The sequence below is a fragment of the Mesoplodon densirostris genome, chromosome 6 (assembly GCF_025265405.1).
Source record: "Mesoplodon densirostris isolate mMesDen1 chromosome 6, mMesDen1 primary haplotype, whole genome shotgun sequence".
Lineage (NCBI taxonomy): Eukaryota > Metazoa > Chordata > Mammalia > Artiodactyla > Ziphiidae > Mesoplodon > Mesoplodon densirostris.
This window is the reverse complement of record NC_082666.1, coordinates 53,192,200-53,336,378: the sequence shown is the minus strand read 5'-3', so window position 1 is coordinate 53,336,378 and position 144,179 is coordinate 53,192,200. Positions and strand designations below refer to the sequence as shown.

The 144,179-nt window shown below is 35.8% G+C and overlaps 1 pseudogene; it reads right to left on the bottom strand.

Moving 5' to 3' along the window:
• Window positions 1–111,202: 111,202 nt before the first annotated feature.
• LOC132491999 (voltage-dependent anion-selective channel protein 3-like) lies at window positions 111,203–112,058 on the bottom strand (annotated as a pseudogene).
• Window positions 112,059–144,179: the final 32,121 nt, after the last annotated feature.

Genomic DNA, 144,179 nt, shown 5'->3' with positions numbered 1-144,179 from the left:
TATTCAACTGTTCAGGAAAAAATAGAGAACACTGTAAGTGCTATATATGTCACCTTAATTTAAAAGACTCATTAGACATATATATTTCTCATTTAGTCTCTTTACTTCTTTAATTGACACAAGATTGTACAAAGCAATATTATAACACTGTTATTTGGATTCTAATGACAATGATAGCATAAAGGACGTGGGAGGAAATTGAGCTAAAGTTGAGCAAATTTGCTATAATTTACCAGAAATAAATAATTATTAATCTGCTGTAGTTTGTGGTAAGATGTGCCTATAATGTCATATCTAAAAAAAAAAGTGTAGTAAAAATAAAATCAGCAAATTAAATTGATATGGAAAAAATGACTTTAAGATAGAATTTTATTAGAAACAAAAAGGGGCATTTTATAATGATAAAGGGGCCAATACCTCAAGAACATAAAACAGTTATAAATGCATATTCACCTAAAATCAGAGCCCCAAAACACAGGAAGAAAACCTGACAAAAAAAGAATGAGGAAAAGGCAATTTAGCAACTATAATTGGAAGTTTCAGTGTCCTGCCCTCAATAATTTATAGAAAAACTAGACAGAGAATTAGTAGATATATAGAATACTTGAAAAATATTTTATCTAACTTCACATAAATGATATGTAGAATACTTCACTGAACAGCACAATAAACATTTTTTTCAAATGTGCATGAAATACATACTAGGCCATATGACAAGATAAATTAAGATTGAAGTTATACAAAGTAAGTTCTCAACCTACAATGGAATTAAATTAGAAATTAACGAGAGAATTAAATCTTTAAAATCCCCCAAATATTTGGAAATTAAACAGCATATTCTAAGTAATCTATGATTCAAATAAGATATAATAAGAGAAATTAGAAAATATTCTGATTAAAAAAATAGCATATCAAAATTTATAGGAAGCAGCTAAAGCAGTGATTAGAAGAAAATGTGTAATTTTAAATGTATTTACCAGAAATGAAGAAAATTTTCAGATAAATAACCTTGCCTTGTATGTTAATAAATTAAAATAATAAGAATAAATTAAATTCAAAGCAAGCAGGGGAGAGAAAAGAAAAATTATAGGAGACATCAGAGAAATATAAAACAGAAAGTTAGAGAAAATCAATGAAAACAAAAGTTTATTCCTTTAAATATCAATAAAGCTGACAAATACTTATCTAGGTTAACCAAGAATGAAACAGATAAGACACAAATTATCAAAATCAAAAATGAAAGAGAATACATTACAACAGACCCTACAATTTAAGGGATTATTATGAATAATTTTTGGCATCATATTGGACAACTTAAATGAAATAGGCAAATTCCTAGAGTGACACCAGTATCAAAACTTATTCTAGAAGAAAAAAATTAAAATATACCTAAAATAAGTGAAGACATTGAATTACTTATTAAAAATATTCCCACATAAGGAGTACAGTACAGATGACTTACTGGTGAATTCTATCAAATATATAAAAAGGAAATAATACCAAGTCTTTAGCAAACTCTTTCAGATTATAGAGACCAGCATTGTACTGATATGAAAGCCAGACAAAGACATTACAAGAAAACTATAGACCAATAGTCCATATGAACATAAATACAAAAGCGCTAAAATATTAGAACTGAAATCTGGCAAAATTTAAAATGGGTTGTATGCCACAACCAAGTAAAACTTATGCCAGAAATATGAGTTGGGATTAACATTAGAAAATTAACATAGTACACACTATTAATAGAAGACAAAAAATACTAATTTCAATTGGTACAAAGCAATTAATGACTTTTAGTTAATGTCAAATTGCAAATGCATTTGACAAAACTCAACACTCATTCACAATAAAAACTCTCAACAAAAGTAAGAAAGAAATTTCATATATCTCATAAAGGGAAGCTAAGAAAAACCCACATCTAACATCATAATTAAGAATGAAAGAATGAAAGACTGAATTTCTTCTTCCTAAGATCCAGAATAGGGCAAGGATGTCTACTTGCACTACTTCCATTGAACATTGTACTAAAAATTCTAGCTACTTCAACAAAGAAAAAATTTAAAAGGTACTAAAGCTCTCCATGATGGAAAGGGAGAAAAAAAATATCTTTATTTGCAGATGACATAGCTTTTATATAGCAAATTCTAAGAAATACACACATAACAAAACTACTATAACTAATACACAACTTTAGCAAGTCCATAGGACACAAGATCAAGATACAAAAATCAATTAAATTTCTGTATGCTAACAATAAAGCACCTAAAAAAGAAATGAAGGAAACAATTCCATTTACAATAACATCAAAATATCAAGTACTTAAGAGCAAATTTAACCAAAAATAGATCAAGATTTGTACACTGAAAAATACACTAAGAGAAATTAAAGATCTAAATTAACAGAGAGACTTTTCATGTTCAAAAGGTGGAAGAAACAATATTGTCAGGAAGGCAATTTATTCCAAATTTATTTACAAATTCAATGCAATTGTTATCAAAATCCCCAGAGAATTATTATAGAATTCAAAAAGCTGATTCTAAAATGTATTGGAAATTCAACACACCAAGAATAGCCAAAACAATTTTGCAAAAACAGTAAAGTTAGAGGATTTATACTACATGATTTCAAAACTCACTGTAAAGCCACAGTAATAAGTACAGTGTGGTATTCATTCAAATATATGCATATATGTCAATGGAACAGAATTGAGAGTACTTATCAATTATCTCACTTTCAATATGTGCAGCTTATTGTATGTCCATTACTTCAATGAAGTGTTAAAATACAAAGCCCAGCTAGAGTGTCATACTGTACACCAAAGTATACTTTGAAAGGTGAGATATGATGTGGATTTTATTCATAACATTTTTAGTTGCTGCATGTGTATTCTTAAGGGATTTGTTTTCACTCAGGAACACACATGCTAATTAGGGATCAATTTTATTTTTCAGATAAAGTTGAGAAAAGTCTTACTTCAGAGCCTAATCCAATCTTCCTAGAAAATGTAAAAAGTTTTTGGCCAGCAGTGACTGGAAGCATGATAGAAAGGAAAACTGGCTTTACTTTCTTGCCAATTTTTCACCTTTATTTGGTAAAGTAGAAGGAAGACATGATATTAAATGTGTAGTTTGAGGGATGAGACAATATGGGAATATGTTTATTTGAAGTGAGAAATTTTAAGAAGGTCATCTTCATGTACTATGAAATTTGGTATGAAAAGAAAGAAAGATAAAATGTGTTTAGTAGAACATTGCTCCAAGTAATTAGAAATCTGTGTTCCTTGGCGGTCTAATAACTTATCTACTTTTGAGTAAAAACACTTCACTAGATTGTTTACTCATACATAAAATGAGGAATTTTATCAGATAATGGCTAGAAATATTGTCTATCTGTAAAATACTGTTTGTAGAAAGAATGCTGCATTTCTGTCCCTCTTGTTAATGAAATTTTTTTAGATGAGCAAGGTTTTACATTTCCATTTTTATTGAATTATTTCTGTGGACTTTGTTTAAGCAATTTATTTCATATTTTAAAGGTGTTTTTTGGATCACTAAAGAATCAGGGTGTAAAAGTTGTCAACAAACAACTTTGTTTAAACAAACATAGAAAAACCGTTTAAAAACATGAGATACCAGTCAAAAGGAACTTTGACATGTTAATTGTAAAGAAAAAAAAAGGACACAATATCACCACCTGGCAAAATTACTTTGTTTTTATTTATGTATTTATTTATTTTTAAAATTTTTTATTTTTTGCATTTCCCTGTTAACTAATGACACTGAACAGTTTTTCATGTACTTATGACTCATTCGTATATCTTCTTCTAGAAAGTATCTATTCAAGTATTTGTCCATTTTTATATTTATGGGGATCTTTTAAATTTTAATTTAATTTAATTTATTTTTTATACAGAAGGTTCTTGTAGTCAACCATTTTATACACATCAGTATATACATATTAATCCCAGTCTCTCAATTCATCACATCACCACCACCACCCCACGCCGCTTTCTTCCCTTGGTGTCCAAACGTTTTTTCTCTACTTCTGTGTCACAATTTCTGCCCTGCAAACCAGTTCATCTGAACCATTTTCTAGGTTCCACATATATGCGTTAATATATGATATTTGTTTTTCTCTCTCTGACTTACTTCACACTATATGACAGTCTCTAGAGGCATCCACGTCTCTACATATGACCCAATTTCGTTCCTTTTTATGGCTGAGTAATATTCCATTGTATATTGTAGCACACCTTCTTTATCCATTCGTCTGTTGATGGCCATTTAGATTGCTTCCATGGCCTGGTTATTGTAAATAGAGCTGCAATGAACACTGTGGTACATGACTCTTTTTGAATTACGGTTTTCTCTGGGTATAGGCCCAGTAGTGGGATTGCTGGGTCATATGGTAATTCTATTTTTAGTTTTTAAGGAACCTCCATACTGTTCTGCGTAGTGGCTGTATTAATTTACATTCCCACCAACAGTGCAAGAGGGTTCCCTTTTCTCCACACCTTCTCCAGCATTTGTTGTTTGTAGATTTTTTGATGATGCCCATTCTAACTAGTGTGAGGTGATACCTAATTGTAGTTTTGATTTGCATTTCTCCAATAATTAGTGATTTGAGTAGCTTTTCATGTGCTTCTTGGCCATCTGTATGTCTTCTTTGGAGAAATGTCTATTTAGCTCTTCTGCCCATTTTTGGATTGGATTTTTTTTTTTAATATTGAGCTGCATGAGCTGTTTATATATTTTGGAGATTAATCCTTTGTCTGATGATTCATTTGCAAATATTTTCTCCCATTCTGAGGGTTGTCTTTTCATCTTGTGTATGGTTTCCTTTGCTGTGCAAAACCTTTTAAGTTTCACTAGGCCCCATTTGTTTATTTCTGTTTTTCTTTCCATTACTGTAGGAGGTAATTTAAAAAATATCTTGCTGTGCTTTATGTCAAAGAGTGTTCTTCCTATGTTTTCCTCTAAGAGTTTTATAGTGTCCGGTCTTACATTTAGGTCTCGAATCCATTTTGACTTTATTTTTGTTTTTGGTGTTAGGGAGTGTTCTAATTTCATTCTTTTACATGTAGCTGTCCAGTTTTCCCAGCACCACTTATTGAAGAGACTGTCTTTTCTCCATTATATGTCCTTGCCTCCTTTGTCATAAATTAGTTGACAACAAGTACATGGGTTTATCTCTGGGCTTTCTATCCTGTTCCATTTATGTATATTTCTGTTTTTGTGCCAGTACCATATTGTCTTAATTACTGTAGCTTTGTAGTATAGTCTGAAGTCAGGGAGTCTGATTCCACCAGCTCCGTTTTTTTCCCTCAAGACTGCTTTGGCTATTCGGGGTCTTTTGTGTCTCCATACAAATTTTAAGACTTTTTGTTCCAGATCCATAAAAAATTCCATTGGGTTTTCCCTGGTGGCGCAGTGGTTGAGAGTCCGCCTGCTGATGCAGGGGATATGGGTTTGTGCGCCAGTACGGGAAGATCCCACATGCCGTGGAGCGGGTGGGCCCGTGAGCCATGGCCGCTGAGCCTGCAATTCTGGAGCCTGTGCTCCACAACGGGAGAGACCACAACAGTGAGAGGCCCGCATACCACACACACACACACACACACAAAAAGCCATTGGTAATTTGATACGGATTGCATTGAATCTGTAGATTGCTTTGGGTAGTATAGTCATTTTCACAATATTGATTCTTCCAGTCGAAGAACATGGTATATCTCTCCATCTGTTGGTATCATCTTTAATTTCTTTCATCAGTATCTTATAGTTTTCTGCATATAGGTCTTTTGTCTCCCTAGGTAGGTTTATTCCTAGGTATTGTATTCTTTTTGTTACAGTGGTAAATGGGAGTGTTTCCTTAATTTCTCTTTCAGATTTTTCATCATTAGTGTATAGGAATGCAAGAGATTTCTGTGCATTAATTTTGTATCCTGCAACTTTACCAAATTCATTGATTACCTTTAGTAGTTTTCTGGTGGCATCATTAGCATTCTCTATGTGTAGTATCATGTCATCTGCAGACAGTGACAGTTTTACTTCTTCTTTTCCAATTTGTATTTCTTTTCCTTCTCTGATTGCCATTCCTAGACTTCCAAAACTATGTTGAATAATAGTGTTGAGAGCGGACATCCTTGCCTTGTTTCTGATCTTAGAGGAAATGCTTTCAGTTTTTCACCATCGAGAATGATGTTTGCTGTGGGTTTGTCATATATAGCCTTTATTATGTTGAAGTAGGTTCCCTCTATGCCCACTTTCTGGAGAGTTTTTTTATCATAAATGGGTGTTGAATTTTGTCAAAAGCTTTTAATGCATCTGTTGAGGTGATCGTAAGGTTTTTATTCTTCATTCTGTTAATATGGTGTATCACATTGATTGATTTGTGTATATTGAAGAATCCTTGCATCTCTGGGATAAATCCCACGTGATCATGGTGTATGATCCTTTTAATGTGTTGTTAGATTCTGTTTGCTAGTATTTTGTTGAGGATTTTCGCATTATATTCATCAGATATTGGTCTGTAATTTTCTTTCTTTGTAGTATCTTTGTCTCTTTTGGTATCAGGGTGAAGGTGGCCTAATGGAGTGAGTTTGGGAGTTTTCCTTCCTCTGCAATTTTTTGGAAGAGTTTGAGAAGGATGGGTGTTAGCTCTTCTCTAAATGTTTGATAGAATTCACCTGTGAAGCCATCTGGTCCTGGACTTTTGTTTGTTGGAAGATTTTTAATGCCAGTTTCAATTTCATTACTTGTGATTGGTCTGTTCATATTTCCTATTTCTTTCTGGTTCAGTCTTGGAAGGTTATACCTTTCTAAGAATTTGTTCATTTCTTCCAGATTGTCCATTTATTGGCATAGACTTGCTTGTAGTAGTCTCTTAGGATGCTTTGTATTTCTGCCATGTCTGTTGTAACTTCTCCTTTTTTATTTCTAATTTTATTGATTTGAGTCCTCTTCCTCTTTTTCTTGATGAGTCTGGCTAATGGTTTATCAATTTTGTTTAACTTCTCAAAGAACCAGCCTTTAGTTTTATTGATCTTTGCCGTTGTTTTCTTTGTTTCTATTTCATTTATTTCTGCTCTGATCTTTATGATTTCTTTCCTTCTGCTAACTTTGGGTTTTGTTTGTTCTTCTTTCTCTAGTTCCTTTAGGTGTAAGTTTAGATTATTTATTTGAGATTTTTCTTGTTTCTTGAGGTAGGCTTGTATAGCTATAAACTTCCCTCTTAGAACTGCTTTTGCTGCATCCCATAGGTTTTAGATCATCGTTTTTTCATTGTCATTTGTCTCTAGGTATTTTTTGATTTCCTCTTTGATGTCTTCAGTGATCTCTTTGTTATTTAGTAACATATTGTTTAGCCTCCATGTGTTTGTGTTTTTTACATTTTTTTACCCTGTAATTGTTTTCTGATCTCATAGCACTGTAGTCAGAAAAGATGCTTGATATGATTTCAGTTTTCTTAAATATACTGAGGCTTGGTTTGTGACCCAAGATGTGATCTATCCTGGAGAATGTTCCATGTGCACTTGAGAAGAAAGTGTAATTTGCTGTTTTTGCATGGAATGTCCTATAAATATCCATTAAATCTATCTGGTCTATTGTGTCATTTAAAGCTTGTGTTTCCTTATTAATTTTCGGTTTGGATGATCTGTCCATTGGTGTAAGTGTTAAATTTCCCCACTATTATTGTGTTACTGTCAATTTCCTGTTTTATAGCTGTTAGCAGTTGCCTTATGTATTGAGGTGCTCCTATGTTGGGTGCATATATATTTATAATTGTTATATCTTCTTCTTGGATTGATCCCTTGATCATTATGTAGTGTCCTTCCTTGTCTCTTGTAACATTCTTTATTTTAAAGTCTATTTTATCTGATATGTGTATTGCTACTCCAGCTTTCTTTTGATTTCAATTTACATGGAATATCTTTTTCCATCCCCTCACTTTCAGTCTGTATGTGTCCCTAGCTCTGAAGTGGGTCTCTTGTAGACAGCATATATATGGGTCTTGTTTTTGTATCCATTCAGCGAGCCTGTGGCTTTTGGTTGGAGCATTTAATCCATTCATGTTTAAGGTAATTATCAATATGTATGTTCCTATTACCATTTTCTTAATTGTTTTGGGTTTGTTTTGTAGGTCCTTTAATTCTCTTGTGTTTCCTACTTAGAGAAGTTCCTTTAGCATTTGTTGTAGAGCTGGTTTGGTGGTGCTGAATTCTCTTAGCTTTTCTTGTATGTAAAGCTTTTGATTTCTCCGTTGAATCTGAATGAGATCCTTGCTGGGTAGAATAATCTTGGTTGTAGATTCTTCCCTTTCATCACTTTAAGTATATCATGCCACTCCCTTCTGGCTTGTAGAGTTTCTGCTGAGAACTCAGCTGTTAACCTTATGGGAGTTCCCTTGTGTTTTATTTATCATTTTTCCCTTGCTGCTCTCAATAATTTTTCATTGTCTTTAATTTTTGCCAATTTGATTACTATGTGTCTTGGTGTGTTTCTCCTTGGGTTTATCCTGTATGGGACTCTCTGTGCTTCCTGGACTTGGGTGGCTATTTCCTTTCCCATGTTAGGGAAGTTTTCAACTATAATCTCTTCAGAAATTTCTCTGGTCCTTTCTCTCTTCTCCTTCTGGGACCCCTATAATGTGAATGTTGTTGTGTTTAATATTGACCCAGAGGTCTCTTAGGCTGTCTTCATGTCTTTTCATTCTTTTTTCTTTATTCTGTTCCACAGCAGTGAATTCCCCATTCTGTCTTCCAGGTCACTTATCCGTTCTTCTGCCTCAGTTATTCTGCCATTGATTCCTTCTAGTGTATTTTTCATTTCACTTATTGTACTGTTCATCTCTGTTTGCTTGTTCTTTAATTCTTCTAGGTCTTTGTTAAACATTTCTTGCATCTTCTTGACCTTTGCCTACAGTCTTTTTCTGAGGTCCTGGATCATCTTCACTATCATTATTCTGAATTCTTTTTCTGGAAGATTGCCTATCTCCACTTCATTTAGTTGTTTTTCTGTGGTTTTATCTTGTTCCTTTCTCTGGTACATAGCCCTCTGCCTTTCGTCTTGTCTATCTTTCTGTGAATGTAGTTTTTGTTCCACAGGCTGCAGTATTGTAGTTCTTCTTGCTTCTCAATTTGTATTTAAAACAAATAACTCTCAAAGTGAATAGTTTTCTTAATTATCTTTAATATAAAATGATATAGACTATAGTGACCTGATTTTGATTATAAATATTTTCATGAATATTTTTGGGGAAAGGTTTTAATGGAGTTTATATTATTTATATTTTTTTGTAATCCAATTTTTCTAATGATACCTATAATATATTGAATAAATATTCTTGTGTTGACAGTTGAATCACCTTGCTTTCTTATATCATGGCACAGTTATTCTAAGCAGAAAGTCTTTCCATGGAATTCTATCCTCAACTTAATCTCAACTAGAATCAGGTAAATTTCACTAGATGTACAGGGTAAAAAATCCTTTCTCTCTCTCTCATCTGAAGTACTGTGATAGTACACTAGACTAGTTTGACAGGGTGGTTGAAGCCCATATAATCTTCTCAAGAACATATAGTCTGTTTCCAGTAGGGTTTGAGCTATCTGGAATGTCACAAAATAGCATTGCAATCTTTTATTTTGTTGTGGTGTTAAATACATTTTCTCTATTCTGTTGCTTAATGTCCAGTGTATCTCAATAAGGGAAGCAATGTTTTCTCAAGATTTTATTTTCAAGCACTTCCATTTTGGGGGACTATTTTTAAACACTATCACGCAATATGTTTCTGAGATATTACCATTTTGAACTTTCACAGTATGCTGTTATTCTTACACAGTGTAAAATTTTTTCAGCACAACAGTAAACATGTTTAATTGATGCAAAATATCAAGTAGAATTCTGTCACATTTTTCCTAAAATTATTTTCGCAGTAGATATTTTATACAGGATATTTCAAAAGTAAAGAAGGTAGAGAAGCACATACATCTCACTTCTTTCCAGCAACCCAAGTAAATTAAGATCATGATATTTGAAGAGAGCTATGACATTTGAGGGTCTCATTTTATTTTATATTTAACTGAGCATGGAGAAATTTTTAAATGTGTTTAAACAAACATTTTATCACACTTTTGATATTTTTTATTATTCAGCTGCCTTACATAAAAGAGAGTTTATTCCTTTATGATATCTGGGGCATTGTGTAGCCAAACTGGTAGTCTTGCCAATGTGATATGTTGTCCTTGTAAATATTCCAACTGCTTGTGTTAGTATATTTCAATTTCGTTTGTCATTATCAATTTCCTTTATATTTGGGAATATTAATATATTTAAGAATTTGAAGTTAATACCTCATAAATAATGATTCAATGCTGTTGTCTCTTACCCAATGGAGATAGACAACTTTTTCATATTTGTCCACTCCAAGAAATCCTTTATATTTCATAATTGTCAATCATCTTCAAGTTTCTCTACCAAGTCTGCTCTACCTGTCCCAACATCACTGACCACAGAAGTTTGTATAAGGAAAGGACAGCTGAGCCAATCAGACACTCCCTGAAAGAAATTTGAAATTGGATTTGAAATGATAGATATAGGATCATGTAAACTTTAGAGTGGAGAACCAGTTGTGAGAATAGAGGAAATAACCTGTGTACAAAGAATGAATCAGACATGAAAGAGACATGTAGCACCTGACAGAGGACTTAGTTCCCAGCATTTTTTTCTTTTTGCCTCAACCCTTCTGTGTCTTGACACTACTCTTTCTACTTGATTTCATAACCTAAACCTGTATCTTTATAAGGTAAAGTAATATAAGGTCTTAAGCTCATTTTAATGAAAAATAAAAGTAAGAAGACGTACTGCTTACTATTTACCAGACACTGTTCTATAAACATATTCATATTAACTCATTTAAGCTTTGCAACCCCTAGAGGTAGGTATTATTACTGTCCTCACTTACCGATACTGAGGCATAGAGAGGTTATATAATCTCCCCATAACTTATGCCTCTTTTATATGACAATTGAACAGAAAATTACGGAAAGTATAATAAATAGTTTGTTTTAACACATTAAAAACCTTTGTCCATGCTCAATTAAACATAGACTTCCTAGACTTGCAGCTAGAAAGTCTAAAATAGGTTTCTTGATACTAAATAAATAAAACCAAGCAAAATAAAACAAGCCAAACAAGTAAACAAAACAGGAACAATGTTAACCAAGGAACCTGGTGAAGACAGTTTTATGAAGCTAATAGCACTCTGGTCCATACAAAGGCCAGAAACAAAGACACTTCCTTTGCAAATTATTACTTTAAGCCATGAATTCTCAAAGGAGGTGGGTGATATTGCCCCCATTGAGGAGAAAATTCGTTCCTGGGGTGAAAAAAGCTTTTTATGTTTAAGTCACAAGTATACATACAGTACATAAACATATATATATTGTATTTATGGTATCAAAATTACATGTGAGAAGCAATTAGAAAAACAGTCTGAAAAAGCTATTTAAGGGGGCGATAATGAAAAGACTAAGAAACACTGCTTTTAATTATCCAAAGTTTTTCCTATGTATATTGACCTCAGCTTCAACCATGACACAAACTATAAATTTTTTTCTTAGAATTTCCTAAGAATTTGTAGTTCTAGGATTTGGGATAAGCTTTTATCTACTCTTTTAAGTTCAAAAGCATTATGCAAGCTGTTTTCTGAATTAAAGAGCTGCAAAAAATATTTATGTTTTCTGTTATTAAAAAGCATTTCAAAAATAGCACTTTTTTTTGCGCTCTCATTTGTTCAAAAATAGCTTTCTTTTTAAATGATGAAACTTGTCACTGGCTCATTTTTCCATGGGAACAGCTGCTTGTTGCATGTTTGAACATATTTGCTTAAGAAATACAAAATTATTAACATTCTAATCCTCTAACCTTTTAAGGAGAGCCAGCTGTGATTATTCACAGCTAGACCATAGCCTTTGGTTTCAGCTTTGTGGAAACTTCTTCCCTTCATTTCTCAGAGAATATTACCTGAACAATTTGATTTTCTGAGTAGGAGCTATACCATACATAAAGCAACCTCAACTATTAGCCCCAAGAACTAGGGAAAATATTAAAAAATATATTAATCTGGTTTTGCTAATAGTAAGAATTGTTCATTGCATTTTCATCTTATTTTAAAAAAACTTACAGCACTTATTATGTGCTATAGTGCTAGGTACTGTTTTAAACACTTTAAAATATGTATTTTTTAACTCAATTTTTTTAATGTATATATTTTAATTTTGGCTGCATTGGGTCTTTGTTGCTGCACACGGGCTTTCTCTAGTTGCAGCAAGTGGGGACTACTCGTTGCAGTGCATGGGCTTCTCATTGCAGTGGCTTCTCTTGTTGCGGAGCACGGGCTCTAGGTGTGTGGGCTTCAGTAGTTGTGGCACGTGGGCTCAGTAGTTGTGGCTTGCAGGCTCTAGAGCGCAGGCTCAGTAGTTGTGGTGCATGGGCTTAGTTGCTCCGCGGCATGTGGGATCTTCCCGGACCAGGGCTCAAACCCGTGTCCCCTGCATTGGCAGGCGGATTCTTAACCACTGCGCTACCAGTGAAGTCCCCACTTTAAAATAGTAATTAGCTTAATCTTGATGAAGTACGTACAATCATTACCCTTGCTATTTTTATAATTTAAGAAATTGAGCCAAAGAGTGGTTAAGCAAATTGCCAAGGGCCACACATCTGGCAAGCTCCAATGCCAAGATTCAAACAGAGGCCATCTGGCTCCAAATCCTGTTCTCATTATCATTAAACTGCAATATTTGAAGCACCTAATTAATTACCTTACTTATATTTTCTTATTTATCCTCACAGCAACCCAAAGAGATAGCATGGTTATTACTTCCACCTTGATGGATGGAGACCATAAAGAAGACAGAGTTTGAGCACCTGGCCCCAAATCCCAATACTGTTAAGAGGAGAGCAGATTTGAACCCAGATCCTTTCTGACTCCAGAGCCCCTATGCTGCACTGCCACAGGACTTCACACAATTTCTTCCCAACATGTCAAGGTAATATGTATCATTTATGGAGAATCACCACACTGGCTTGTTTATATCACTCTGTAGTTCGGCATAAATCAATCCAGTAGTCAACAACTAAAGGTTTCTTTCTCACCTGTAATAGCATTTTTTGCCCAAGAGAATAATTGCTCAATCAAACTGGTTGAGGTTCTAGCCACGGAGTTCCTTTTTTATTTACAGGAATAGAAGATATCTGGGAGACAGTCTATCTATAGTTTTGAACTATTACTGAAGTAGCCTTTTAATGTGACCTTGTAGATTCCAACCCAAATGATGATCACTCACATCTTTCCCATGTTCTAGGTATAATGGGACCTAACCTAGCATGTTTACCATGTCTTGAGTTCAGATATGAAGAAGGCTGCCATCTACAAATATATGTACTATCTTGTTATCAAAGAAAGTGATTTATCTCAGTCCCCAAGTGATATTCATATAGTAGTAATCATAAGTTATGCCATACCATGCTTTATATTGTATTGAGTAGTTCACTTAAAACCTCACATCACAATCCAGTTATGTTGTCAGGGTAGATATTTCATTACTCATTTTATAGATGATAAAAATGATGTCCACATGCTCCTGTGATGTCTAATCAAGGTAAACTTAGAGGTGGGACCTGTTAGCCATTGTGTGGATTCTATTAAATATATATTTGGTGGAAAAGCCAAGGCAAGGATGCTGCTTCCCATTGAGAAGGTAAGTAAGTTATTGTTTTTCTGTTACCCAGTGTAGACCCAGATAACATTGATATCTACAGTACAACAACTGTGTAAAACATTTAAAAACTGAAAAGTGAATTGGTATGTTGTTTTGTGGACAGATTAGTAGGTTCGAAATAGTTCATATACTCTACATGTATCCCTTACACCCCCTCTCTGACCCACCCTTGCCATTACTCATTCCCCAGATTTGTGGTCACTGGAGTACGTATATGCCTCCACATACACATATGAGGACTTCTGGAAGTTTTACCCCTTCTCATGTGCTATCATTTGACTCACCTAGCCTCAAAGTTATAGAGAAACACTGTGCTATGAAGATATCACTAGTCACTTTCTAACACTAAGAAAAGAATTGCCATAGAGAAATAAAACTATGAGGTATTCCACAGAAGCAGGAGTATTTGACTTTAGTTATATCAATGAATTAATTATAAAGTCTTACCTCTAATTTATTCCTATTCTTTTTATCCTCATAGAACGTTAAAATAAAGAGTCTATACATTCAATATAGTAAATACCTTCTTTTCTGGAAGGTCACTGAGATCCAACTGGGGCCCAAGACAGTAACAAGGAAATAGTTTCTTGTGTCTGGATCCAATCTCAGCTTTAAGACGGGATTAGAAAATGATTTTAATTTTATATCATCACCTAAAATCGTCTAGAACTGACTTTTAAAGTTCTCTGTCACCATAGCCTAGCTTGTTAAGAAATAATGGTATTAGCAAATACTAAACTATTTCATAGTTTTGTATGAGAAAATATATAACCCTCATTCCAAAAAATACAAGCTATACTTTAAGGGAACAAATTTCAAGTGGATCCTTGAGAATTCCACATGTGTCTGTTTAGCTCACTTGGGTAATACAGATACCAACAGTGGGCCACATATATTGAATGTGCATTTAAGTGGCACATCCATTTTTTCTAGAAATAATTATCTAATTAAATGTACCTAATGATTACCTAGGGTAAATTCCTTAGTATGCCCTTAGAGTTTATGACTCGGTACCAGGAAACCATTGTTATCCAATGATAAAACATCAAGAAAGAAAAGCTTTAATGTTTTTCTAGGGAATCTAACAATGATAGTGAGCAGTTGAATTAACTACAAAATTTGGTTCATAAAAATCATGCCAAATACATTTCATTAAGAAATTATCCTGGAAAGGATAATTACTTCAGAGTAAAAATAAAAAATAGAGAATTAAATTCAAATATTTATATACATATTTATTTAACTAAAATGTATTATATTTTAATTTTATAGCTTTGATTAACAATTAAATGAAGACTCATTAATCCCATATGCAGTCCAAGAATGAGAATATCATTTATAACTTGGGTTATGATTCTATTCTCCTGTGCTATCTGCTTGTTTCCCCTTTAGAGGGAACAAGTATATTGTATTGTGTATTTTTACTTTCCTTTTTTGTTGTTCTTGTTTTTGTTTTAATTTTAGCATGCATATAAGTTAGCATAAGCAATATAATTTGGGATGTTTTCTGTTTGAGAACTTTGCAAAAATGATTTCAAATTATGTAGTTTTCTGGCACTTCAGTTTTCTCTCAATATTATGTTTCAACATTTTCTTTGTCTTGTGATATATAGCTGGAGTTCAGTCATTTCATTCTTGGGCAGTAGTCTATTGTGACACATCACAATTTCTTTAACCATTTTCTTTTGGTAAGTTATTAGAATGTTCTTAGTTTTATTTTGTTTTTTAATGTACAGTGCTGCTATTCATATTTTTATCTTAATTTTTGTGTGTGTATGTAGAAATGTTGTATCAATGGATATGTATTTAATATTATAAGGTAATACTGAGATTTTCCCGAGAAATTGTACAATTCACCCCCAAGCAGTACATTCTCACTGATGTACATTCCTTCAATATCTGGTATTTTCAAACTTCGTAATTAGGGAATCTAGCAAATTTCTACATTTTTGAAGGGTAGTTTTATTAGGTACACAATTCTAAGTTGACATTTACTTTTCACAACACCTTGGTAATGTTTTCCACTTTCTTTTGGTATCATTTGTTGATACCAAAAAAACTGCTGTCTTTCTAATTGTTGTTTATTTATGAATGACCTGGATTTTCTCTATGTCCATTTTTAAGGCTCTTTTCCTTTATGTTCTGAAGTTTCAATATAATGAATATGGGCCTGATTTATTTTTTATTTGTGCCATTCAGAATATAGATTCATAAATTTTTCATTTATATTACCATTTCTGTCAGTACTGGGAAAATTTGTAGCTGTTTTTCCTCAATTTGTTTTTTCAGTTCTCTTCCCCTACAACATCAATTAAATGTATACTATACATTTTCATTCTGTCCCCCGTATCTCTTAATTATTTCCTGATTTTCATCTTTTCGGGGAGTTGCTTAAATCTGGGTGATTTCTTCAGATACATTTTACAGTTTTCTTATTCTTTCTTCAGTCGCTTATTATCTACAAATTAATACATCCATTGACCTTTTCTCAAGGATTTTATTTTACATCTAGAAAATTTTTATTTCTTAGTTTATAGTTTTCAAATCTTTTTGTTTAATTCTAATGCCTTTTGTTGCAATTCTTCTAATTGCATTTTTTCTTTAAATATTTCTTATATAGTTGTTTTATATTATATATTTGATAATCTCAATATCTGTAGTCATTTAAGATCAAAATCAGTTACTTGTTTTTCATGCTTGCTTTCTGGTGTCTTTATTGGCCGTTGGCTGTGAACTCATTGCTTGACCCTAATCTTTGTGAATATAATAGGATTAAATTAAGGAAGCTTTATTCCAGAGAGGATTTGATTTTACTTCTACCAGTATCCAGTGGTCCATTACTGAACTGAAAGCACTTCAGGCCCCTTCAAAATTAATGGATCAGTGTTGGGTCCCAGAGTCAACTTTTCTATTTTTTAGCTGACTCAAGACTTAGTACCCAAATCCACTTCTGCTATCAGCATTTTCCTCTAAGGAAAACCTAGTCTTACTGGCAAACAATTCTCTGCCACCAGAAAACTTTCTTGGAAGTAAAAGGGGGAGGGGATTGTCTTTGGAGAAGGTTTTTTTGTTTTTTTTTTGTTTTTTTACCATTTAAGAGACAGCAGTGCTCCATTGTGATGTTCTATCCATGGTACCATCTGTAGGGTTGTTCAAAGAGCACCTTTTTAACCAAAAGGCTGGGAACTAAGTTTAAAATAATGCCATGACTAATGTCTTCACTATAAATTTAAAATTTATAATTAAGATATAGTATTTGAATCATTAACCCTTTTACAGAAAGGTAAAAGTCTTTTTGAATAAAATTTGTGGCTTATAGAAATTGAGATTTATATTGCTGTGTATGGAAAAAAATTACTTCTAAAAACAATTATTTAATTCTTCCCCCTTTTCCCATCCCACTGAATGTTTGTAGAGGGAATTAATTAAAAGGATATAAATATTTGAGAATGAAGGTGAATAGACAGAGGTGGATCAAATAGCATGTCATAAAGGCTAATGAGATTTAAAATTATGCAAATAAAACTTTGGGTGAATTTGCATGATAATTTCTTCATGATGACATATATACATTGAAAATTCAGTATTTAAGGGAAACAATAAAATCACCAATCAATTATACTGGATTTGATAAGAATCCCAGAAGGCATGCTGAAGTGTGAGAGGTTAAAACTGACTAAACTGATGAGCTAATATTTTTTTCTTTATATATTTACCTTCAGTAGTTCTTAAATTTTCCTCCCCATTTTTTTTCCTCCTTATAAATTTTCCTAACTAAGGGGTTAGAAAAAAAAAATTTAGTGTCAGTGTTCACTCAGGGAAGCAGAACCATTGTGAGTTATCAGGTAAGGGAATCAAACTACACAAATGTACAAACAAGCTAGGGAAGTCTACAGGGGTAGGAGGAAGACCACAGCCAGTGAATCTGACAGGCCAATTGGGCCTGCAAAGGAGAAAGTGGTGGAGAAATCTGAGTGAAGTGTATATATCTACAACAAAGCATCTTGTCATGGACCTGGGCCTTTTACTGGTCAGTAGTCAGTAGTTTGAAAGAACTGAAAACAGAGGAGAGGAAAGCAAGTGCAAACTAGAATCTGCCAGCCCTTCTGTGTGTCACCATAGCCAGCCACTAGTTCCTACAGAGAGCAATGGCTGTTGCTTCACTCTGCCTCCCAGATCTTACAGTTGTACCTTGTTTACCCACATTAACCCAGAACAATACAGGGTAGGAGATTCTAGGAAATGTAGCTCCAGTTTAACAAAACTGATTAAAGAAAATTCCATGACAATCACTTTCAATTGAAATTAGTAGTTATAGACATTTCTCACTTATCAAAGAATGACAGGAATAAAATTACAAGATATAAAATTTCATTGAAAGCTTTATTTTCCTTATTAAATATATATAAGATTTTCCTTATTAATGATGTATATGTAACTTTACATATATATTAAAGATATATATATAAAACCTTACACATATATAACTTTACATATTTATTACATATATTGTAACTTTAGACACACACACACATCTGACAGAGAAAAAGTGACTATAAAATGTCGTGGGCCTGGGTATAACAGAATCATGAATTATATAATATTGATATGAAGCTTTTCTATTCACCAGTTGATTTTCCTTTTTTTGCACATAGCACAAGAACTTCCTTGATAGATTTATAAAATCTTATTATTAAAAAATATCCTTCTCTACAGATAAGTAGTATGTTCCATTAAATGTAAAAACTTTAGAAATTTGATAGAAGGTTTAATTTAATGTTCTATCAAAAGGCAGTAAGGAATTTCCCATGAGATATGTAAAGTAAACATGTATTCAGTCATGTTTCTCTGAGCTTTGTTCTTTCCATTCTAATAGGAGAAATTATTTAACTTGTGTTATCTCAGGCTTTTGGAAATATGTGCAGATTTTGTGGCAATATAATCTGATGATATTTAAAACATATACTAAATAAATTAGTATTTAACAAATTAAGAGAGATAAAGAGATTTGTTTTTAAAATAAGATAAATATGTTTGCATTTAAATAAGTAAAGATCTGTTCTTCCACATTTTTGACATGTTATCCAAAATTAATATTTGGAAGAATTTACTTATTTAATCAATAAACATGCAACTCCCCTTATGTTATTTCTTCAATACACGTTTTAGTAGCTCTGTATCTCCCTTGGGATAACACACAGAATCTTCAGCATGCGCTTCATATGTTTCATAATGTGGTTAAGCTATATTTTCAGGCTTATCCTCACACTTTCTCATAGGCACAGTATCTGCAGTATCTTAAAATATTTGTGTTTCTCTGAATGACTCATACATTTCCTTATTCACCAGGCTTCACTCATGCTTTAGTAATTAATTCCCATATGCTCTGAGAATTCTGTAAGTGACAATGTCGTCTAGTGGCTTAAACCAAGGAATTTGGTGTCTGCTTGAGACAAGACTCATGCTCTTTTCTGCTACCTTGTGAGGATTTCTTATTCTTTCTCTTGTGCCTTTTTTTAACTTATAAAGTGGGACCACAAATAGTAAAGTTATCATGAAACAATGATATAGATTAATCAATAACTACATGTAAAATGCTTAGCAGAGTCTGGCATCTAGTAAACAGTGAATTTTAAGTAACATTATTTTTATCATTCTTTTTTCTTTTTTTTAAATTGAAGTATACTTGCTATAAAATATTATATGTTACAGGTGTACAATATAGTGATTCACAATTTCCAAAGCTTATACTCAATTTTAGCTATTATAAAATATTGGCTATATTTCCCATGCTGTATAATATATCCTTGTAGCTTATTTTATACATAATAGTTTGTACCTCTTAATCCTCTACTGCTATATTGCCCCTCTCCCCTCCCTTCTCCCTGCTGGTAACTACTGGTTTGTTCTCTATATCTGTGAGTCTGCTTCTTTTTTGTTATATTCACTAGATTGTTACATTTTTTAGATTGCACATATAGGTGATATCACACTGTATTTGTCTTTCTCTGTCTGACTTATTACACTTAGCACAATGCCCTTCAAGTCTTTCCATGTTGCTGCAAATAGCAAACTTTCATTATTTTATGACTGAGTAGTATTCCATTGTGTGTGTGTGTGCGTGTGTACATACACACACACACATCTTTATCCATCTGTTGATAGACATTTAGGTTGCTTCCATATCTTGGCAATTATAAATAATGCTGCTCTGAACATTGGGATGCATGTATCTTTTCTAATTAGTGTTTTTGCTTTTTCAGTATATACCCAGGAGTGAAATTACTGGGTCATATGTTAGTTCTATTTTTAGTTCTTTGAGAAACCTCCATATTGTTTTCCACAGTGACTGCACCAGTTTGCATTCCCACCAACAGTATAGGAGGATTTCCCTTTCTCCACATCCTCACCAACATTTGTTATTTGTGTTCATTTTGATGACAGACATTCTGACAGGGCTGAGGTGATATATCATTATGGTTTTGATTTGCATTTCCCTGATGATTAGCAATGTTGAACATTTTTTCATGTGCCTGATGGCCATCTGTGTGTCTTCTATGGAAAAATATCTATTCAGGTCTTCTGACCATTTTTTGAGTGGTGGCTTTTTTTTTATATTAAGTTGTATGAGCTGTTTATATATGTTGGATATTAATTCCTTATTAGTCATATCATTTGCAAATATTTTCTCCTATTCAGTAAGTTGTCTTTTTGTTTTGTTGATGGTTTCTTTTACTGTGCAGAAACTTGTAAGTTTAATTAGGTCCCATTTGTTTATTTTTGTTTTTATTTCTATTGCCTTGGGAGACTGACCTAAAAAAATTGGTACAATTTATGTCTGAGAATGTTTTGCCTATGATCTCTTCTAGGAGTTTTATAGTGTCATGTCTAATGTTTAAGTCTTTAAAACATGTTGAGTTTCTTTTTGTGTATGGTGAGAGGGTGTGTTCTAAGTTCATTGATTTACATGTGGCTGTCCAACTTTCCCAGCACCACTTACTGAAGAGACTGTCTTTTTCCCATTGTATATTCTTTTTTTTTTTTTTTTTTTTTTTTTGCGGTATGCGGGCCTCTCACTGTTGTGGCCTCCCCCGTTGCGGAGCACAGGCTCCGGACGCGCAGGCTCAGCGGCCATGGCTCACGGGCCCAGCCGCTCCACGGCATATGGGATCCTCCCAGACCGGGGCACAAACCCGTATCCCCTGCATCGGCAGGTGGACTCTCAACCACTTGCGCCACCAGGGAGGCCCCCATTGTATATTCTTGTCTCCTTTGTTGAAGATTAATTGACTTTAGGTGTATGGGTTTATTTCTGGGTTCTCTATTTTGTTCCATTGATCTATATGTCAGTTTTTGTGCCAATACCATGCTGTTTTTATTACTGTAGCTTTGCAGTATTGTCTGAAGTCTGGGAGGGTTATGCCTCCTGCTTTGTTCTGCCTATGGTTTCCTCTAGGAGTTTTATAGTATTCAGTTTTATATTTAGGTCTTTAATTCATTTTGAGTTTCTTTCTGTATATGGTGTTAGAGAATGTTCTAATCTGATTCTGTTACATGTAGCTGTCCAGTTTTCTCAGCACCATTTATTGAAGAGACTGTCTTTTCTCCATTGTATATTCTTGCCTCCTTTTTCATAGATGAATTGACTATAAGTGTGTGGGTTTATTTCTGGGCTCTCTATCCTGTTCCATTGATCTATGTGTCTGTTTTTGTGCCCGTACCAAACTGCTTTGATTGCTATAACTTTGTAGTGTAGTCTGAAGTCAAGGAGCATGATTCCTCCAGCTCCATTCTTCTTTCTCAAGATTGTTTTGGCTATTTGGGGTCTTTTTTGTTTCCATACACACTTTTAAATTATTTTTTTCTAGTTCTGTGAAAAATGCCATTGGTATTTTGATAGAGGTTGCATTGCAACTCTAGATTGCCTTTGGTAGTATGGTCATTTTAACAATATTAATTCTTCCAGTCCATGAACATGGTTTATCTTTCCATCTGTTTGTGTCATGTTCAGTTTCTTTCATCATTGTCTTATAGTTTTCTTAGTACAGGTCTTTTACCTCCTTAGTTAGGTTTATTCCTAGATTTTTAAATTCTTTTCAGTGTAATGGTAAATGAGATTCTTTCCCTAATTTCCCTTTCTGACCTTTCATTGTTAGTGTATAAAATGCAGCAGATTTCTGTAAATTAATTTTGTATCCTGCAACTTTACCAAATTTATTGATGAGTTCTAGTAGTTTTCTGGTGGCATCTTTAGGATTTGCTGTATATAGTATCCTGTCATCTGCAAATAGTGACAGTTTTACTTCTTCCTTCCAATTTGTATTCTTTTTACTTCTTTTTTTTCTTTGATTTCTTTGGCTAGGTCTTCCAGTACTGTGTTGAATAAGAGTGGTGAGAGTGGGCATCCTTGTCTTGTTCCTGATCTTAGAGGAGATACTTTTTGCTTTTCACCATTGAGTGTGATGTTTGCTGTGGGTTTGTCATAAGTGGTCTTTATTATGTTGAGGTATGTTCCCTCTGTGCCTACTTTCTGGAGAGTTTTTATGAAAAGTTGATTTTGAATTTTGTTAAAAACTTTTTCTGCATCTATTGAGATGATCATATGGTTTTTATTCTTCAATTTGGTAATGTGGTGTGTCACATTGATTGATTTATCCCACTTGATCATGATGTATGATCCTTTTGATGTATTTTTGGATTCAGTGTGCTAACATTTTGTTGAGAATTTTTGCATCTATATTCATCAGTGATATTGGCCTATAATTTTCTTTTTCTGTGATATCTTTGTCTAGTTTTGGTATCAGGGTTATGGTGGTTTCATAGAATGAGTTCTGAAGTGTTCCTTCCTCTGCAATTTTTGGAAGGATAGGTGTTTACTTTTCTCTAAATGTTTGGTGGAATTCACCTGTGAAGTCATCTGGTCCTGAATTTTTGTTTGTTGGGAGTGTTTTAATGACTGATTCAATTTCACTGCTGGTAATTTGTCTGTTCATATTTTCTATTTCTACCTGGTTCACTCTTGGGAAATTGTACCTATTTAAGAATCTGTCCATTTCTTCTAGGTTGTCCATTTTATTGGCATATGATGAACGGGAGACTTAGCAATGAATAAAATGGAAAAAGTTCTGCCCTTTTGCCCTTGTGAAGCTTGCATTCTAACAGTGGAGATATACAACAAATAACAATATATATTTCTATTAATTGTTTACATGTCTTAAAGTTACTTTTTAAATATTCCTATTAATATAATTAGAGAATATTCAGTTCTTAAAGGGTAGGGAAAATTTTATTCTTCTTTTTCCTCAGTATTTTCCATAATATCTGGCCCAAAGTAGCATTCAATAAATAGTTGCTGAATAAACTCATTAATGAATGAATGATAGCTACAGAATCATAGAATTTCCCCCCAATTTTTTTTTAAGATGTTGGGGGTAGGAGTTTATTAATTAATTTATTTATTTTTGCTGTGTTGGGTCTTCGTTTCTGTGCAAGGGCTTTCTCTAGTTGTGGCAAGCGGGGGCCACTCTTCATCGCGGTGCACGGGCCTCACACTATCGCGGCCTCTCTTATTGTGGAGCGCAGGCTCAGTAGCGGTTCACGGGTCTAGTTGCTCCGCGGCATGTGGGATCCTCCCAGACCAGGGCTCGAACCCGTGTCCCCTTCATTAGCAGGCAGATTCTCAACCACTGTGCCACCAGGGAAGCCCTCCCCCCAATTTTTAATATGTAATTCCTGAGTCATTCTCAAGTGTGTATTGGGTGATCTCTCAATTGTATATAAACACATTTATTTTATAATAAGTTCATATATTTGTATATACATGTTCAGTACATACAAATCTTTATATTTAAGTGTAAATTTTCAAACAAAAATATCAATAATATTAAAATGAGTACTTCTGAATCTTTACGTCTATATATATTTCTAAGTTTGTGTGTGAGAGAACATAATGCCAGAAAAATATAAAGCTCTATGAAATAAAAATATTTCTGACAGAGTTTATATAGGTGGGAAAAGCTAAGGGTTGAAATATACAGAGGTAAATTAGTACATGGTAACCAGTCATCAATTCTCCTAAGTATTATCTTTTATCCTATGCAAATGTGATTTCCCCCTCACTTTATAGTTTAGAAAAATAGTTCACCATTTAATGCTCTAATCCTTACTTTGTTAGAGGGTAATCACAAAATAAATATGCTTATACTAAGAGATTATTTATTATCCTATGTTAGAAAAGAAGACAACAAGGTTAGTATAGATTCTATTGTATGCAAACAGGTGGTTGTACTACATGAAGTTATAATACCACAGTGACTTTCTAAACATTTTTAGCATGTTTGTGACAGGATGAGCTTCTGTTTATCTACCTCTCTTATCAACATTCAATTTGCATTTTGTATTAGGTTGTGTTTGTCTTTTCTCTTTATTTCAAGCAAATCTACAGAAGTTAATTCTTTACTACATGCAGTAGGAATGTGAATCTTACTAAACTGGATGGTAAACAACTTCAGCTTATTGGGAAGACAGGGTATGCTAGATATCCTTCTTCTTTCTCTGTCCATGTATCATCAGAATGTCCTGTTTATATAAGTATATTCCCTTACCTTTGGCTCCTCATTCAGTTCAGCAAGTGGGGAACAACAGAAAATGTTCTAAGTGAGGGAGGAGAGTGATGCATTGGGATATTTTTTTCCCCCTGGGCAAGCCAGCTTCATGGGTGTGACACTTGTGCAGTCACACATGGTCCCACACTGTGAAGGACTGGACATTGATTCACACAATAACTTGAGGCAAAGAAAAGACACAATATATTTTTAAGCAAATGCAAGAAGTTCAATATGTCTAAAATGGTTGTTCTCACTAAGCGTGTTTTGGCAGGCTGTTGTGTCTCCAATTTTGTTTCACTGAAAAGAAGGATGAAGCTTATCAGAAATAAGAGTTGTAAATCTGTGTGAGACATCAACCATGCACATACACAAAAAGGCAGCATAACTAACAAGGACAAACTTTGCTTCTAGAGAATTATATAGCTCAATGGAGCATCTCATTACTAAAAGATGACAAGAGTGACTTGTGTCCTAATAGTGAAAATTTGTGTAAAATATTTGAGATATTATACTACATTAGAGATTGAACTGTAATCATTGCTGCTGTTTAATGTTGATTTGAATATGTTTTATACCTTTGAATGTGCTACCAAGAGCTCTTAATTTTGAGTGTGCCACATATCCAAAGAAGTAATCAACCTCTGGTCTAGAGTATATTCAGTTATGACTGAAAATACCTGAAATTTATTCCTCAATGTTGGACTCTAGCCAAGATCTAAAGAGTTTTTCTAACTATACTAAGTAGCTTGGAAGTCCACCCTGTTGGCATAGAGTAGGCACAGAAAAGGAGAGAGAAATGAATCATTTTATGTTGTGGGAAAAATAACTCTGATATATGAATAAAAAACTTGGAATTTCAGATCTGTGACAGTTTCCATGCCAAATAATGGTATAATGATGTCAAATTTGTCATCTAGCCTGAGAATGAAGGAAAGAAAGAAAGAGAGAGGAAGAGAGAAGGGAGGAGGGAGGAAGGAAGGAAGGAAGCAAGGAATGCACTAACATGAGTATTAGCTGGTGTGAACACAATGTTTTAGAAAGACAAGTCTACTTCAATCTTTATTCTTAACTAGGAGAAATGTGTATCATGCAGTATTTGAAATTTCTTCCTTTCATTCACAATGTATCTCTCCATAAATATGTATTTATTTATAAATATGCATATATATAAAATCATTCAAAATATAGCCTGGAAAATATGTTTCTAAATAAGTATTATCAGGAACAGGATCTTACATCCAATAAAATTCTTCACATCCTAGTTCATCTTCAGTTTTCCCTGAACATGCAATTTTTACTTCATATTTATCATTTTTGAAACCCTTTCCTCAGTGCATGTCTCAGAATGACAGCTTTTCACTTCAAGTGGTTCAACCTTGGTGTTATTTATTTGACAAAATACCTCAGAAACCACTGTTATTCCATTGATTCCTGGTGGATGGATAAAGTCATCATCTTCCTATCTGTGTCTAGTAAATGGATTCTTATCATAATTGTCACAGGATGTTTGAGCCAGACTAACTCTAAAGGAGTAGAGCAGGTCTCACTCACTTTAGTTTGTATGCTTGGGGTTGTTTTGTAAACTAGACACTATATAGTTTCTATAAATTTCAGAACATAACAATTAAAAAATCATGCTGGTAAAAATAATTTACTATTGCTATGATTTCCTAACTTCTACCCCACTTCTTCTACAAGGTGTTTCCTTTTTCCATAAAAATAACAATAGACAAAGAAATATTCACCATCCATAGGCAATGTCTGGTTGTATACAGGTTATCTCTAGATCCTATAGGAATTTTTATGCATATGATGTGTTAAGAAAAAAATGTGAAACAAAAGCCCTTTATTTGAAAGAATTAAAGGTATAAATTTTGACAATAGGGAAAATGTATTTGTGGGGAAAATTTTATCAACCACAAGGCTTAATTTATTAAGGCAACCATTGGTTTTCTCTACTGGTGTTATCATGATTTAGTCTGGAGACTTTGTCCATAATACCAATGATTATATACGGTTTATTTTTCTTAAGGGCTACCACTCTAAAAAATAAAAACAAGGAATTAGAAAACCCTAAAAAGGACTTTTTTTTTTTTGGTTACATATCCTTTTTAGACAATATTTTTTGAGTGTTTTAGCAGAGGACACATGAGTGTTATAATAAATAAGTTATGCCTTCTTCCTAGGAACAATTCCTTGAATTAATAATTCCATGTGTTTTGAAAGAGTATGTTAGACATATAATAAAGAGAGCATCACCTTTCTTTTTCAAAATGTGATCAATTTTGATTACCTAATATATGTAAAGTAGGAAGAGGGAAATAAGAAATCTATTTGTAAAGAAGGAAAAACTTTCTGGGTAGCAGTGGGGGGGCAACCAAATTTTTCTCAGCTATGTTCTCCTTTGCAGAACTTTATTAAAGTAAAGAACTGATTTATTTGCCTCTCAAGAGGCAAATAATTGAGACTATTTTAACTACCATATCCTAGAACTTACATATCTTTATGTTTTCAAGCGGTAAACATACATTGACCTTTTTTTGTTCATCAGTTTTGCACATTACATATTGACTTTCTATGATTGCAGATGACAATTAAATTGTGACACTAGTGTCCTCTCTGCATTTCTTCCAGTATACCCAATATCATTATAATACAATTTTTGCTTCAATGTATATTCCGTTAACATTTTTATGTCTTCCTAAATATTATTCACAACCAGTGTGTGTATTATCTTTATTTTTCCCATATTTTTTGTTGCACTTGGAAGTTAAATTTTGCCTTTTTTTCTTTAATTTTCCTTTTACCTGTTATTAAATCTTCTAACACCTTCTATGATCATTTCAGCACAATTTTTCAAAAAAGCATCACATCTGCTAATCAGTTTAGTTTTTCATCTTTGGAGATAGCCCTTTTCATCCTGGAGCATGCTATTCGCTTTGTCTCAGGATCAGAGATCCTGTTTCCCTAAATTAAGGATTTTTTTCCTTCTTGGTTTTCTTATTTGTTTTGGAAGAAAGTAGTCTATGCTAATTTTTCAGGTTTAAGTATGGTACAATAAGGAAAGAACCCTCCATTTCCATGTATATTGAATTACATGGAAACAATGTAGACTGGTTGTCCTTTCTGTGTGACGTATAACTTTCATCTTATTATCTTGGGAATAACCTAAACCATCAATTTGGAGATCCCTTTACTTCTCTCCTTTATTGGCTATTTTGATATTAGAGAATATAGGTTTATGAGAAAAGAGGACTTTCATAATATTAAAGGGGTCAATTAATCAAGAAGATATAATAATCCTTAATGTTTCCTAATAGACGTTTCAAAATATAGAAAGTCAAATTTAACAGAAATGAAATAAGAAATAGACAAATTCATAAGTACAGTCATATTTTAATAGAAGAGATTTCAATACTCCTCTAGCAATGATGGATAGAACAAAATACACACACACAAACACACACACACACACACACACACAAACCACTTAGAGAACAGTTTTAAAGTTTCTTTAAAAGTTAAACATATGTCTGCCATTGAGTCCAGTCATTCCACTTCTAGGCATTTACCCAAAAGTGAGGAAAGCGAATGCCCACCTAAAATAAATGTCCATACCAGCTTTATTTGTAAAAGCCAAAATAGGAAACAGCCCACATGTCCATCAACATGGAAATGGGTAAACAAATTATGTACATAAAATGATATAAGGTCATCAATAAAAAGTAATAAACACATAATACTATGGGATGGCCATGGAGCTAAAGTGCCTTTTTCTTCATATCATATCAAGGGACCCTACTTCCAACACTTATCACTGCTTATGTTGGGCCTGGTCACCTGACTGAGATAGTGCTTGACAGGGTTCTCCACTGTAATATTACTCTCTTTTCCTGTTTTTCATACTATCCTCTGGAAAGAAGTCACTATGCACAGCCCCTATTTAAGAGTGGGTTTATGCTTCACCTCCTCTAGGGCAAAGTATCTACATAAGTTATTTGGAGTTCTACTGCTTGAAATATTTGTACTGTCTCCTGCATGTAATTGTATTCAGTAATTTATATCAGTATGAATTTATAGATATTTACTTTATAATTTGGGTTACTTTTGATTATAATCCAACACTACTTTATTTTGTTGGTGAAATTGTTCCAGCTTTAGCCACTGGGAGTTCTTTCAGTTGCCTTTTGTGTCTTTCTGACACACCACCAACATTGTAGTTTTGTTTGTTTACTGACTGGTTGATTGTTTTTTTTTTTTTTTTTTGAGCACTTCCTTAATTTTTGAGACCACAAGACATCTGGGATCATCCTGTATTTTCCAGTCCTAGAATATGCCATTTTTCTGGTTCCTCTTATTGGAGAGTGTTTTTAAAAATCAAGATCTAGGGGGCTCCTTCAAGATGGTGGAGGGGTAAGATGTCTTGCTCCTTGCTCTGCACAAATACATCAAAACTGCATCTACATGTGGAACAACTCCTACAGAACACCTACTGAACACTGGCAGAAGACCTCAGACTTCCCCAAAGGCAAGAAATTCCCCCACATACCTGGGTAGGGTAAAAGAAAAAAGGAAAAACAGAGACAAAAGAATAGGGATGGGACCTGCACCTCAGGGAGGGAGCTGTGAAGGAGGAAAAGTCTCCACACACTAGGAAGCCCCTTCACTGGTGGAGATGGGGTGTGGGCAGAGGGGAAGCTTCTGAGCCACGGAGGAGAGCGCAGCAACAGGGGTGCAGAGGGCAAAGTGGAGAGATTCCCTCACAGAGGATCAGTGTTGACTAGCACTCACCACCCTGAGAGGCTTGTCTGCTCACCAGCCGGAATGGGTTGGGGCTGGGAGCTGAGGCTCGGGCTTCGGAGGTCAGATCCCAGGGAGAGGACTGGGGTTGGCTGCTTGAACACAGCCTGAAGGGGGCTAGTGCACCACAGCTGGCCAGGAGGAAGTCCAGGGAAAAGTCTGGAACTGCCTAAGAGGCAAGAGACCATTGCTTCGGGGTGCACGAGGAGAGGGGGTTCAGAGCACCGCCTAAACGAGCTCCAGACAGGCACGAGCTGCGGCTATCAGCGCAGACACCAGAGATGGGCATGAGACGCTAAGGTTGCTGCTGCAGACACGAAGAAGGCTGTGTGCAAGCACAGGTCACTATCCATACCTCCCCTCCTGGGAGCCTATGCAGCCTGCCACTACCAGGGTCCCGTGATCCAGGGACAACTTCCCTGAGAGAATACACAGCATGCCTCAGGCTGTTGCAACATCACACTGGCCTCTGCCACTACAGGTTCACCCCGCATTCCATACCCCTCCCTTCCCCCAGCCTGAGTAAGCCAGAGCCACCTAATCAGCCACTCCTTTAACCCCATCCTGTCTGGCCGGGGAACAGACACCCTCAGGCAACCTACATGCAGAGGCAGGGCCGAATCCAAAGCTGAACCTCAGGAGCTATGAAAACAAAAAAGAGAAAGGGAAATTTCTTTGTACAGCCTCAGGAGCAGCAGATTAAATCTCCACAGTCAACTTGATGTACCCTGCATCTGTGGAATACCTGAATAGACAATGAATCATTCCAAAATTCAGGCGGTGGTCTTTGAGAGCAACTGTAGACTAGGGGTTTGCTTTCTGCATCGAATTTGTTTCTGGTTTTATGTTTATCTTAGTTTAGTATTTAGAGCTTATTATCATTGGTAGGTTTGTTTATTGATTTGGTTGCTCTCTTCCTTTTCATATATTTTTTTTCCTTTTTATCTTTTTCTGAGTGTGTATGTGTATGTTTCTTTGTGTGACTTTGTCTGTATAGGTTTGCTTTTGCCATTTGTCCTAGGGTTCTGACTGTAAGTTTTGTTTTTTATTCTTTTTTTTAACATACTTTTTAGCACTTGTTATCATTGGTGGATTTTTTTTTTTTTTTGGTTTGGTTGCTCTCTTCTTTCTTCCTCTCCTTTTTATTTTATTACTTTTTAATTTTATCATTTTTTTCCATTTTAATAACTTTATTTTATGTATTTATTTTTTCATTCTTTTTTTTTTCTCCTTTTTCTTCTGAGCTGTGTGGCTGACAGGGTTTTGGTGCTCTGGTCGGGTGTCATGTCTGAGCCTCTGAGGTGGGAGAGTCGAGTGCAGGACATTGGTCCACCAGAGACCTCCTGGCCCCTCGTAATATCAAACGGTGAAACCTCTCCCAGAGATCTCCATCTCAATGCTAAGGCCCAGCTCCACTCAATGACCAGCAAGCTAGAGTGCTGGACACCCTATGCCAAACAACTAGCATGACAGGAACACAACCCCACCCATTAGCAGAGAGGCTGCCTAAAATCGTAAGATCACAGACACCCCAAAACACACCGCCAGATGTCCTGCCCACCAGAAAAACAAGATCCAGTGTCATCCACCAGAACACAGGCACCAGCCCCCTCCACAACTCACTGAACCAACTTAACCCTCTGGGAACAGACACCAAAAACAACGGGAACTACGAACCTGCAGCCTGTGAAAAGTAGACCCCAAATACAGTAAGTTAAGCAAAATAAGAGAAGTACACAATAGATGAAGGAGCAAGGTAAAAACCCACCAGACCTAACAAATGAAGAGGAAATAGGCAGTCTACCTGAAAAAGAATTCAGAGTAATGACAGTAAAGATGATCCAAAAAGTTGGATATAGAATGGAAAAAATACAAGAAACTTTTAACAAGGACCTCGAAGAATTAAAGAGCAAACAAACAATGATGAACAAAACAATAAATGATATTAAAAATTCTCTGGAAGGAATCAGTAGCAGCATAACTGAGGCAGAAGAACAGATAAGTGACCTGGAAGATAAAATAGTGGAAATAACTACCATAGAGCAGAATAAAGAAAAAAGAATGAAAAGAATTGAGGACAATCTCAAAGACCTCTGGGGCAATATTAAACACACCAACATCCAAATTATAGGGTTCCCAGAAGAAGAAGAGAAAAAAATAGGGACTGAGAAAATATTTGAAGGGACTATAGTTGAAAATTTCTGTACTATGGGTAAGGAAATAGTCAAGTCCAGGAAGCACAGAGAGGCCCATACAGGATAAATCCAAGGAGAAACATGCCAAGACACATATTAATCAAAGTATCAAAAATTAAATACAAAGAAAAAATATTAAAAGCAGCAAAGGAAAAGCAATAGTTAACATACAAGGGGATCTCCATAAGGTTAACAGCTGATCTTTCAGCAGAAACTATACAGGCCAGAAGGGAGTGACAGGACATAATTAAAGTGATGAAAGGGAAAAACCTGCAACCAAGAGTACTCTACCCAGCATGGATCTCATTCAGATTCAATGGAGAAATTAAAACCTTGACAGACAAGCAAAAGCTAAGAGAGGGCTTCCATGGTGGCGCAGTGGTTGAGAGTCTGCCTGCCGATGCAGGGGATACAGGTTCGTGCCCCGGTCCGGGAAGATCCTACATGCCGCGGAGTGGCTGGGCCCGTGAGCCATGGCCGCTGAGCCTGCGCGTCCGGAGCCTGTGCTCTGCAACGGGAGAGGCCACAACAGTGAGAGGCCCGCATACCGCAAAAAAAAAAAAAAAAAAAAAGCTAAGAGAATTCGGCACCACCAAACCACCTGTACAACAAATGCTAAAGGAACTTCTCTAGGCAGGAAACAAAAGAGAAGGAAAAGACCTACAATAACAAACCCAAAACAATTAAGAAAATGGTAATAGGAACATACATATCAATAACTACCTTAAATGTAAATAGATTAAGTGCTCCAACCAAAAGACATAGACTGGCTGAATGGATACAAAAACAAGACATGTATATATGCTGTCTACAAGAGACACGCTTCAGACATAGGGACACATATAGGCGGAAAGTGAGGGGATGGAAAAAGGTATTCCATGCAAATGGAAATCAAAAGAAAGCTGGAGTAGCAATTCTCATATCAGACAAAATAGACTTTAAAGTAAAGACTATTACAACAGACAAAGAAGGACACTACATAATGATCAAGGGATCAATCCAAGAAGAAGATATAACAATTGTAAATATTTATGCACACAACGTAGGAGCACCACAATACATAAGGCAAATGCTAATAGCTATAAAGGGGAATAGACAATAACACAATAATAGTAGAGGACTTGAACACCCCACTTTCACAAATGGATAGATCATCCAAAATGAAAATAAATAATGAAACACAAGCTTTAAATGATACATTTAAAAAGATGGACTTAATTGATATTTATAGGACATTCCATCCAAAAACAACAGACTGCACTTTCTTCTCAAGTGCTCATGGAACAGTCTCCAGGATAGATCATATCTTGGGTCACAAATCAAGCCTTAGTAAATTTAAGAAAATTGAAATCGTATCAAGTATATTTCCGACCACAACGCTATGAGACTAGATGTCAATTACCGGAAAAAATCTGTACAAAATACAAACACATGGAAGCTAAACAACACACTACTACATAACCAAGAGATCACTGAAGAAATCAAAGAGGAAATCAAAAAATACCTAGAAACAAATGACAATGGAAACACAACAATGCAAAACTTATGGATGCAGCAAAAGCAGTTCTAAGAGGGAAGTTTATGGCAATACAATCCTACCTCAAGAAACAAGAAACATCTCAAATAAACAAGCTAACCTTACACCTAAAGCAATCAGAGAAAGAAGAACAAAGAAACCCCCAAAGGTAGCAGAACGAAAGAATCATAAAGATCACATCAGAAATAAATGAAAAAGAAATGAAGGAAATGATAGCAAAGTTCAGTAATACTAAAAGCTGGTTCTTTGAGAAGATAAACAAAATTGATAAACCATTAGCTAGACTCATCAAGAAAAAGAGGGGGAAGACTCAAATCAATAGAATTAGAAATGAAAAAGGAGAAGTAACAAATGACACTGCAGAAATACAAAGGATCATGAGTGATTACTGCAAACAACTATATGCCAATAAAATGGACAACCTGGAAGAAATGGACAAATTCTTAGAAAAGCACAACCTCCTGAGACTGAACCTAAAAGAAATAGGAAATAAAAACCGACAAATCACAAGCACTGAAATTGTACCTGTGATTAAAAATCGTCCAACAAACAAAAACCCAGGACTAAGTGGCTTCACAGCCGAATTCTATCAAACATTTACAGAAGAGCTAACACCTATCCTTCTCAAACTCTTCCAAAATATAGCAGAGGGAGGAACACTCCCAAACTCATTCTATGAGGCCACCATCACCCTGAATCCAAAACCATAGAAAGATGACACAGAAAAAGAAAACTACAGGCCAATATCACTGATGAACATAGATGCAAAAATCCTCAACAAAATACTAGCAAACAGAATCCAACAGCACATTAAAAGGATCATACACCATGATCAAGTGGGGTTTATCCCAGGAGTGCAAGGATTCCTCAGTATATGCAAATCAATCAATGTGATACACCACATTAACAAACTGAAGGAGAAAAACCATATGATCATCTCAATAGATGCAGAAAAAGCTTTTGACAAAGTTCAACACCCATTTATGATAAAAACCCTACAGAAAGTAGGGATAGAGGGGACTTACCTCAACATAATAAAGGACACATATGACAAACCCACAGCCAACATCGTTCTCAGTGGTGAAAAACTGAAACCATTTCCACTAAAATCAGGAACAAGACAAGGTTGCCCACTCTCACCACTATTATTCAACATAGTTTTGGAAGTTTTAGCCACAGCAATCAGAGAAGAAAAAGGAATAAAAGGAATCCAAATCAGAAAAGAAGTAAAACTGTCACTGTTTGCAGATGACATGATACTATACATAAAGAATCCTAAAGATGCTGTCAGAAAACTACTAGAGCTAATCGATGAATTTGGTAAAGTAGCAGGATACAAAATTAATGCACAGAAATCTCTTGCATTCCTATACACTAATGAAAAATCTGAAAGAAAAATTAAGGAAACACTCCCATTTACAATTGCAACAAAAAGAATAAAAGACCTAGGGGGCTTCACTGGTGGTGCGGGGGCTTCCCTTCTGGCACAGTGGTTGACAGTCTGCCTCCTGATGCAGGAGACACGGGTTCGTGCCCCGGTCCGGGAAGATCCCACATGCCGCGGAGCGGCTAGGCCCGTGAGCCATGGCCACTGGGCCTGCGTGTCCGGAGCCTGTGCTCCACAACAGGAGAGGCCACAACAGTGAGAGGCCTGCATACCGCAAAAAAAAAAAAAAAAAAGAAAGAAAGAAAAATAGACCTGGGAAATAAACCTACCTAAGGAGACAAAAGACCTCTATGCAGAAAACTATAAGACACTGATGAAAGAAATTAAAGATGATACAAATAGATGGAGAGATATACCTTGTCCTTGGATTTGAAGAATCCACATTGTGAAAATGACTATACTACCCAAAGCATTCTACGGTTTCAATGCAATCCCTCTCAAACTACCAATGACATTTTTCACACAACTAGAACAAAAAATTTCACAATTTGTATGGAAACACAAAAGATCCTGAATAGCCAAAGCAATCTTGAGAACCAAAAACGGAGCTGGAAGAGTCAGACTCCCTGACTTCAGACTATACTACAAAGCTACAGTAATCAAGAGGGTATGGTAGTGGCACAAAAACAGAAATATAGATCAATGGAACAGGATAGAAAGCCCAGAGATAAACCCATACACATATGGTCACCTTATCTTTGATAAAGGAGGCAAGAATATACAATGGAGAAAAGACATCCTCTTCAATAAATGGTGCTGGGAAAACTGGACAACTACATGTAAAAGAATGAAATTAGAACACTCCCTAACACCATACACAAAAATAAACTCAAAATGGATTAAAGACCTAAATGTATGGCCAGACACTATAAAACTTTTAGAGGAAAACATAGGCAGAACTCTCCTTGACATAAATCACAGCAAGATCCTTTTTGACCCACCTCCTAGAAAAATGGAAATAAAAATAAACAAATGGGACCTAATGAAACTTCAAAGCTTTTGCACAGCAAAGGAAAACATAAACAAGATGAAAAGACAACCCTCAGAATGGGAGAAAATATTTACAAACGAAGCAACTAACAAAGGATTAATCTCCAAAATATACAAGCAGCTTATACAGTTCAATATCAAAAAAACAACGCAATCAAAAAATGGGCAGAAGACCTAAATAGACATTTATCCAAGAAGATATACAGACTGCCAACAAATACATGAAAGGATGCTCAACATCACTAATTATTAGAGAAATGCAAATCAAAAGTACAATGAGGTATCACCTCACACCGGTCAGAATGGCCATAATCAAAAATTCTACCAACAATAAATGCTGGAGAGGGTGTGGCAAAAAGGGAACCCTGTTGCACTGTTGGTGGGAATGTAAATTGATACAGCCACTATGGAGAACAGTATAGAGGTTCCTCAAAAAACTAAAAATAGAACTACCATATGACCCAGCAATCCCACTACTGGGCATATACCCTGAGAGAACCATTATTCAAAAAGAGTCATGGGGCTTCCCTGGTGGCTTAGTGGTTGAGAGTTCACCTGCCGATGCAGGGGACACAGGTCCGTGCCCCAGTCCGGGAAGATCCCACATGCCGCGGAGCGGCTAGGCCCATGAGCCATGGCCGCTGAGCCTGTGTGTCCGGAGCCTGTGCTCCGCAATGGGAGAGGCCACAGCAGTGAGAGGCCCACATACGGCAAAAAAAAAAAAAAAGAGTCATGTACCACAATGTTCATTGCAGCTCTATTTACAATAGCCAGGACATGGAAGCAACCTAAGTGTCCATTGACAGATGAATGGATAAAGAATATGTGGCACATATATACAATGGAATATTACTCAGCCATAAAAAGAAACGAAATTGAGTTATTTGTAGTGAGGTGGATGGACCTAGAGACTGTCATACATAGTGAAGTAATTCACAAAGAGAAAAACAAATACCGTATGCTAACAGATATATACTGAATCTAAAAAAAAAAAAAAAAAGGTTCTGAAGAACCTAGGGGCAGGACAGGAGTAAAGATGCAGACGTAGAGAATGGACTTGAGGACAAAAGGAGGGGGAAGGGTAAGCTGGGATGAAGTGAGAGAGTGGCATGGACATATATACACTACCAAATGTAAAATAGATAGCTAGTGGGAAGCAGCTGCATAACACAGGGAGATCAGCTTTGTGCTTTGTGTCCACCTAGAGGGGTGGGATAGGTAGGGTGGGAGGGAGACACAAGAGAGAGGAGATATGGGGATATATGTATAGCTGATTCACTTTGTTATACAGCAGAAACTAACACACCATTGTAAAGCAATTATATTCCAATAAAGGTGTTGAAAAAATTAAAAAAATAACCACATGAGAACACTCAAAATTAAATAAATCATATTGGAATGATACTGTTAATTAAAAAGAAAACTGAAGATCTAGGCATTAAGTATGATCATTGTTACTGGGGTGTCGTTGCCTCTATGCCTCTTAGCTGACAAAGGAAAGACATATATGTTTGAATATATAAGTATTCTGTAAATGTCAATGGGTCAAGTTAATGATTCATGCTGTTTAAACCTTCTGTGTCCTTCCTAACTTTGTGTCGTTTGTTCTGTCCATTATTGCTAAAGGAGTATTGAAATCTCCTATATTGAAACTGACTGTAGTTAATGGATTTGTCTATTTCTTTAGTTTTCGTGAATTTTGATTTCATATAGTTAGTACCTCTTCTATTAGGAAGATAAACATTAAGGATAATTACATCTTATTTATAACATCATGAAGGTCATCCTATTTTTTCCTGATAGAAAACGTATATTCTCTAAAATTAATATAGCCAGTACAAACTTGCTTTTGAACAGAGCTAGCATGAAATTTTCTTTCATCCTTTAAATTTTTAACCTATTTGTGTCTTAATATTTAAAGTAAGCCCCCTATAGTTTGGTCTTACTCTTTTATCCAACCTTAAAATCTTTTCCTTTTGTTTGGGGTGTTTAAAACTATTTATATTTAATATGATTATTGCTATGATGCATTCAAATCTATCATTTTTCTATTTGGTTTATATTTGTCCTCTCTGTTCTTTTTTCCCTTTTTCATCTTTTATTCTGCCTCTGTCTGTATTGAGTGTTTCATAAGGTTTTATTTCATCCCCTTCACAGGTTTAATGGCTATACTGTATTTTTTTAGTTTCTTCTATGATTTATAGAATATATAATTAACTTATCTCATTTGACTTTCAAGTAATATCATAGCATTTCACATAGGGAATAAGCACTTTACAACTGTTCACTCACTTCTCTTCTAGCCAGTGTGATTTTGGTGCCACACATGTTATTGATCCAGTTTTGAAATTATCTGTGATAAAAGTTAAGGTTTTATTCTCCAACAAATATATTAAGACAGATATTGAAAGAAATGGATTTTGAGAAGGAAAAATCTTGAGAGAGGTATGGAATAGAAAATAAATATATATATTAGAAAATTGTTACTGTTTTGCCTTTAAATGTCAGTTATCCTTAAAAAGAGATTTTAAACACATGTATTGACATTCTCTCCCTGTTTATCATTTCTGGCACTCTGTTTCTTTGTTGAGGTCCATATTTCCATCGGGTGTCTTTTTTCTTCTTTAACATATCTTGGCATGCTGCTGCTCTGCTGGTAGTGATTTTTTTAGCTATTTTATTTCTAAAATAATCTATATTTTGCCTTTTTTAAAAAAGATATTTTCCCTGAAAATACAATTCTAAGTTGACAGATTTTTTTTTTAATTTCAGCACTTTATTGATGTTTCTGGTCTGCCTTCCAACTTTTGTTGTTTCAAACAGAAGTCAGCTGTCATCTTTATCTCTGTTCTTCTGTGTAAAATGTTTCTTTTACTTTGAATTCCTTTAAGATTTTATCTCTGCATTTAAGCAATTTGCTTATGATATTCTTTTTTATAGTGTTCATCATGTTTCTTCTACTTGGGGTTGGTTGAGCTACTTCAATCTATAAATTTATTATTTCCAACAGATTTTGAAATTGTAGTTACTTTTTCTTTCAATATTTTTTTCTGTGCCTGTCCTTCTCTGGGATTGACAATTACAGCTATATTAGGGTACGTCAAGATATCTTATTATTTCCTGATGCTCTGACAATTTTTTAGTCTTTTCTTCTCTTTCATTTTAGATTATATTTATTGTTATGTCCTCAATTTTACTAATCTTGCACAGTGTTTCTTCTGCTGTGTATCATATCCATTGCATTTCTTATCTCCATTATAATTTTATTGCTATCTTTTTAATATCTGCCATAGAATACATTTATTATACCCATTTTAATTGGAATTCATTTATTTTATTTCTTTACAACTATTTTAATATTCTCATCTACTAATTTTATCATCTGTGTCATTTCCTCATTGGTTTTGACTGACTGATATTCCTCCTTTCATCAGTTCTATTTTTGTGCTTCTATACGTTCCTGGTATTCTTTGATTAGATGCTAGATATTATGAAATTATTTTGTTGGTATCTGTTTATCTTCTTATTACTGTAACTGTTAATGAGCCTTGCTCTGGGATGCAGTTAATTGTAAACAATGTTATTTTTTAAAGGCTTGTTTTAAATTGTTAGGTGGTACCAGAGCAACCTCTAGTCAAGACTACTTTGACCGCATACTTCCAAGTACTCTTCCCAGTAGCCCATGTATTATGAGGTTTCTTTACTTTGGCAGTTGAAGTGAGCTATATCCAGTCCTGTGTAAGCTGTGTATATTGTTTGCTTTGTTCCATTTCTGTCATTCCTTTTCTAACTTCAAATAGTTGTCTCACATACATGTATTTATCTGTATTTAGGTGATAGCTTAAGATGAATTCTCTGAATATTTCTGACGCCAACACTCTAAGCTGCTTACTTTTTTCAAGTACACTTCCCTGTGAATTCTAGCCACTTTGGTCTTCCCAAATCCTCAACTCTGTCTTCTTAATTTAGGAGGCCCAGCAAGTTCTGGGCTTTTTCTCATTTCATCATTACCTGGAAACTGTCTACATATTATAAGCTGAGGCAAATGTTGGGCTCATTAGGTTTGTTCCCCCCGCTCAGAGATCACTGCCCTTCACTACTTGATATTCAGTGTCTGAACAACCATTGTGTATATATTATCTTGTTTCTATTTACTTAAGAGAATAGTATGAAATCTGATCTCCTTTGCCCCAACTTGTCTAGATGTGAAAGTCTACATTCTTTTGTTTTGTTTTGATAATATGAGAAATTAGCCTGTTGTGTCAAGCTAGTAAAATTTTGAAATATCTTTATTATAACAGCTAATACTAACTGAACTTAAACGTAATACCTAATCTATATGACAGGAAGTTCTTAGACTGTGTCTTGGCATATATGAGCCATCATTAGGTCTCAGTGAGATCTAATTCAGCAGCCATGCCTTAAATAATTTGTATATTTTTGAAATGTTTGTTTAGAACATTTGCTTAAATATTTATTCTTTTATTCTCTCTTGAGTGAAATTGAACTAACATCTATTAAAGGAAAAAGTTGGAACTCTCTGATTTCCTATATCCAAACAGACTTAATTTCCAATTCCCAGAACTCTGCTCACTTGGTTATAAATGTTATCAGATCAAGATGATTCCATAATATTACAAAACAGAATTGCAGTTGAGAGTCCAAATTAACTGTTTGGTTGACAGAACAAGAATAAGGGCATTTTTAAAGGGACAAGGATTATACAATAATGTATTATTATACTATAATAATATACATAATATAAAAACATAATATGTTATTAATAGATACAGCAGAAAGTTAAAGAGACTTTCTATCATCTTTCCTGGATGGAAAGATTTGAGGAAAATTTTATGTATTTTTTTACGCCTGCTAAATTTTGAACATTATTTTCCTCTATTATAAAGTTTGTTACTTTAAAGCAATTGCATATACAAGTGTATGGATTGGATTTTTACTGCGACCATGTGTTCAGCAGAATTTGTGGATAAAAATAAAATGGAGTCAGTACACTTACTGCATGCCTATTTCCCCTACATCCACTTTTGAAAACTCAGCCCATTGGTCATGTAACAGTTCAAGGGGCATCAAAAGCAGTTTCAAGTCCAGAACTGTTGATTTTGAAAAGTAAAAAAGAATGAGGAGAATCAAAGGTACTAAGCTAGCCAGAACAACAGATGGTTATAAGGAAACAGACGCAAAAGACTTGCTTCCTCATCTGATTTTCACCCAAGACTTTAGAACAAGAAAACTGGGTTATATTGCAAGATTCATGCTAAAAATAGGTCCTGCATGAGAATTTCCATTGCTGGTATATTACGAGAGAAACTAGCTTTGGCAGCACTGGGGAAAGAAGAGACTCCATGTTTCCTCAGGGCCTATATAGCAGGATTGCTTTTCTCTATAGTCTGTTGAGCACCCAACATGACTGCAATGAATTCTGGACTTACTCCCTGAAAGAATACCAAGTATGTTAAATAAGCTTCACATTGGGAGCATCTAAGATGGAGTGATCATAACATCATTAGATTTAAAATGCTCATGAGGCCAAGTTCTAAAGGAAACAACAGAAAATCATCAGACTTTTAAAAATGCCAACTGTGAGAGAGGACAAAGTGATTTAAAGAATGCTTATAAGAAGCATGATGTATGCAGGATTCATCACAAGAGAAAACAAAATAGGAAAAAACGTATCAAGCAACTAACAGGGAAAGAAGAAAGAATACGATTTAATGTATTCTATTAAAATCTATCTGTATTAAAAAAAAAAAGGTCCAGTGAGGTTTTAGGGACCACTTAAAAATTAGAGAGGTGTTGAAATCTACAAAGAATAACAAGGAAGTTAGGTAAGCAGCTGTCTCATTGAAGTCAAAAAGATTAGCTAATATCCTCCAGTTAAGAACTTAAAAGTGTGGCTTAAACTCTCCCTCTATTACTTCTTTTCTGATTGGGTTTTAGGGAAATCTCTTTTTGTGGATAAAGTCTGATCTGGATCAGCCCAGGTAGTGGCCCATATCCTATAACTTAAGAATGATTGGATTAACCTCATTTCCTACAACCCCAAAAAGGACAAATCTCATGAGACTCAGTTGTAAGCCTCCTTTTAAAAATGTTAACGTAACTTTTAGTTCCACCTCTCTTCATTTGTAATTAAGATGAATAGATTCATATTTAGATAGTTTTCCCTCATTGCTAAAGGAAATGTTTTCTAAAGTAAAGCAAAAGGTGTTTTGATGAAGTTGAAGTACAAACTAATCAACTGTTTTTTAAGTATATATAAAGACCAAAAAGAATAAATCTTTGCTGGGGAAAAGCAGTGGAGACTATCAGCCAAACAAACCACAAACAAACAAAAAACAAAACTTAAAGAACAAGAACATGCAGCCAAGGCATATTTGGTCCCTGAGTGATTAAAGGAAGACACATGAAGGTGGTAGTTGGGTGCAGGGGTGGGGCGTGCTTATTGGAAGAAAGGAGTTCAGGAAAGAACATAAGGAAGAGAATTCTTATTTATCTCACTGTCTCCTAGTAAAATAATTTGCTGTTTCCCTCTGTAGATGCTAAAGAAATGGGGAGGTGCTATGGAGATTTAGAGCTTTGCTATTCAAATGTAGTCTGAGAACTAGCAGCATGGATATCACTTGAGAGATTGATAGAAACAGAGAATTCATGCCATATTCTAGACCTACCAAGCCATAAAATCAGTAAGATCCCTTAGTAACTTGTGGGCATATTTAAGTTAGAGAAGCGCTAATTTCAAGCATAGGCTCTGCTGTCAGAAAAACCTGGGTTTGAATTCCCATTCTGCAACTTATTATGTAACCTTGGACGAGGTATATAACTTTTCTGATAATTTGTTTCTGCAAGAAAAATGGGGATAATAATATCACCTAACTCATGAATATGTTAGTTGAAATGAAATATCATGTGAAAATTACCACAATGCCTGGAATAGCAAATAAACTCTATACAAGCTGGGTAACAGGACAACTGACTGGATGAAATGATCAGAACAAGGTTAGAAAATATGTAAGAGATAAAATTCACTCTTTGCTGTGTTAACATTTACTGATCTTATATCTGGTGTTGACATGAACCCTTCAGTGGTAACTAGTTCATGCTATGTTCAGGCTCTGGCTATAAAGCAAGAGTAATTCATTTAAAACAAAAGTAATATTTGGCCATTTGATCATCCAAGTCAGATCAGCTGCTCAATATAATGAAATAATTGGGCAGATATTGGTCATTAAAATAACAGAAAAAATTAACAATAAAGAGAGCTGATGATGTCAACAGCTGTTATAGCCTTGCTTAAATGAAAAAGCTGAGTGAAAAGGTAGAAAGTAATAGCATGGTTGTTAGAGAGCCTGTCTAAAAGCAATAAAAGCTGTTGCTATTATGAATCTCTGAGGTACCTGTAATATTATATCTCCAGCTACTTCACTCTTTGCATTTGCAAATTCTATGACATAATTTTGGTACTTCCTTTGAAAGTATAGGAGAAAACTCTGTTTCATTGGTCCATAGCTTTAAGATTATTAGATTACTGTAGGTTCCAGCCAAAGTTACAGTTGCTACTGAATCTTGGCCAGTCCTTGCTAGCCATAGAAAGTTTTAGAGGGTAGCATATACCTGCATTTATATATCCATGCCCAAAGAACCATCTTCATCAAAGTAGGTAATCCCCTTTAACTGACTTTGAAGCTTGGAGAGTTGTAATACAGAGAGATAACTGGTGATATTTCTCTGACTTAAAAGGAATGAAACCATGCTGGCGGTCAACTTGTCAACAGATATTATAGCAAGATATAACTAAATCTCTTGGGTCTCCATTTTCTTCATTTGGAAAATGAAGGTTGATAATTTCACCACAGAGAATTTTTATGGGTCTAAAATAAACAAAATGTAAAACTACCTAAGTGTTTATTAAGATAGGAATCCAATAAGTGTTAGTTTTCCTCCACTCTCAGCAAAGCAGATTGTTTCATATAGATATGCTATATAATATACACTGTATTTTAAACTGGAAATATTGAGCAAAATATACAGTGCAAGTTTTATGACATACCCATGTAAGACAGGTAGCACTTTAACACATCTGTTTCTGCTTTAATTCCTAAATACCCATGTTATTCCATCTCATAAATGAACACTGATGACCAAAAACCTTCTGGCACAATTTGTAAACTAAATTAACAAATTAATTTACTAATTTTAAACTGAATTTCAAAAAAATCCCTTAGGTTTCTCCTATCCATGGATGAAGATGTGAGTCATTGACAGAACTACTAACCTCTTTCTGCCTATTCTAGCTAGGCAGAGTTTTTGGCTATCTTCGAAAATTAGAGTGCTTAAGAGCAAATAGAAAATTCAGGGAGACTTATTTCACACAAAGATGGTGAACATATGGAATAAATTGCTAACTTAGACCAGCAGAGCAGATAATATAATTTAGTTTAGCAGTAAAAAATTTATTTCTGAAGGAAGGTGAAGATGGCAGTAAGGAACTAGAGAGAATTGATGCCAGTGGCTTGGAGGATGTCAGATAAACCCAGATGAAAAAGGTTCTTTAATGCTCACATGGCCTCTCCCCCACCTCTGGCTTGGTATTCTTTATGTCCTTAGGATCTTTTAATTTTGTGGAAACGAATATAACTGTGACTAGCTTAGCAAAAATTGCTGCTGTATACCATAATGCACGCTATAAACCATGAGGGGATCTTAAAGTGCATAATCGGGCTGCATATGGCACTGTTAATTTCTATTACTGACTCTAAAACCATGAGGGAGTTAGTGCTTGCCTCACTGCCTCACTGTTCTACAAGAATGATTTTTGATAGTTTCCCTTTGCACAGCTTTTCTGCAAAGTGTTTGTCTTTTAGAAAGGCCAAAAGGAACTTATCGGCTTTTTTTAAAATCTGTGCAAAACTGCCAAGCTGCTCTGGGCCCTGCCCCCTGCAGTCCCCAGTTTGCTAGTCTTCTTTAAGAAGGTACAGGTATCTGTTCACTCAGAAAGAAATAAGCCTTCTTCTGGACTTTGGGAATTTATGAAAACACCAACTATCTCCTTCATACCAAATGTAGAGCATAATATGAAATTCTACCCATGAAGATTCTTTTGAGGATGGCAAAGTTAAATAAGAAGGTAAATATTAGAAAATATATATATATATATATATGTATATATATACACACACATATAAAAACAAATTTTGCTGTATTCTGCCATATGATTCTGTATTCTTTAATGGAACTTTGATTGAAATTATGTCCATTCATCTGGTTTCACCCAATAATTTATAAATTTTTAAATTCTGTTTTTACTTTTGGGTTTCTGTGGGTTTGAAACCTCCAAATGCTTGTCAGATTCAAGAAACCAAGCTTCTAGCCAACCTCTCAAATGAATCATTGACAGCACATAGGCTTTGGAATCGGTAAACCTGGCTCAGGTTCTTAAAGATATCACATAATAAGTATATGATATAGAGTCCCCCTAATCTTTCTATATCTTTGTTCTACTATCTAAAATATCTAATTATGGGTTAAAGGGGATTAAACAAAAGAATGATTGTATAGTGCTTAGCATAAGGCAAAGTGTGCAGTAAATCCACAATGATTTTGACTGTGTCTACTTTTGCATTTTTCTTTCACAAGAAAGTGACTGTCACTTCCAAGCAGTTTTAGGCAACCTACAAAAGTTGGTTTGCCCCCAAACCAGTCAATATTTTAAGACTGAATCTCCTTATATTGTAGGCTCAGTAGAGCTAAAGTATTTTCAGTAAGGCTTCATTAATTACCAACACAATATCAGTAGTTAAGTACCTCAATCTTTGTGATTTAATCTTTTATGATATATGATTAGATGATACTAGTTAAGATTATTAGTACAACTTTTTAAGTTAATCTGTTTTCCCATAAAATAATGTTGCATAGGTTTATAATATGCCTCTTTTCTCTCAGTTTTTCATTCTTGAATTCAAATTGTTATATTAAGAAACCACTGCTCTTGCTTCTTTCTTGATATACAGGTTCATAACAACAATTTCCATGAACAGCTCACCTTGATGTACAGTAGACAGTGTACATCAATATATTTAATTCAGTATATTTAAAAGTTAGTAACTCCCTATTGAGAACCTAGCCCACCTCCTCATTTATCTATTGGCTAATGGAATTCTTTTTGTTTTTTTTAAGAAGCATTCATTCAACAGATTCATCCAACCAAATGAAGCTAATATTATATGCCAAAACTGTACTGGATGCTGTAGATATAAAAACAAAGAGGATAGAAACTGTCTTTGCCCTCAAAGACCTTACATTCTAAAGGGAGAGAGAAGTATAAAAAAATCACAACTCAGAGTAACAAATAATGCAGCCAAAGCAAGATATTTCTGACAGATTTATTGAGATATAATTTACATATCATAAAATTCACCTGTCTAAAGTGTGCAGTTCAGTAGTTTTTAATATATTCACAGAATTGTACAAATATAACTATAATCTAAATTTACAATATTTTTTGTCACTTTCCATTGACCACTCCATCCCCCTCATCCTAGGCAACCATTAATCTTCTTTCTGTTTCTATATATGCTCCTATTCAGTACATTTTGTATAAATAGGATAATAAAATATGTAGTTTTTTGTGACTGACTTTTATCATGCAGCATAATGTTTTCAAGTTTCATTTATGTTGCAACATTTACCATTACTTCATTCCCTTTATTTTCAGATAATTTTCCATTAAATGGATATACCAAATATTTGACACAGCAATTTTGAATTTCCTGAATCAACCTGGACACTCATGAGCATATGTACTTTTGATAGTGTATGTGCACTGTTTTTCTTTTAATTGCCCAGCAAAGTCTCTTCCTTAAAGTTCATGATGCTCCAATCTTGTCAAGGATTTAAAAGATTGATAATACCCATTGCTGTTGGTAATATAACTTGATACATACTTTTTGGAGGCAACTTGACATTACAAACCACGTTATTAAATGTTCTTGGTCTTTTGATATACCTTAAAGAAATTATTTGAAACGTATAAAATGATATATACAAAAATATGTCTGGGGGCCTCCCTGGTGGCGCAGTGGTTAAGAGTCCGCCTGCCGATGCAGGGGATACGGGTTCGTGCCCCGGTCTGGGAGGATCCCATATGCCGCGGAGCGGCTGGGCCCGTGAGCCATGGCCGCTGGGCCTGCGCATCCGGAGCCTGTGCTCCGCAACGGGAGAGGCCACAACAGTGAGAGGCCCACATACCGCAAAAAGAAAAAAAAAAAAAAATGTCTGGTAGTGCCATTTGGAAGGGTTTAATATTGAAAACCAATTCTCTACAAAATCAGATTGCTTACAAAAGTACAAATGTATAGTCATAGCAGCGATATGCCTCAATAATGAAAATGACAATGTAGATCTCTCTTTGTCCACCTGGAAAGCTCAGATATTTTAATGTAAAAAATAAGCATTAAGATAATGCTCACAGTAGAATCATGTTAAGGGCACATAGATATATAGATTGATATCTTTAGCTTGCTAGCTAGTTAACTAGCTGTGTTCTTATGTATAAATGGAAGGTTAATGAGTGTATGTGGGGTTGGTGTGGTTGTTGGGGGAGGGAAGTAGCATTGACCAATAAGCTTAATTTATGATACACATACAGGGGTGAAAGATAGGACATTGGGTCTGTGGAGGTGGAGTTAGGGTGTTGTTACTTAAGCACACACCCCCTGCCTTTCCCCTACACATACATAGAGCTGTAAGGTCATCAGAGAGCATGCAGACTTTGATGAAAGGACAGAGGAGGAGAAAAAATAAATACATAAATGACTGCAGTTTCTGAACTTGTAGTTGACTAGTATGATAAAGGCTAGGAAGCAAGCAACAAGGATACCTGGGGCCTTATGCATTGCTTGGCTAGAATGTCAACTCCAGACTGCTTACAGACAACTAGCACATCACTGTGAGCCTCCACATGCTACTAGTGGGAGCAAACACAGAGCAACTCACCTGGTGTATGTGGGAGCGAAGCCCTCTCAAAAGGAGGCTCAGGAAGCAAAAGGGGCAATTCTACCTCTGTCACCCAGGATTCGAGACAAGTGTGAGCTCCTCGGAGGCTGGGAATTTTCAGTAACAAACCTGTCTGTTAAAGGTCCATAGGACTGTCGGGTACACCTGGCCACTGGCTCAAGAATGAAAATTGGTTTTGCCCAAAAAGGCAAAGATCACCTCTAACAGGAAGATAATTTGCAGGTCTGAAAATCACATCTACCTCAAGTTTGAGTCTGGTAGTTCTCAACACAGAAGGCGAGTAAGTAGGGAAGCCAAAGAGAGCAGTTAGGAAATGGGCTTCCTGACAGGTGTCCCTGCTCTTGTGGAGCAAAACTTTGTTTCTGGATAAGAGTTTAGGGTATGCAAAACCAAGGGAGCTGAAGAGTGTCAATTATTAAGATTTTGAATGTGAAAGAGATGTTAGAGGAGTTATGTTTTAAGAATTTACTATGTGTTAGGCAAAATTCGAATTCCCTTGTATGTATCTATACATGTAATCCTTATACCACCCTACAAAGTAGTTATTACCATGATTCCCATTTTATAAATCATGGCCAACTATGGTGAGGTAAGGTAATTTGTCCAAGGTCACATAAACAGAGTTAGGAATAAGATGCAAAGTGTAGATCTTCACTGAACTTTATTGAACCACAAAATGAAAAGAGAAGACTGGTACTTAGTTAACATTTTAAACGTTTTAAATGCATGTGTTCAACTTACCTATAATAAGCAAACCTATCATTTATTTGTCATAATTTTTCTTTGATTGTCCCACTGTATTTAAGAATATTTAAGGTAAATTTAGTGTTAGTGTATTTCAGAGGTTAAATGTACACACAATATTTCCACTTGCAAAATGGTAAGCAGATTCTTTTAGAAACATATTCTTCAAACAGAGAGGATGTAGTGGACATAGCTCTATAAATTGACCAATGTTCAAAATATTTTTCTCAGCCTGCTACTTAAATTGTACCCCTACCTTGTCCTTCACGATGTCTAGATTGGGTTTTACCAGAACCCCATCCAGCCCTGCGTTCCCCCAAGATTGGGTGTAGAATGAAGTGTCCAGAAGTGTTGTCTCTCATTGTGTGCCTTTAAGCCATTACAGTGCACTCACAGCCCAAGAAAAATCCGAGGTTCCTGTCTCATCTTATCAAGAAAGTCCTACAAACTTTACCTTTCAACTTATCACTTCACTCAGGAGCATCCCATGATTTGAGGAACATGGCTTTGCATTTTGGCTTTGCCTTTTCAAGTTCTCCTTAGGATTTAGTTAATTAGTTTCATTCTTTCTAAACCCTAACCATAATGCCACCTTGCCAGGAGCTTCTCTTACATTCAGATCAATCTTTCCATCCTAATACCTGCAATATAATCTCTGCACATGGAATTTCCCAGTGTTCCTAAATACTGCATATTTTCTGCCCTCCCTCCCTCCCTCCTTCTTTCCTCCCTTCCCTCCCTCCTTCTTTCCTTCCTTCCTTCCTTCCTTCCTCTCCCTCTCTCTTTCTCCTCTTCCCTCTCTCTTTCATTAATATATAACATTCTCTGTTACAGTTACCAATTCTTCTAAGAATTTCTTACCATACTTCTCTGCCTAGAAAACTTACATACATTTTTGTACCTCAGTTGATCTCTGAAGCTGATTTCAATCTCTTCAATATTTTCATTTCCAAATAATAATTACATTACATATTTTTGGTATGTCCTACCTCCATCACATAAATTCCCCTTGCTCTTAATCTATGGAAAGTGAGATTTCATATCTTATGCATTTTCACATTCAACAAACTAGCTAGAAAAGTATGTGATACATAGTAACTATTTAATTTCTTTCTTAATGAATAAATGAATGTCAATCAATCATGAAGAATTATGATTATTGGCATCACCCAAAATTCTGGCCCAAACATAATACCTTTTTTGTATCCAAGTAACACAAATCTCTATTCTCAATTATATTGACTTAAATATTCACATTACATAACTCCAGAGAAGGACTCATATTTACAACCCAAAATATTCAGTGCATTGATATATGCTTAAGGATACACAAAAATGAGAATGTGACCTGAAAAATGAAAACAATTCTCCCCACCAAATGTCCATTATGCAAGACATTATGAATGAGAACTCTAGAGGAGTAACATATTTCCCTCATAAATGATAAAGTATTATGGTTGACTCTGATCCCCAAATGAGATATATGGAGTTTACTATTGAAAATTATAACTTATAATTTCACAATTATATGTGTAGCAGTTATGTTATGAAAGTCATATGGTCCCTTTGTACACATAACACTTGAAGAGTAATTCGTATTTTTCTGAGTGTTTTTCATAGATGGTTCTTAAATAAGATGGTCTTTCTGAGGAAGATAAACAGAAACCAACTACCATCCTAATCACTATAATAACAAGTACAGAATTCATGCTGGCCAGAGTTTTTAACAGCACCCCGAAGTCCATAGGTTGCTGAAATGTTTGCTTCTGACAGGAACGGAAGCATATTTAATCACTACACTCAATAATTTATTAGGGCCATATGATCTTCACCATTATGCATGTGGAAAAAGCAAAAAGCACTGACAAGATGGAGAACTAGCTTAGGCATCTGGCTCCCTTCCTGGAAGTAGAAACTAGAGAAGCTATAAATGCAAGCATGAAGCATGAATTTGAGAAAGGGACACAAAAAATAAAAAGCCTCTGGGAAGATCAATGACTGTTAGGAGGTGATATTGGTGGCGCTCTGGTTGTAAGACAGGCAGAGAATGTCGTAGTCCGCTCACATTGCCATAGCAGAATACCACAGACTGGGTAGTTTAAATAACAGACATTTATTTCTCCCAGTTCCAAAGGCCAGGAAGTCCAATATCAAGGTGCCAGTCAATTCAGTTTCTGGTGAGAGTCTCTTCCCGGTTTCCAGACAGCTGCCTTTGAGGCTGTGTATTCACATGACCTCCTTTGCATGTGCAAAGAGAGAAAGACATCAAGCTCTCTGGACTCTCTTCTTATAAGGAAACTAATCAAATCAGATCTGGGCCCTACTTTTATGACCTTATTTAACCTTAATTACTTTGGGAAAGGCTCTAACTTTAAATATATTGTCACATCTGTAGGTAGGGCTTCAACATTTAAATTTTGTTCAATTGGGAGATACAAACATTCACTCCATAACAGGGAAAAACTTCTGAGTTCTTTTCTTGTATCTCCCCTTATTGGCTTGGAAAAATTGAAGCTGGATTTTAGTCGGATTTGAGTCACTTTCAGTTGAGATAAAAGTACCTTAACTGATCCATTGAATAATTCTGATTCTTGTAAATTCAAATTATTAGTTACCCTGAATCCTGTCTATTTGATCATTTCACCCTCTTCTGCCCTATGCATTAAACAGTTACATATCCTAAAAAGGTGTAAAAGGTTTTTTATAGAGAATGTATAGCAAATCATATCTACAAAAAGTTACATGAGAATATGACACTCAAAGCCTCACTATGTGTTTTTTTTCTCTTTAGCAGTATTCATGCTTTAGCTTTAAATTAATCAAATGTTTCTTCTGATATCCCCTGTGAATACAAAAGTATTGGAAAAAGAGAAAGAAAAAGTACACGATAATGTCTTTCTATGAGACATATTTATTAGTTAAATTGCTTAGCCTATGTATAATCTTTCTGGTGTACTACCCAAGAAAAGTAAAATGTCTCTGAGCATCAAAGGTCTACCTTAAGTCCATTTCCTCCTTGAGCCAATCTGCTATTTAAATTCCTTCTGCTTTCTCCATTTTTCTTTCAGAGTATGATATTTTTTCCTGTCATGTTGCTATTTGTTGTTCATAAATTCCAAGGCATAACCAGTGCATGCACATCACAATGTTTTTATGAGAAGAGGGGTTTAGTGCCAGTGCAAAGATTTATGACACCATATATTTTTTTTACTTGCTATTAGTCACACAGGCATTTTAATGTAGAGATTAATTTTTAATAACTCTTCTATTTGCATCTCTGGACTTATTGATTTGAAACATGGTGGTGGTGGTGATCATGATATCTTTTTATAGTCAAAGGAACTTTAAATAAGCCTTTCTCATAAGACTACGTATTTCTTATAGTCATATTCACTGAGCTGAAAAATGCTTTGTTGTTTGAAAATTATCAGAGTGGACATATTATGTGAATGATCAAAACTCTACTTAATTTTGAAGAGGCTGTGTAATATATTCATTTGACAATGGGAAGAAAGAAACCCATTCTTTTTTTTGTACTTAAAAACATATGCAAAAAAATTGCAAAAGACTACAGCTTAGTAAGACCCACTTTATTTAAGAATGTGAAGCGGGCTTCCCTGGTGGCGCAGTGGTTGGGAGTCCGCCTGCCGATGCAGGGGACGCAGGTTCGTGCCCCGGTCTGGGAAGATCCCACATGCCGCGGAGCGGCTGGGCCCGTGAGCCATGGCCGCTGAGCCTGCGCGTCCGGAGCCTGTGCTCCGCAACGGGAGAGGCCACAGCAGTGAGAGGCCCGCGTACCGCAAAAAAAAAAAAAAAAAAAAAAAAAAAAAAAAAAAAAAAGAATGTGAAGATACCATGGTGTACCTTCTTTCATTATACTCACTCAATCAAAAACTAACTCCTATTGTTTTTGAAAGTTACAATAATAATAATATGTGGGTAAATAAAACAATCAAGACCCTACTAGCAATGTATTATTAAATTTACTTCTCAGTGGAATTCAAAAAGGAAAAGTTCTATTTAAATGGGGAAATAAATATGAAGCAATTAGAAACCAGTGTACACACACACACACACACACAATTGTCATGAACACTTTTTAAAAAGCTCTGAATGTCTAAATATCTAACAACTGAGACTGATTAATGGTGCATTCATGGAATGACATATTATGTAGTTATTCTAATATAGACCAAAGGATAATATTAATGACACAAAAAAGTCCTAATATTTTAAGTTAAAAAGGATCCATGAGTAAAAAACTGTACTTGAAAGGAAGAATGTATATACATGTGTGCAGAAAATGCTATCATAATCAATTATAGTATGTTAATAACTCATCACTTGGTGATGTGATTGCAAATGTTTTTATTTCACTTTTACTTATCCATATTTTCCATATGAATATTGGATAAATTACCTTAAAAGATATATACTTATAGACACCTTGATGGAATACAAGTAAGATACAATAAATCCTTACACTTGAAGAGCATGAAAAGAGTAATGATCTATATGAACTTTTACAGAATTCGAATAAACTCCTTCAAGAGGAGTCTTCCTTCTGTAGTATTATTAAGTTTGCTTATTTGGACCAACCTTCATGCTCTATAAAGCATGGCAACTAGGAACACTTAACAAAATATAAACAAATCATCCTAAAAGCATAACGTAGTTACTAGGTGCTATGAACTACATTTTGTCCCCCCAGAATTCATATGTTGAAGCCCTAGCCCTCAGTATGGTGGTATTTGGCAATGGGGCCTTTGGGAAGTGATTAGGTTTAGACGAGATCATCAGGGTGGAGCCTTCATAATGAGATTAGTGCCCTTATAAGAAGATACATGACAGAGCTAGCTCTCTGGTTTATGGGAAAAATGTATTTAAATTAATTAATATGTTCCAACCCTTTCTGGACAATTCATGCTTAAAAAGGCTCCCTAATAACAGGCTGTTTAAACGTTTTTAGATTATTCCCCTCAAATTAAGAAAGTAAGTGAACTTAATGATTAACATATTTTTGTGCAATTAAGGGGGTTTCCAATTCATTGCTTTGAAACATTTTAAATTATATTCTAACCTAGTCATTAAGTGAAAGGTCATTAAAAATAATTTTTATGCCATACCGTGTCATGTAATTCAGTTTTCAAAAACTGAGCAAGTTAGCAATTATAAAAAAAAAGTCTATCTCTGTATGCCTTTTAATATTCCTATCTACTTTTTTACAAAAACAAATACACTTACTGCTTGTGTTAAAATGGGAAAGTAGGATAGAATTGATTCAAACCCTGTTTCATTCTACCAGTAATTAATATTCATGAACTGGTAAATAATGAAGATATACAAAGTTCAATATATGTCATCAAAAAATCATTTCCCCCAAATTACCTTTATATATATATTAATTATGTGTCAAAATATGTAATATATTTATATTCTTTGGATTCATTGGCTATGCTTTGTAAATGAAATGGTAATTTGTTACAAAAATTTTATTTTAATAGTATCTTACATCATAGAAATTTTTTTTTTTTTTTTTTTTTTTTTTTTCGGTACGCGGGCCTCTCACTGTTGTGGCCTCTCCCGTTGCAGAGCACAGGCTCCGGACGCGCACGCTCAGCGGCCATGGCTCATGGGCCCAGCTGCTCCGCAGCATGTGGGATCTTCCCGGACCGGGGCACAAACCCACGTCCCTTGCATCGGCAGGCAGACTCTCAACCACTGTGCCACCAGGGAAGCCCCATAGAAAATTTTTTTAAATGACTGTCCATATTATTGTTTCAGAGAATTAGGATCAGATGACAGATACTGTGACAGAGCCTTTAATGGATTTTATCAGTGGAATCAGTGTCTCTAACATACATGTGGGGGAAAAAAATCTGTGTTAAGATTTGAAACTTTGTCTTTTGTAAACCTTCCCTCAAGAGCAATTCATTCTTTGACAATAAGCAATCCCATCACCAAATTTACAATAAATATAAATTGAGGACCACTAAAAGAGCCTCCCTAAACCAACATATTTCAATGCATGTGTGTTGAGGTGAGGGTGAGGGAAGTTTTAAAAGGGAATGCATGGATTCATGATTTGTAAGGGGTTTTTGTCTTTTTGAAAAATGGGAAAAAGAATGTTTTGAAAGGAAGAAGAGGGACCATTCTTACGCCAGTTATCGGACAAATCAAATTTAGAAAAGAACACTATGAAAGTTGGGGATTTGAAAATTGATTCCCTAAATAGTCACATGGCAATATTCACATGGTACAGTACCCCAGGGTGAAGACTTGCTCTAAAGGTTAAGAAACACTCAGGGCTGTTTGTACCTGCAATTTATGTTAAGAGAGACTGATTAGCAGTCATACTTTAGGCCAATGTTTTTCAAATTATAGGTCTTTATTATGTCATTAAATTGGTTTGGTGAGTCTCATGTAAGTATATTTTAATTAATTATGACAGTTTAGAATAGAAAATACCAAAATACAGAGTTTATCATAGTAAGAGTAAGCATTGTTTTGGGATGTTACTGATTTTATATATGTGTGGGTGTGTACACAGGCACATACATATAGATGTGTATATTGCATGATGTTGTGAAATGTATTTCTTACTATGTATAATATTAAAAACTATAAATGCTAGTGCCTGGTGCTGTAGGCAATAGAATATAGACTAACGTTCAGTTTTCATCATATGGCTATGGAAATCCTCTCAAAATACATTTCTTCTTTTTATCTCTCTATCTCTCTCTTTATATGCCAAATGCCCCCAAACTGAAATTTAAATGACCTGACCTTAGAGCTAATATACAGAAAGGGTTATCAGGATCCCATTTCTCAAGGACCAGTCTACCTAGTTGATGCTTTTAAGATGATCTTAGTGGCAAGAAAAATGGATTGAGAAAATCAAATGAGGTTCTTGAGACAGGTCAAAATTTTATAAACAGCAGAGTAAGTTGAAGCAAACCTCAACACAAGGTCACTTGCCTTTGTGTCGCATGCTATTTAAAAATCTCCTTCATATGTGTATGTTTGCAGGACTTTTCAGTGGTGATGACTGACAATGACTAATTTTCCTGCCTCTGTTTCCCAATTGCAGTACTCATGTAAACTAAAACGAATTTTTAAAATTTAAATATACTGTATACTGGTGAAAAACTATAGAATCCCAGAAGGAATTCTCACTATCCAAAGAAAGAAAGGTGAGGAGTGAAGGATGAGAAAGACAAGTTAACAGGCTGCCCATTACAAGAATGGTCTGTCTATGCCCATTATGCCATATTATTGCCTCCTATAATCCCAGTGTAACCATCAGATTTGCTTACCCCTACCCACAGCAATATATACATCAAATCAATAGATATCAAAGTATACTTTTCTCAGTAGTATCAAGAGCATTTGCTAGTAAAATAAAATTTTTAAAAGGATTATAATGTAGTTATAGGAACATCAAAGGGAAGTAGATATTCTGTTGTTTGATAACCTACAGTCATCAGTGAACCAATCCTCTCTTTTCTCAGCATAGAGCATCAGGACCAAAGAATTACTGAGTATATGAACATAAATATGAAGATGTGCAATGCATGATTCTTCCTGATATAGGTCTTCAGTGCACAAAGACATATCCTTTTAGCAATCCTTATCAATTGCTAATTCTTTGATAATTAGAAATACCTGCACAATGACAAGATCACATCCCAAAATAAATACAGTCTCTCAGAGAAAAATGCTCAAAGCTTTCTAACTAATCTTTATTAGAATTACATTGAAAGTAATTTCTCTTGAGCCACCTGTAGGCTTTTTTCTTCTCCATTGTTATATTCATAGGGCTAATAAGCACATTGCATTGGCATATAGTATCCATTAAAAACATATTTGTTAGATGTATGGAGAGATGAATGAATGAATGGATGACTAGCCAGTTGGAAGCCTGGCAGAGTTTTAAAAAGGTACATTCTTAGGTAGGTTCATTTGTTTCATATTTTAGATTCCACATATAAGTGATATCATATGGTATTTGTCTTTCTCTTTCTGACTTCACTTAGTATGATAATCTCTAGTTGCATCCATGTTGCTGCAGATGGCATTATTTTGTTTGTTTTTATGGCTGACTAGTATTCCATTGTATATATGTTTCACATCTTCTTTATCCATTCATCTGTTGATGGATATTTAGGTTGTTTCCATGTCTTGGCTATTGTGAATAGTGCTGTTATGAACATAGGGGTGCATGTATCTTTTTTAATTACAGTTTTGTCTGGGCATATGCCCAGGAATGGGATTGCTGGATCATATGGTGATTCTATTTTTAGTTTTCTGAAGAACCTCCATACTGTTTTCCATAGTGGCTATACCAACTTATATTCCACCAACAGTGTAGGAGTGTTTTATTTTCTCCACATCCTCTCCAGCATTTGTTATCTGTAGACTTTTTAATGATGGCCATTCTGACCAGTGTGAGGTGGTACCTCATTGTAGTTTTGATTTGCATTTCTCTAAGATAAGCAATGTTGAGCATTTTCATGTGTCTGTTGGCCATCTGTATGTCTTCTTTGGAGAAATGTGTATTTAGGGATTTTTCCCATTTTTTGATTTGCTTGTTTGTTTTTCTGTTTCTTGAGTTGAATGAGCTGTTTGTATGCTTTGGAAATTAACCCCTTGTCGGTCACATCATTTGCAAAAATTTTCTCCCATTCTGTAGGTTGTCTTTTCGTTTTGTTTATGGTTTCCTTTGTTGTGCAAAAGCTTGTACGTTTGATTAGGTCCCATCTGTTTATTTTTGTTTTTATTTCTATTGCCTTGGGAGACTGACCTAAGAGAACATTGGTATGATTTATATCAGGGAATGTTCTGCCTACAATCTCTTCTAGGAGTTTTATGGTGTCATGTCTTATGTTTAAGTCTTTAAGGCATGTTGAGTTTATTTTTGTGTATGGTGTGAGGGTGTGTTCTAGCTTCATTGATTTACATGTGGCTGTCCAGCTTTCCCAACAGCTTACTGAAGAGACTGTCTTTTTCCCATTGTATAATCTTGCCTCCTTTGTCAAAGATTAATTGACCGTAGGTGTGTGGGTTCTATTCTGTTCCATCGATCCATATGTCTGTTTTTATGCCAGTACTATGCTGTTTTTATTACTGTAGCTTTGCAGTACTGTCTGAAGTCTGGGAGGGTTATGCCTCCTGCTTTGTTCTTTTTCCACAGGATTGCTTTGGCAATTCTGCGTCTTTTATGGTTCTATATAAATTTTAGGATTATTCTAGTTCTGTGAAAAATGTCATGGGTCATTTGTTAGGGACTACATTAAATCTGTAGATTGCTTTGGGTAGTATTGCAATTTTAAAAATATTAATTCTTCTAATCCAAGAGCATGAGATATCTTTCCATTCCTTTGAATCCTCTTTAATTTCCCTTATTAATGTTTTATAGTTCTTTCACGTCCTTGGTCAGGTTTATTCCTAAGTATGTTATTTTTGGGGGTGTGATTTAAAAGGTATTATTTTTATACATTCCCTTTCTTTTATATCTGAATGTACCTGTGAAAACAGCAACAGTCTCACGGACATAGAGAACAGACCTGTGGTTGCCAAGGAGAAGGGGGTTGGGAGAGGGATGGAGTGGGAAGTTGGAGTTCGCAGATGTAAGCTATTATGTATAGAATGGACTAACAACAAGGTCCTACTGTATAGCACAGAGGACTATATTCAGTATCCTATGAGAAACCATAATGGAAAAGAATTTTTAAAAAAAGAATATATATATATATATATATATATATATATATGTATCTGAATTACTTTGCTGTACAGCAGAAATTAATACAACATTGTAAATCAACTATACTTCAATTTAAAAAAAATGAAGTAGAAAAAAAAGATACATTCTTAACAGTAGATTATGTAAATAACAATGGTCTTCCAGAATAGAGACCATGAATGGATATATTAAAAGGGTTGATCAAGAATAGCAATCTTGAGGATGTAAATAGCCTATTTTATTTAGGAAGAAAATAGTCATGATAAAAAAAATCATGCATGCTTCTTCCAGTTCAGAATTAGATTGTCAAGAGGGATTCAGCGAAAGTGTTTGTAAAGACCTGGAAGTTTTTACTGTATGTCTTCATATGGCACACAAAAATAGAGAAATAATGTTTTAGATAACATTCTTATTTGTGAAAAGTCATTATTGTGCCTCCAGAAAATCTGAATAAACTAAATGCTTTGGTCTCACATCTATAGACAGTATAAATGCATTTCAATTTTTTAACATTTATTTTTCATGAACATTTGGATTTTCAGCCTTTGCTGAAGATAAATGTGAACTAGTTATACACAATAATTTGTCTATGAGGCATTGTCAACAGACAATCCTATTTTATATGGCTGAGTGGATCATTGATATATACATAAGCAGCAATCATCTTTCAGTGTCAGTGGTCCTATTTTAAGTACAATGATTCTTACTGCATTCTTAATATATAGACTATACTTTCCAAATTTCTGTAATTTTAAAAAATTTTGTGATTTACTTTGCTTTTTTCCCCTATATTTTGGAGGAATCACAATAATTACAGTGCTCCTTGATAATATTAAAATAAAACAGTCTTAATATCTATGAATATCACATACATTTTTATGCATTGTTTCTGGGCATATTTCCAATATCTTATAGCTTTATTAAAAATTATTAATTTCAGAATGTTCCCATGTATTTATATCCTGGAACCCCTTCTGTCACCTGGAATGGTTTATTTTTACATTAAAAATATTTTGAAAAAACAAAGTGTGTATATATATATATATATATATATATATATATATATAGTTATAAACAAAGTTATAAACAAAGTGTATATATTATATATATAGTTATAAACAAAGTGTATATATATATGTATATATATATATATATATATATATATATATATATATATATATAGTTCAGTTATACAAAGTAAGGCAAATAGTTGCAAACAATTAGCTGGCCTTTGCAAAACTTTAGCATTTATACTAGCATCAAAAACAATTAAAATAAAACTGATCTTTGCATTTCACAAGAGAAAATACATGCTACAAGTTCTGATTTTAAGTATATATGAAACACCTGAGAAAGCATACACATGCATCCTGGAGCACGAACCACAGAGACAGAGGTAGAGATCAGAGGTAACAAATGAATAAAGTCACAGCAGACATTAGAAGGGTTCATCTCTGTATGAATGTCAGCACTGTGGATATCTAATGCACTAGATGTACTTGGGATTCAGTCTAAATATATCTGTTTTATGGAATTTAGTATTGACTGTAGCCTTATTTATTTGTGTATCAACAAGATAACATCAAGGATGCTTACTTCACCTCATTCTGCCTTTTAAAGTCACCAAATACAGGAGAATAAGAATTTCATAGATATGGAAATATCAGTTGGAGAGAATTTTACCCTTTTCAAAAATTGATATGCACACCAATATTCAACACCTTGAATAAAAAAATCTGTCCTATTTTCAGCTCTAATAAACCTCCATTAAATCACAGTAATCATGTGCTAGAGAACAGGTGTTTTAAATCACTAAATTTGGAAGTAGAGTGAAGTTGCAGGAGCATGTTGGAAGCTTTTCATTGGCTGAGTGTGACTGCCGTTTCCATGGCAATTCCACATGCACCCTGGTTCCCAAATCATCTTCTCACTCTTTCAAAACGCAGTGGAAAATACTATTTAGTATGAGGATAACAAATTGGGTCAAATTATCATCATTTATTTAGCTAGAAACTGTAATAGGAATAGAGAGAACCATGTGTGGACTCTCCTTTACAATTTGCTCACATTTTATTTCATCTACATTCATTTATGCATAATTTCTACGCCCTCTGCTGTTAATCAACATAAGTTACAAAAGAAAAATACCCATAGGGCAACAGCTTGTTACAATAATCATCATTTATGGAGAGAAAATGCCAGTCATATAAAACACAATCACACTTGGTGTTTATGCTTAGAGTGTTAAGTATTTGGGTGCATTAAAATCAGTATCAAGTACCATTAATTCAATATCCCATGGTCCTATGATATTTCCAGCTGAGTTGTACATGGACCCTCTTTTGTAGAGTTGGCATTACCTTCAGAGTTAGAGCAGGAGTGAGACACAGACCAAGAGTTGTCACTAAAAAGTTCAGTTAAGAAAGGCAAGGGACAATGTAGGACACATACTCGGCATGGGAATCTTCTTAGTCAGACTCTGTTCTTTCACAACAAGAAGCAAGGCCCTTCTAGACTTTGAACTTGGTAGAATACACATGCACAGGGGTCACACTGTGAAAGCTGAGTTTTCCTGAAAAAGGGCTTAGGGCTACAATCTAATAAAATTTTAAAAATCTGATACCATTTTCTATTTATGACATAAATTACAATCTTAGTTGATAATGGAAGAAGAGAAATAGCCATGCTTTGACTCTGGGATTTTAGTGAATCTTGTGAAGACAGAAAGAGTAAAGACATTTTAGGAGCAGAAATAGCAAAGGGCTAATGAACAGGATTAAGAGTTTCCATTTGTGATTACTTCACTGAGGAACTTAGCAAAACAGCTGTGATATGGAACATAGGGATTTAAAATGAGAGTGCCTACTGAATACAAGAAAAGATAGTAATCCCCAAGTTTAGACTGTTTGGGCCTAAAAGAGTCATCAAATTGGAAATGAAACTAGGAGGTAGTAATGTAAATGTAAATCAGAATAAGTAAGGTAAGACTCTGTATATCAGATTACACTTTATAGACCTTGAAGCTTGACCAACTGTCTTTCTAAAATGCTTAAGTATTTTGAGTATCTCAGAGAGTGGTAAAATAAATTCACAACCTTTGAAGTCAGAATCCAGGTTTTGAATTCTGACTGAGTCAGCTAAACCAAGTTACTTATCTCTGAGTCTCAGTTTTCTATTTTGTAAAATGGGAATGATTACATAAATCTTGCATGTTTGCTGTGAAGATTAAAGAAGATAATACATGTATTGTCACATGTAAAAAGTAAATATTTAATATTTTCCCTCTATTTTCTTCTGTTCCTCTGATGCCTTATTTGACCAATGCTATGGGAAATGAATATAGTATAAGCAGAAAGAAAAATCCATGGATCACAATAAGGAATTATTTTAGAATATTTCCACCACCCCAACAGCCCCCTCCATCACCAACTAGTAAATACTGTATTAGAAAAGGCAATGGGGATTATCAAGGTAGAAAATTGGCTCACAGAGGTCTTCTGTCTGTCCCTGCCTCTCTCTCATCATTGTGGCTAACACCACTTGTTTCTGTTTTCAGCGATAAACACTCAGCCCCTTTAGAGGGGCTGAGTGTACATTCTCTATCTTGGAAAGTGGGGTCTAAGAGCACAGAGACTCCAAAGTTCTGACAGTCAGTTATTTCATGCCACCTTAGAACTTTGTGGAGATGGGTCTAAAAGTAGTGGTAATGGTAAGCTGTTAGGGCTTCCCTGGTGGCACAATGGTTAAGAATCCGCCTGCCAATGCAGGGGACACAGGTTCAAGCCCTAGTCCAGGAAGATCCCACATGCCACGGAGCAACTAAGCCCGTGTGCCACAACTGCTGAGCCTGCGTGCTACAACTACTGAAGCCTGTGTGCCTACAGCCCATGCTCTGCAACAAGAGAAGCCACCGCAATGAGAAGCCCGCGCACCGCGAAGAAGAGTAGCCCCTGCTCGCTGCAACTAGAGAAAGCCCGCACACAGCAATGAAGACCCAATGAAGCCAAAAATAAATAAATTAAATAAATAAATTTATAAAAAAAGAAAAAACTAAGCTGTTAGCTTCTCTTACTCAGCCAAATCATTTCCCCATCAACTCCAGTATCAACATTGTGATCTCTGAAACTAAAATGCAAGAGATAGAGCAGCAAAACTTACATTCCATTTCCTAATAGGGTTACAATCCTGAAGCTCTATCTCTTCTAACCTTCCTTATTCAAAGACAGCAACCATATTTACCCTTTTCATACCCTTTATCTGTTTTCCCTGGGCCATGTCCTTTTGGTATTTTCCAGAACTTAAGCACTTAGAAGCCAATGTTTTACCAAGTCCCAAGTTTTACCACCTCATGACAATTATTCCAGAAAGGGAAATGTATAATATAAAAAAGCACAAGAGGAGAAGATTATTAAAGCTTCTTCTTCCCCTGACACTGAAAGATTTTACACTCTAGCCCTAAGGAAGGGGATGTGTTATTCCATATTTTAAGGAAGATCCCTTGTGTCTCCTCTAAAAAGAGAGTTGAGAAATTCATGGAGGATGTTTATAATGAATAGAGATTCTTCCACTTTTAGCAGACTTGTCTGCCTGGGGTTAGAGAAAGACCATCCAAAGAGAGCAATTAATTCTTCCTTATCTCTGCTTCCTTACCAACTTACCTAATTTCATTTTTGGAAGAATATGATTGATGCACATGGCCTTCTCAGTGCAGTTAATTTGAGGGATCATGGGGAAGTATGGGGAGCACAATAGCCGGAGGAGAGCCTGGGTGGAATTCCCACACCCACTCCACTCTCCACAAATACCCACAGAACCACACCCTACTGAGAGCTTGTCCTTGTAAGAATATCAAGGCTTCATGAGCATATACAGATCCCTGAAGGACACTCTCACCATTCCGCATGTGTTGCTGCATGGGAGATTCCAAGTGAAGCAATATTGCAAATGTGATTTATTATAATACTTTATATGTCTGGGATTTTATAGCACTTCCACACACACTTCAATTATGTTGTTTATGTCTCTGTATTGAAGTTATTTTATTGCATATATCTTTCCCACCTTATTTTCTATAAAGTCCAGGAGGGAAAGACATTAGTTTATGTTTTGTTTGTTTTAATTTTTCAATCTGTGTGTCCCTATCCATTCAACAAACATTCAGTTAGCAAGTTCTACAGGACAAACACTGAGCTAAAAGATAAATAAAATATGATCTCTTCCTTCTAGAATCTCATACTGGTGAGCCATTTGGGTACTTACTATGTGCCAGAGGCATCATTGTTTTTCAATTAAATATTTATTTACCTTAAGGAGGAAATATTTTATCCCATTTTACATTATAGAAACTAAGAATTAAAGAGAATTCCAACCAAGTGCTTTCTGGAAGAAATCTTAGTTAAGAATGGAATGCTTGAAAAGGGAAATCTAAAAATCCATCAACTATATAGAAAAGGATAAAGTAGATTCAGAAGGGTTAAAAAATAGACCAAAAAAGAAAAATCCAAAGAAAATATCAAGAGAAAAATGAGCCTAAATGGGTTATGTGAAGTTCTTGCTTTATTTAACATGCTATCAAGGTGGTAAGTTGGCAGATATAAAGCTTTTCTGAGAGACACATGTCTAGTAATTAAGCAAGAACCTTGGTGTATAGGCCTATTTAACCCAGATCTATGGTGTAATTATCTGTTCCAAAGTTGTGAAATGAAACGAGATATTTCTCAAAATCTTTATCCTTGTCTTTAGACAATGTTTTCACACCATGTAAATAAGTAGCCACAGAGATATCTCCCTTTATTTCCTGTGTAACTAATTGACATGTATTTGAGCAAAGAATTATACTTATTTTACATCTTAGTAATAAAACAGGAAATTATGAATGCCATTTATTTCATTTCTACTACTATTATTCAGTGATGGTACCATACCAAAAATGTATATCTTCAAAGCTTGATACTTCAGAGCTCTTTGCATTGTCCAGAGATTTAAGACTAAAGATCAATTAAATGTCCTTTTTTTGAAAAGCCAATATTAATGCCACTGATTCATCCTAAATTATGACAGACAGTATGAGGTCTTTCTTTGTTATTTTGGAGCTGGTATCTCTTAAGAATAAGAATATTGTTTTCATATATTTATATATATTAGTTTTATAGAACTATTAAAGTGTAAGATTCTTTACAGCTTTCCCCTTTTTTCATTCATCTTTTTTTCTGTCACTTCCCCCATAATTGCTCCCCTTTATTAATATGCACTGTGTTGAAAGCAGCAAGTTAAGTATACAACTTTTACCTCACCTTCTACTTGTGTGCGATCAGTAAAGTTTCTCTGCCCTTTGCCAAGGTGGCACTAGGATGAAGGAAAAAGAGCACAATCTAAATTTAACTCACCTGAGTCCAAATCTAATTTTGGCATTTTCTGTCTGTAAGACTTTATGCAAATTATTTAAACGTATGAGCCTCAGATTTTTTTAAACTTGCAAAGTGAATAATATCACTATTCTCTAAGTGTTTTGTGAGAAATTTATGAAACTTCCTGACCTACCATCAGAACATGTAGTTGTTAAGTGAATGCTACCTCCCTCCTTTTCCTTAGACCTCACTCCTGAGCCAATGTATCTGCTTTTTAAAGGGCCGATGAATAGGGGCTCATGCCCTCTACTACTTAGAGAAACAAAGGATATTCTGGACCACTAGGGGATTTAGGACTTGTGCTCAGCTTTTACCTAGCCTGAGTTCTTTTAAGTCGAAGTTGACCCTGATCTTGGATGTGAGACAATGTATTTAAAAGCATCAGAGAATTTGGCCATCAGTATTTGTCAGTTGAATCTAAAATAACCACCACGAGATTCTGTAGAAAGGGGATTCTACTAGCTCTCTGAATTTAGGGAAGAAACATAGTCAATCTGTACAGTTTCCTAATTAGTAAAATGAGATATTAGGTGATATCAAGCAGGGCATGATGGAAACCCATGGCACTGCTGCTCCCTCCAGAGCCTCCAATAGAAATATCTGATGCACTACAAAGCTCCTTCCTTCTGGGACAGGGCCTCAAAATTCTGTTTAACACAGCTCTTGTGTTGGGTATATGTTGATTGTTATTTGTCAGTGCTTGGGTTATATATTTCTTTAGCTGCCTTCCAATTTTTAATTGCGCATTCTATGATTATTATTATGAGACCCATTTGTTTTACTGTATTAGAGTTACATCCTCAAGGGTCAATCAAGTGCATATGTCTTTATGTCCCAGGCTACTGTGCTTTTTTATTCTCCTCTTTGCTCTATAAATATAAAGATTATTAGCCTAAAGCAGCCAACATTTGGGGAATGGTTGCCAAAAAATCATGACTAGTTTTGTAATCAATGATCTATAGTCCTTCTGGCAGTAATTAGACACAGCAATACATGCTTATGGAAATAATAAAACCATGTCTTATAAAGAGGAGAAAATGCTTATTTTTTCCTCTATAGGATGATATCATTCAAATAACTGAAACAGTGGCATCAAATCACTGTGATATAAAATTTAACAAGGATAAGGACTGCTTAGAATTCATCCTTGCTATGTGCCCTCTACAGTTTGTAACCTTCTCATTTAAGCTATCTTTCTATTGAACTTTCTTAAGTTGTAGTTTTGGGATCAGAATCATCAGAAGGGGTGAATATTGGGTTCCCACAGTTTAGTCCTGGCTTGTTTCTATCCAGTGTACAGTTCCATGGATTTTGACGACTATCACGTGTGTCCACCATGACAGTATCATAAAAAATACTCTCACTGCCTTAAAATATTTTCATGATTCAACTACTCCCCCCACCCCTGCCAACCTCTGGGAAGCACTGATATTTTTCATTGCCTCTATAGTTTTGCTTTCCAGAATGTCAAATATTTGGAATCGTGTAGTGTACAGCCTTTTCAGACTATCTTCTTTAACTTACCAATATTCATTTCAAGTTCTTCTATATCTTTTCATGACTTGATATATCATTGCTTTTGATCAGAAAAATGTTCCATTGCATGGATATACCATAGTGTTGATGCATTCACCTACTGAAGGACATCTTGGTTGCTTGAATTTAAGCAATTATGATTAAGTCTCCTATAAAAATTTGTGATCAGGTTTTTTTGTATATATAACTTTTCAAATAAGTTGGATAAATACCTAAGATTACAATTGCTAGATTATATGATAGAATTACATCTGGTTTTGTAAGAAACTAGCAAATTGTCTTCCAAAGTGGCCGTGCCATTGTGTATTTCCACTAGCAATGAATGAAAGTTCTTGCTGCTCTACATTCTTGTCACCATTTGGTATTGACAGGTTTTAGATTTTAGCCATCCTAATAGGTATGTAGTGGTATATCATTTTGTCTCAATTTACAGCTCTCTAATAACAACCGATGCTAAGCATCTTTTCATAAGCTTATTTACCATCTGTATATCTTCTTTACTGAAGTGTCTAGTCAGATCTTACACTTTTTTTTAAGTTGGGTTATTTGTTTCCTTATTATTTTTAAACATTCTTTGTATATATTGGATACCAAATCCTTTATCAACTAAATAGTAGCAAATATTTTCTCCCAGTCTGTGCCTTGTCCTTTCATTCTTTTAACAGTGCTTTTGCATAGAAGGTTTTAATTTTAACAAACTCCAACTTATCATTTTTTCTTTCATGAATTTTATGTTTTATGTTGTACCTGAAAATGAATCACCGAACTGAAGGTTACCTAGATATTCTGTGTTATTTTCTAAAAGTTGTATATATTTTTTAATTAAGTTGATGTATTTCTAGTTAACTTTTGAGAAAGGTGTGAAATCTTTGCCTTGATTCTTTTATTTTAGTAACATTACTTTTTTTCTTGGCTAGTCTGGATAGAGTATTATTAATTTTATTTATCTTTTCAAAGAACTTGATTTTGATTTTATTGAGTTTCTGTACAGTATTCCTATTTTCAATTTATTTATTTATTCTCCAATTTGTACAATTTCTCTGTTAGCTGCAGGCTTAATTTTCTCTTTTTCTTTCATGTTCTAAGATAGGAGCTTAAGTTGTTGGTTTTAGAGATTTCATCTTTTCCAATAAATGTAATGCTATAAATTTCCTTCTAATAACTGTTTTTGCTGCATTCTACAACTTTTGATGAATTCTATTTCCATTTTCATTTAATTCAATTAAAAAATTCTCTTGGGACTTCTTCTTTGACTCACATGTTATTTAGAAGTATGTTGTTTAATCCCAAAATGTTGGGGGGTTTTCTCACTATCTTTCTGGTTTTGATTTCTAGTTTAATTCCATTATGGCTTGAAAAAAATACTTTGTATGATTTCTGTTTTTAAATTTGTTAAGATATTTTTTTCTTGACTTATAATATGGTTTGTCTTGTAGGATATTCCATGTGAGCTTGAGAGGAATGTATATTCTATTGTTTTTGGATTGAGTACTCTATAAATATCTATTATATCAAGTTAATTGATAGTGATTTTTGGGTCAAGTGTGTCCTTGCATATTTGCTACCTGCTGAATCTATCAACTACTGAAATAAGGGTGTGTGTGAAAGTATCCAAACATAGTAGCAGATTTGTCTACTTCTCCTTGCAGTTCCATCAGTTTTTGTCTCTTGTATTTCAGGTTTCTGTTATTAGGCACATGTGTGTTAAGGATTGTTATGTCTTCTTGGAGAATTGAGCCCTTTATTATTATGTAATACCCCTCTTTATTTCTGATAATTTTCCTTGTTCTGAAATGTGCCCCGTCTGGAATTAATACAGCTTCCTTCAATTTCTTTTGATTTTTATTAGCATGATATATCTTTCTCCATCCTTTGAATTTTGACCTAAATGTGTCTTTTAATTTTTTTTCAATCTGACAAACTCCATCTTTTAATTGGTATGTTTGGATCCTTCACATTTAAAGTGATTATTTGTATACCTGGATTAACATCTACTATGTTTGTGACTATTGTCTAATCAGTGCAATTGCTCTTGGTTTATTTTTATATTTTCTTGTCTTTTACTGCCTTCTTTGATTTTGGTTGAGCATTGTATATGATTCCATTTCTCTCCTCTCTTAGCATAGCAATTACACTTCTTAACAAAAATTTTTAGTGGTGTCCTAAGGGTTTGCAATATATTTTAAATGAATCTAAGGACACTTTCAAGTAACATTATATTATTTCACAGATATCCAGGTATTTGTAAAAGAGTATTATTCCCAATTCTTCCCTTCTTCCCCTTATAATATTGCTGTCATTTATTTCCCTTATTCATATACTAAAATCACACAATATATTTTGCTGTTATTACTCTATAAAAATAATTACTTTGAAAAATCTCTTAGATCAATTAAGAATAAGGAAAACAAAAGATTTTATTTTTACCTTCATTTATTCCTTCTCTGGTGCACTTCCTTCTTTTATGTAGATATAAGTTTCTATATCCTTTTCCTTCTTCTTGAAGAATTTCTTTTAACATGTTTACAGGTCATGTGTGTTGATGATGAATTTCCTCAATTTTTGTTTGTCTGAGAAAGTCTTTATTTCTCTTTCACTTTTGAAGGTTGATTTCACTGTAGAATTTGAGTGTAGTGGGTTTTGTTTTTTCTTTCCACACTTTTAAGTATTTCACTCCAATGTCTTTTTACTTGCATGGTTTCTGATGAGAACTCCACTATAACTCTTGAGAACTCCACTATAACTCTTTTCTTTGTTCCTCTATAGGTAGGGTGTTTTATTCCTCTGGCTACATTCAAGATTTTCTGTCTTTGGTTTTCTGTATTTTGAGTAGGATATGCCTTAGTGCAGGGTTTTTTGTTGTTGTTGTTATTTATTCGGTTTGGGTTTTATTTATTTAAAAAAAGCAAGATATAATGCATTGGGTAATAGGAACTGAGATAAATAGACCATCAGTGTTAAGATTTATGTTAATTTGGCTAGGAGTTTGGCTCTGTTTGATATTTTCTGTCGTGTGGACGATAGAGGCTTCCTCTAGTGTCTTTGTCTTTGTCTCCCGTTATCTTTGGGTTTTCATAAGAGCAGTCTCTTAAGTAGAGTCTGTTCCTTGCAGCTCCTTCATCTGTAATCCACTGCTATTATATGGGAACCCTGATGATATGGTGGTGAGGTTGGGGGAGGGGAAGCATAATCTAATTTTGTAATTCAGTCTTTATCTTTTAGTGGGCCTACATCTTTCACAAATGTTTCTTAGCTTTACCCTTCACCACCTTAGATGAGAGAGAAAGGACAGAGGGGGCTGGATTTGGGTAACTGCCCTTCTCTTAGGTTGGGTAAAGTCTTTTATGGTAAAGTCTTTTCTCTTGGAGGGAGTCCTTTGTTTTTGATATCTCTCTGGGCATACTGCAAATGCTCACTTTTTAATTACCCTGTCAGAAATGCAAGTGGAGTTTCCTTGACTATTCACTGTGAGAACCTGGTAGAGTTCTTTGAGTTAAAACTCATAAAAGTGTGGGGTTTCCTCTAAGACTGGGCCTTAGGAGTTTCTCACTTTCAAGCCAGTCTATACTCAGCCCCCAGCAATTAGTGAAAATTACCATATGTTTCTACCAGTTTATGTCTCCAGAAGCTTTTGCTTCAAGTAAACTTATCTTGGCTCTGTTTCTCTGTATTTGTCTATCTTTCCAGATTTCTCGGTGGGAGTTTGTCCTATGATATCAATTCCCTTAAAGATCCATTGATTTTCAGTTTGTTCAGCTTTTTATTGTTTTAAGGATGGAAGTGATTTTTAAGCTTTTTATATGTCACAGTTGAAACCAGAAATCTGTTGGAATTCATTTTTGATAGAGTGTCTAGTACTCCAACAGCTAGTTCTGTACTTTTTGGATTAATGTCCATCATTAGAAATTTGGTTACAGTATGAACATCATATACATCCACATCATGAACTGTTATGCAGTTTTTTCAAAATTAAGAATTAGGATATTTCTAATTACTGTATAGGAAAAAGAAAAGAGATTTCCAGGGTGTATTGTTTTGTGAAAAATAATGTCCAGAAAATTATGTAATAAGTGACCATTTATGTAAAATCAGTGGGAAATATTTCATGTTTGCTTGTATAAGAATAAATAATTTTGAAGAGAAATCCAAGAAAATATTACAAATAGTTATTTATAGTAAGCAAAGGTAAGATGATGAGAAAGAATGGACAGAGGAAGAGGTGGGAATTATCAACATATACCATTTTAAGCAATATCTTTATTTTTGGATGCTATGACCGTATTTCTCCCACACACACACACACATACACATTCACACGAGTAACATTCCCTCAGATGTTTCTTTTTTTACTTTCATTTATAAACTTTAGGAAAGTTAACATTGGTTTATACAGTTAATAATAATAAGGAAAATATCCTACTGAATATGAGGCTTTTGATATTCCTTATCATCTTGTACCTATGAAACCTTATGCCCCATAATCTACTATCTACTTGGTCAGGCCTGAATTAGAGATACCTGAATACTTTAGATTTTTTAAGGATGTGGGTATATTTTAATTTTATTGTAGATGGATTTGGGAGAGCCACTTCCAGTTAGCATTTTGGATGCTACCTCTTATTTCAGAGTTTCTTTGTTTTGTCTTGTTTGCCAAATATCAGAACTTTTTAGGCCAGGATATAGAATTGGAAACCCCATATCTGACATAACACTTTGAGGTTAGATCCATTTTATAGTAATTGCACCCTTAGTAAACAATGAGAAGAGTCATGTCTTATTCCAGACATGAAAACAAATGAGGTTTAACAAGTTATCAAAATAATTTAAAGATGCCCTAGTCTATTTTTTTTCCATCCTTAAGGTTCTCAGTTCAACCATGAGTGAATTTGGTTCTGGATCTTAGGTCAAAGGTAAAAAAGGAGAAGGAAGTGGTCCACAGGGGTCATTGTGAGAATATTTTTTAAGCAGAAAGTTTCCTAAAACTGTGGAAATAGTTTCAGATAAGAAAAAGTTAGAGGCACCATGCAAGTTCTTCCATCATCAAATCCCCTGCAACCCCAGATTGCCACATGGCTCGACAGTGTCTACTTACAACTTAAAGTGGGAATGACACGTAATTTTCATCTCAGGTGTCAAATTAAATACACCATTAGTGCTACTACTAGCAGTGTTGAGAAAGATATTGATACAACATCTTGATTTTAAGATACATAAAGTCAAAGTGCTGTGATCCATCAGTGTATCTGGTAATAGGTGCAAGGAGGGAGAGTGGTGGAACAAAAGCAAGACATCTGCCAACTCCAGGAGGGTTTGCAACTCTGGGGAGCCCAACCTCATCAACTATTTATAAATATTAGAAATATTTGCTAAATACAATATAAACAATTAATTAATATAAAGAGTGTAAAGACTAACCAACATTCATTGAGCAGTAACTATGTTCCAGGCACTGTGCTAAGGAATTCACAAGCATTAACTCATCTAATGATTACCATAACCCTAGGAAATATTGTCCCCATCTAGTTTATCCACAGTGACCATTATTTTCTCTTTAATATACCAGACCCAGAAGTCCTTTGCATTCAAAACCATTTCTTACAGGAAAGAAGTAACTATAATAGTAAGTGAGAATCCTGCTTAAGGCATAATTGATCTTGAAATACATATGAAAATAACTAACCTAGGTTTCAATAAGTTTACCAAATTCGTTGTGTAACATTTTCCAAGTATTTGAAATATCCAGCCTACTTTGGTGGGGTTTAAGAAATGTTCACGATTTTTATACATTCTAAAGTAGTTTTACAATATTTTCTAAGTAACTTTTAATAAGAAATTTTAAGCTAAATCTTTTCACTACAATATTGGTTTAAATAATATTTGTTGTGATGGAAAAAATCAACAGATTAAATAACTAAATAGAAGCAAAGAAAGAGGAGATAAAAAGCTAAATATGCAGGAAAAGTGTCTCAAAATCTGCAATATAATATGCATATCTACCCTTGGTTGTTTAAAAGAATTCCCACTATAGCCTTTATTCCACTGAAAAGGGTAAGTATTATGACATAGGACAGGTGGTGCGTTAACATCTTTGATCATACTATAAACTTAATTTCCACTGCAGAAGAAACTATTGGAAATGTAATGAAAACATAATGAAGTCAACATTCTTGCTTACCAAGTGGGATTTTGCAGCACAGTTAATTGGATGTCAGTGTGAAATGTTGACAGACAGAGAACAGAATGGAGGGAGAGACTTAAAGAGAGAATGATTTTATCTAAGCATTTATATTTGCAAAAGTAGCTTTAACCATCTGGATATTTGCAATCACATAGATAAAACATATAGCTGGATGAGCTTTTAGGTTTTCATCTACATTTCCCTGTGTCCTCTCCAGGGCTTAGACAAAAATGGACACTCAATAGGTACTCAGTAAATACTCACTGATTAATATTTGCTATTCTGTACGAAAAATCATAGGTTCTCTCTCTGTTGGATATTGAGATATAAAACGTCAGCCAGCTTTCTTCTTTTCATTTCTTTTACATGTTTGAAAAGATTGGGGCTTTCATCAGTTTTTTAAAGTTTTATTTATTATAATTCACATACATACAATTCACCACTTAAAGTATACAATTCAGTGTTTTCTTATTCTATTCACAACCGTCACTACTGCAATCTAATTTACAAACATTTTGGTTCCCACAAAAGAAATCCCATACATGCTAGCAGTTAACCTTGATTTTTCCCATGCCCACCTCTGCCAGTCCTAAGCAACCACTAATCTCCTTTCTGTCTGTATACATTTGCCTATTTTTGATGTTTCATATGAATGGAATCACAAAATATGTGACCTTTGTGACTGCCTTCTTTCAGTTAGCATAATATTTTCAATGTTCCTCCATGTTTTAACATGTATTATCTATTCGTATTGCCAAATAATATTTCACTGCATGAATGTACCACATTTGATTTATCCATTCATCAGTTGATAGACATTTGGTTGTTTCCACTTTGGGACTATTGTAGATAATGCTGCTCTGAATATTGACCTACAAGTTTTGTGTGGATATTTGTTTTCATTTCTCTTGGATATTTACTCGGGAGTACAATTGCTGAGTCTTATGATAACTCTCTGTTTAACCTCTTGAGGAACTACTATCTAAGCATTTATATTTGCAAAAGTGGCTACACCATTTTAAAATCCAGAAGTGGCTACACCATTTTAAAATCCCACCAGGAGTGTATGAGGGTTCCAGTTTCTCCAGTATTACAGGCCTCCTGCACCTGGAGGAGAGCTTTTTCCCTACAAGTGGAGGCTGAGTCAGGGAAAAGAGACCCAGTACACCAGGCCTGCTCTGCTTGTCTGAAATTAGAGCTTCTATAAAATGGAGCTGGTGGAGGATGAGAAAGGCCAGCAGCCTGCTCCTTCTGGGGTGAAACCATAGGCCCAGGCTGGGAGCTGGCAAGAAAGGGAACCCCTGTCTTCTTGGTGGTACACATTGGGAGTAGAACTCTTGCAGCACAGAGAGATGAAGGGAAAGAGTGGCCCAAATGCCACAGACTCTCCCTAGTCTTACCAAGATTCAGTAAATTTTCTTGAATAAATGATTCTCCAGTCTCTATATATCTTTAGGACAATTCCGAAGACTTGGAATGATTGTTTTCTGTATATATTATGTTCACCAGTTAAATTGTTCTGATGTGAAGAATGTCTGTGAGGTCTTTGTTCCTCTGTTCTAGAAGCTTCCCCCCATTTCACTTTTTTAAATCACTTTCTCTTCCTCTGATACTTTTTGACTTGAAGTAGTTTCTCTGAACTTGGGGACTGATACTCAATTAGCTATCAAATATACTGTTTATACATCACTGACATTTCATAAGAAACAGTAGAGGCCAGTCAACAGTCAATATAGCATCATATAGCAAGTGGAATTATTCTTCAAAATGAAGGTAAATAAAGACATTTTCAGATAAAAGAAAAGATAATTTTTTTTTTGTCAGCATACTGACACTTCAATAAATGATAAGTTTTTCAGGCTGAAAGGAAATAGCAGTTGGAAATTCCGAACTTTTGTAATGAATGAAGACCATTGGAAATAGGAAATACATAGCAAATGGTTAAGACTATATATTCACTGCTTTAAAACACATATGACTATGTTAAGCAAAACTTACAGCATTATCTTGAAAGCTTAGAGAGTGTGTAGATGTGATACATATGACAGCAATTGCATGAAGTGTGGATTGGAGGTAAATGGACCTACAAAATCTCAAGGCTTTTACATTTTTATGAGAAGTTCTACAATATTAACTCTAAATAGACTATGAGGACTTAGCAATACATAGTGTAAATCCTAGTGAAAACACAAAAACATTAATGCAAAGAAATGTAACTTAAAAACCAAGTGATAAATAAATAGCAAATCTGAAAACATCCAAGTAATCAAAAATAAGATAAGAAAGAGGAAAGAGAAACAATAAACAGAGAGGACAAACATAAACTAAATAAAAGTTTATAAACCTAAATCCAATTATATTAATATTACATTATATATTAACAGAATGAACACACGAAAATAGAGTATCAGAATGGATAAAAATACAAAGTCCAACCACATGCTGTCTATAAGATTGCATTTTCAACACAATGACACATGGAGGTTGAAAATAAATGGGTGGAAAAATATAGCATAGAAATTGTAAGCATAAGAAGATTAGAATAGCTATATTAATATTAACTAAAGTAGACTTCAAGACAAAGTAGATTGTATTATTAAAGCAAAAGAGGGATATTTCTTAACAATTAAATGGTTAATTTGTCAGAAAGATGAGACAATATATATTGCCTAGTAAGAGAATTTCAAAATGCATGAAGAAATGTTTGGCAGAAATAAATGAAGAAATAGATAATCCAAGAGTCAGGCTAGGAAAATCTTTTCTTTCCACAATAGAACTCTGGACAGAAAGACCAGTAATGATATAGAGGACTTAAACCACTCTGTTAACCACCATGAATCAATAGCCATAGAACACTGTACTCAACAACTACACAAGATACACTTTTTGAAGCACACATGGCATATTCACAAGATAGACACTATATGGTAAGCCACAAATCTAAGTAAACTTAAATACTGACACCACAGTATGTTTTCTAACTATGATACCATTAAATTTAAGTTCAATGACAACATGTTTACAAAACCCTAAGTATTTGTAAATTAAAGTATACAGTTCTTTTTTTAATTAAAATTATTTTTTAATTTTAATTTTTTTTTTAATTTTTAATTTTATATTGGAGTATCATTGACTAACAATGTTGTGTTAGTTTCAGATGTACAGCAAAGTGATCCAGTTATACATATACAAGTATCTATTCTTTTTCAAATTCTTTTCCCATTTAGGTTATTACAGAATATTGAGCAGAGTTCCCTGTGCTATACAGTAGGTCCTTGTTGGTTATCTATTTTAAATGCAGCAGTGTGTACATGTCAATCCCAAACTCCCAATCTATCCCTCTTCCACCTCCCCACCCTGTAACCATAAGTTCATCCACTAAGTCTGTGAGTCTGTTACTGTTTGGTAAATAAGTTCATTTGTATCTTTTTTTTTTTTTTTTAGATTCTGCCTATAAGCAATATCATATGATAGTTGTCTTTCTCTGTCTGACTTAATTCACTTAGTATGATAATCTTCAGGTCCATCCATGTTGCTGCAAATGGCATTACTGCATTCTTTTTAATGGCTGGATAATATTCCATTGAATTTATGTACCACATCTTATTTATCCATTCATCTGTCAATGGATATGTAGGTTGCTTCCATGTCTTGACTATTGTAAACAGTGCTGCAGTGAACATTGGGATGCATGTATCCTTTCAAACCATGGTTTTTCCCAAATATATGCCCAGGAGTGGGATTGCTGGATCATATGATAGCTCTATTTTTAGTTTTTTAAGGAACCTCCATTCTGTTCTCCATAATGGCTACACCAATTTACATTCTCACCAACAGTGTAGGAGGGCTCCCTGTTCTCCACACCCTTTCCAGCATTTATTGGTTGTAGATTTTTTTTTTTTTTTTTGCGGGCCTCTCACTGTTGTGGCCTCTCCCATTGTGGAGCACAGGCTCCGGACACGCAGGCTCAGCGGCCATGGCTCATGGGCCCAGCCGCTCCGCGGCATGTGGGATCCTCCCGGACCGGGGCACGAACCAGTGTCCCCTGCATTGGCAGGCGGACTCTCAACCACTGCGCCACCAGGGAAGCCCTGGTTGTAGATTTTTGATGATAGCCATTCTGACTGGTGTGAGGTGATATCTCATTGTAGTCTGATTTGCATTTCTCTAATAATTAGTACTATTGAGCATTTTTTCATGTGCCTCTTGGCCATATCTATGTCTTCTTTGGAGAAATGTCTATTTAGATCTTCTGCCAATTTATTGACTGAGTTGTTTGTTTTCTTGATATTGAGCCACATGAGCTGTTTGTAAATCTTGGAGACTAATCCAGTGTTGGTCACATTGTTTTCAAATACTTTCTCCCATTCTATGGGCTGTCTTTTTGTTGTGTTTATGGTTTCCCTTGATATGCAAAAGCTTTTGAGTTTAATTAGGTCCCATTTGTTTATTTTTGTTTTTATTTCCATTACTCCAGGAGATGGATGGAAAAGATATTGCTGTGATTTATGTCAGGGAGTGTTCTGGCTATGTTTTCCTTTAAGAGTTTTATAATATCTGGTCTTACATTTAGGTCTTTAATTCATTTTGAGTTTATTTTTGGGTATGGTGTTAAAGAATGTTCTAATTTCATTTTTTTTAATCTGTAGCTGTCCAGTTTTCCCAGCACCATTTATAGAAGAGACTGTCTTTTCTCCATTGTATAGTCTTGCCTCCTCTGTCGTAAATTAATTGACCATAGGTGTGCGGGTTTATTTCTGGGCTCTCCTGTTCCATTGATCTATATTTCTGTTTCTGTGCCAGTACCTTACTGTTTCGATGACTGTAGCTTTGTAGCATAGTCTGAAGTCAGGGAGCCTGATTCCTCCAGCTCTGTTTTTCTTTCTCAAGATTGCTTTGTCTATTCAGGGTCTTTTGTGTCTCCATACAAATTTTAAGATTTTTTTGTTCTAATTCTGTGAAAAATGTCATTGGTAATTTGATAGGGATTGCATTGAATCTGTAGATTGCCTTGGGTAGTATAGTCATTTTGACAATATTGATTCTTCTAATCCAAGAATCCAATCCATATCTTTCGATCTGTTTGTCTCATCTTTGATTTCTTTCATCAGCGTCTTATAGTTTTCAGAGTACAGGTCTTGCCTCCTTAGGTAGGTTTATTCCTAGGTATTTTATTCCTTTTGATGTGGTGGTAAATGGGATGGTTTCTTAAATTTCTCTTTCTGAACTTCCATTGTTAGTGTATAGAAATACAAGAGATTTCTGCATATTAATTTGGTATCCTGCAACTTTACCAAATTCATTGATGAGCTCTAGTAGTTTCCTGGTAGCATCTTTGGGATTTTCTATGTATAGTGTCATATCATCTGCAAACAGTGACAGTTGAACTTCTTTTCCAACTTGGATTTCTTTTATTTCTTTTTCTTCTCTGATTGCCGTGGCTGGGACTTCCAAAACTATGTTGAATAAAAGTGGTGAGAGTGGACATCCTTGTCTTGTTCCTAATCTTAGAGGAAATGCTTTCAATTTTTCACCATTGAGAATGATGTTTGCTGTGGGTTTGTCGTATACAGCCTTTATTATGTTGAGGTATGTTCCCTCTATGCCCACTTTCTGGAGAGTTTTCATCATAAATGGGTGTTGAATTTTGTCAAAAGCTTTTTCTGCCTCTATTGAGATGATCATATGGTTTTTATTCTTCAATTTGTTGATGTGGTTCATTTGCAGATATTTAAAAATTCATGCATCCCTGGGATAAATCCCACTTGATCATGGTGTATGATCCTTTTAATGTATTGTGGAATTTGGTTTGCTAGTATTTTGTTGAGGATTTCTGTGTCTATGTTCATCCATGATATTGGCCTGTAATTTTCTTTTTTGTGTTATTTTTTTCTGGTTGTGATACCAGGGTGATGGTAGGCTCATAAAAGGAGTTTGGAGGTGTTCCTTCTACTAACTTTGGGTTTTGTTTGTTCTTCTTTCTCTAGTTGCTTTACGTGTAAAGTTAGGTTATTTGAGATTTTTCTTGTTTCCTGAGGTAAGATTGTATTTCTATACACTTCCCTCTTAGAACTGCTTTTGCTGCACCCCATAGGTTTTGGATTGTTGTGCTCTCATTTTCATTTGTCTCTAGGTATTTTTTAATTTACTCTTTGATTTCTTCAATTTCTTCAGATCCATTGGCTGTTTAGTAGCATGTTGTTTAGCCTCCATGTGCTTGTGGGGTTTTTTTAACAGTATTTTCCTTGTAGTTGTTTTCTAATATCATAGTATTTTGGTCAGAAAGGATGCTTGATATAATTTCAATTTTCTTAAATTTACTGAGGCTCACTTTGTGGCCCAGCATGTGATCAACTCTGGAGAACTATTGATATGTATGTTCTTTTTTTTTTTTAAAGGTTTTTATTGATTGATTGATTGATTGATTGGCTGCATTGGGTCTTTGTTGCTGTGCATGGACTTCCTCTAGTTGCAGTGAGTGGGGGCTACTCTTTGTTGCGGTGTGCGGGCTTCTCATTGTGGTGGCTTCTCTTTGTTGCGGAGCACAGGCTCTAGGCACGCGGGCTTCAGTAGTTGTGGCACGCGGGCTCAGTAGTTGTGGCTCATGGGCTCTACAGTGCAGGCTCAGTAGTTGTGGCACACAGGCTTAGTTGCTCCACGGCATGTGGGATCTTCCTGGACCAGGGCTCGACCCAGTGTCCCCTGCATTGGCAGGCGGATTCTTGACCACTGCACCACCAGGTAAGTCCCTGATATGTGTTCTTATTGCCTTTCTGCTAATTGTTTTGGGTATGTGTTTGTAGGTCTTTTTTCTTCCCTTCCTCTTTTGTTCTTTTCTCTCATGATTTGATAGCTAACTTTAGTGTTGTGTTTGGATTCCTTTTTCTTTTTTGTGTGTGTGTATCTATTGCAGATTTTAGGTTTGTGGTTACCATGAGGTTTTGATACAGCAGTCTATAAACAAGAGTGTTTTAAGTTGCTGGTCTTTTAATTTCAAATGCATTTCCAATATCCTGCATTTGTGCTCTCGTTTCTCACAATTGCTGGTTTTTATATCATATTTGTGTGCAGATGATTTCCTACCTTTACTGTATGTTTGCCTTTACTGGTGAGCTTTTCCATTCATAAATTTCTTGTTTCTAGTTGTGGCCTTTTCTTTTCCACCTAGAGAAGTTCCTTTAGCATTTGTTGCAAAGCTGAACTGGTGGTGCTGAATTCTCTTAGCTTTTCCTTTGCTGTAAAGCTTTTGATTTCTCTGTTGAATCTGAATGAGAGCCTTGCTGGGTAGAGTATTTTTGGTTGTAGGTTCTTCTCTTTCATCACTTTAAATATTTTGTGCCACTCCCTTCTGGCCTGCAGTTTCTGCTGAGATATCAGCTGATAATCTTATGGGAGTTCCCTTGTACATTATTTGTTGCTTTACCCTTGTTGGTTTTAACATTTTTCCTTTATCTTTAATTTTTGTCAATTTGATTATGCTGTGTCTCAGCATGTTTATCCCTGGGTTTATCCTTCCTGGGACTCTCTGTACTTCCTGGACTTGGGTGATTGTTTCCTTTCCCATGTTAGGGAAGTTTTCAGCTATTATCTCTTCCAGTATTTACTCAAGTCCTTTCTCTCTCTCTTCTCCTCTGGGACCCCTATAATGTGAATGTTGGTGCTTAATGTTGTCCCAGAGGTCTCTTATACTGTCCTCATTTCTTTTCATTCTTTTTTCTTTGTTCTGTTCCACAGCAGTGATTTCCATCAATCTGTCTTCCAGCTCCCTTACCCATACTTCTGCCTCAGTTATTCTGCTGTTGACTCCTTCTAGTGTATTTTTCATTTCAGCTATTGTATTGTTCATCTCTGTTTGTTCTTCAGTTCTTCTAGGTCTTTGTTAAACATTTCTTATATCTTCTCAATCTGTGCCTCCATGCTTTTTCTGAGATCTTGGATCTTCTTTGCTATCATTACTCTGAATTCTTTCTCAGGTAGATTGCCTATCTCCACTTCACTTAGTTGTTTTTCTGGGGTTTTATCTTATTTCTTCATCTGGGACACATTCCTTTGCCATCTCATTTTTTCTACATTTCTGTGATTGTGGTTTCCTTTCTGCAGGCTGCAGGGTTATAGTTCTTCTTGCTTCTGCTGTCTGGCCCCTAGTGGATGAGGCTGTCTAAGAGCCTTGTGCAGGCTTCCTAGTGGGAAGACTGGTACCTGCCCATTGGTGGGTGGAGCTGTGTCTTATCCCTCTAGTGGGCAGGGCCGGGTCAGGGGGTGTTTTTATCATGGGGAAGCTGTTTATTCAGGAAGACTTTAAGCAGGCTGTATGCTGATGGGTGGGGCTGTGTTCCCACCCTGTTGGTTGTTTGGCCTGAGGTGTCCCAGCACTGGAGCCTACAGTCTGTTGGGTGGAGCCAGGTCTTGGGGAGAAAATGGTGACCTCCAGGAAGGCCTATGCCAATGAGTACTCCCCAGAACTACCACTACCAGTGTCTTTGTCCCCACCATGAGCCACAACTGACCCCCGCCTCTGCAGGAGACCTCCAATATTAGCAGGTAGGTCTGGCCGAGTGTCTTATGAGGTCACTGCTACTTTCTGTGGCTCCTGGTGCACACGAGACCTTGTGTGTGCTCTCCAAGAGTGGAGTTTCTGTTTCCCCCATTCCTGTGAAATTCCTGCAATCAAACCCCACTGGCCTTCAAACACTGCTGGCCTTCACATGCTCCAGGCGCTCCTCCTCCTGTTGCCAGAACCCCAGGCTGGGGAGTCTGACATGGGGCTTAGAACTTTCACTCCTGTGGGAGAACTTCTGTGGTATAATTAGTTTCTAGTTTGTGGGTTGCCCACCCGGCAGGTATTGCGCCCCTCCTGCTGTATCTATCTTTGTGGCTTCTTCTTTGTCTCTGAATGTAGGGTATCTTTATTAGTAGGTTCCAGCACTTTTTTGTCGATGGTTGTTCAGCAGTTAGTTGTGATTTTGGTATTTTCGTAAGAAGAGATGAGTTCATGTCCTCTGCTCCACCATCTTGTCTCCTCTGTCCAAACTATACACTTCTAAATAAACCATGGGTCAAAGAAGAATTCACACAAGAAATTTTAAAATATTTTTAAGTGATTGAGAATAAAAATACAACATTAAAAGTTACAGAATGCAGCTAAAGAAGTACTTAGCAAAAAATTTATAGCTTTAAGTCTTTATATGAGAAAAGAAAAAAGATCTAAGTTTCCACTATAAATGCTCCAAAAATAGAGCAAAGAAACCCAAAATGGTGAAAGAAAATAATAAAGAGCAGAAACCAACAAAATAGAAAACAAAAGTCATAGCCTGCATAATGCTATTACCATATACCCACAAAGACATTATAAAACAAAAGAAAATCACAAACCAAAATTCCTCAGGCATATCAGTGCAAAATTCCTTAACATATTAGCAATGAAGACATTAAGATCACATAATAAAGGGAGACTTGAATGCCAAGAATATATGTAGTTAAGGAATAGATGGTGATTTAAAGTAACTCCATTGTCCTCTTTTCTGATGGATCCTAGGCTGGTGGAGAGTATCTATGGTAGAAAGGTTGATGTGTTTCCACAAGCTATTAAGATAGTGATTGTGAAAAATGAAATATTGGATATATTCTTAATGGGAGGCATTTAATGTGGGAAATTGGAAACTAGAAATTTTGAGGTTCTAGAGGAAAGCGTAGAGGAGAATCAGGGAAATTGTGATAGGGTTTGTTGTAAGGTCATAATTAAATAAAAATTCTGCTAGATTTCCTTCTAGTGGGTCCAGCCTTGCTTACCTGAAGTCAGATATTCAAGAAACTAAACTTGAAGCTTTCTTATGGACAGGATATATGTTTTACCCTAAGCACACAGTCTAGCATGAAGTAAGCATTTAAATAGATAGATAGTAAACATCACTGATATTTGCTTGAATTTTTCCCACATTATGACTTTCAGGAACCTGAGCGTATGAAAGAAAGTAACATAAAGTGGATATTTCAAAGTACAGATCTTCATCAACTTAGGATGGGGTTTCAATGAACCCATCCATCCTAAGTTAAAAATATCAGAAGTCAAAAATGCAGTTAATACACCTAGCCCAGCAAACATTGCAGCTTAGCTTAGCCTATCTTAAACATGCTCAGAACACTTCCATTAGCCTACATGGGGTAAAATCACCTCACACAGCCTATTTTATCCTAGTGTTAAACAGATCATGGAATTTATTGAATACTATACTGAAAGTTAAAAACAGAATGGTTGTAAGTGTGTTAGAAGTTCACCCTCATAATCTGTGGCTGTTACAGCCCAGCATCACAGAGTATCATACCAGGTATCATTAGTCTGGGAAAAGATCAAAATTCCAAATTTGAAGTACAGTTTCTGCTGAATGAGTATCACTTTTGCACTAAGGTAGAAAAAATCATAAATCAAACCATCATCAGTCAGGGGTCGTCTGTACTGGTGAAATTTATCTGAAAAGAAGAAGAGAGTAAATTAATACCTATAGGGAGTTTGGAATTGTACATTAAGTCCACATTTCTTTAAAATTTCAGGTTTTGTTTTAAGAGAATTTTCTATCAGTATATAAAGAGTAATGTTTTGACTTTATTTACAAGTTAAATTATTTAACTCTCTCCCCGCCAAATCTTCAGGTAAAGTGCAGTTTTAAGATTGTGTGCCATTTTTATCTGTGGTATAGGATACCTCCTGCTACTCTACCCTGTGCTTCTAGGAGTGTTTATACATTGTTTGAGAAACATCTGACAAAGTATCAATATTTTAGGAAAGCAGAATAAAAGGAGAATATTAAAATTAGGGCTCTGCAATGGTATAATGAGCTGCTATGAGAATAAAGACCATGTGTTTTAGTACTTTTTCATCCACAGTGTAAGAAAGACACATGAGTTCTCAGTACATACACCTAATTGGAAGATGACTAATTGGTTTCTGCTTTTTTTTTTTTTTTTTTGCCAGTTCTTCTCCTAACCCTTGTCCCAGTAGCTCACTGACATTTTGTGTAAAGTTCACTTTAAGGTTAAACCTTCCCTTCAACACAGCATTTTAATTTAACTGTTTTCTAAACTCACTAAACAAAAAGGTTTAAACAGCAGGTACATATTTGGAAATGAAGGTGCTATTTACAGCATGTACATATGACATGAAATATACCTACTTTAAGGAGGAGAACACTGAAACAATGTTTTACTGTACTTTTTACTTTTTATTATAGTAAAATGTATAGTTCTTCGAGTAAATTATTGTGAGAATACAGATATTTCCATAAAACTCCACTGTAGTTTATTCATATTTACAATTATAATAAATCTTTTCCAACTCAGCTGTAATAACCTGATTGAGGCAAAAACTGAATTGCAGAAGAATGGCATCTGCAGTGTTGTCCCAATTTTACTGCAACGTGTATAAGCAAAGTGTAATTATGCAGTAAAAATAAACTTAAAGAATTATGAGCCAGGTTTACAGATTAAAAGACATTAATTCTTTTGATATCTGAGCAGTCAGTGGTAGTGTTAGTTATCTATGGCAATTCCTTACCATGGATTTACTAAAGCCTAAACATTTAGATTTCATTAAAGCCTATCCAGTGGACAGGAATGCTGGACTAATTATTTAATACCCAACAGCAGGGCCTTTTTATGTTGTTAATAGGGTGTATTTGCAGTGCCCAGAAGGCTTGGGGTTATCATTCAGAAAAGCTTGTTTCAACCTCCTGATTTCATTTGGTTCTCCTAAGCCCTCACTGGACCCCTGCGATTACCTTTTTCACAGCGTTTATCCCACTTTGTTGTAATTTCCTTGTTAGAAGCCTGACTCCTCCACCAGCCTGAGTTCAAGTCTGCCGCGTTCTTTTTGGTGTCACTACCACAGTGCCAGCACATTAGGAAATGTGATCCATAAGGACAGAGCAAGCATTATATCCATGGAACAAGTATATATTTGTTCTCCTAGACACATCACCAGGGAGATTTTGGTGTTTGTGTGCAATGTTTTTAGACAGCTTTGGTCAGTTTACCTAGCCTAGGACCATATCTCCTTCTCCTAGTGCTGCTTTCTGTCCTCCAGCCCCATTCCCCACCCCAAGCCCTGCTGAAGGAATAAACCCCTGGTAGAAGGAAGTCAGTAGGAGAGAGAGGGATTATTTGCCCAGATCTTTAAGACTGATTTTTTAATCCCTGTATTAGCCAGAGTTCTCCAGAGAAACAGAACCAATTTCTCATCTATCTCTATCTATCTATCTATCTATTGAAAGAGGTTTATTATAAAAAATTGGCTCACGTGATTATGAAGTCCTGTGATCTGCCATGTGCAAGATGGAGACCTAGGAGAGCTGATGGTGTAATTCCTGTCCAAGTTTGAAGGCCTGAGAAGCAGGAGAGGTGATAGTGTCAGTTTCAGTCCAAGGGCAAGAGAAGATAAAATGAGATGTCCCATCTCAAGCAGGCAGGCAGGAATGGGACACATCCTCCCTTATTCACTTTGCTGTGTTCACCAGTTCAAATGCTGATCTCATCCAGAAATAGCCTCTTAGACACACCTATACATAATGTTTAATCTGGGCACTCTGTGACCCAGTATGTTGACATATTAAATAAACCAACATAGCCCCACCTTGAGATCATACGTATTCCTGCCCCTGGGTTCAGTGAAACATTTTCTCTTTTTAAAGATTTGCCTGTTTGGCTTAATCAAAACTGGTTTTATTACAAGTAATGAAATATTTTAACTAACATACCATAACTTACGACTTTTAGTTTGAAGTGTCAGCAATGAATAAGCTGTATTTTTCAATCAAATGGTTTTTCCTCATTCATCTGTGTTGCTACTGGGTCATATAGTAAGTGAGTTTATCATGGGCACTATTATAGCACAGTTAAATCTCAATCTGCAAAAAAGGGAGGTTGGGTGGGAATCTCTGTTTAGTATCTTTCTTAATCGTTTTGTTGTTTAAATTAAAATCACCTGTTTAAATAGCCAAACTTCAAGCCATAAAACAGGCACTCCTCAGAGTAGGAGCTTTAAAAAAAATACCTTCCTGTAGAGACAAGTTGGTTTCTTAGCACTGAGCTTGTTTCAACGACTACAGTGATGTCCCAAACCACATCTTAGGGAGCCCATTCTCCTGCTGACCTCTGTGATTTGGGGGAATACCCAGCAAAAAAAGCAAATGTGATATCCGATGTTTCGGAAATAAACTTAGGCGTTCACACATAAATTCTACCCCTCACTAACTCCTAGGCTTGCTTTGATACCCTCACTCAGGATATTTCTTTATAAGTAGTTTACTGTCCATTCTGGTGTTTATGCTTTGTGATGACCTTTGCAGTGTGGCAAGAGGAAGGTTTTATGTTCATGCTCTCTTGTGATCATTTTGTCATAAACCAACAGCCTGGCATAATCAAAGAAAACTTAATGAATTGACAGTAGAGAGAAGGAATATGGGATTTGTGTTTTTTCATGATTTCACAGTTTATTTACGTAGACTCTCTTAAAGTTTTAGCCACCTTAGATGCATGGAGTACACACAACTCATGTTATCAGTGAGGAAACTGAGGCCCAGAACTCAACCCAAGATTAAAACTTGGTTAAAATCTATCACTGAACAGGTTGTGGAGGTCCTGATTTCCTGTCTAGTCATCTTTCTGCTCACTGTGCTTATTTTTGGTATACCAGTTAGGCAAAAAAACACTTTATTTATTAATAGGGAAAAATACTTGTGGTAGTATCCTTCCTAAAACAACCTGTAAGTGACCCTAGTCATTTAAAACAGCAAGCAGAACCTGAGCCCTGACCCAAGACATCTAATTTCAGGCAAAACTAGCACATTGCCCTCACTCTGACACTAACCAACCTGACTCCATTGGACATTTATGCACCTATTCAAAACAATAACAACAACAATAATAAACCCTAAATACCCTTATCAGTACAAATAACCTGCCGTCAAGTGACATAAGATCCTTTTCTTTTCTAGCAGTTCTCATCAAATTAATTACTATCTACTGTAAATTAAAAAATTCAAAGCAGCAGTCTGACTTAAAAACATGAAATATTCCAAGGTATTTCCAAACCCAGTCTACTTCTTATAATATTTAGTGCATATCTTGTTTTGGGACTATTTTTGCCTTGAGTGTCAAGGAAAGAGATTTCTATCTGAATAGACAAGACATGAAGAAAATGTCAGTTGTCCATATATGAGGATGTTGTTGTTGTTATTTGAGTGACTTCACAAAGTAGACTAAAAGAGTTTGGGTATGGGTATGGCTGAAGCTTCCTAGGCTTTCTATTTTGGCCACTATTCTCCCACTCTTTTCAATCCATACCTATGTGGCTATGGAATATCATTATTTACAACATATGCACATATAAGTCTTCTGGAGCTAGACCCATTTAGAAATGGGAAGGTTATGCACAGAGAGTCCAGGGTCTAAGAGGCAGATGGTCCAGATCAAGTTCTAGCTCTGCCACCTTATCCATCCGATGAACTTGGGCAGTAAGACTTTAAAGCTTGACTAAGCACTACGTAAAATTCACAGTTGTGAAAAGCAAATGAAATTGTCATGAAGGCACTTTATAAAAAGTAAAACTCACTAAACAAATGTCAGGTATAGGCCCCAGGAAACTTAACTGAGATCAACATGAGTAAATCTTTACTTACTTGCACAGCAAAAAATATCATTAAGATACTTCTTTTAAGTTCTATTTAATAAGACAAAATGCCAAGAGAGAAAAAAAAATTTGGAGAGTCTGCTTAATAACAGACCATGATTAATCACTTTAATAAATGGGTTGATGTTGGCTATGCTACTGATCATCAAACCAATTTCAGTAATTCCATCAAAGCAATAAAGATATTTCATCCAAATTTTCTGAGCCAGTGGTTGGCTTAGATTCAGATGTGGAAATTTCTGCTTGTGTTTTTAAAATAAATTGTGTCTAGTGGCAGTAAAAGAAAAAAGATATCCTCAATTTTAATTATTACAGTGGTTTTCTAATGGTTCTCAGATGCAGAATTTTTGTCCAAAGAAAACCTTAGTAGGAAGTGTCCTATATGTAGCAGTACGATTGTTTCAGTTGATGTTGGAAGGCTCCCCACAAACCCCACCCAAGCTCCAGTCTGCCCTCTTTGCTCTAGAAACACCTGAGGAATAGCCACATGACGCTCTTAGGAGCACAGTTTGAAAACCATTCGCTATTGAAAACAAAGCACTTTGAAGTAATTTGAAATAAAGTTTAATCATGATGCAGTCTCACTACAATGCCAAATGTTACCTTTGGCACAATGAGATCTTGCATATATCTGTTGATTGACTAGCTCTATGGGTTCATATAAGCAAGCAATATAAATTATATTTTTTCTCTAAGTTCTCATTGATTAGCATTAGCTTCTAAAACTTCTGACCTCAGTGATACTGGATATTTTTTAGTGGTACTGGCTACTTCTCACAATACACTTAGGGACTGACCAGATATCATGCTTATTAGTTTTCTGGTACAGCTTCCATTTACAATCAGTTTTCATTCACTTTGATAATTTGCCTAATGAAAATGCTGTACATTTTATAAAGATATATTCTCCCCACTTTATACACACAAAAAACTCTTAGTTTGAAATATTCCCTGGATGGAATTACAGAACAAAAATTTATATTTGAGCATATGTTTCAGAAACATTTTGACCCTATAGCTATTTAAAACTGGGAAATATTCCTAGCACTCTGATTTGATCCAACAAAATTGAAATCATGAGAATAAAGGGTAAACTATTTCCACAGACTTTCATGCTTACAAGAAACAAAAAAAATAGAGTGAGAACTTTAAGTGAATTAAAACCACTGATTATGAAGTTGCCCCTAAAACTTTTCCTTATCAATTGCTTCTGGATAGAACCTGATCTACGCAGAATATGAAAGGAACCCCCTTGCTTCAGATGGTAGGACATCCTTCTGAGTCCAGGTTTTTCAGTAAGCCTTTGTGATCCTTATTCCCAGGAATTCAGCAAACCAAGAAAGAATAGAGAAAATCATCAAGTGTTATCATGCAAGTTTCCTTATTTTTCCATATCCATCTGAGCTTATTGGAACCTCTTAATTGATGAATGAGGACTTTATCAAGCCTGGCAGGAGTCGTTATGTTTCTGATTTTCCTTGAAATGTATCTGTCATGCAGCTCAAAATTGAATAGCCAGTTTGGGGCCTAACCAGAGACATGGCACTGACTTAAGACACTCTGAAGGGGATGAATGATTAATGCAGTTTATAGACAGGATAGCGCTGCTTCTGTCTCACATGCTTTTTGTATGTAATCTCCAGTGGCTCAAGTTCAGATGGATCTAATGAAAAAGGACTAGATGTTTTCCACCTTCCCTTCAGAGCATGCTGTACGATTTATCCACTGACAAAATGTGCTAATGAAATGTCACCTTGGACAGCTTGCTAAAGGATTGATGGGCTGAAAGTTTTGCACTTTTAACTTTTGCAGGAAAAATGAATAAGTCCTCCAAACTCTGTATGATATAGAGATCCATTATGGTTTTCTAACTCAGGAAGTAGCTATGCCACTGATGGAATAGTGGATAGAGAAAACACTTATGGAACAAAGTTTATAAATAAGGAAATTGAGGATGTGTGGCTTTATTATACCTCCATTCTAAATTATTGTCAAGTTACATGATTTTATGAAGGCATTTCCTTCTATATACCTTATACAATTGTTTTCAATCTATTAGTCTATCAATGAGAAATAAGACCATCAGCCTCTGTAGACGGTTATCCTATTTCTTTATTTGTTCTTTGTCCCTTCATTACCAGAATCCCAACTATAAAACCTATCCTGAGAATGGTTTTAAACCTTTTAATTCTTTCTACTCATAAAAACTTCATAATCTGTGAGCAATGGCCACTGGAGACCGTTAAAGAGAATTGAAAATGGCAGACAAAAAAATCAGGATGTGGAAGAAAATAAAACTGTACATAATCAGAGAGACTGTTGATAGCAGTAAGAGAGCAAAATATACAAAGTGGACCAGCACTGAAATAATAAAATCAAAGACGCAAGTGAAAATTAAGCAAAAATAATGGGATGCAGAAAATAACTGAGTTATAAGCTATGTACATCTACACTGACCAAAATAAATAAAAATAAATAACCACACAGTGATTCAATACACACACACACACACACACACACACACACACACACAGAAGCTTAAAGTGTATAGGCCTACAGAAAGTAAGTTAATGCCTCATTTTATCTAGAATGGTGAATGGAAGAGAAAAGAAGGATATTTTCTTACTCCTTAGTCCAAGGGGAAAATCTGGTAGAATCTACCAAGGCAAGAAAATTATCTGTGATCAAGTTCCCTAACTGTTAAAATGAGAATTAGAGTATTATTAGGGTAACGCTAGCTGCTATAATAATTAAGTCAAGTCCCCAAATTTCAGAGGCTTAATAGAATAGAAATTAGTTTTCCACATAGTATCATCAAACTTAAAACAGTGGGGAGTTAACATTATCCTCTGCTAAGGTTGACAGATCTTGATTCTTTCCATCTTGGGGCTTCACTATTTTTAATATATAGTTCTCTCAAGGTTGTTTAATGTATAAAACTTCCAAGAAAAAGTAACATGAGAGTCAGCGTATGAGGTGTTTATAAGGCAAACCTAGTAGAGAGCCACTACTCAGTAGACTATATGACTAATCCTAACTACAAGAGATTGGAAAATGTGGACTAGGTGGATGTCTGGAAAAAGGAGGAAACAAGACAAATAATCTGATAGCAGTTCCTTTCACTTTTGTTGGAAAAATCAAAGAATATAGTGCCTATATAATAAGCTCATTATCTCATAAGCATTTCTTTTTAATTTTACCTGTCCCTCTAATATTAAATGCCTCATAATACTTCGTTATTATCATTTGGTTCTAATTAGGATAGCTATTTTTGTAACCATTGTTGGGAGTGGGGGAAGACACAGCAAAAGGACAATTTACTTAATAAAATTGAAAACAAATAGATTATGCCCTTTTGATTATAAAATCACTGAAAAGGGAGGAGTTCTGAACTCACTGACCTTCACGGTCCTTTTGGAACTGAAAATATGTTTGTCCTTGATTTGTTAATATTCTGCCATATTTAATTCTCTCTTAACACATATTCTGTGTATTGCATCTCAGCATGATTTCTAATTTTTTATTATGTACATACTTGGATGGTAACGATGACATAAAAGCTGCTCAAAGGTATACTGAATATTTACACTTGTTTCATTTTTAAATCCAAAAAGATAATCTGTTTTAAATGCATCCATGTCACATTGTAGTTGCCAAGTTTTTTGAAGCATGCCAAACTAAAATCTGATAAAAGAAGTTACCAAATTGGTGATTAGAAATTCAAAGACAGGATTAATTTTGTTTAATAACTTATGTTTTATGTGCTAGATATTTTCAACTTTTGAAACTCATATGTTTTTACAATCTAAAAAATGAGGGCTGTCACTGTGGCTTATACAATGTTACCTTTCCCTATAATAGAAGTGTGATTAGTACATAGATAATGACTCAATTACTGATGTTTATGTAAGTTTTTGTGGTTTTATATACTTTTTAAAATTATGATTGGTATTACTCAATAGAAGTGGATGTAAAGATTATTGAAAACAGAGCAAGATTTGGAGTTAGCAAGACAAGTTTGAATCTTGTTTCTACTTTAGGTTGCATGCATTTGAGTGTTTCTTAGACTCCCAGGATTATTACTTTACTGTCAGACTTTGGTTGCTGAATTATGAGCCTCTTATAGATGAAGTTACATGACCAAGGTATAGTTCCTACTGATAATAAAATACCCTTATCGAACACCTAATATGTACCAGAACAATTTTGCCTGGTGCTTTATCTAATCAGCTCATTTAAATTTATAATTATCTTATGAAGAAGGTAATGGTTCACTTAAGATAAGCAGTTAATATATATAGTGGGGGATTCTAAAAAAGCTGAGAGGGCCAGAGTAAGACAAAAGAGAGGTATTAAATACAGAATAATAAACACCTAGCAGATTAAAGGTATCGCAGGAATTCCCAGCTAGAGTTTCCATCCACACTATGTGGTTAGGGAAAGAAGCAGAAGTGCTGGTAAGATGCTAAGTGTAGGATAAAAGCAGGATTTGCTTTGAACCTTCTTGGACCGTGATCATGAAAATGCTGAATTTGGCAAATAGAGAGTGGTATATACTAGTAAAACAATTATTCTTGAAGAAGTGTGTTTGTGGGAGATTGCTGGAAAGGGGAGTGTATAGGTGGATAGGGTTTTACTAAATTATCCACATAAACCTACTTAGTTTTCGTTGTAGAGTGTTGGTAAAGGAAACTAGTGTCCATTCTACCTATTTCTTAGGTCAGGTTCCCTGGGAAGAGTCAAAATCAGACAAAGGGATTAGCCGAACTGTAATGCAGTTACAACAAATTCCTCAGGTGATCTAGTTAGGATGGCCCCCAAATTGAGGCAAGGTGACAGGGCCTTTGTCCCTCAGTGGAGACCAGTCACTGACTGCAGCCATCCCCCAGGGTGGGAGTGGCAGCAGTACAGCATAATATTTTCTACAGTGGGTAGATTTCCTACTGTAAAAAAGTCAAAAAAAATCCTTAATCCAAATGAAAATTTCAGACATTTACCACAAAATAATCAAAAAGCAAGAGGAGAATTAAGTTATATAAAGGACCTGAGAAAATGGTAGGAAGTAACTAAAGTCAATATTATTTAATAAGACTCAGATGAAATATATTCAGATGATGGAAATAAAGTAGATCACCTTGTTGTCAGATATTTGTAATACTATGTGAATTCGGGGATTGTTGAGTTTCTTACAATGAAATAAAAATATGTGGATTTGTAATTTCATGCATTTGGTGGATGAAGTATCCCAAGTTTGAGATAATCATTTCCCCAAGCTCTTTTCAGTTTCAACAAAAATACAACCACCCAAGTCACTTCAGATACAAAATTTCTGAGAAGACAAAGATTTGCTGTGCTGCAGCCCCAGAAAGGAAATCAACTGAGCTGGAAAAGGGGGACTCAAAGACTTGAGATGATCATAGTGAAGTAGCAACCAGGTTATGAAGGACTTTTTCAGGCAGAGAAAAGGTCTTGGATTTTGTTCAGTGGGGTGATTGATAGAGCTGCTCAAATGGGTTTCTGAGAGCTGATCACTAAATTTTCACGAGTATTGTGAGCCTGTTTTTAAACATCATCCACACTCAAGGTTAAATTAGTTGAATTATTTAAATTTACAACTAAATGAATCATTTTGGAAACAAAGGCAATCAAAGCTCGCCACTTCCTAAATGATTTTGCTATAGTTTTCTATTATCACAATAGACATTTTACAACTATTGTATCTAATATGGTGGACGTGCAGTGCAATGGAGTGCTACTGCACACCTCTTTCCAGCTCCACATTCAGTGACATCACATGACGATGCTAGCTTGAAATTGGTGGGAGTTTTGAAACAAAGGAAATCATTAAGCTAATCGCTACAAAATAGAGATTTTTTTTTCATCCCCAGAGAGCTGGTTGCTTAACATTTATCAACAATTAATCTAATTCTAACTGAAATAAGAAGAAAATAAAGATTTTTTAAATATCTGATTGAAATAAGAAAATTAATTTTAGCAAGACAGTGGCATAATTAAACTTTGTTTGCTTTTTTGTTTTGTTTTGTTTTATGTTTAAGATAACTCTGGCTATTGTGTAGAGAAAGGACAAGAGAAGCAAGGGAGAAAGTTAGTTAGGAGGTTAGTGGGATTTTATTATAGTCACATATGCTGGTCTCAATGAAGCAAAGAGAATGAATTAGAAATAGGACAGATATCATTGTCAGACTTGAGGAAGAGAGAAGGATCCAGGATAACTGTAATATTCTGGCTTGAATAGTGTGTTCCTGATGGTGCAATTTACTATGACTATAAAAACTAGAGGAAGAAGGAGTAACATAGAGCTGGTGACAGGAGTGAAGGAAGAAACAGTACAGTTTTGAACATGCTAAATTTGAGGTGCATTTTAAATATCCAACTTACATAGCCTGGAGCATCATGCCAGGGAGTTAAAGGAACATCAAGAGCATTGAGAACCTTGGGACGCATGAGATCACCAAGGAAAGAGGGTGACAAAAGAGTAAACATCCTACATCAATGTCTCTCTATGACTCTGACACCTCACATTTCTGCTTTTCACTTGATGTTGACAGAACATCTTAAAGCATTCCTACTTTTTTAATCCTCCATGGACCAAATAAAGCAAGGCCTAAATGCTATGGTCTCTGTTTTACTTTGGTGAGTTTTAGCCATATACTAGCTAACTCTCTTCCTTTCAATCCTGGCTTATTTCAAAAGTCCTCAGTATTACAAGAATTTTCCCTAATGGGTGTGTAGCTGCAAAGAGAGGTAACTCAGTGATCCAAAGACAAAATCCACTGACAAATTATGTATAGACAAGAAGAAAAGATAACAAACCACCTTGATGTTGATGACAATCATGATGATTATTCTTTTCATTTCCCTTTATAGGATAATCTCTTTAGGATTCCAGAATCATTGTCACCTGTAACTGATTGATTCCCTTGATTCCAGTTGTTCTCTCAGCAAGTATCCTAGCCTGTGCCAGTTCCTTGGAAAATACATGCATAAAAGCCCAAGCATTAGGCGAACTTCTTTGCATTAAGACCTAACCATCCCTGCCAGAAGTCAGTAATAATCTGACATATACTACAGACTTCAATGGTACAGAGAAGATATCGTAAAATATATATTTCCATATTCTAATATTTGCAAATCTTGAGATATACATCTTTAAATTTTATGACTATCACAGACACAAATGTCCAGATGTTAATTTTTAAAACAGATCCAAAGCATCATACCTATACCCGAGTCCTCAATGTGTGACCAAGTCGTGGAAGCAGCTTGAACATCAGCTAATGAAATTTGCTATTTGAAGCAAATATAGAACTTATTGTTTGCAAAGGTGAACATCTGGAAAGATCTATCTTTCCTACATATAACCAACCTGTTTGGTTTTGAATGCTAAGTTCTTACTAAAATTCTAAGTCTGTACAATACTACAAAGCTTCAGTAATCAAAACAGTGTTGTGCTGGCACAAAAACAGACATATGGATCAAAGGAACAGAATAAAGAGCCCAGAAATAAACCCACACACCTACGGTCAATTACTCTTCGACAAAGGAGACAAGAATATACATGGAGAAAAAGACAGTATCTTCAGCAAGTGGTGCCTGGAAAGTTGGACAGCTGCATGCAAATCAATGAAATTAGAACACACCCTCACACCATGCACAAAAATAAACTCAACATGGCTTAAAGACTTAAACTTAAGACATGACACCCTAAAACTCCTGGAAGAGATCATACTCAAAACATTCTCTGACAAAAATAATACCAATGTTTTCCTAGGTCAGTCTCCCAAGGCAATAGAAATAAAAACAAAAATAAACAAATGGGACCTAATCAAACTTACAAACTTTTACACAGCAAAGGAAACCATAAACAAAACAATAAAAAACCTACGGAATGGGAGAAATTGCAAACGATGCAAACGACAAGGGCTTAATTTCCAAAATATACAAACAAACAGCTCATACAACTCAACAACAAAAAATCAACCCAATTGAAAAATGGGCAGAAGACCTAGACATTTCTCCAAAGAAGAAATACAGATGACCAATAGGCACATGAAAAGAGCTCAACATCACTAATTATTAGAGAAATGCAAATCAAAACTACAATGAGGTACCACCTCACACCAGTGAGAATGGCCATCATTAAAAAGTCTACAAATAACAAACACTGGAGAGGATATGGAGAAAAGGGAACCCTCCCCTGTCGGTGGGAATATGAGTTGGTGCAGCCACTATGGAAAATAGTATGGTGGTTCCTCAAAAAACTAAAAATAGAATTACTATATGATCCAGCATTCCCACTCCTGAGCATATATCTGGACAAAACCATAATTCAAAAAGATACATGCACCCCTATGTTCATAGCAGCACTATTCACAATAGCCAAGACATGGAAACAACCTAAATGTCCATCAACAAATGAATGGATAAATAAGACGTGTACATATATACAATGGAATATTACTCAGCCATAAAAAAGAACAAAATATTGCCATTTGCAGCAAAATGGATGCAATTAGAGGTTATCATACTAAGTGGGTAAGTCAGAAAGAGGAAGACAAATACCATATGCTATTACTTATATGTGAAATCTAAAATATTTCACAAATGAATCTAGCTATGAAACAGAAACAGACTCACTGACATAGAAAACAGAGTTGTAGTTTCCAAGGGGGAGGGGAAGTGGGGAGACATGGACTGGGAGTTTGGGGTTAGTAGATGCAAACTTTTACATATAGAATGGATAAAAAACAAGGTCTTGCTGTATAGCACATGGAACTATATTCAGTATCCTGAGATAAACCATAATGGACCATAATGGAAAAGAATATTCAATAAAATGTGTATATATATCTGAATCACTTTGCTGTACAGCAGAAGTCAACAAAACATTGTAAATCAACTATATTTCAATTAAAAAAATAAAATTCTAAGTCTGTAAAATAAAGTCCTTATAAACTAAGAGGTTAAACCTTAAATCAGTTTTCCAAGCCATATATGCCTATAATCTACCAACTAATTTTTTTTATTATTTTACCCAAGAAACAGAGCTAAGCCCAATACTCCCAAATGCATCTACTATATACCATATAATAGGTATCTCCCAACACTTCATTTTAACAAATGCTGATTTATATGCTAGCATTCCTTTCACTATGCTTTGAATTGTGACAATCTTCTGCATTTTACTAAGATTGTATGTACCTGCTTCGATAGCTGTTCTTTTCCTTTGAAAATTATAATTCATGAGAAAATGTCCTATATTTTAAATTTTTATTTCTTTGTCTTTTCTTTAACTTTTTGGATGCTCATATATCCAAAAATAGCACAACTTAATAAAGTCTATCTTTGTAAATCACCACTTTAAATCTCAAAAATAATCATAATTGATTAACTGGGAAAAAGAAAATAGAAGACATTCCAAATACTCAAAGCTTTCAATGACATGCCTTGAGTTTTCAATGAAGTTTGATATAAAAACTGAAAAGAGCTGACTTTTTCTACGTAATGAAATGAATTTTTTTTCTAAGCCTGAAAATAAAGCCTTGGTTAGCATCTGCCAAAGGAACTTTGGACATTTCTTCACTGGCTGGAGAGAGTCTACTTTTTCATCTCCATTTATCAGTGTACAGATAAGGAAAAACTTAACCAGTTCACTTCTGTATTTCCTTTAATATTTTCTTTGGAAGGGAAAGATGCAAGAAACCTCATCCTATGAGATCCTATGACCTCATCCTATGGATCCTCATCTCATAGGATCCATAGGATCCTATGAGAGCCTATGTACTTACTGGAGATGAACTACAAATTTTGCTCTGAGCTTTCTGGCAGCAAACATGAAAAAGCAGCATAACACAAAGTCTAACATTTATAAGTTCCATAATTCCATGGACCAACCCATTAGATGAAAATAAATTATATGTATATAACTTATTTATATATATTATATTTATAAATATATAAAATATATTATAAATATATATTGTAAATATATTATAAATATATATATATATATATATATATATTTTTTTTTTTTTTTTTTTTTTTTGCTGTACGCGGGCCTCTCACTGCTGTGGCCCCTCCTGTTGCGGAGCACAGGCTCCGGACACACAGGCTCCGCGGCCATGGCTTGCGGGCCCAGCCGCTCCGCGGCATGTGGGATCCTCCGGGATCGGGGCACGAACCCGTGTCCCCTGCATCGGCAGGCGGACTCTCAACCACTGCGCCACCAGGGAAGCCCTATAAATATATATTTAAATGCATATTGTAAATCTACATTTTAAATATATACTTTATATATATACATATATATGCATATGCATTCCTGCCTCAAGACACTGAAATATTTCCCAAGTGTCTTTAGAGACAGAAGTATAAGTTAAAAAATATTGTATTCAAAATGTCTTTATAGTAAATATCAAAAAAATTCCAAGGGTTGCTCCTAAAGCAATATTAAGTGTAGAAAGATAAAGCAATATTAAATCTAGAAAGGTAAAGCACTAAGACATTTTCATAATTTGTTAAGGAAAGGTTTGAGTATCAGTTCAAATTTCCAGATTTTATGAAGTATTTTAGACAAAAGAAGACCATAAATGTTTAACTGTACTCAGTCTGATTTTTATTCTGCATATTTTAGTGTAAATATAAAGAATCTTTTAATTTGGAGATAATGAAAACTTTCTGTATAATTTGTTCAATTCCCTTAACTTTTCTCTACCCTTGCTTTACCTCTATAGTCTATAAAATCAAAGAAAACATTTTTCATTATATTTGTGCTTTATTTACCTGTGCTTTGAGTCCTTGGATATGCAAGAGAATGCAGCAATGAGATTGCTGCATGGAGAATCCAATTCAGTCTTTAAAATATTTGAAACAATTTAAAGAGTAAACAGGAAGAGTCTGTGGCAGTAACATCACATTTCAGTGTTGCTCAGAATGAAAAGCTGGGAGTCCTGCCGAGTCAACAGTCACAACAGAGAAGGAAGCACTGAACCTGAGTTAGTACTAGCTTTAGAATTCTATTATTTAATATTCACTAAGGGTATTCCAAAAATGTCAGGTCCTGCTCTTTAAACTTTTATTGTGCATCTGTGCATTTTGTGCCCTTTTAATGCCCTGATTCACTAACTTCTTAAGCCAATGGTGAAAATATTTCTAGTTTCCACTGAGACATATTGGGGAAAAATGGCATTTAATAATAATTAGATGAAGAATATTTCACAGTTAGAATCAAAAGGAAGTTCTGGGAACTTTTCTAAAGGAGTAGACACACAGTGAGCTGGAGAAGCAGGAAGGCTGGTGGTGTAATTCAGCCTAAGTCTGAAGAGCTGAGAAGCAGGAGCTCCTGTGTTTGGAGGCAGGAGAAGATGGACGACATCCCAGCTCAAGGAAAAAGAGAGGGGATTCGCCCTTCCTTCTTTCTTTCTTTCTTTTTTTTTTTTTTTTTTTCCATTCAGGCCCTTGACAGACTGATGCTACCACCCACATTGGTGAGGGCAGATCTTCTTTATTCAGTCTACTAAATCAAATGGTACTCTCTTCTGGAAATACCCTCACAAACACACCCAGAAATAAAGTATTATCTGGGCATCCCTTAGCCCAGTCAAGCTGACATAAAATTAACCATCACAGGGCCTCCCTGGTGGCGCAGTGGTTGAGAGTCCGCCTGCCGATGCAGGGGATACGGGTTCGTGCCCCGGTCTGGGAGGATCCCATATGCCGCGGAGCGGCTGGGCCCGTGAGCCATGGCTGCTGGGCCTGCGCATCCGGAGCCTGTGCTCCGCAACGGGAGAGGCCGCAACAGTGAGAGGCCCGCATACCGCAAAAAGAAAAAAAAAAAAAAAAAAAAATTAACCATCACAGGAAGGGCGCATGTAAATTGAAGATGGTTAACTGATGCTTTGACTTTCCTGTGATCCATGGTAAAACTTGGGAAGTTGTGCTATCTTAGATAGTAGGTTGCCTATCAGATTATTAACTACTCTATTCAACTAAAATAAAAATCACTATTGAGTTTTGCAGACCTGAGTAAGCCTCTCAAACAATGGTTATGCCATAATATAAAAAGTAATGAAATTAAACATTTTAGAGCAGTTTTTATAGTGATTTATTTGATTTCTTAGGCCTTTTGTTTTGTGCTCTATACTTATTTCTACTTATTTAAATCTCTCCCTTCAGTGATGATACAGTTATCTTATTTACTCAAAAACAAAACAAACAAACAAAAAACCCAAGGTAGTAGAAATATTGAAAACCAGAAACTGTATTAGAAATAATAGGAAGGTTTATCAAGTACAAGCATAAACACATATATAATTGTTAAAGATCTATTTTTATCCAACTAATAATTGCTTTCCATGTCAAACTAATATTAAAAAAAATAATTGGGGGGAAAAGAGCACAGATAGGTAATATCCATTTAGTAAATAGAATCAATATGGCCTTCCTGTGAGAAATTCCTTAGTTATATGATTTAAAACAAAATTAAACTGAACTAAAACTTGAACAAATCAAAAATTAAGTAAATTTAAAAAAACTGTTAAGAGGGAGAAGAGGAGTGTCAACACTGGTACAGTGTCTTAATTCAGTAGTAGGTAAGCTATAGCACATGGGCCAAGGTTAACCCACCACCTTTTTGTACAGCTATGGAGCTGCAAATGGCTTTTATATTTTTAAATGATTTCAAAAATATAAAAACCTAAATATTTCATGATGTGAAAAATAGATAAAATTTAAATTTCAGTGTTCATAAAGCTTTTTTGGAACACAGCCACAGCTCATTCATTTACGTATGGTCCATGGTTTGTAGGCTGCTACAACAGTGGAATTGAGAAGCTGTGATAGAGTAGAGTGTATATGTCCCACAAAGCAGAACATATATACTGACTGTGCCTTTGCAGGAGAAATTTGTCTATTCCTATTTTAATTCATAGACTTGCTAATTATTACCTGTTTGAAGAATATTAATGGATATGTGTTTATATCACATTAGTAAAGTTATGGTAAAATATTTAATACCTATTACATATATATAATATGCATGGCATATAGTATAAACATGAGTATATATATATTTTTTAGTCCTTACTAATTGTCATGTACTGTGCATATTACATGCCTATCTCATTTAGTTCTCCCAGGCAATATATGCAATATTTGAGTTATTTCACTTAACCCCTGAAATAGTCATGCAAGGATGTGCTAGAGTTAAACCCATTTAACAAATGCAAATACTGAGATTCACAGACTATCTGGTTTCCAGAGTCAAACACCTGGAACTCAAGCCCCGTTTAATCTAACTCCAAATTTCAAACTCTTATTCACTGCTATAACTTTATGTTTAGTTACGTATTTATATAAATTAAAATTTATACACAAATGCTAATACATCAAAGTCTAAAGCAATTATGCAGCATATTTATTTTAATTTCAATTTAAATATATCTTTTGCTGTTTCAGGAAAATCTTAAGGACAGCAATAAATAATGTACTTAATGTTGCCAGATAGAGCCTACTAATGCAGACAAAGGCAGTTTCATAGAGGGCCAATATATTTTTATCTTTTTCTCCTGGAATATTTTCTATCTAAGCAGAGTGAGTAGCCACAGAGAATATCACGCATTCTATGAACCTCCAGGGAATAGTCCTAAAAACACTTGTGAGATAGTAGATGAAAACTGAAGGAGGAAGGGAACTGAGGGAATAGTAAGCAGAGGAAAACTGGCCATCTGCTTACCAGTCTGAAATTAGTCCAGTTTTTCTCCAGCTAAATTCATACAAATTAAGTTCAAATGATTAAATTGTACCAAGTGGAGATTCATAATCTTCCTAATTCTGTGAATCAGGAATTAATTATTGGTGGGAATATTCATCAAGACTGTCCTGACCCACAAAAGGCTCTTCTCCAGCCATTCTTTAAAATATGTTCCTAGGGGGAAAAATGTCTCATTCTGGATCTTGGGTTGTAACTGACTCAGAATAGAATTAGAATATCTGAAGAGATTCTAATAAAAATTTAACCTGTAAAACCATACATTATTTGAGACTAAAACACTTTGTGACAAATTTACTAAAGTGAATTATATTTTTAAAGGGAAAAGGGAGACACCAGTTAAAGAAAAAATAATGTTCTATGTATAAATATAAGATGTAAAGTGTCCATTTGTTCCTTGATGAATGATATTTAACTTAGTACAAAGAAACGGAAATTTGGGCCTCCCTGGTGGCGCAAGTGGTTGAGAGTCCGCCTGCCGATGCAGGGGATACGGGTTCGTGCCCCGGTCTGGGAGGATCCCATATGCCGCGGAGCGGCTGGGCCCGTGAGCCATGGCCGCTGGGCCTGCGCATCCGGAGCCTGTGCTCCGCAACGGGAGAGGCCACAACAGTGAGAGGCCCACATACCGCAAAAAGAAAAAAAAAAAAAAAAAGAAACGGAAATTTAAGAAATTTCTACATATGCCAGTAATCTTATTAGATGTTTCACTTATGCTATTTTGTATAATTCCTACAGCAGCCCTGTGAAACATACATTTTTCTCTCATTTAAAAATTTATCTAAGAAAAGACAAAACAAAAGTAGCTGTTGTAGAGTAAGTCCTTGCTCGTGTTCATTGTTCAGTTCCTTTCCCCCTTATCCATACTGGGTAGAGTATTCCTCCTTTCCCCTTGACTTTAGGCATGGCCATGTAAATTGCTTTGGCAAGTGGAATACTGTATTAGTGAACTAATGACACAGGAGGCTTAAAATATGCTTCAGTTTTTGGCTTTCTCTTTTGTGCTTCTGCCCTTGTCATGAGAAGTTTTCCCTGGCATCTTAATACCCTTCAGCTGAGCCCACAAGCTGACCCAAAGACCATGGGCAAGAAAAACACTTAATGCTGTATGCCACAGATTTTTATGTAGGAAAATATGACTATGAAAAATTGGTGATGGGATGATACCATAAAACAAAACAAAACCCACAAATGGGAAAAACTAAAATATGTGCTGTTTTATTTGGAATTAGGTGGGAGGCAGCAAAGAGACTCTTACGGGAAGCTGGAAGAATGAGCCCTGTAAGAGTGGCATGACTTTGGTAAAATTTTAGTTACAGTTATTTAAAAGAGAGAAAATAAAATTTTGAGGCAAAATGTTGAATGTATGAGTTACTTGCTTAAGATACTACAAGAAAGTGATGAGCTCATTAAAGAACAAAATAAAACAAAAACTAGCCAGTTGGCAAGCAAAACTTAGAATAGAGAGTTCAAAGATTGCATGGCTGGAGAAAGGAACTGTCGGTCTTCAAGTCAAAGGAGTATCCTAACCAAGATGGCCCTAATTTTCCCCTCAGCTTCACTGAACTTTAGGGAGCTTTCTCCCGATGATAGGTCCCCTGCCTCCCTTATTTTAGGGCGTTTACTTCAGAAAACTTTCTATTGTAAACTCTTTCTCTTGCCCTTTTGACAGGTAAATATTCTCCCAGCCTCTTGCCAGTTTTACAATACAAAAAGGGTTTTCTTTTTTTTTCTTTTTTTTTTTTTTTTCTTTTTGCGGTATGTGGGCCTCTCACTGTTGTGGCCTTTCCCGTTGGGGAGCACAGGCTCTGGACGCGCAGGCCCAGCGGCCATGGCTCACAGGCCCAGCCGCTCCGCGGCATATGGGATCCTCCCAGACCGGGGCACGAACCCGCATCCCCTGCATCGGCAGGCGGACTCTCAACCACTGCGCCACCAGGGAGGCCCAAAAGGGTTTTCTTATGTAAAGCAATTATACTCCAATAAAGATGTTAAAATAATTAATTAATTAATTTAAAAAATAGAATTTTCTCTACCTAAATTATGGTGAACCATGGAAGAAACTTAAATAAGTTCATTGCATTTTTTTAAAAGTTATTATGAAGATAATATATATTTGATTTTATTCAGTAAATGTGTACCTAAAGACACCATTAAATTGAATTTTTATAAGCCTAATAAAAATGTAAATCCATTAAAAAAAAAGACCTGGGAGCCACCCCTTTGAAATACAGTCATCAAGGATGAGAGTGCTCCTACCTCCCAGTCCCAGTGGAAAGGTAGGACAGTGTCTTCAAGGGGCATCAGTTAGCAAACACAGATGGCCTAATCATAGAGAAAAACATCTGCAAACTCAGGAACAACTCAATGTGATGGCACATCCCACTTCCTTAATGTTCTCTAAGTCCTTTTCCACTAGATCACTCACCTCAGCACTTAAAAATACATTCACCTTGAGTTCAGTCTCTTTCCTCTGCTGCAGTAATCTTAACTAAGGCTTCCTGGTTTTTTTAACTTTGTCCAGTGTAATCTTTCTTTGACAGTCCATTGAAGAACAGCCTCAGATAAAGGACAATTACTCACTCTGAGCATTACAGTAAGACATGATCTCAGAGCAAAGACTAAATCAAGCCTGTGGCTGTGACATTCTTTGTTAAAACCTCTGAAAGGAGTAAGATACATCTAGTAGATCTTCTAACCCAACAAGACTCCTAGGAAATGTAGAGTCATAAGCCCATAGAATCCTGATGTATACAAACCTCTAGTAACTAAGGAGAGAGAGAGAGGTATTTTGTAAAACTATTTTAGAGGTGACATTTGGCGCATGGATTTGACCAGAATCAAATACATAGAAATTCAGAATGTTTCAAGAGAGTTGTACTAGCAAAGGCACCTGCCGCCTGCACTAAAAGAAGATGAGATTTTTGAGATATTAAAAGACATTCAACAGGAAGCTGACCAAGAAATCTGCTCAATGCCCTTTTCAAAAATGGCCAAGGAGAATGATGCAAAGGAGAAAATCGCAGAGAGTCGAGTCAAGAGCTAAAGAGAACAATCGACTGAACTGAACTGAAGCTTAGTCAAGGTACACTTCCTATCCCCAGGGTACAGGATTCTGGCAATATTTGCTCGTTAGGATCTCAGAATTGCTGTAGACTCATAACTTCTATTTGCCTCCTCTACTTTCCATTTCCAGTTAGGGGTGTTTATTGGGTTATCCTGCCCTTTTCTACCATCACACATTGGGTGCATGGGATGGGAGGGGTGCAGACAATTTATCTAGCTCTCCAGATCCATAGGCACTGCATCTGAACCTGGTTGAGCCTGATGCCATGTAAAAATGGGACTATGGGGATGTTTTGAAGAGGAATTTAATGTTTTTCACATGGGGAAATGGAGTGAATGGATATTTGTGACCAAAAGGAAGCTGGAGTTGTAGCAGCAATAAAGACATCCCACTCCGATCTCCTGATTATGGGGAGGGTGAATGTGATGCTGGATTATATGCAGATGACTATGAAATGACAAGTGGTCTGTTTGAAATGGGTTGATGACCTTGGGGTAACATCTGTCCCAGTCAGAGGAGCTCAGGGGTATTGAGGACGTTCCAGTTTTACATATGAATCTCTTAACAGCATCTAAACTTTAAAAACTTTAACTTTTACTCACTAAGTAACAGAATCCTCAAGAGAAATAAAGTAAATATGTGAATGTTAATTATTAATAAATGATTAAAAATGTTATTGTACTTGCATGGAAATATGTTTTAATTAGGTTGAAATTGCATACTAATTGGTAAATCTAAGTTGAGTAGAGTCTCCTTGGAAGTGTACATTTACTTTTACACAGTGTTTTAGATAGTTTTATCTATTTGCATGTTTGAAGGAACTTGTGTTAAAATCTGATCTTAATATCGTACATATGATCACCACAACTGGTTAATACCTGTAAGGGACAGAGTACCGAGTTTGGAATGAGATGTGCTACTTACCACCTCTATGGCCTGGAACATGCATCTAACTTCCCTGAACATCAGTATCATTTTCCATAAAATGGGGCTGATATTAAATGTATTGTAGAGTTAGTGTGAAATTAATTGCTGCTATAGTATATGCACAGTTTCTATTGAACAGTAAGCTCTCAGAGATTTAATTTCATACCTGTCCCCCTGTGAACACCCACACACAATTTTTCCTCAATGCGTAAGAAATCGTTTACCTGACATGAAATACAAAGTTGGAATTTTTTTTTTTTTTTTCTTTTTGCGGTATGTGGGCCTCTCACTGTTGTGGCCTCTCCCGTTGCGGAGCACAGGCTCCGGATGCGCAGGCCCAGCGGCCATGGCTCACGGGCCCAGCTGCTCCGCGGCATATGGGATCCTCCCAGACCGGGGCACGAACCCGTATCCCCTGCATCGGCAGGCGGACTCTTAACCACTTGCGCCACCAGGGAGGCCCCAAAGTTGGAATTTTTAAATGAATCTGTGGGCTTAGGACACAAAATACTCAACTCCATTCACTCTTATTTTCAGCCTTTCCTTTTCATAGTGCTGGTCAATCACATCAGAACTAGTTGTTCTATTCTATGGCTACTTCTCTTCTTTAGCATGGTGCCTTAGAAGACCAAAATATTAGAAAATCAAATTAATTCAAAACAGCAAGTTATTTGAAAATAAACAGGCTTTAAATTCAGGAGAATGTAAGTCATAGAGGATAGAGGTAGGAGCTGATCTGAACTTGTTAAAACCTTATCTACTGGTATGTCTCCAGATCGCTCCCCTTGTGTTTTGTGTAGCCAGTTGCCACACTGGAGATGGTGCGAGGAGGGTAGATGTAAGGCTTAGCTCATACAGTGATGCCTATAAAATGACCAGTGGTCTGTCTGAAAAGGGTTGATAATCTTGAGGTGACATCTCTTCTATTGGAGGGGCTTGGGGAATGCAACTACTTTCTGCCTTTACATCCTCTATCCTGTGCAGGGCCTGCTCTGCTGCCCTGCCCTCTCAATCTGTTGCTCACTGCATCTGAGCCTATCTCACTGGAGTATGAGGTTAGATAGGTTTAGATTCAAATCCCAGCACCACTATCCAAATAATCATATAATCTTGTATAAATTTCCTAAAATATTAGAACCTCCCTTCCTTAACTATTAAAGAAATTTTAAAAAAAATCCAGCTCATAAGATCCACACCTCTTCTCAGATGAAATGAAACAACATGTGTCTGTGATGTAGCATGACAACCTTTAGTTGGCATTCAATAGAAAATAGCTAATATCAGCTTTTATAGCCTCACCTCTTTAAAAAAAGTCGCATATAAACCTGAGGCAAACAATATGTTGAAGGTCCATGTGAAAATTTTATCAGATATCCTTTGGAATTAAGAAACAGAAGGAAATCAGAAATTGACAAAATTCACATCTGGTTCTACCATGGAAATAGAACAGATTAATTTCTGAGTTACAGGTACACACAAGGGGATCACTTCTACTGAAAGTGTGGTCCTCAGTATTGATTATTTGGATAACAAAGTGAGTTTCATCAGTCTGTTTTAAAATCCTAGTATAATTTGTTTGAAAGTGTTTTAAAAGCATTTGTTTCTGGTGACATTCTAGCTAGAAATAGATAAGATGCCTTTATAAAAAGGTATTCTGTATTAGAGAGCAAATATATCAGCACTAATCTCTTGAGTTAGAACTGAAAAAAGGTACACAGATAGTTAAATGGTCCAGAAATGTCTGGTAAGTAGAAGCTTGTAGTAAAGATGTATGAGAGAAGAAATGTAAAGACTTGAATTTTGCCCAGAGCACTTACTGAGACTATTTGGGAAAACAGAGGAAGACCTTTTCTGAGCTTACCAAAAAGTTGTCATAAATCCACATTTTTGTACACATACACTCACATACACACAAAATACACATTTTGGTTCCAAGGAATTGAAGTATGGTGGTATGTTATAACAAGAAAAAAATTTAAACTAAGATTTTTTAAAATCTCTATTTCCAAGAAAACATTTGAGTCTAGCTTATTAATTAATGTAAATTTATATTAGAGATTGAAGTTTGTCATCTGACATGGAAAGCTGAAAGGGAGAACAGATCATTAGTTTTCTAACAATCAGTGTTCTGCGTTTAATATAGACTGCTAAAGAAAATAAGCAGCAGCTTTGTGGATTATTCAAAGGCCCAAACTTCAGAAAGAGAGTTTAAAAATATTGTACACTGGAAGTAGAAACAAGGAAATGGACACACTTAAACCCCCAAGGTCAGCAAGAGATCAGTTATAGGCACCTTTCAACCTAATCAAGACAGGTTAGGGCTTCCCTGGTGGCGCAGTGGTTGAGACTCCGCCTGCCGATGCAGGGAACACGGGTTCATGCCCCGGTCCGGGAAGATCCCATGTGCTGCAGAGCCGCTGGGCCCGTGAGCCATGGCCGCTGAGCCTGCGCATCCAGAGCCTGTGCTCCGCAACGGGAGAGGCCACAACAGTGAGAGGCCCGCGTACCGCAAAAAAAAAAAAAAAAAAAAAAGACAGGTTATTCATAGGAATACTCTTTACACTGTGTCAACGATATAAGAGAAAAATATGGATAAAGAAATGTGATGAACAGACTTTACAACTCCAACCACTGTGTTCCTGCCCTTGTATTATCCTCCACCCCCTTGATTATGAAAGAGACCTGTGACTTGCTTCTATCAACAGAATATGACAAACGTGATAAGATGTCACTCCCCTGATTAAGTCATGCTATATAAGGCTTTATCTTGCCCCCAACTGCTTTCCTTACTGACTTTGAAGGATCAAGCTTATATGAGCTGTATGGTCACAAGGAAATGAATTCTGCCAGCAACCTGAGTGATCTTAGAAGTTCATCTTTCCCCATCGATCCTCCAAATGAGAACCCAGTCCTGGCTTATATCTTGATTGCAGCCTTGCAGAGGACCCAACTAAGCTGTGCCCAGATACTTCACCCAGAGAATCTTTGAGATAATAAATGCATATTGTTCTAAGTCACCAAGTCTGTGACAATTTGTTACATAGCATAGAAAACTAATATACGGAAATCCATCAATCTTCACAGAATAGCTTGGTGAAGGTAGAGCTTTCTTTGGAATATTGTTTGGTTTAAGGATAACTAATCTCTTTTCAGGTGCCTTAGTAGTACTGGACTACACATTATGCAGAGAGGGCTCATTTAATGCCAAGTAACTATATGAAATTAAGCTCAAGCTCCAAATTCAAAAAAATGAAGGCTAAAAGGGGAAAACCTATCAGACTGATTATCCAAAGAACTTATGGTTTCACCAACTTATTTTCTGTTGTTTCTTTTAGTTTTTTTTTTTTTTTTTTTTTTTTTTGCGGTATGCGGGCCTCTCACTGTTGTGGCCTCCCCCGTTGCGGAGCACAGGCTCCGGACGCGCAGGCTCCGGACGCGCAGGCTCCGGACGCGCAGGCTCAGCGGCCATGGCTCACGGGCCCAGCCGCTCCGCGGCATATGGGATCCTCCCAGACCGGGGCACGAACCCGTATCCCCTGCATCGGCAGGTGGACTCTCAACCACTTGCGCCACCAGGGAGGCCCTAGTTTTTGTTTTTAATTGTGGTAACATTGGGGTAAAATACAATTTGCCATCTTAACCATTTTTTATTTTTTTTTAAATTTTTTGCGGTATGCGGGCCTCTCACTGTTGTGGCCTCTCCCATTGCAGAGCACAGGCTCCGGACATGCAGGCTCAGCGGCCATGGCTCACGGGCCCAGCCGCACCGTGGCATGTGGGATCTTCCCGGACTGGGGCACGAACCCGTGTCCCCTGCGTCGGCAGGCAGACTCTCAACCACTGCGCCACCAGGGAAGCTTTAACCATTTTTAAGTATACAATGCAGTAGCATTAAGTACAGTACATTCATATTGCTGTGCAGTGTCCAGAACTCTTCATCTTGCGAAACTGAAACACTATAACTATTTAAAAAAACTCCCCATTCTTTCCTCTGCCCAGCCCCTGGCAACCACCATTCTACTTTCTGGGTTGGATTTTGACTACTCTAGGTACCTCATGTAAGTAGAATCACACAGTATTTGTCTTTTGTGATTAACTTATTTCACTAAGCATACTGTCCTCAAGGTTCATCTATGTCGTAGCATGTGACAGGATTTCTTTCTTTTTTAAGCCTGAATAATACAGTAAGTCCCCTACATATGAACCTTCAAGTCACAAACTTTCAAAGATGCAAACGTGCCTTTGCATGTCCAATCACATAAAGTAGTTCACGTGTCTGGCATACATTGTCATGTGCATGCATCCTCTACAAGTGGTTGTGCTTTTGTGTACTTTACTGTACAGTACTGTATAGAGTACAGTGGTATAGTATCTTTATTTCAAGCTAGATCTGCAAGAGGACGACTTCATTGAACTCCTTGCTGTGCACCACGAGGAGCTTACTAATGAAGACCTGATGGAAGTGGAGCCCCAGAGAAGGATGAAGAGAGACAAGAGGAAGAAGTAACTGAAGAGGTGAAGAGATTCACGATGCAGGAAATGGCAAGGGGATTTTCTTTACTTGAGGAGGCATAGGATCTGAATGTAGAACGGTACATAAAGGTTGCAGTAGCCGTTCAGAATACAATCCAGTGCTACCTAGGGAGACAAAAGACCTGTATGCAGAAAAGAATAAGATACCGATGAAAGAAATTAAAGATGATACCAACAGATGGAGAGATATACCATGTTCTTGGGTTGAAAGAATCAATACTGGGAAAATGAGTATACTACCCAAAGCAGTCTACAGATTCAATGCAATCCCTATCAAATTACCAATGGCATTTTTTACAGAACTAGAACAAAAAATCTTAAAATTTGTATGGAGACACAAAAGACCCCAAATAGCCAAAGCAGTCTTGAGGGAAAAAAACGGAGCTGGAGGAATCAGACTCCCTGACTTCAGACTATACTACAAAGCTACAGTAATCCATACAATATGGTACTGGCACAAAAACAGAAATATAGATCAATGGAACAGGATAGAAAGCCCAGAGATAAACCCATGCACCTATGGTCAACTAATCTATGACAAAGGATGCATGGATATATAGTGGAGAAAAGACATCCTCTTCAATAAGTGGTGCTGGGAAAACTGGACAGCTACATGTAAAAGAATGAAATTAGGACACTCCCTAACACCATACACAAAAATAAACTTAAAATGGATTAGAGACCTAAATGTAAGACCAGGCAGTATTAAACTCTTAGAGGAAAACATAGGAAGAATACTCTTTGACGTAAATCACAGCAAGATATTTTTTGATTCACCTCCTAGAGTAATGGAAATAAAAACAAAAATAAACAAATGGGACCTAATGAAACTTAAAAGCTTTTGCACAGCAAAGGAAACCATAAACAAGACGAAAAGACAACCCTCAGAATAGGAGAAAATGTTTGCAAATGAATCATCATACAAAGGATTAATCTCCAAAATATATAAACAGCTCATGCAGCTCAATATTAAAAAAACAAACAACCCAATCCAAAAATGGGCAGAAGACCTAAATAGACATTTCTCCAAAGAAGACATACAGATGGCCAAGAAAGCACATGAAAGTTGCTCAATTAGAGAAATGCAAACCAAAACTACAATGAGGTATCACCTCACACCAGTTAGAATGGGCATCATCAGAAAATCTACAGACAACAAATGCTGGAGAGGGTGTGGAGAAAAGGGAACCATCTTGCACTGCTGGTGAGAATGTAAATTGATACAGCCACTATGGAGAACAATATGGAAGTTCCTTAAAGAACTAAAAATAGAATTACCATATGACCCAGCAATCCCACTCCTGGGCATATACCCAGAGAAAACCGTAATTCAAAAAGACACATTCACCCCAATGTTCACTGCAGCACTACTTACAATAGCCAGGTCATGGAAGCAACCTAAATGCCCATCAACAGATGAATGGATAAAGAAGATGTGGTACATATATACAATGGAATATTACTCAGCCATATAAAGGAACGAAATTGGGTCATTTGTAGAGATGTGAATGCATCTAGAGAATGTCATACAGAGTGAAGTAAGTCAGAAAGAGAAAAAGAAATATCATATATTAACGCATATATGTGGAATCTAGAAAAATGGTACAGATGGACCAGTTTGCAGGGCAGAAATTGAGACACAGATGTAGAGAACGTATGGACACCAAGAGGGGAAAGCGGTGTGGTTTGGGGTTTGTGGTGTGATTAATTGGGAGATTGGGATTGACATGTATACACTGATGTGTATAAAACGGATGACTAGGGCCTCCCTGGTGGCGCAGTGGTTGGGAGTCCGCCTGCCGATGCAGGGGACGCGGGTTCGTGCCCCGATCCCGGAGGATCCCACGTGCCGCGGAGCGGCTGGGCCCGCGAGCCATGGCCGCGGGGCCTGTGTGTCCGGAGCCTGTGCTCCGCAACGGGAGAGGCCACAGCAGTGAGAGGCCCGCGTACAGCAAAAAAAAAAAAAAAAAAAAAAAAAAAACGGATGACTAATAAATAAATATAAATAAATAAATAAATAAATAAACATACACAGGTTATTTGTGCGTAAAATAAAAAAATTATGGAGTCTCTTTGAACTCCAGAATTCACGGGCACCTCATAGCAATGGATCATGATTGTTTACTAGTAAAGTTCACTTGATATGGACATGCAGAAATTTAAAAAAAAATTACTCTGAGCATGCAAAAAAACAAAACAAAACCACATTAAGCTTCTAGTTCAAATCCCAGCCCGACCTTGTGCCCTCCTGCATTGAAGGTCTTTCCATGGATTAGAGCTGACAGGGTCAGTTTCACTCCTGATCGAAGGGGCTGAGTATAACACAGCCAATCAGGGTGGCATTATTCACTTTAGCAGATAAAGAAGTTCTACAATCCAGCTTGTACTTAGCAGTGATGCCGAAACGTGTGTTGTTACTGCCGGCAGTCCACGAGAGGTTTATTGATGTTTCAGTCTTCTCATTCACCTTCTGGTAGATCTACCTTCCAAATTCAGTGCCATTGTTCACATGAGTGTGCAGCTGGAAGTCTGTGGCCTTGTAACCCAGGGCAAAATTATTCTGTGACAGTTTGGATTTGGCTGTGTCAAAACTCATCTGATAGCCAGCAAGCCAACCTTCAAAGGCCAACACAGCCCAGCCATAGATGGTTGGTCCAGAAAAATTGATACCAACATTACTGCCAAGACAGAAACAATCCTGTTTATAGGAGGCCTTCGATTTCCCACTCTTCTTCCCTGTGTTTCCTACAAATATAGTATCAAGAGTCAGTTTCGACCCTTCAGCCAACTTATTCTGTTCTCCAAAGACATTTCTGTCCCAAGAGTACTGTCTGTGTTCCACTTTTGGGTGAAGGTCAGTCCATAGTTACAAATCTTGTATTTGGTCTATAGGTTGCCTGATGCTTTCCCTGTATCATTGTAAGCATGACCAGAAGTGGAAAATACCACTCCACTACATGACTTGGTTCTCAGATCTATTTTGACCATGCCAAATCCATATCCTCTGTTGAAGACATACTTGGCAGCCTTTCCTAGGTCATAGTAAATTGGTGTGTTACACATATCTCCGACTTCAGGGCCTGTCCGCTCAGCCAGGAGGGCCCATCCACTCTGCTAGAGCATCGCTGAAGGTCTTCTTCAGGACAACGCCATCCACGCCTGCACAGCCCCACACCCATGCTATCTGTGCGCTGCGAGCCCCCACGATGCAGCTGTGCCAGTGTCGCGCCGGGGTCGCACGCCACACACCAGAGCCGGACTAACACCCCCAACTGTCCGAGTGTGCGCGTGCGCAGCAGGGCCCGGCCTTTGGCTTCTTTCTTATTTTTGTTGTTGTTGAGTGGTAGGAGTTTTTAAAATATATATTCTGAACATTAACCCCTTATCCAGATATATGATTTATAAATATTGTTTCCCATTTCATAAGTTGCTTTTTCACTCTGTTGATTGTGTCCTTTGATGCACAATTTATTTTTCTTTTGTTTCCTGTGCTCTTTTTTTAAAATCACACAAGTATTCCCCAGTGCTCTAATCCAAGATTCAAATAGAATGATCATCATCACACAATGGGATGGAATGGAATAGATTGATCAGATGCAGTCACAAGTCCTTGTCTTTCTACCTTTTAGGGATACTTATCTAACTTTTTTAGTAAAAGCACTGCTTAAACCCTGTCAAATCTCCGTGAGGGAGATGGGCTTGAATGTATAGTTCTCTACATCCTGCTTATTGGGCTTACCCTATAGCTAGAGTTGGGCTATGGGAGCATCTGAACTCTCTCTTTGGGTCCACCAGACAAAACAAAAAACGAAAGAAAACCAAAGCAAACAAACAAAAATACTTCCGAAGTATAAAAGACCATGTGTCCAATTTTAAGGATAGATATCGACTATAGCATGGACAGGCAGTGTACAATGTGGTGGATAATTTCACTGGTGAGGACTGTATCCAAAATAACTGAGTGTTCAGGAAAAAATTTACTAAATATTTCATCTCAGAATTGCTATGATAATTTGGCATATAACTGTAACTACCTCTGAACAAGTTGCCCTGTCAGGAGTATGGAGGAGGCGAAAGTTTCTCAAAAAATATTTTTAAAACCAATATACTGGAGTACTAAAATAACAAAACCTCTTTGTGGTTTTCTCTTTGTGGTTTTAATTCTCTCTCTGGACCTGTTCCCTTACCTGTAAAAAATGATGCTAAATAAATGAGTTGAGTTAATCTGTCTTTTAATTTGATTCAAAATCAATGAAGTATATGGGAAAAGCAGGTCAGTGGTGCCTACATGATTACATGACTTCATATGCCTCAAAATGGGTTTTGTTTTATGTATAACTAAAAGCAAATTATAAGCAAAGAAGATAATTACAACATCTTACAGAGTTCATGTGGGTGCGGTCATGTGGTTAAACGTGGATGTGAGGGTACTGCACAAGGTAAGCTCCTTATAGTGAATTTACTAAGTTTACATTTCCCATACGGCAAGTTTCTTAAGGGTATTTAAGGTTTTAATGCAAGAAGCATGCGTGACATTACTGTTAATATTACAGGAAGTCTTTACTTTTGTATAGCTTATTTTGGCTGTAATAAAATCTGCAACTCACATTTTATATGCAATAAATGTATAGGATCTATTTCTCTCAGGGTCTTTAACAACTATCTTTACTACTGCAGCAAAATATTTTAGTGAAAATGTGTGATTTGTGGGTGCTAAACATGGAGATGATGTTGGAGGGACACGGTGGGACAAAGTGGCATAATGGGCTGTGAGGATAATGGATGTGAGGATAATTCTTTGGTTTACTGGATGACCATTTCACACCAAGAATTAAATTAAATTCATGCAGTAATAATTTTTAAGAGCCAGAAATACAGAACTATAGAGAAATGAACCCATGTGAGCTCATTCTTTTAGTCATATTGGCCCACACAAGACTCCTAAACAGTGTGTGTACCAAGCGCAGTAAAAGATGATACTGAAACTATTCCTTTTCCTTTCCTTTTCCTCCAGCTTTTCTTTTCCATTATGAGGTATGCTTAGCTATTCAGCAAACAATTACAGATGACAAACTATTGTACTAGTTATGTCATGAAGAGCTAAAGAATGTTGGCAGAGACATGAATAATGCTCAGAATTTTCACTCAACCTTTAAGTGCAGTATTACTATTAATTCATTCTAGAATTATACAGACATTAGCAAGGTACATAATTATGGTAGTAATTTTCTTTAATATTATAATGTCTTATAAATGTTAGGATTGCTTTTCCAGAAGAGGGAAGATAAGAGTTTCCCTTATTCTGAGCTTAATCTTCTGTGAATGAGTTACCCCAATTGCCCTCCCCAAAGTCTACCTATGGAATTGAGCTAGGAAACACCATGTCCTACACAGCAGCAAAAGTTGCTACATAGTTATTTGGCTTTAAAATACCCTTCTTGTAAACAAGAGGAGTTATTCAAGAGATTTGCAGCATATCCTTGGTGAAGACAGGAGAGGAGAAAAATCTAGAAGTATATGTATTGTGCTTTGCTTTATATCATAAACATGTAAATGGAAGGTCAAGGATTTATTATTTTAAACAAATTCAAGTGAGGAGGGATGTTTTATTTTGTAAATAATTATGGCCTTATTTGTTTTAAGTTCAAATTTCCATACGTCAAATTTTATTAAATGGAGCACATCTGTATGAGATCTAAATGGAAAACCTGAGAAGAGTTCATGTTTAATGTAGTGATGATTTAATGAATTAATCATTCATTCATTCATTTGTATATTAAATATTAACCAAATATTTACCTAGACTCTGTTTTATTCTGAATAGACTAGATCTTACTGCAGGAACAAATAACCACTATTACTGACTCCAAACAGACCAAAAAAAGGTTTATTTCCTACACTAGTTACATGTTGGTGACAGGATAACTAGGACCTCTGTTCATTATCATGTCACCTCCCCTCTGAGACTCAGGCTGATGAAGCATTCACTAGCTACACCATGCCAGACACTGTGGTAGAACGGGAAAAGAATATGGTCAGGCCCACATTGTCTCTTAAAACTTCTACCCAGAAATGACACATGTCACCATGACTCATGTTTCATTGGCCAACACAAGGCCCATAATGTGAGTCTGAAGTGCAGTATGAGAAATGCAATAAACTGAATTTCCTATTCACATGTTTAGGCGTGATTTCCTATCCCTAACTAAATACAGAAAACAAGCAAAAATCAGTGTTACTTGTTTCAGAAAACACTTGACCCTGAGAGATATGCGTGCTAATCAAGTAACTTATTGATCAAAACTAACATCCCACTATCAAGAATGGCTTCAAGACCTTCACTTTGTTGTGTCCACCATGCAAAGCCATCACGTCATAAATATTTCCTGATCTCCACTAATTCCCATTTTGCAAGACACAACTTAAAATCACCTAGCTCAGGCCCCAAAACCCTGTAAAAATTCTCCATTGATTTCTCCCTTCTGACACAATGTTAAAACAGTGTTTTCTCTAACTGCAGCTGGTCAAAGAAACTTTGCCTTGCTTAATCACTAAGTTTTTCTGCTGGCCTTCTGGAGGACTAATTATTTGGTATAGGCCTACTCCACACCTGGAAGGAGACAGGAAACCAAATATCACTGAACAGCACGAATGGTAATCATAGTATTTATATGTCAAGTGTTGTGATAGGCTTTTGAAGTAACAGATTTGAATAAGGCCCAAGCCTTGGCATATGATAGGTGCTTCATGTTTGTTAAATGAATGACTGAAATATAGAAAAAAAGGCAAGTGTGTATGAATCTTATAATACTTCATGAAGACAATGATAATAATAGAGTTAGCAAGATAAATAATTAAGGTCTATACAACCTCACTGCTATGCAACCCCATGTTTTATCTGGGGTTAATTTTTTCTGATTCACCTGTTTCCCTGGCCTGAGAGTACCCCACAGAGAGGCTGACAGTTTCTTCTCAATATGGTTTGCAACAAATCACAAGAATTGAAGAACTTCAGAAAGAAAACCTAGTCTAGAAGAGAATAACATATTTGACTGTTTCTCAAATTTCATTCTCTTCCATATCTATAAATCCATGAAGACACAATGTTTTCACCTCCTAACACCTAATACAGTATAGATATACAATAAAGATTTTTAATGAGTGAATGAATATTAACTCCATTCACTCTTGTGGCATTTATTGTGCTCACACTATATACAAAACTATGTGCTGGAGAAACTACCATGCTTCTAAAAGGTGAAGAATAGCTGGGCCTTCTCTTAACCCTAAAAGGCTAGGCACATTTCCTAAAGAAATAATTGTATGACAAGCAACATGATACAGTGGAAAGAGTTCTGAACTTAGAATATGTTTTCGATGCCAGCTCTAGCATTTGATTCTCTGTGTGAACTCTGGCAAGTCTCTATGTCCCCCATCTTGGTTTCCTAGCCTACAAAATGAGAGGTGATATATTTACATTTTAAATGTGTTATGAGCAAGCAAATATGTAATAGTTGGAAAATAACTTAGCACCATCTGCATTTAAGCCTAGCAAATTGTTTCTATGTTTCCCTCTTTTATCTCTTCATCTTTTGTCTGTGATCCTTTAGCATCCTGTGGCATTTTATATCCTGCAGTGAATTGTAATTCTCTATTGATTTGTCTGTATACTTCCCTTCGCAACTTCCCTGAGGACAAGACTATTTTATTCATTTTTACATCCCACACATTTACTACAGAGCCTGATGTATAGGAGATGATCAGAAAATGTTTGAAAATGAAAGAACATATATAAATGTATAGATGAACTAATAAGTGAATGAATGAAATGAGCTGTGGAATTAATAACTTTCAACGAAGTTTTTGATGAATCATTATAGTAAGAGGGTCACTGGCTCCTCTCATCTGTGTACCTTTTTTAAAGACAAAGATGTAACTGATGTGCAGCAAAGGATGAACATCAACCCTATAGAGCAATTTTCCCAAACTTCCTCGATGATATGAATTACTTGGGTATTTATTAAATATACAGCTTCCCAGACCTTTGTCTTAAAGATTATAATTTTCCAGTCTGGAATATCACTAAGTAATTTGTATTTCTAACAGCTACTCCTAGGTAATTCATAGCATTATGGAAATTTGGTTAATACTGATCTAGAATATAAAATGTAATAACAGTTACAACAAAACATATAGTGCCTGTTAGGTTAAATTATTTTACTGCACTAATTTACTTCATTAATTTATAGATATTGACTCATTTAATCTTCACAACAAGCAGTCATTATTATTACCTCTGTTTTACAGATGAGTAAAACTGGGGTATGGAAAAGTTAAATAACTTACCCAGGTTATGGAACTATATATGGAATAGGTGGGATTTGAAAACTGGCCACCTGACTTTTGAGTATGCACTCTTAATTTTTCTTGATTACTTCCTCCCCAACAATGAAAACAGTGCATAGTACTACACAATTTAAAACATATTATTTTTACTATTTCTGAGAGCAAGTGATGCTCACAAAGATCCACTGAGAGAATTTCCAAGGTACGCAACCACTTGAGGATTTGGATTTGCAGTGCAAGGGAGAGCACCACGTAGTTACTGACCAAACTCTTTGGAAAGCTACTGTATTAGTTTCCTACTGCTGCCGTAACAAATTACTACAAACTTCATGGCTAAAAAGCACACAAATTTATTATATTACACTTCTAGAGATCATAATTCCAGAAAGAGTCTTATGAAGATACAATCAAGGTGTTGAAAGGGCTGATTCTTTCTGGAGACTCAAGAGGAGAATCCCATTCCTCGCCTCTTCCAGCTTCTAGAGGCTGCTAGTAAACCTTGGCTTGTGGCTGCAGCACTTTAATCTCTGCTTCCATTGTCAAAATGCTCTGTCCTATTCTGTTCCTCCTCCTTCCCTCTTATAAGAGCCCTTATGATAACATTGAGTCAACCTGGACAATTCAGGATAATCTCACCAGTTCAAGTTCCTTAACTTAAATCACCTCTGCAAAGTCCCTTTCATCATGTAAATTCACATATTCACAGGTTTTGGGACTTGGGTACCTTTGGTGGCCATTTGTTACCCTAGCACACCAAGAGCAACACAAGGGGTTACCACATAGGACAGTTTCTTAATCTAGATGTCACGGAGCTTCTTGCTGTACTGTATGTGTCCACCAAAGGATGGGGATTGGGTGAAACACTTTTCAAAATCTTGGCTAGAATACTTGGGGGAATAAAAATACAGGTTCTGATTTGATCAAGAAATCATCCTTTAAATACCCATGAAGAACATTATACCCAACTAATCTCAGTCAGCAACCCCTTCTCTTTCTTACATGGGAACTGTTCTGTTATCCCAAGGTAAAAACTATCCATGGGAAGCTGGGTACTCGATGCTTTTCCGGAAGCCTAAATCCAACTAATTTTCATATTCCACAAGAGTTTGCTGTGGCTTTACCTACAAACTAATAACAAACTGCCCAAAATTTGAAGTCATAAAAAATCCTTAGCAAGGTTTTACAGACGCAAATCATGCCCAGTTGAAAGATTCTACCTTTCTGAGACAGAAGAGTGTTCGTATAACACAGAGGAAATTCTGTAAAGGGCTGTCTGTATCTTAATGATGAATATTCCTCTCCTGTTGAAAATTCTGCAGCAAGCTTTAAAAAAATCGAATCATAGCATGAGGAGCTGCTGGAGGTCACAAAGGACTAAAATCTGTAATAATTTGCATGTCTCTATCAGATAATAGGAAGCAAGATGTTGACTGAAACAGTTTCATTTCAAATGATCTCTGTGATATTGATCAAATTGGGAGCATGCCAAATAAAAACATGTTTTCTTATTAATTCTTAAATTGCTTCTCTCATTTTGCAAATTTAAGTTAATGCATTGACAAGAGGAAAAATGTTACTTGAAGTAGAAACAAATATGAATTGGCTAACAGATGCAGGAAGCTAAACAGCAGTCATCTTTGGAATAATTTTTCTAGGCTTTGTTAGTTCATATTTTATGGAGCTAAGAAGAAAGTGTTGAGTTTTCCTATCGCAATGTTCCATTAAGAGTATTTCCAGAATAAGCACCACATTATGTTTTGGATCTTGCCGTGCATGATAGGACAGCACTGAACATCCTCTGGATGACTTACGAGCAGTGAAATTAAGTTGTTTGCAAAGTTGTCTTTGGGGACAAGGCAAATGAATTGATCTCAAACTAATGGAAGTTCGTTTTAGGTCCTGGAACATTACTCTGAATGGCTTGAAGGTGTCACTTTAAGCAAATCACTTAAATATTTTGTACTAGAATCTCTCCTTTTGTATAAGACAGATATTATATACCTGCTATGTCTTTACCTAAAGTCCAGAGTACTTTAGAGATTTGCAAGATTTTTTTTTAATTTTTAAGGCATTCCAAAGAAAAATTGAACATGTAGGAAATAAGTATAATCTTTTCATGTCATATTTGATATAGATTAAAAATATTCCTACCCTTATGTTGACAAATATCATTCTGAGGGCTTTATCTTAAGGAATTATCCAAAAGACAAAACGTGCTATGGTCAAAGAACAAAGATGTTCTTTTGTGTATTAAATGTGATAAGAAATATATGAAAGCAATCAAATTGTCCCAACTATTGATATTTGATTATATAAATAATAGAAATGTGTTTAGTTGATGAACACTTTCATTAAAATAAATGATAATAAGATCTATGTGGCAGCATTGAAAATTACATAGAGTTACATGGAATTAAAAGTGAACCCTTTTTACAGGAATAAAGATGCAGACGTAGAGAATGGACTTGAGGACACAGGGAGGGGAAAGGGTAAACTGGGATGAAGTGAGAGAGTGGCATGGACATATATACACTACCAAATATAAAATAGATAGCTAGTGGGAAGCGGCCGCATAGCACAGGGAGGTCACCTTGGTGCTTTGTGACCACCTAGACGGGTGGGATAGGGAGGGTGGGAGGGAGGGAGACGCAAGAGGGAGGAGATGTGGGGATATGTGTATATGTATAACTGATTCACTGTGTTATAAAGCAGAAACTAACACACCATTGTAAAGCAATTACACTCCAATAAAGATGTTTAAAAAATTAAAAAATAAAAATAGCAAAAAAAAAAAAGTGAACCCTTTTTACTAATATGCATATATGTTTTCCATATGGATGAAAACTGGATGAGATGTGCACAATTTAAAATGAATGATATGTCTGGGTAAAGATCTGAGTGATATGTATTTATCTAATTTTACATTTATTAAACATCCTGTAATGTTATACAGTCTTTAAAATTTTTAGAAATATTTAAATTAGGATTTTAAAAGGAAAGAAATAAAGACTTATGGGGGAACACTTGACTTTTTTGCTCTTACCATCCTGTTTTTCCTCTTTTCCATTCCCTAGACTCATCCAACATCACTATCTTCACTGGAAGCTTTCTCTATAATTCACACGACTGTTTAAAGGTTTATCATTCACAGTGTTCTGCTAGTGAAAGAACTCTATAGCGGCCTGCAGGCTCTGTCTAGCTGTCTCCTCTCCTGGCTGCCCTTGGGTCATCCACACCACTGGTGGTAAAATGCCAACAGAAAAATTAATGGAGCATCCGCCTATACCCTGATTCCTTCCTAAGGGAGCCTGTCTCTGGGGAGCAACTAAAAGGGCAGGAAAAATGTGCAGAAATCTCATGGGGATGGAAAGACGTGAAGACAGCTGGTAGATCTGGCAAACCCACGTCCCTGCAGAAACCTGTCGCTCAGAAATAATGCGGCCCAATTCTCTATGAGTATGCAGTTTATTAGACTGAAAGTGGAGGGAGCATCTCTGTGAATACAGCTATTTTAAAAAGAGTGCACCAGACGTTGTGCTCAGAACTATGCATGCATGATCTCATTTAATTCTCACAACAACCCAAGAGAGAGAAAACGTAATCTCCATTTTGTCAATGAGGAGAATGGGGCCCTGAAAGAGTTGATGACTTTCCCTGTGGCACCCTGGCTTACCAGAGAGTGTTGCAACTTTCTACGTTTTCGTTTAGTCTCTGAAGACAGCGTAACCAGGATTATGTAGAAAATACAGCAAAACAAACACCTTTTCCTCCATACCAGGAGATCCACAATCATGCCATTGGATCAATGGTCCAGGGCCTTCATGTTAGCTGCTTCAACTTGCTAATTAGATAGCCTTTAAGAATACAAACTTTCCTAATCAAACTAGCAAATGTTGGCATTGTATTTTGCTTCTTCAAACACCTGAAGTAACACCTCTGAGGTGAAGGAAAGAATATCATGTGTATGACCTCATCTTTGGATATTCTACTGTATGATACCATGTCTTAGAACATGTGTGATGGGTAAATGTTTCTAATGATAAGTTTAGCTTGTGACCCAATGACCCATATGCATGCTTGTTTTCCACTTGCCTTCTTAAAAACACATGCAGTTAATTTCCATTTATAGATACATTTTATTTTAACATCTTTTACTATCTAGGCCAGACCACTCTGGTGATGTGGGGGAGCTTAGGTAGATTACATACATGATGAAATGGGAAGGACAAAAAGAACTCTAGTGGCTAACATATGCCAGGCATGGTTCTGGAAACATTACATATTTATTTCAGTCTTTACCACTGGCCTTCAAGATAGATAATGTTATTCCCATTTGTGCTTTTGAGAAGATAAAGGTTTAGGAATTTTCCCAACAATATCACACTACTGGTGAATTGTTAGAGCCAAGATTCTGAAATAGACTTTCTAAAGTCTTTTCCAAATACACCAATATTCCTTATATTCCCCAGAATAGCTCAAGCACAGTAATACTGCCAGGATCTTACTTCCCTTGCTGGCCTTGAAATGGTGCGTGGGTTCTTAGTTGTAATCAACAGAAACTGACTCTGATCAATTAAATTTGTTTTAAAGGTTATTAGATAACTCGAGGAATCACTAGCAGGGCTGCAGATTGAGATATGGAAAAACAATAGGAACAAGAACAGCTCCTAAAACCATAGTCACAATCGTCCCACAGAACTAGTCCTATAAAGATACCATTGCTGCCACCATTAACCCCTTGATGCCACAGCTTGAACCTCCACCATCACCCCTGGCACTAGCTGCTCAACACTGTACACTGCCTTTGCCCATGGCCACTGCTGCCCTGGAAACTCGAGGAGTTGCCTCTTCCACTGCAGCCTTCCACCCACATGGGTTCTTCAATACCTCTGTTCTTTGCCTGAATTCCCTAACTCGAAGTTAAAGTGAGGTTGAGCATGCCTGATCAGTTGAGCCCGTGTCACATGCCTACACTTTAGTTACAAGGGGTACTGCAAAACCAAGTACCTGATATTCTCAAATTCTTTCATTATAGATAGGCTGTCACTGCCTTTCCCCAAAACTCAAAAATGCTATCATCACATGAGCAATAGGAGAGGACAGCTCTCCCCCATTCCCACCATCCCTGATAAATGTCAACAATACATCTGAGTTTGTTTCTCATTCTTTTGGCTTCAGAATTTAAAAGTTTCCTTTTAAAATATAAAGAGGATCACCTAAAGAGGACAAACATTGCTGTGAACAAGCCAGCCCTTTAGATCCTTCTGGTTTATGTGATTATTTCACGTAAAAATCAAAGTTCTAAAAAGATGGGCTATAAAAAAAATCACGTTGATTTAGGTTCAAGGGTAGGAAAAGAAGAATTAATAGAGAAAGGCAAAACTGGTTTGTTTTTGTTGTTGTTCAGTTGTTTGTTCTGCAGACCTGGGAGGTAATTCTAGGAAAAGTGACTGAGAGGGAAAAAGAGGCAATATGACCAGAAAGTTACTTGAATAACAAATGGGTATGCATTCATTCATTCTTTGCTCCAACAAATATTTTTGAGCATCTATGCTGCCAGGCACAGCACTAAGTATTGGGGATACAAAAAATGTGTAAAATCTACTCATTTTTTAATGCTGTTTGCTTTCTTCATGTCTAGGGTGCTCAGTAGCTCACAGATACTTCCCCACAAGGGGCTAATTCTCAGGAAACCAAATATGATCATTTTCTCCTAAAACATCTACCTGGCATGAAATGAAACTAGATTGCACTGGTTCAGTCTGTGTTTAATATTCTGAAATCATAATTTGAGCCATAAATTCTGTTCCTTTCAAAAGTGATTGCTGTCTGGGGATTCTCACAGCAGCCTTGAGTTTGGGAGTACTCAGATCCTTTCCTGGCTGTCACTGGCTTGTTTAAGTGACCCTGAGCAAATGAGTTAAGTATCTCTGGGACTTGGTTTCTTCATCTCTAAAAGACGGATAAAAATACCAGCCACCTGTTGTGAAGATCAGGGAGCTAATATGTCTCAGAAGCTTTCAAATCTCTGGCTCTAAGCCTTTTGCTATCTATGCCTAAGAACAAAGACAACTCCTCATTGCTTTCACCCAAATGCTGCATTCAAAGGAATAAAAAAAACAAAAATACAATATTTGAGTTCTACAAGACTTGAAGCTTATTTTGTATTAGTTTGAATTGCAAACTGTTTTTCTCTGTTGTACTCTTGGCATTGCCATTTTTTAAATACAGCTCTTCATTTGCATAGTAATTACAAAGTTTAACAAATAGCATTAATGTCTGAAAGAAAGAGGTACACTCCATTTAAATTACTGACAGTATTGCATTACACATTTTTAACCTCACTTAAAAAAAAAAGGAAAGCTATTCCATTCTAATGTGCTGTACAGATTCCCAGAGCTCAGCAATATTTGTGCTTTTAGAAGGTAAAATCTCTTCCTGTGCTCTTTAGTGACTTCTAAAACCCTACTCATAAATACTGATTAGGCACTATTTCACCATAGGACACATTGCTGTTGGCACAACTCCCCACTCAGAGCCAAACTGGAAATGTTAGTATAGTAAATTAGGCCAAATATCCTAGCTGTATTGCACATGAAGGATCATCTTTAATAAACAGACGCTAATGTAGCACTTGGATCACTTATGGCTGTAAATGTCAATCCTTGGTCTTGATTCCAGGAAGTTTTTTTTAAAAAAAAAAGGAAAAGAAAAGGCATTCAAGGAATGTGTGCTATTTTAATACAAAATGAATAATAAAGAGCAAATGTGAAAATATAAGTTGCTTTTTGGAATAATGGTAAATTTGAACAAAAATACACTACTTAATAGTAGTATGAGGAAAAGGAAAAAAGAAGAAAGGAAGAGATCTCTCACTCTTCTCACTTATGTCTCTGTAGTATTTGTTTTCCTTTGTTTTTGTCTAGCTCTGTTCCTTTGTGCATTCTATACTATGTATTTTTAACTAGTCTCCCTTTCTCCTCAATTGTTTGTCCATACTTCCTTTGAAGAAACTCAGTTCCTCTAGAAATGAAGCATCCTTGATGAATGATTCCTGACTTACCATCCTAATCACTCCACTCATATGCCTTTGTATCAAATCAGTACACACACACACACCCTACACACAAAACTCATGAGCAAACTGGACATGATGAAATATAGTTTAGAAAACTTAGTCAGGTGGGCAAATGATCATGGCTTTATCTTTACACTGGCCAGAGGTAAAATAGCTTACTTCCTACCATAAAACTTACCTTTGAAGGACATGTAGGAATTTCAAATAAAAATAGAGATTATATGAGATAAATAATATAAAGAAATTTGATCTGGCTTGGTAGACTATGCAAACATTTTAACCCGCCTATTCATTGTCCTGGGGGTTTATCTTGTTTGGTTTTCTGACTTGAGACAGCAGATGCAATACCTAAGATTAATCACAAATCCCTGATTTCCAGCCAAATGTCAGCAACTTATTAGACCTCCACAAGTCAAACTTCCCAAGTCTCAGTTTCCTCCTCTGTAAATTAGTGTTAAGAGTACCTATCTCATAGATTCATTGACTCATAGAGTCAAAGGACTCAGTACAGTGTCCAGCATATAAAGGGAGCCCAATAAACAGGTGATATGAACATCACTATTTCTAAATGAATGGAGTCATTCTGAGTCTTAGTCCTTAAGGATTTGATATTTTATTCACAGCTTTAGCCTGAAACAGCTTGTTTTTCATGTGTGATCTCTGCCTTAGAAAAAAAATATGTCTTCTCTTTGGTATATCCTTAGTCTTAAAATTCTATGCATACAATAGTTTTTTTGTTTTTGTGCTCTGTCACTGACCTACACTCTGAAACCTTCAGCCAAGTACCATATTTTTCACAAATTTTATTTTCTAAAACTTCCTAAATACTATAGTAGTAGTTTACATTGTGAAAGTCCTGGTATTTTCAACTTAAAATGAAATTATTTGTGGTATAATTTTATCCTTAGAGTCAACATTATATGGTTTATCATGGGGAGACATCTATAATAGAGATTTAAAGCATTATGCTGAATAAGTGCCTCTGCTATATCCATCTAATAATAGCCTTATCTTGGATAAACTCCAAGAGGAACCTGATACAGTCTTCGTTATAATAACTGTATTAATAGTTTAGTGATTGTTTGATACCCTGCTCTATGCTGGGTACTATTCTATGTGTCTTCCAGAAGACTTAGTTGTAACCTTTACCACAGCCATTCAATAAAATAATTATATGCTCATTTTAATATTAGAAAATGGGAACTCCCTAAGGTTAACTCATGAGGTCACATAGATAATAGGAGTAATCACCTGGATTCAAACATAGGCCTTTGTTTGGCCTCAAACACCTATGTCTATTTTACTGTATCATTCTGTGTTCTAAAATTAAATCATAGGGATACTTTGCTTAGCAATACTGATTGTTCAGGTCTAACATTTCCTTCAGTGTGAAAGAAATGTGGTTCCTTTTTGGTAGGTTATTCAGAGATTATTTCTAAATGCATAAATTTTTTTCATTTTAACCTCCTTTATAGGCAATAGAAATCTGAAAAGAATGGATCAACCATTTCATGGTTTAATTCCAAGAAATAAGAATACCAGATAGATTCTCTAAGTGAATTGAGTTAAGGGATCCTGAAGAAGTTCACAGGGCATGGAGTTAAGTGGTATTACCTTGAGACGTGGATTCCGAACACTTGAGGCAGTAAAAGCCATGTGAACAGTGGACTAGAAGAATGTGAAACCTATTCTAGGTCCTGGGTGGAAGTCATAAAATGGTATATGCCTGAATTTATATAAGAATAGCTCAAAAACAACCAAGTTAGCCATGGCCAGTGGTGGGATCTTTAAGTCTGTGAGTCATTGCCAAGGACAAAGTAGATCCTTGGTGAGAGGATCAAGGACTTGACACTAAAAGAGTTCAACAGTGGTATTGGGCTTTATGGTGGCTCAGATGTAAAGAATCATTGGAAATTGAGGTACTATTTGGGATCCATGCAAGGGTTTAGGGAGGTGAGGACTTTCAATTAAACAGTATTATTTAGTTTTCCACAAAGGGATGAGATAAAATTATAATGTAAATTTTATAGATTAAACATTAATTTAGAAATAGGTTGTGGTGTGTTCTAAGAAAAAATCATGAGAAATAGATAATACAATATTAAGATAACCTATGTAAGTTTCAAAAGAATATTATAATAAATAGAAATATAATTTATGAGGGGATTGGAGATTATTTTAAAAGGTGCTATTATATAATATCAATATTATTTGTTTGACAAACTTCTGTCAACAAGTAATATTGTACTGCCCATAAATTGAGTATTTACAAGTCTCTAAGAGTAAGCAGTATTCTATGAGCATTCATCCAACAAACAGAACTGAATACCCCTAAGTGCTTAATAAGCACTGTTGACTGTTTAATTAATGTTTTCAGGTTTTTATCTCATCTACATCTCTAGGGAATACACTGACCTAATAGATTATGGCATCCCCTTTGGTCCAGTGATAGGCCTGTGAAGGAATGGGTTTATTTCCTATTCTAAGAGAGGAGGGTAGTACGTTATTTTCTCCTTCCATGAGTGTTTCTGTCTCTATTTCCTAAAGGACAGGGACATTGATTCACATTAATCTGAACGTTATTGGAAGCTGTGCTGCAACTACAAGGTGAGTTACCCTCAGTATAAAGCCATTCCTGATGTAAGCAAAGTATATAAATGGAAAGAACTTGGGTCTTGGATGACATCACTTAGCTGCTGTACATGATACATCTGGAGTCAACTTTACCTTTTATTGGTTAAGCCAGTTTGCATCTATATTTTCTGTCACTTATAGTCAAAAAAATCCTAACTGATACACATGCTTTCTTCTATGTGTTGTTGACTTTTCAGGAAGAAAAAATGTTGAGTTTCTGCTCCCAAGAAGCTTATAAGGGAGCAAACAAACATATACATTATTATGTTTGGATAAAATAGTTATTAAAGGATCTATATGTAAATATATTATATGTACACATATAAAATAGGCACATAAAATATATACATAATTACAAAACAATGGGACAAATGTTAATGTTTATCATGTTCAGAGGGCAAACACTCTCCTGTCCAATTGCTCCCACAGCAGGCAGAGTACAAGAGACCACCAGGCTACATGAATGCAGACCATGGCTTGCCCAATTTCAGACATGAAATCCACATTCACTGTCTTCAATAATCAGCATCAGCAGTGAATATGGAAACATGACCCCCATGAACGAGACCTCCCTCACACTCAGAGTCTGAATAGATCATTGAACAGAAAGATAAGTTATTCCTCACTGAGCTCTATTGTAAAATATAATAACAAGTACTTCTTTATAAATTTTACATTTAAATTTAATTTGATTTTTAAATTTTATTCTTATTAAAAAATACCCTTGTTCTTGTGATATATATATATATATATATATATATATATATATATATATATCAAGTATTATGAGAGCACCATGGTTATGAATTTGCATTGGGGGAGGACACAGTCATGGAAATTTTCATAGAGTTATCATTTGGTGTTCAAGGTAATACTCTGCCAAAAATTTAGGAAAGTTAGTCAATAAATATTTATTGAGCACTTACTATGTGGCAGGCAGGCACTGGTCTAGGCTCTGGAGAAAAGAGAAGAAAACTACTGAAGAAAAGAGAAAAAAATCTCTTTCATATGTGGCTTATATTTAGTAGGGTTGAAAAAGTCAGATAATAAAAGAAATAGGTTAAGTTGTATGGTATGTTAAAGCAATGAGTGCTATGGAGAAAAAATAAAGCTGAGAAGTGAGATAAGGAGTGTTTGAATTGGTGTGGGCAAGGGAGACTGCCATTTTAGGTAGGATGATCAAGGAAAACCTCACTGAAAAGGTGATTTGAGAGCAAAGATCTCTAAGAAAGAGGATTCTAGGCAGAAGAGCTGGCAGTACAAAGGTCCCTGAATCTGGACCATAACTTGCATGTCCAATGAACAGCAAGATGGCAGAGCATCTAGAGTAGAGTAAGCAAGAGAACTGGAGAAGATATACTGGATCCCCAAATCTGGTAAGATTTCAAAGGCCTTTGTAAGTTCTTTGACTTTACTCTGAGTAAAATGGAAGGCCACTGGAGGTTTTGAGCTAAAGGGTAACAAGACCTAATTTAGGTTTCAATAGGATCATTTTGCTGTGGAGTTAAGAATAGATGGTAGTATAGAAAAAACATGGTATGTTTAGGAAGCAAGTAGTTGGGAGAGTGGCTAAAGGTTATTCTATGCTGCAGTGGGTTCTAGATGGTAAGGTATGTAGAAACTGAGTATGATGGACCTTGGTCTCTGGTAACAATTTTGGACTTTTCTGTAGGTGGCAGATGCTAAACACAGGAACAGCATGCTAACATTTATATTTCAGAGAGCACAATCATATGGCAATTTTTCCCTCTCTAGGAGAGAAATAACAGCGAGGCAAAGGAAGGAGTTAAGAGGCACTGATTGTCATGATTCGGTTTAACTGCCAATGAAGATCTAATACAACAGCAAATTAAATGAAAGGAAATTTAAACATTGTCTGTCTAAGGTTATCAAAATGGTTCGTCAGTTGACAAGGATCTAGACATTTTCTATATTGTTGCTTTACCATCTTAAACACTGGCCATTTATGGTATGGTCCAAGATGATTATTCCATTTCCATCTATCACACATGTATTCCAGCCAGCAGAAAGAAAAAAAATGAGAAAAGCATGTCAACCCCCTTTTAAGGACATAGTAAAAATAATTGCTCATACCATTGCTAATTACATCATATAGGTCAGAATTTAGCCTCAAGATGGTCATATCTAGCTGTAAAAAATGCTAAGAAATTTAATTATTATTCTGGGAAGACATGCAGTCCAATAAAATTCAGGATTTCTCTTGCTGAGGGAAAGGAAAAGAGGATATTGGGACAATTTTCTGACTCTGCAGCAGAGGCTACTGCAGTAGTCCAGGTGACGGGTGCACAGTGTCTGATCTCAGCTGGTGTCTCTGCAGATTGAAGACAGCAGTAGGTTTAAGAGATGTTTAAAAGGGAAATCAACCAGACTTGGTGAACAATTGAATCTATGAATGATAAAGAGCCACATCTAATCTAAGATCTCTGGCTTGGAAACTGATTTTATGACAGGGTCATTAAGTGAAATAGGGGGATTCCTGAGGAAGGAACAGGTGTATACAAAATAGAAGTTCGGTTTTGTACAGGTTGTATTTGAAATTCTTTATGAAAGTCAATATCTAGAAGAAATCCTTATTTTTATATTATATTGCTTTTTTTAAAAAAGAATGTAAACCACAGGACACACATTCTTTGAAGTATAATAGTACTATTTGAGTGTCTGAACTCATTTGTCCTTCAGCCCTGGAAATTGCTCTAGGAAATACATTTCTATTTACTTAAGGGCTACCTGTTATTTTATTCTTGACCCTTCTGCCATTTGCTAGCATACGAGCATAGGTTACCAACTCACTCTAACCACTTTTATTTTATTTTAGAGAGGAACAATGTTAATAAAATGCCTTAAATTCTGACCTCCCTACTTTCACATTCTCTGTGGTAATTATCCATTCAGGAAGACTCACCTTGAGAAATAAGCATCTTTCTGAAATCAATACAAAAGGAAAAGCAAACAATTGTGTAATAGCATTTCTGCCAGTCCTCTCTGTCAACAGAGATGTTTAAATCACAAATGTCAATTAGTTTTACAGGGATTAGGGTATCACCCTTATAAGTGAAGTCAGAAGCATATAAATAGCTGTCTGCACCTCCCTCTTGGCCTTCCCAGTTTCCATCTTTCCAGAGACCTCATCCTGAAAACATGAAGTATCCCAAGAAAGAAACTTTGAAACTTTGGTCCAAATCAAAGTGGTTAAAAACTAGAGAGGCATTAACAAGTTTGAGACAAACAAGGAGACCAATTGTTGATCTCATTAGATCACCTCACTAAAGAATGCTATACCGCCACTATTACTACAACTACTGCAAATTATTATTGTTGTTGTTATTGTTTTTATCAGGTTTCAAAGCAAATGCCTTTTGACTTAAAAAAAGTTCAGGGTTGGAAGATAGTCATTGGGGAAACAGATGAGAAATTACTTTGCATTATCACTTTATATACATTCAACTCATTTAATTCATATATTTGGCTTGAAGTAGAAATTACTCTCATTGCACAGATGAGGAACCTAGGTTTTAAATGATATGCCACATTCACAGAAGTAGAATATGAAGAAGGACTTGAACCCAGGCATATCTGAGTTCAAAGCTTCCCAGTGTTTCCCACCACACCGTAATGTTTCTCATGTGAATCTCAGATTCGCTAAACTAAGTTTACTTTATTTGCTACATTGCCTCAATTCTCAATGTCTTGTTTAATGTGCAATGACAATTTTTATTATACATTTACACTAATTATTATATTCTACTGTCAGATCAGGGTACACAGGTCACAGGTCCCTTTCCTATGACACAAGTCTACTGTGTACTGCATTAAATTTTGATTGATAAAGCTATCAATTTATTCATTTATTTATTCAATTATACTCAAATAGTCATTGAGTAAGTACTGTGATATTGTCATGTAGTGAGGGTATGTAAGGATGAATGAACCACAATACCGCCCCTCAAGCAGTCCACAGTACAATGGGAAAAACAAACAGACAAAGCAGACAATGGAAATATCTGGACATAGAAATGGTGTGGGTAAAGAGATGGAGGAGAACAGAGAATGAAAAAAGCCAAGTATGGCTTTAAGGAAGATTTCACAAAGGGGACGACATTTGGGCTGGAACTTAAAGAATGGGCATTTAAAGTGGAGAGCAGAGGAAACAGATGTGCACAAGCATAATGGTTGGAAACATTAGTTATGAAGTTGTATTGTCTGGGTTCAAGGGTGTTTCTGCCTCTCTCTAGCTGAAAGACCTTAAGAAATCTGCTCAACTTCCAACAGCCACAGTTTCATTATCTCTAAAATGAAAAACATAATGGTTCCTACCACATAGGGCTACTGTACAAAGTAAATAATTTATGTAAAAGTATTTTTCAGACTATGTAACCCAGAAAGAACACTCATTAAATATTAGATAATATTACTTTGTAATATACTGTAGCTATGCTTTCAGTATTTAATAAGCACATTGTCTAGTATGGTAAATGGAAATTCTGGTTAAATATTCTAGTTAATAGTTATATTTCATTTGTGAATATACAGTTTTCTAAAAATTAAAATATGAAGATGACTTGTTTCAGGGAAGATTGAGTAGATCTTTTCCCTGTCCCTAACCCCAAGTGCAACTAAAAACCTTGGATTATATAAAACAAACATAAGAATACTGAAAGACAGAGAAAAGAAAGCAGACCAGCTAGGACACTGGGAACCAAGAAACTACACAGGAGCGAGTTTCCCTTTAGTTTGCTTTTTGCTTTATATATCCCAGACTTGGAGTTGGAGAAGCCAGAAAACTGGAATCACCAATTGGTAGAGAAAAAAGAGCCCCAGCAGAAGGTGACTCTCTCTGGTCATGAGACTTGGAAGGGGGCAGCCTAGCAAGATGGAAAACATTTAAGACAATAACTGCTTTTTTTTTTTTTTTTTTTTGTGGTACGCGGGCCTCTCACTGTTGTGGCCTCTCCCATTGCGGAGCACAGGCTCCAGACGCGCAGGCTCAGCGGCCATGGCTCACGGGCCCAGCCGCTCCGCGGCATGTGGGATCTTCCCAGACCGGGGCACGAACCCGTGTCCCCTGCATCGGCAGGCAGACTCCCAACCACTGCGCCACCAGGGAAGCCCTGCCTTACCTATACTTTTTTTCTCTAGGCCCACTTCTCAAATTGCCACATTGGCAGCAGAATGCAAAGGATCAGTACTTGAATGCCTGGTAGCCAAGTGTTTACACTGCACATCATGGAAACATAGCCCAGTTACTTCACCTCTATTAGCTTTACTCTTTTTGTGTGTAAAAGAGAATAATGGGATATCGTCTGGATTAAAAAAGATAGCATTGATTCCAATAAATGCATACAATGGCCACAACACTCTAACAATCCTTCCTTTCACTTTTTAATATTCTATTTGCCCCAAGGTGCTAGATCTCTACAAGTAAAATTTCCACACATGATTTTAATTTAGTACTTCAGTAACTGATACTCCATGGATTTACAGCTTAGAAATACCTGTTTACAGTGATTTTAAAAATTCCACAGTACTACCGTGAGGTACCAGTATTTTTCTGTATTATTATATAGGTATAAGCAAAACAAATCAGCATAGAAGGTGCTTGATTTTTTTAATGTATTTCCACCACAGCAGTTTTCAAAATTCATTGTCATAATCTTTTTTCATTAACGAATGTTCAATATTTGTATGAAAGAATATCATTGTCCATGATTTTAAAACACAAATTATATGACCTCTGTGGTGTGTTGGAAAAAAGAGGGAAAATAAATAGATGCATAACTAGTGAATGCAGCAAGGATTGCCCTTAGTGTAAAAAGATGATAAGGATAGAGGAAAAAACTGAATAAAATTAATAAAGCAAAAAATAAAAGGAAACCACTTAAAGAAGCATTATACAACTGTTGTTCCTCGCAAGGCTGAAATGTGATATTAACCGTAACTACCAATCATACAGCTTCATTCAAGTACATTAGCCATAGAGAAGAGCAATAAATTTAGTACTGGCTTGTTTCTCATATTGAGTTATTTACTAATGTCAGTGGCAGTGGAATTACTGCGATCAAATGAACACATTTATGTGCACCTGTGTAATTTAAGTGAGATGTTAAATCACAAAAATGTAAACAACAGTGTGTGCTATTTGTCAGAAACTTCCTGGGAAAACTGTCAACCAGGACTTTATTGCTGATCTGAGAAATAAGTGTGCTCTGAGAAATAAGTGTGCTCTGCGAAAGTCAGCAGCTGCCTCCTTCCAGAACTTCTCTGGGAGGCCTCACCCTGACTTTCTGCTAGGACACCGGATTCCATCCCCTCGTTTCCAGTGTGCTGCTTCCGGTTGTACATATGGGCAGAGAGACTTAATTTATTCACTAGCTCATCCAATTTAAATCTACTGTGCTTTTTATTTTTCACATCTGTTCTCAACTTATTTTTCTTTATTCCAAAATCAAATAACTGGGAAGAAATGTTCAGTGTACACATTTAGGCTGTGTCTATAACCATGATTTAATTTGATCTTCTAGACAAAGTTAACAGTCTAAAAACTGGTATGAAATGTTAGTAAGGAGCACATAGTAATCAAAGAGATTTGTTTATCTAGAGTAGTACTGTTGAATATGAGTATAATATGAACCATATATGTAATTTAAAATTTTCTGGTAGCCGTATTTCAAAAAAGTTAAAAAAAGAGCTGTGTATTTAGACTTTCAGAACATCTCAATGAAGACTACTCTCATCTTAAGCACTTAATAGCCATGTGTGCCTAATGGCTACCATATTGGAAAACACAGACCTAGGCTAGAGTCTAGATATAATATAAGCTTAAGTGGCATAGAATTCTGAGAAAGGCTGTGAGATATTTCTGCATAACTGTAGACAACCACAATCTTAAGCAATAATTTAAAAAATGTTTGAAATGATGATTATTCAAAATTTCAGGATTCCAGAGGCAGAGACTGAGTATGAAGTATGTGGATGGAAAGAAGGTTATAGTATTTAGGAGATTACTTACTTTAAGTTTTAAAGTTAATGATTTATCAAGATGACAGAGAAAGAGGCAATCAAGCTGAGCTGTGGAAAATAATTCATGTCACTGAAATTGCAACTCAATATCAGAGTTAAAATTAGAACTGAATTGAATTAAATTTTCCTGGTTATCTTCCATACACTACACATATGGGAATATAAAGATGAATGAGGAAGACAAAATCCTTGTTTTTGAAGGACTCATAATAAAGTGGATAGAGAATATGATCTATTTGAAAAGGATAATTTAAAACAAACCAAAGCAAAATCCAACTAAGTCCAGAAAAATTTAATTCATGACTGTTGCTAGTTTTTAAAAATGACTAAGATGATGATAGAAAAAATTCCATTTCCCTATTTTTCAGGATTAAAATATTATTTTTATACTGAGACAAAAAAATTTTATTTGTGGATATCTGTTTTAGTAAATAACTTGATATGTAGCAAAGATATATCCAAATATGCTTTTCATATATAGACTTATCTTTAAATTCACATACTTATAAGATGATGTGCTTTATAAATTATACTGTCTCCTCATGAGGGAAACAAAGAAGTTCAAAGAGTCCTTAAAGACACAGAAAATAGTTATGATATTTTGTGAATAAAATGGGATACAAAATTATAGATATGCTATTATTTCAAATATATAAATATTACTTAGAAAATATATTCAAGGATATATGTCAAATTATTAATAGTAATTGTTTCTAGGTCATTTATTTCCATTTATTTCTATTTTTTACTTTTCAACTATTATAAAAGAGTAATTTTAATTTCATGATAAAGCCAATGAAGTTTATCTCATCACAAGGAAAAATAACGTTGGACTTGAATTCATAAAAATTAAAAACTTCTATTAATCAATAAATATCAGAAAATAAAATGCAAAAATCCTGGAAAACTGTATGTGAAAAATATGACAAGAAGTTAATACCCCTACTGTACAAAATTCACACAGATTAAAAATTAGGATTAAAGCAAAGAGTACAGTCAAAGCAAAGGAAAATAACACACACAAAAATCAACCTCATTAATAACCAAAGGAATGAGAATTTAATCATGAGATATTATTTTCAAATATTAATCTAGAAAAGATGATTTTTAGTCAAAGATAGTTATTATTATAAGGCATTTGACAATGTTCAATTTTATTCACTGCTGTGAGAATACAAATTGGAATAAACTTTCTGGGATATAGTTTGAAAATACTACTCATAACTAAGGAAATCTTGTCTTTATTATATTTGAACTAGGGTTTTAATGTGAAGGAATTTATTCCCATTTTTAATTAAAAAGAAAATATTCACATGTTAAAAAGATTATAATTTCAAAGTATATAGTGGTATTTTCTTTTAAAAATCATTATCTACTCATCAAAACTGATGTTTTCAAAGAATGTAAGACACTTCTACTCTTAGTAAACAGCAACACTAGAAAACCTGTGTTTATTCACAATTAATATAGCAGCAATGATTTAATCATATTTTTAAAGAAGTAACCCCAAAATATCAAAACTGTACAATAGTGGTTACTTTACTGGATTTTTTTTGCCAAGCATCAGTAAAATGAGACAGCTTCAATTTTTTCATTAATGCTTTAAGTCAATAGAAACTTAATCCAATACTTTATAAATTATACTGAAGCTAATGATAAGTTTTCAAAGCCTTTTTGAGGGTTTCTTGAAAGCAAAAGGCAGAAAGTCACATAACATGTGAGATATTAATATCCATCCTGGTGTGGTAAAAATGGTTAAAATAATACGTGGAAAACAGTATGGCAACAATTTGAAATGCATTTTTATTAGTAAACAGTGTTTGAAAAGGTAGAGCATCACTGCTATTGACTTTGTTACCAACGTAACAGCAAGGGAACCACTTGACTAGAAACCTTTCTAAATGTTGCTTGTATCAGTCAGGCTTCAACTAGAGAAGCAGAAAGCAGTATCAGTAGCAAATACATATGTGTGTGTGTGTGTGTGTGTGTGTGTATATATATACTTTTTTTTTTGAGTAAATAAGCTCCTTGCACTACACTGCACTGTCTCCTACCTTCTCCATCCTCTGTTATCTTTGTACAAGAACAGAGACAAGGAGGCTCTGTTCCACCTCTGCTGGGGACTTGCACAATGGTTTCACCATTCTGCACATGTCCACAAATGACTGCAAAATTCCCACCGGTATTGATGTGTGGGTTACCAATAAAATTTAGCAAGTAGGCAAATTCTTAAATACAGAATCCACAAATAATGAGGGTCAACTCTGTACATGGCCAGTAAACCCGAGTCCATAAAATATGCTTTGAAAGATGTCACACACACAAATGTTGAAATTTATCAGAGATAGAAGAGTGTGGATAAATATGTTAGCTATTTAATCCTTCATTTTCTAAAATGGAAATATACTAGTTGTAAAATAACTTTTTTTGTTGTTGTTTTTTGCGGTACGCGGGCCTCTCACTGTTGTGGCCTCTGCCGTTGCGGAGCACAGACTCCGGACGCGCAGGCTCAGTGGCCATGGCTCACGGGCCTAGCCGCTCTGTGGCATGTGGGATCTTCCCGGACCGGGGCACGAACCCGTGTCCCCTGCATCGGCAGGCAGACTCTCAACCACTGCGCCACCAGGGAAGCCCATAAAATAATGTTTTAATAAACAATGAATTCTGTGTTCTTTGCTGTAGAGAATAACTTAAATATCATTACAGGCATCTAGTTTTTTAATGTCTTTTTAAATCTAAATGAAAACTGTTATTAAACTATCCATTTTAGAGTATTCACATTAAGTCATATACTGTTGATAATCAAAAATTGTTAACTTCATGTTATGCAGAAAGAACTCAAAAAGTAAATGAAGAAAGATATTTTAACTACTTTAACTGAATATTTTTACTTTCAGACGCATAGATTTCTTTCTACATTCCTGATATGTTGTTTGGATGGTTTATTTTATGTTTATGTGAGTGTGTTTGTGTGTGTGTGTGTGTGTGTTTATCTTCCACTAACAAGGAAAGGCAAAATTTAGAAGGGAAAGAGGAGAGTAAATAAGAAAAAAAGCAAAATTTCCACAGTGGCATTTCACTAAAACACTTTTTATTCTAATGTTCTAAGCAATATATGGGAATGACTGCTTTTTACAAAAGCAATTTCCTTTTTGGCCTGATGAAAGTAAAAATTTCTGTATGTTCAAATGCATTTCAAAATTCAAAGGACAGAACAGCCTTGGCATTGCATGGTTCTTGTAAGCAGTTGGGTAAATTGACTACATAATGAGTCCTTGGCTGTCCCTAACCAAAACTTTGCTGGACAGGTTCATTTACAATCCTCAAACAGAATGACCTTCCATCTGGCTTAATGGCCCCTGGATTGTTGCAAATGCGACCTGACATTTCCTTATGGGTGAGTTATTAAATTATATCACAGAGCACAATAACATAATTTGGTTTCAGAGCCTAAGTGAAAGTGATAGTCCAGCAGATTAAGATGTAAAATTCCTTTGCAAAATTAAGTTACTTATAATCTGATGCATACCCCCTTGTTTTATCTGCCATATAATGTAATTACTTTCCACAGTACAGTAGCTGCATATACTGACAATGCTGACAGAACAGAAACAGCATTTGAAGAGGGGAAGAGAACTTCAGCCAGCATGTAACTGACTGACTTCAGCCAGCATGTAACTGACTTCAGCCAGCATGTAACTGACTGACTTCAGCCAGCATGTAACTGACTTCAGCCAGCATGTAACTGACTTTTATAGCTATCTTTTTAAAGTGAAACCACTTGGAATTTTTCCTTTTTTCCCCCCCTAATGGAATTGATCCATTAAGCAGTGCTTCTCTCTTTCACTTAATAGTATTAGACATACTTAACTCTATGAACTAAAATTCCTTAATATATCCTGATATACCTGCTTTGAGATGACTAATACCAATATATTTAAATGTGGGGTTTTCATATATTTAGCTATTTCTAGTAGCTGTGATTGGGTGAAAAGTAAAGCAATGTCTCATTTGTTACTCTATCAGACACTTATTACCTCTAATTCTTTAATAGTCTGAATTAATTTCAAAGACCAGTAAAGCTTAAGAGTAACTTATTTTTATAATTATTCAGAGATAATATAAAATTCCCTTTAGATTTTTTGCCATTAGTAAAAGAAAGATTTGAAGGTAGGATTTGCCTGTTTGGACAACTAGAATTTCCATTCTAACAAACAGTCAAGAACTCTGTCCTGCACTGAGTTCAATCTCTTTCCTAGAATTTTGTAACTTTTTAAAGCATTTTCCTTTATTCTGTTCACTCATGTGTGCTGTTTACTTGCCATCAACCCAGCTTTAGTTTAACATTCATTCAGCAACTTCTTTTGAGGGCTTACTAGTCAGACCCTGTGCTGGGTTTTATAAAAACGAAGATAGCAATGGAAATAGCAGTAATGTTAGCTAAAATGTGACTAAATACAAGACCTGCAAGACCTACTAGGACGAGTCTATTTTAATCACAGATGTATCCCAATTGACTAAAATACATCTGAAACATATTAAGAGCTCAAGGGAATTCCCTGGCAGTCCAGTACTTAAGACTTTGCCTTCCAATGTAGGGGGTGCGGGTTCAATTCCTGGTCAGGGAGCCAAGATCCCACAGGTCTCGCGGCCAAAAAACCAAAAACATAGAACAGGAGCAGTATTGTAGCAAATTCAATAAAGATGTTAAAAATGGTCCACATCAAAAAAATATTTTCAAGAAAAATAATTAGGTGCTCAAACATTGTGGAATAGTGCTCGCTGTGTGCTTCACATGTGTATTCTCATGTAGCCCTAAAAGATGTCCCTACTAGGGAGATACTGTTATTTCTCCCTGTTCCACATGAGGAGAAAGAAGAACAAAGAGGTTTAATCATTTTTCCAAGGTCATGAAACTAACAATGGCCAACCATGTCTTGAAGCCAGAGAGACTGGTTCCAAAGCCTATTCTTTGAGCAATTGTCCTGTTATTTGTCCCTGCCCTCAGGAAGCTCACTCACATACGTGAGCTTATCCACAATACAGACATCTGAAATTAACTTACTTGGTGATCTTTGCACATTTATGAGAGCATTTTTTATACTCAGCTCTCATCATTCAGATCCATGATATAAATTATACTATATATGTGTATGTGTCTGTGTGTGTGTGTATACATGTATATCAAGAAATTTCAACTTTTTTTAAAAAAGATTTTTTGGATGCGGACCATTTTTAAAGTCCTTATTGAATTTGTTACAATACTGCCCCCCTTCCATGTTTTGGTCTTTTGGCTGCAAGGCATGTGGGATCCCAGCTCCTCGACCAGGGATCAAACCCGTACCCCCCCCCCCCCCCCGCATTGGAAGGCAAAGTCCCAATCAGTGGACCACCAGGGAAATCCCAAGAAATTTCAACCTTTTAATAAAACCAATCTGAGTCAATGAGAGCTAGCAACTTCACTTGAAGGAGTATCATTCTCACATCACTGGTTTTATCAACAGTTAATTTGTCTCATGTTCTATCTTCCAAACTATATCACTTAGAGCTTTAAATCCAAGATTGAGGCTAATTTCCTGCATTAAACCTTCCCTCAGTTAACAGTAGTTACCAGTTCATGCATCTCTTAATCTAACTGGGCTGTGTCTATATAAATCCGAATAATCTTATATCAGGATGAAAACATCAAGCTTATGTAAAGTCATGGAGATGCTACCAAGTGAATATTTTCCTTCTGAGTTGTTGAATAACACCATTTCTATTGATTACTTATCCTTTCTTTTCTTCAAAAAACTATACACACAGTCTCTCACACCTAAATGCTGTTGTTTTATCTTGGAGGGGATGGGAATTGAAACTCAATGACCCTAAAGCTTTTTGAGGTTATCACACACCCTCAGTAAGTACAGAAATCAGGCCTTCTCTATACTGTTAGCATTTCCACATGGTTCCTTCCTGAGAATTAGAAGAACCCATGGAGTGCTCAATAAATGCCATAGTTATCTCTACATTATGGTATTTAAAGCTTACCAGTCACTTTCCATACTAAAACTAAGAGTTTATTTGTAATTATTTAAGGATACTACAAGTCAAGTACTATAATCTGTATTTTGCAATTGAAGAAACTACTCTCAGAAATTTCAAAACATGTGACCAGGGTCAGCCATTTAGTGGAGTTAATGGATTTCCACTTTGCCTCTCTTTTAAGATGAAGGATTTAGCCAAGACTACAAAGTATTGCCACCTTGTTAAATAGTTACTGTGTGCCAAGTCCTCCACTCATTTCCCTACCCTACCATAAGTCCCCAGATATGTCCGCTCCAGCCAAATGAGATTGGCCCATTCCAGGCTTCTTTTCCTGCCCCAGGGACTGTTCATTTGTCCTTCCTCTGATAGAAGGTCACTGCTCCCACCCCTCCTTCCTTCCTGTAACTCCACAGACTGAAGTCCTGCTAGCCCTTAAGGGTCAAGTTCAAATCTACTCTTTGACATCTTTTTTTACCAGCTGAATGTAAATTCTCCACGTGCTGCACACTCACAACCATAGTTTGCCCCTATCGGAAGTGACCTCACACTGCCTTATAGTGTAGTTTTCCCTTTTCTCAATTTTGTTTACCTACAAAGTTCTAAGTCTCTCCAAGGGTAGGAGAAATATATATGCCCTGCCCCTCTTACCACATACTCACCCTCTCCTAAATACATACCCAAGGGGTGTGCTGGAAAACTGACTCTCCAAAAAGAAAAACTCGAAGAGCAGTGATTTGTTGTGCTTGCCTGTTTTAGTGATGTAAATACTCCTCCTTGCCCAATTTCAAGCTGCCAACAGTTTAACAACCAGCTCACAAAATTTCTTAATGTTTGAAAATTGACTCTTGGTAGCTTTAGGAGCTGGCTCATATACCCACATTTACACTTACTAGCACAGTTCCGTGTACACAATCAATAATCAGTGGTAAGCAATAAAGGAAGCCAGCAAGAAGGAGTATAGTACAGAAAGATAGGAAGGCAGAAAACTAAGTGGGAAAATCTCAGTTTTTCAGATTTCCTGTAGTGCTAATAAAGCAAGACAAGCAGATTACAGTCTTGTTTCCCATTATTCTTGATGAAGGGTCTCCTTGCTTTTCTCAGTCTCTCTCTCTCTCTCTCTCTCTCTCTCTCTCCTCTCTCTCTCTCTCACTCTCTCACACACACACACAAGCACACACACCATTCTTTGCCAACTGTTTTTCCTCTTTCCTCAGCCCCTCTCATCCAATAGCTAAAAATTATCACAGCAGGAGGAGAAAACCCATGGTAGTAGATTTTGAAAAACAGAGCATTAGCATCCTCCACAATTCACGACGGCCCCTTCCACAGTCCATTTTACAGTGTTTTCATTAATCCAGGCAGAGAAGCTCAGGTTTTAGGAGTTCAAGCATTTTACATCTCCAGGAGACCATCCACCTTGTTGCTTTCCACTGGTAGCTACCCTGACCTTGATGTCTCTGCAGCTAATGGTCCTTCATGGAATTTTGAAATGGAATTACTAAAATCTCATTTGGTTTTGTGTAAGTTCTTGTCATTGGGCAGAGAGAAGTTCCTCAGGAATGCAGTATTCAATTCCATTTGGACCAGTGTGATAGGTGAAAGGCAGCTGTAACGTTTATTTAGTCTTCCCGTTACTTTATATCGCACCCATGATGAAAATGCCCCAGGGAATAAACTAAGAATTAGCACATTCATTATAAATAAAACATTAAAAAACAACAGCAATTAACAGCTCAAACTAGTTTTTTAGTGCTCTCATTCATACCAAGCCACTAATAAAGAAAAAAATAACAAGAATGGGAGAAGACAATAAACCACTAAATTACCTCTCTCTCTCTCTCTCTCTCTCTATCTATCTCTGTCTGAATGTCTATCTCCCCACCTACGATCTGTAGTTATAATAAGTCAGGTTTTTAAATCCTGGTTCTGCTACTTCCTACCTCTGAAACATACTCAATTAATTTAAATTCTCCAATTTTCTATATCCTCATCTGCAAGGATGATGTCTAGTGTGTAATAGCAGTGTTGCTAATTTCTGGCTTTCTGTTGTTCTCAGTGTTTGTTTCAGTTCCCATTTCCTCTGACTTGTAATAAAAATGGCATATTTTGAAAATCACACACAATTATCTATTTCTATTGAGATGGAAATAGCCTAAACCTGCAGCATAAAACATTTAGGTTAGGTAAGCAGGTGAATTTTACAACAGTGAACATTTCAAATGAAGTAAGTATTACTCTCTTCATAGGAGAGAATATAGAAGAGAATTATTGAATCTCTCTATAATTCTTAGAAATTATTCTCCGTATATCATGCATTTGTTTATTGGTTCCCTTCTAGACAGTCGTTCTAAATACCCATTTTTTCTGCCCTTCCTCCAAGGGTTTCTACAAAGATATTTCCTCCATGACTAGATAATATCAGCTCCTCAGAGTAATTCTACCAGCCTCCTAGAGTTGGTGTTGAGGTTTATATTATTTTATCTTTTAATGCTTACCACAGTGTGCTATTATATTATTTTCTTGTTTCTCTTCTTTTATTACTTCTGGTAGTTATTGCACACTAGAATATTAACCTCTGCCTGGGCAATTTAAATGTGTAATGATTGCCTTTATATCCCTAGAACTTAACATCACGCCTCATATAATAACTGCTGGTCGACGAAATGGATGAAGGAGAGAATCTAATAAATGATCATTTTGTGATGGAAACAGAAAGTTTATTTGTTCTTACGGAAGTAAAGAGTACACCGTTCTGCTTTGGGATCATACTGATACACCCAACATAAATTAATGTACCAGGTAAGAAAGGCCCCAACTCTCCTGTGTCTCTCAAGATTTTAAATATTCAAACAAATATAATTTCTAGATCGTTGTCTAAAACTCACTCTTACATATGATTTAGAGAAACCCATGGTGCTCTATTGATGCCCCACAATTAATATTCCTTGAGAAGTATATAAGGGTATTTTTATAGCCCTAATATAATTTAGAACACCTACACATCTCTTCAAACTCAAATAATAGTAAAAACAATTCCTTTGTATTTAGTTTGGTGTTAAATTTTGGAAAAGTTATTTATATACATTAAATCAACTTATATTTCACTTGAATCCAGTGTTCTTCTTCTTGAGATTAAATGGCCTCCCTGCTTTGAGGGTGGGGAAAGATTAAAAAAAGAAAAAAAAAACCCTTCTACTTTCACATTTTCAAATGAAAAGGATATCTCAGTCACTTGTAACACATCTTAATTGCTTCATTATATTTTTATAGAGCACCTGAATTGCTTGGAAGCAGCTTAATTAAAATGGTGCTTGTTTTATAGTTAACAGAAATGCAAAAAGCACATATCCTGCAGCACAATCAATCATATATTTTTTTTGCTTCAGTCTTAAAGACAGTGTAGACTTGAGCAGATTAATAAGGCACTGAAACATTTGAGCACCATCGGAATTTAGATGTGTGCATCTTTTTGGACCTCAGCTTCTCATAAACTTTAATGTGATCTTTTCTTGAATCTACTATATCATTTAATGAATCGCGGACCATATTATATTTTTGGGCTGACTGTACATTCACCTCTGTACGTTATGCAAGAAAGGAAATTTTCAGTAAAGCAGCAGTTATCATCAGGTACCATTTCACACTGCATTTATAGTTAGTTTCATTATTATTTTCAGTAGAAGTTATCGGGAAACCAAGAGACAGTTTTGAATCCTAATTCAGTGGCAGGCATGTTGTGTGGTCTCAGTTAAATCACTTAATTTATCTGTGCTTATTTCCCTTTTCTAAATAAAATGGACTTCTTCCCTGGAGATATGTAATAAGCTTTTTGCATGATTGTGACTTAAGACTCAGAGGTAGAAAGGATAGAGGTATAGAACTTGAGAGGGTTTGTACAGGAAAAAGGTGCTTGCAGTACCTGAGGGTAGCATCTGCATGCGAATTCCTAGAAATTTCCGAAATGACTAAGTAGCTCACTATAGGACTCTTGCAACAGTGCTGGTATGACCTGCCACTGACATTTTTCTTCCTTACGATCACAATCATATTAGAATTCCCAA